The sequence below is a fragment of the Gymnodraco acuticeps genome, unplaced genomic scaffold (genome assembly GCF_902827175.1).
Source record: "Gymnodraco acuticeps unplaced genomic scaffold, fGymAcu1.1, whole genome shotgun sequence".
Lineage (NCBI taxonomy): Eukaryota > Metazoa > Chordata > Actinopteri > Perciformes > Bathydraconidae > Gymnodraco > Gymnodraco acuticeps.
In genome coordinates, this window is record NW_022990590.1 from 4,028,127 (window position 1) to 4,172,305 (window position 144,179).

A 144,179-nucleotide genomic window follows, 5' to 3' on the forward strand; every position below is an offset into this window, starting at 1 on the left:
ACCTATCAGATTAAAAGATATTGGGTTAAAGGTCACCTTTAATTGAGATATTAAAAAATGTATCTTATTGTAGTATTCTACTTGATCTAATACGCTTCTAAATGATGATGAATATAATATAAAACACAGATTGTCTCACATTGAATCAGAGAAGGAATGCATCTTTGTTGTGAAGATAATTTAAACATGTTGTGAGGCAACAGTACCCTCTGTTGGCACAGTCAGGACTCATTTAAACCTATGTAGGAGGGGTTGGGGTGGGGATGGGGTGAAACCTTAACACTGCCTTACTCTACTTTATTCTTATTTTTAGAATGGAGCCCCCCTTAATTCGCCATTTATACAATTCAGAATAAGAGAGTCCTTGAAGAGCAGATCAGGTTCACTCCGAGGCAATTAATGGCACTAATGGGCAATCATCCTGCACATAATTCACTGTATTCATTTAGATCAGTGTATGCACAGATAAGTGCTTTGTACAGACTATAAGAACACACTCAAGCTTTTTTCTCCCCACCTTACCGTATAATTCAAACCTTCTCCGTCGTATAATTTACTTGAAATACATTGTTGAATAAAAATATGGAAGCCTAATACGGCCATTTAAAGTTGACACTCTTTCCTCGTGGATCAGCCGGGGAAAGTGTGCTGCTATAGCGATGCATTTTATAGTCGCCCATTAATAAAACATGGTGGGCAATTTTAAGAGCATTAGAAGTTTGATTGCTTCAGGGCAGGCCTAGGGGACTTTCAGGACAGTAATTATTTATATAAATGAAATGTCATCTCAGCTCTGGCTCAAGTCGACATAACCTCAGCAGACTCCACATGGAAACACTACGGCACAAACAGCTATCTTTCACAGAGAGGCCCGAGCATGTTGTCGAGCATATTGCTTTGAATGGAGCCCAGAAATGTGATGTTACATGAAATGTCTCAGTTTTTGGTATTGAGGGCCAAGAGAGCAACAGCGAGCCGTGGACACATCGGGATGCTGAAGGAAAACATTTCCCCCGAGTTCATGCACTCTCTTTGCCATCCCTATATGGCTTCAAGCAGCTCCTTGATCCTGACCCCATGGGTTTCTCAATAATACATCAATGTATCCATTATAGCTTGTTGTATCTGCCGGCTGCGGGCAAAGGCAGTTTCAACTGGGTTGCACATGACCAGTAAACCACAAATACACCGACTTGTGGACACAGGAAAGGTTTTAAGTCCAAAGTGTTGCCTCTAAGGAGACATGCATCTCGTGTGTGGTAAAGTGCCAGTGCTGGGAGATACCTGAACACACCTCAGGGCAATACATACACGAGAGACCAGGCTGAGATGGAAGTTTTGTCCAAAGGAACAAGGGACATTGTGTCAGCGTTTTAGGTATTTTCCCCCAAAATGACCCGGGTTTTAAGATTCCACTTTATGTTAAAAATGCGCCCAGGGACAAAGTTGACGAGGAGCTCTTGCACATCAGTGGACAGTGAATGCAACGTCTGGGTCACAACCTTCGTCACATCCTTTTATCTTCCATTTTTCATGCCTCTCCCATCTGTTTACTCTCTAAAGAATACTTAAATTGCATTAATGTCTTAAAATAGGACAACATATATGAAAGGGGAAAGAACTACACTCAGCATAATGTAGTTTTAAGAACAAAGAGAGGATTAAATGTTGAGGTTAAGTGGCAGCACTTTTTGATGTGTTTCACCTCATAAACAATGAAAGGTCCACTCCAGGACAGCTCATGGTAATATGAATATTGCTCTGGGATTTGCTTATAGTCGGTGCTTCATTATGCAATGTTTAATATTAATAAAGAAAGTACAATTATATATTATTCATAGGCTGATTTACTGTGGTTGGAGTGCGTGTGCGTGGACCTTGAGTGACAGATTGAGATGCTCCTTTGCTACGGGCAATACAACAAGGCTCTTACTTTTCGACAGGACACATCCTGACAATTTCTCCCACAGTTAAGAGGATTTGTCCGAGCACGGTTGAATATATAATGCATGTAGATTCCCAATTTTAATTTGGACCGAGTAAATGATTCAATGCTGGGTGTCCTCAGAAGAGAGGCTGGGAGGGGAATGGAGAGGGCACAAGATGTTACTTGTAATCTTTCGCTGGGACATTTGAAATAAAACAAAGGCCGTGATGGTTACATGAGATCTTGTACCAGGTCTAAAAGAGTGAAGTGTGTGAAAAACATCATTAATTGCAATCATTAAATCTTTTTTTTTTACAAAATCATTGCACTGCACTGCTAGTTTCTCTGTAGAATATGACTCACCATTGGTTGTATATGCATTTTATAGCCATATCCCATATGCATTTAAAGGATTACAATAGTTTTAGCTTGACATATTGATAAAGGGGTGTAATTATTGCTCTGTTATTCAACAGAGAGTTTAATTCATCGTCATAATTAGCTGTAACATATCATCTGTAATTAAGGAATATTTTCTTGTGTTTCTTTAACTTTAAACTCTGTCAAACTCTACATTTCTAGAATGACGAAAATGTGTTTTCAAGATATTGTGCAAAAAATATGTATGGTATGTCTTAAGTCTCATTTACTCCAGCACATGGCACCATGGACTTCGGAAATGATTAAAAAGTCAGATGTATTTAATTCATGAAGATATTTTAAAAAGTTGTAAAAAAGGGGGCCACTAATTATGTATTTAAAGAGCATAGCAAACTGCTGCCCCAGAAACTTTTAACAGATACCTTACAAAGCCTAACATAATAACATAAAATAAGATTGAAAGGCATAGTACATAATGAAATAAATAATTATAGTGCAGTTCCTTATATAAAACAAATAGGCATTTTATGTTTGATGTTGATATATTTTTAGTGCTGCTCCTTTTGTAAAATATTCTTCTTTAATCCCACTACCTGTTACTTATTTTACCATCCTTTTACCATCCGTTTGTCAGTACTACATATGGGTGTTATAACAATTATTATATCATTTTCAATTTTTAAAACAATATTTAGTGGCACATTTATGAATGTATACCCAGATAGTCTTTAAAAAAAGTGCACATCCAATATATTCCCTTTAACTTTTCAAACATATTGAATCCATGTTGTTTGAGTTTGTGATTTGAATACTTGTCAGGCATTTTAAGACATTGTAATAATTGTTAAATTAACTCAGCTTTTCAAATCATTATTTGCATGTGAAAAACGTACAGTCCTGGCTGCCAAAGTCCAAAAGTGATAAATTGTCTCCCTCTAGTGGATAGTTTGGGGGTAACATATTTTCATCATGTTAGCAAGAAAACTTGTATACTTCCGAGTAGTCTATGTATTGTTGTATTATTTTTGTCTAACAGAAAAATTGTTAACAAAGCGTTGAACATAAGATTCAGGAAAGAAAAATCAAATCCAAAATACAGCCACAGCACACGTGTGTCAGATATCCTGCGTCATGACGTCATTCAACATTGTATCTCTGACGTACTCCATAATGGCGGTGCCCTTGTTACAATGGGGGCTGTTGTGGATCACTTGTTAGCCATACTCTTTTGAATAACTATTATTTATTCACACATCTGTCTGATTTGGGTGATTTATTCCAACGGCTACATGTTAAAGGTAAGAAACGTTTCAAATGACAACAGAATTCTGGCTAGTTTCGATGGAGCACAGTCCTCCTCGCCTCGGCTGTGTTAAGACCGCGAGTAAAACAAGTTTGCTAGCCGATGATGCTAGCGAAGATTATCACCTGTCTGGCATAATGCTAATTCTCAACTGTCTTTATTTTACAATTGAATAATTGACCTTGTCCGTGTCTTTAGCTGATGTTACCGGCCTACAGTTTAGCCCGTACATAATATACTGATAACAACACATTAGTGGTTATTTGGTGATGTTAGCTCCACGCAGCCAACTTTTAGTTCCCATTAGCCATAGCTCGGTTAACATGATTAAATGCTAGTGAGCTGTTAGCATTTTTGTTATGCTAATTCAGGTTATTCTTCGTTGTTTTGAACCCATATGAGTGTGTTAATCATGTCACATAATTACTTAATGAATGAGAGGAGCAATGCCAACCATAATGTCAAACGTGTTCTTTTGCTTTTCTAACTTTAGGATTGTTAAACTGTAAGCAGCTATTTAATTAGCATCTACAGAAACTGGACATGAGGAAAATACAGGTCAGCAAATGTAACCCATTCCTTATTTGCATAGTTTTGACTGACTATGCAGAAATGTTTTAAGCTATTTACAATTAGTTAAAGTATACCCAGTGGTGGAAAGTAACTAAGTACATTTACTCAAGTACTGTACGTGCAACTTTGAGGTACCTGTACTTTACTATTGTATTCTATACTTCTACTCCACTACATTTATCTGACATATTAAGTTACTAGTTACTTTGCATGTTCATATGATTAATAAACAATTACATTAACAAATAAATAAACAAAAACATAAAAATAAATCCATTTAAAGGTCCCCTATTATACTGTTTTTCATCAATATATTACAGGTCTCAGTTATATACAAAACATGTCTCTGAAGTGTTTGGCTCTAAACACCAAACAGATCATTGCAGCATCCCATAATCCCCTCTGTTTCAGCCCTGTTTCTAAAGTGCTGATTCCCTGTCTGTTACTTTAGATGAAAATAAGGAGCCCCTCCCCTCTGAGAGATATTTGGTTAAAAAGAACACAATGGTGCTCTAGGAGGAGATTCAGGTGATAGAGGGTGTTTCTCAATGTCGAGTAAAGCTGCTCCAGAGCCACTATTTCAAGCATACTACGTCATCGAGTGCCGCCGAAGGACTGTTCCAATTTCCAGTACACTTGGAATTCTACCGAGCCCGGCGTACTTCGTTGGGAGAAAGGTCGAGGCTGCACATGTGTAGACTCCGTGGTCTTAAAATCCCCACAATGCTTTGCGCACGGACCAATTTCCCCAAATCTGTGGCTGAAAATGTAAGGCGGGGCCTCTCATATGACGCACACCTGCTAGCCTGTTCCACTCTTTGTTTTCCGAATGCCAGGAAGTATTCTTGCTTCGCTTCTGAAGCAAGACGCTCGGAAGACACGTCAGGGTTTCCCACACATAGACTATACTTGGGCGGGCCGCCCAGGTATATTAACGGCCGCCCAAGTATATTTCGCGACCCATTTTTTTTTTTTAATAATTTTTTTTTGTATTTTTTTTTTTTTTATTCGTCCGTCACCACGACGCCATCTGCGATCGATTAACTTGTGGACAATGATCCCTCGCTCCCTTGCTCTGATCTCGCCTCGTTAAGTGGCCTGCCTCACACAGGGTGACTGGCTGTCTACATGATGTGGCCTGCCAACATGGCCACTGTCATAGAGATCATAAATCAAAGCCCTTGATTGGTCTCTGTGTGTCATTCAAGCTCGGGATAACCTCAGCTCAGGTGAGGTAAAGGACTCTCTGAGTGTTTAGATAGTTAACTTAGTTTAAGTTCTCAGTGGGTCTCAAACAGTGTGGTCACCATTTATGTAAACACATATTTCCATTTGAGAGGGTAGTGATTGATCTAATGGATAGTGAGGTGGGCTGAAGATCGGAAGGCTGTGAGTTCAAATCCCGCCAGGAACACCACCACTAGTGTGCCCTTGAGTGCCATCTTTACGCAAAATGATTATACAAAATGAAAACTTTTTTTTTTTTTTTTGCGCACCCCCCCCCCCCCCCCCCCCCCCACCGCCCGCTGCCACCACCCGCCCAAGTATATTTCAGATCTGTGGGAAACACTGCACGTGCTTCCAAGCAAGCGTACTCGAGATTGAGAAACACCCACAGGGCCAAAATCTGATCAGCTCATTTTCAGACAGGTTTTTATAGAAATGGATCAGGACAAAAAGTGAGCGAATCTTTTTTCCTGAAACTTTCAGAATCCCTTTCACAGAGGGGACACATGTTGATGTAGAAAATACATGAACAAGTGGATTTTGCATAATAGGTCCCCTTTAAATAAATTAAAATAAATTAAACAACTAACAATAGATTATGTTGTACAATAATGATTAAAGAAACCTGGCAGAATAAAACTCTTTAAAGTTAGATGCACCTTTACAATAGGGGCAATATTACATACATGTTTACATTATTAATGTAATTCTGCATAAGTTCTTTTACTTTTGCTACAATAGTGGATGCTAATACTTTTACCTCTAATAGACTATTTCTACTCTTGTATTAATACTTTTACTTAAGTATAACATGTGGGTCTTCACCACTGAGTATACATCTTCAAATCTCAGCTAGTATTAAGTTTCACGGTGTGTTCTTAACACAACACTCGTATCTATGTGTTTCAGATAGCAGTAGAGGGCAACAAATAGATACAGAAATGATCATGCTATTTCAGTGGTAGTGTTTATTGTTATAGTTATTACTTTAGTCTGACAGTTTACCAAATACTCCAGCATTGCTAGTATGATTGAGCACTATTTCCTGTAAATGGTGTTCTATAACTGCAGTGGTTTATGCATTCAGTCAGGCGCAGCGGGTCCATCCTCCGTTGCCTCTCCTCAGCTCATGAAGGAATTCAAGGAGAACTTTTCAGGCCAAATAATTCTGGACCACATCAAGCCATGCTGGTACTGGGACAAGAAGGATTTAGTCCACACCCCTTCCCAGTCTGAAGGCCTGGACCCGGGGACAGAGGCCCGGTATCGGAGGGAAGGAGCCCGCTTCATTTTTGACGTGGGGACCAGACTTGGCCTGTATCCTTGATTTGGTTTATTTGAATGTGGAAACACCTTGAAGAAATGATGGAACTAAAGACACTTTCCTCTCCACTTCAACTTGATTTGCGTTAACATTTTGTAATCAAAACAACAGGTTATGATATCTAATGATCATAATGTCACATTCAAAGTGATCTATCATGATTTGTCTGAATTGATTTTACATAGCTGTGGAAGATTTTAACTTACAAATAACTATGACTGGTTTTCGTGATATCCTTGACTTTCATCTTCAGACATTATGACACACTGGCAACTGGCATCATATATTTCCACCGCTTCTACATGTTTCACTCCTTCAAGCAGTTCCCTAGATATGTAAGTTAAAAAAATTGTATTTTGTTAGATTTTCCTCTTCTTTAAAAATGCACCAAGTACGGTGGATTAATGTTGTGCTTTGTGTCCCAACAGGTCACTGGTGCATGCTGCCTTTTCCTGGCGGGGAAAGTGGAGGAAACCCCCAAGAAGTGTAAAGACATCATTAAAACTGCCCGCAGCTTGCTGAACGATGTGCAGTTTGCTCAGTTTGGAGACGACCCCAAGGTGTTTATATATAACTTGCCTGTTGACTGACTGCTTACATGGGACCTTTTTTAATGTAATGAGTGCAAAGGGATACACTGTAATGTAGGCAGGTCTCCATCTTGGAAAGCTAAAGAAGGTTACACTAATATTAAATGTTAAGTAAAGGACCTTTTGAACCTTCTCAACCCAATCATTCCTCAATCATAGAAGCATAGTTAAAACAATACAAACTTGGAATTTCAATAAGATTTCATTTGATTAGGACCTATTGTACCTTCCATATTGGAATGACCCATTTGTTCTTATTATTCATATCTAAATGTATTTCATTATGTTCTACAGTATGAATATTTGCTGTATTTCTTGTATATTTTTTTAATGTATGTCCATGCATGTGTACTCAAGGGCAGCCATCAGATGGTAGTATGCTTTCGTTTGAATACACATAAGTCAAATTTGATTTGAAAAAAAGGAGTAGACTACATTGTCCTAAAAAAACTACAGTTATGGAAAAGTTTGAAAAACATGAGTCTAGGTGAAAGGCTATTGAGTGAGTTAGCCATTAGCCCCCTGCTTGAGCCTGTTGTGTTTTTGCCGTTCAGGATATTTAAAGTATTTTGTGTTTGTTTCAACAGGAAGAGGTGATGGTGCTGGAGAGAATTCTGCTCCAGACGATCAAATTTGACCTGCAGGTGGAGCACCCTTACATGTTCCTGCTGCGCTACGTCAAGCAACTCAAAGGTGACATAGAAAAAGAATGATCCACGGAGAGCAATACATTATTATATTTAGACATTTGGAAAACTGATGTGTCTTTCTTCTTGTTAAAGGTGACAAGAATAAGGTGTGCAAGGTGCTTCAAATGGCATGGACCTTTGTCAACGACAGGTGAGCCGTTGGCATGGAACCTCTCTTTGTATTAGGCCCTGTGTTCCTAGAGAAACGTCTTGACGTCACTGCTCTGTTAGACGCACCAGCTTCGCAACTTGCATTTCATCTTCGATCTGGGTTACTATTTATTCTTTAGATACAGTTTGATATAACTGGAAGATTCTCGTCTTACACTTACTATAAATGACCATGCAGCAGCAGCAGCATCAAGGGTCGGCCTATCAGATCTTTTTTAAACGAATGGTCATTTAAGGCCCTGTTATCTGTTTTAAAGACACAAGGAATATAGAATGAGAAAACAGGGTGATGTCTTGTGAGGAGAGAAGACTGAACAGTATCCCTTGTGTCCCTGGCAGCCTGTGCACCATGCTGTCCCTGCAGTGGGAACCAGAGATCATCGCGGTGGCTGTCATGTACCTGGCGGGCCGCCTCTGTAAGTTCGACATCCAGGAGTGGACCGCCAAGCAGTCGTCACGGCGATGGTGGGAAATGTTTGTGCAGGACGTCCCTGTGGAGCTGCTTGAAGGTATTCATCATGACCCTTCCTGCATCTCCTGCGATATTCAGCTTCATCCTTTTTGCAGAATTGTCTCAACCAAAAAACGTCCTTGTCTTCCCAGACATTTGCCACCAGATCCTGGATCTGTACTCCCAGGGAAACAAGCCCATCCCTCAGCCGATCCAAGAGAAGGAGAGGGCAGCCCCTCCCCAGATCCCTCCAATCCCACAGGGACTGCCACCAGCCCCCGTCCCTCCCCCCCCACCACCACCAAAGAAGACTTCTCCTCCGGGAGGCAGCCCCGCACGCCAGCTTAAACGCTCACATGTGAGTATACGCTCCTATTGCATTTCTCAAGACAAAGGCCAATGGAAAGTCCCCTGATTTAGATTTTTGTATATGTTTATTTGCTCTTGTTAAACTTTATTCAAACATTTACATTCAACAAAACCTACCTCAAAATGTAACCTGGGGCTGTACCTAATAGTAAGGACATTACAATGCTGCAATTCTCTTATATCTCTTACCATTTTATAGTTAAATACTTCAAGTCATTACAAAATAAATGATCATATCATTTATTGACATGCACTTGGCACTCCATCAAGACGTAGACAAATAATAATTGCCATTTTGAAAAACAGTTTTCTTTATTAATTCAACGGTTCAAGTCCCCGTACAGACTTTAGATACGGAGTGTGGTCTGCTACTTGGAGAGGTCCCAGTTCACCTCCTTGACCCTGCCGTGGTGCCCTTGAGCAAGGCACCGGACACCCCCCCCTACTCCCCATTGCTCCCCGGGCACTGTAGAATAGCTGCCCACTGCTCCTGGTACTAGGATGGGTAAAAAGCAGAGAACACATTTCACTGCGTGTGCTTTGTGCATGAGCCATGTGACCATTTTAAAGAGGGTTTCGGGTTATGAAAAAATACTAATGTTATCACTGAATGTATTTCGAAGAATCACTGCATACAGTTACAAAAATGTGCTTGCTGGCATCATAAAATATCTAATAGCTTAATGTTAAAAAACAAATGGTACATTCCCAAGTGGTTACTGAGTATTTGCATTCATGTTTTTAATGTTTTTGTTTTTTCAGACATCTCCAAAAGATGAACCAAAGCCTCCAGGTAAGACTTGTTAAACCTCAGCCAGGCTGAATCCTTCTCATGTGTTTATCCACTAAAATCCTTCAATCTAGGTTTGCTAATTCACTTGACTTCAATTAAGATTAAAAAAAATGACAACATAACAGATACATGCTGTTGATTCCAAATGCCAGGATTAGTATTTTCTTTAAGGATTTATTAATAGTGAAGCCTGCAGCAGAGTTTCCTATGAAATCACTAAAGTTTAACATGTTTTTAACGGGTATCTTTTAATTCACAGAACAAGTTGGATCAAAGATTCCTCGACTGGAGAGCCCCATGCCCCCTCTGCCTACATCGCAGCCTCCTCCAGGTAAAGTACTGCTTATCTTCCTATTGAAGGTCTAGTTATGGAGGAATTTGGAGTGTTTTGGGTTGGTTATCCTGTGTCTCATTTGGGATACTTCCCTTCGAATACAGCGCTGTCTGAAATCATATAAGGTTGTCCAGCGTTCCACCCTCAGTTTTCTGCATTTTGCTATACCTTGCATTTAGACGCACGTATGCCCTCAAAATAGCCAATATAAGCACAGAAGTATGCAAATATAGGCTCAGCACCATAGTGTACGTGCTGGCCTCTTCCCAACACCCCGCTGTCTGTTTGCGTGTCCCATCATAGAGCCTTGATGAGCAGCCGGGACCCCCTGCCTTTGGGCCCCCAGCTTAGAAAGCAACCCCTTTTTTAAAGATTTTAGTCCTCTCAGTCTGCTTGCATAACCAGCCACTCTGTTTCCCAACACACGCATACTCCTAGCCTCAGCCCAATCTGATTAGTGCTTGAGCCCAGTAATGAGACCTCCCGTGTGGCAGTCTGGGCAAGGAAAGGTTATTTTTGGAACATTTTGGAATGAGTAGCAGTGTTTTTTTTTTACAGAAAAGATGCCAAACTTTGAAGTTGTTTTCTCCTTGTCCCCTCACTTAGATCGCAAAGCCCCGCTTCCAGCCCTTCCCACGGAAGCAGAACCAATAAACGAAGTCGCTCCTCCTCTCCCGCACGCTCCACCTCCACACAAGCCCCCTCCACTACCCCACCGCCCTCCTCCACCTCCGCCCTCCAACTACATCATGTCCACCACCAGCTCCTACATGTCCGGAGAAGGCTACCAGAGCCTGCAGTCCATGATGAAGACGGAAGGCCCCTCCTATCCCCAGATGCCTCCCAACTATGCTCCCCCCATACCGCCGTATCACGTCTATCCTGCCGCTCCACCTCCAGGCCTTCCTCCCTCCAACTACCCGCCGCCCAACTTGGCGCCGGCTTACCCGCCGCCAGGCTACAACAGCTACCCGCCTCCACGCATGCCTCCAGGCCACGTTCCCCCTCAGGTTATAGGTCTCCCTCCTGGTGGCTACCCTCCACCCCCAGGACAGTCTCAGGTGCCCATGCCCCCACATCACGGTGGGTGGATGAGATGAGAGTGAAACAACGGTCCATGAACTGAATCTGTGCAGAGCCACAGCTGGAGATTTTAACAACGGGAACTTGTGTTACGCAGCAGGGACACAGAGGTAGAGCCTAACCGCTTTCTGTACGACTTTTGTTGTTCTTAATGAAGGCTTAACAACAAATACACTCGAAAGGAAAAGTGAGGCCTAGTTTCAGGAGCTTGTAACGAAAACTGTTCACACATGTTATTGTACTGGAATATTAGCACCCTGAGTTTAGTTTGTCAGACATGCTCATTCATTAATGGTGGAGTGATGAAATGTACAGTTTTTACTTTTTGCGTAGATCACAGGTCTTATATTTGCATCTATATTGTATCACCCTGATTTTGGTTTTCTAAATTTCCAGTCATTAAATTGTCTATTTTGCAGCAATCTGTTTTTGTTTTACTCAAGGCTGTACATGCAGTAGGTAAATAAAGAGGACTTACACCTCTTCATCGTTCATCAATATTCAAAACGCTCTACACTACATTTCTGTGAAAACACTTTCATGTCAATTTATGCCACTGCAACTAATTTCCTGTGTATTTTTGTTATGACTCTGCACTGCAGACAGTACTACATGAAATACATACAACAGTCATCTAACTAATCATGTCTAACACTGGACAGTCAAAGTTATATTTGTACATTTACATTTTCTTTTAGAGTTCCAATCCATATGTGCCTTAGTCAGGCTTCTCTTTTCTGTATCCTTTTGTGTCTAAGTGGCACTTACGAAAATAAAGACCTGCTTTCCTACTTAGACCTGAGTAGTGTGTTTTCAATCTGTATTAGTTCAAAAGGTATGGATCATTAAATTGTAACTGGATGTATTATGTACTGCATGTTTGCTACATTGTCAGTTGAGCTCAAATACCCCTTAATCTGCACCACTGTTATATGTAGTCTATAAACTGAAAGTAGTTGAAGATATGAAAGCTAATTGTAGAGTGGATATAGTTTAGAATATTTTTCATAAAACGAATATGCAGCCAAATATCTATTACTTTAAGCTACATTTTTATGGAGCTATTTCAGGGTCATAAGTTTTGATCATTCAAAAAAATAAAATGTATTTGAAAGTTCAAGTTTTTATCCTGAACTTTGAAAAATACAATGATGTATTCAAAATAAAAATAATTATTTGAAGTAATTTTTCAGGTTGAATATTATTTGGATTCAGGTCAGCAATTTTTTTTAATAAAATATTTATTTCAGATTTCACTTTTATACATATTTTGATATTTGAATCCTTGTTTTTTTCAGTTGCAGATTTTTCGTTTTCAGATTCAAAACTTGTTTTTTCAGGTTTCAAATTGCTTTTCACCTTCAGATCGTTTTTCGCTTTCAGATCTTTTGCATGGGAGCCTGCCTGCAGACCTCCACTCTCAGGACACCTCCACTGTCAGTACAGGAAGTGACTATTCTGACGCGTTTTTTCCCCCGCCCATCAATGGACTCATTTGATGGAAGTTTTCAAATCACAATGGAGACTCATCACGGAGGTGATGAGTCCGCCCACCGTGCACTTTGGGTCGGCCTTGGTCAAGCCCTTTTGACCCCCCCAGCCTGGTTCTCGTAAAAGTTTTTCGCTCAAATGACACCATGGAGGAATGTAACGGGAGTTGACAGGGGACTCTGCCCGCCTCACGAGTGCCTATTTTCGGACACTTTTTTTCACTTTTCCCCGGTTTTATTATTTTAATTTTTTTTGGCTATTTCACCCGGTTTCTACCGGGGACATTGCCCTCGGGTGTCCCCCCACGGCCTGTGTCCAACATATGTATATAATAAGTGTCAAGATCTATGGTCAAGATCTGTCACGATCCGATTTTATTTTGTATTTGCGTGCATTTCCTGTTTGGAAAGTGGCACTGTACTGATAGTGGTGATTTTATTTTGGAATTCTTAGCTTGCACTTCCTGTCCTGAGAGTGGAGGTGTCCTGAGAGTGGAGGTCTGCACCGGAACTGTCCTGAGAGTGGAGGTCTGCAGGCAGACCCCTCTCGACTTTTGACCCTGGGTCCTTCTCACTTCGGTTAAATGGATTCCTTGCGTCCCTCACTTGCGTCGTTTCCCTGCGTCTAGTCCCTCCCACCAGGGAAGCATGGAGGGACGCAAGGGCTGCTTCTCAGGTCGACTATTTTCATTTCTTCGGTCCTCGGTCTCACCGGAAGTTGATTTGCCTGCGCCATCTTGAGTACCGTCCCATGGCTCTTATTTCTGCCGGAGGACCGAGGATCGAGGAGCGAGGAGCGATAACCGAGGAACCACCAGACCCTCCTCCGATGAAATCCTCAGATACTCACTCCGCCCCCTTACTGTGTATCGCTCACTGATTGGACGAGGCAGTGCATGCACTGATCTGATGCTTCTTGACATGAGAGCAGAGTGAAGAAAATACATGAACCTCACGGGAGTCACTCCTCAGTTTATACCGTGTTTTGTTTCAATTCATGTATCATTTAGTTACAAATATGTGATATATCTGAACAACAAAGTGGTCAAAAATCATTTAATTCATTTTTTGGAAACATTTTCATGATCGCTTTTTTCGTTTCCATTCAGTCAGTCATTAAGTGCTATTAAAATGTTAATATGCTACATATCCACACAAACACACAAAGTGTGCAATCCAATGAATGTTAATCCAACTGGGTTTTGATAGATAACATATCTCTTTTTCTTCTCTCAATTATTTTATTTCTATTGTGCACTCTAATCAATATTAATCAAACTATTGTTCGTTTATACATTTTAAGAATGGCGTTTATCTTTTTTGAGAATGAGTTCTTATTTTATTTTATTTATTGGGGTCTACAACAGATGATACAAATGTTTGTGTCAGTAAATGTGTACTAACAGAGGCGGGGGGGTGTGTGGAAATAACGGGGACATGAGCTGCTGTCAGACGATCAGCTGTGCAGCGTCATCACAAACGGACGTCGCTTCACGTGACGCTCCGGAGGAAAGGACGTCTCATTTCTCTTAAAACTCATTTCCCTGCTTCTCGTGGTTTCCTTGCGTCTCTCCATGCTTCCCTGGTGGGAGAGACGCAGGGAAACGACGCAAGTGAGGGAAGCAAGGATTTCATTTAATCGACCTGAGAAGCAGCCAAGGAAACCACGAGAAGCAGGGAAATTAGTTTTAAGAGCAATGGGACGTCCTTTCCTCCGGAGCGTCACGTGAAGCGACGTCCGTTTGTGATGACGCTGCACAGCTGATCGTCTGACAGCAGCTCTGTTCCCGTTATTTCCACAAACACCCCCGCCTCTGTTAGTACACATTTACTGACACAAACATTTGTATCTGTTGTAGACCCAAATAAATAAAAATAAAATAAGAGCTAATTCTCAAAAAAGATAAACGCCATTCTTAAAATGTATAAACGAACAATAGTTTGATTAATATTGATTAGAGTGCACAATAGAAATAAAATAATTGAGAGAAGAAAAAGAGATATGTTATCTATCAAAACCCAGTTAGATTAACATTCATTGGATTGCACACTTTGTGTGTTTGTGTGGATATGTAGCATATTAACATTTAAATAGCACTTAATGACTGACTGAATGGAAATGACAATAAATGAAAATGTAAAACGAAAAAAGCGATCATGAAAATGTTTCCAAAAAATGAATAAAATGATTTTTGACCACTTTGTTGCTCAGATATATGATCACATATTTATATCTAAATGATACATTAATTGAAACAAAACACGGGATAGACTGAGGAGTGACTCCCGTGAGGTTCATGTATTTTCTTCACTCCGCTGGGAAACTGCTCTCATGTCAAGAAGCATCAGATCAGTGCATGCGCTGCATCGTCCAATCAGTGAGCGATACACAGTAAGGGGCTGGGCGAGTGTCTGAGGATTTCATCGGAGGATGGTCTGGTGGTTCCTCGGTTATCGCTCCTCTATTATCGCTCCTCGATCCTCGGTCCTCCGGCAAAAATAAGGCCATTGGGACGCTACTCAAGATGGCGCAGACAAATCAACTTCCGGTGAGACCGAGGAGCGAGGAAATGAAAAATAAGAGAAGTGAGAAGGGCCCCCTGATGTTGCTTGGGGGGGGGGGGGGCGGGGCTTAGCAAAGAGTAGTTTGGCATCCTGAGTGGCAGGTTGGTGGCAGGCCTCCCTCTGTCATGTTGCCTTCATGGATGTTAGGTAGCGCGAGAAATATAACTCAATACTTTCTACACGATACTCCCGTGATTGGTGGTAAACTGATACCAGCGTCAAAGTTCCGTTAAGTGAGCTGTTGAGCATCGTAGTTGGCAACAATCAAGGTATAAGAGCAATAAACTGTGCTAGAATGTGAAATTACGTATCCGCAATCAAGCATTGTCTTTCCCCATTTCCTCCGCTGCAGAAAGGAAGGACCTGCGGTATCTCCGTGAGACAGCGGGGGATGGCGTCAGGTCCACTAGAACAACCTGCTGGCTCGTTGAGGATACGTAATTTCACATTCTCGCACAGTTTATTGCTCTTATACCTTGATATTTGCCAACAGCTCACTTAACGGAACTTTGACGCTGATATCAGTTTTGTTTACCACCAATCACGGGAGTATTGTGTATAGAAAGTATTGAGTTATATTTCTCGCGCTACCTAACATCCATGAAGGCAACATGACAGAGGGAGGCCTGTCACTCAGGAAGCCAAACTACTCTTTGCTAAGCCCCGCCCCCTCAAGCAACATCAGGGTCAAAAGTTTGAAAGCGAAAAAAAAAGATCTGAAAGCGAAAAAAAGATCTGAAAGTGAAAAACGATCTGAAGGTGAAAAGCAATGTGAAACCTGAAAAAACAAGTTTTGAATCTGAAAACGAAAAATCTGCAACTGAAAAAAATAAGGATTCAAATATCAAAATATGTATAAAAGTGAAATCTGAAAATAAATATTTTATTTAAAAAAATTGCTGAACTGAATCAAAATAATATTCAACCTGAAAAATTATTTCAAAAACTTATTTTTATTTTAATACATCATTGTATTTTTCAAAGTTCAGGATAAAAACTTGAACTTTCAAGTATTTTTTTTGAATGATCAAAACTTATGACCCTGAAATAGCTCCATACATTTTAGCTAGTTTTACCATAAGTATTAGCTAACTCAACTTTTACTGAAAATAACTGAAAAAGCATGTCGAAATATGAGAAAACACGATAAAGTATGGTATGTAATGCATGAGGAAAAAAAACACCTACTATACGTCGAAAAGATCAGAAAAAAAAGACATGGTATAGTATGTCAAAAATATGCCAAAAAACGACAGCATGGTAAACAAAATATGATAAACGACAATATTGTATGTCGAAAATATGATTTAAAAAAACGACGTTGTGTAGGCTATATAAAAACCGAGTCATGTCGAAATGATCAGAACAATTTACATATATGTCAAAAAGTTCAAGAGTAAACATGTCATAGTAGTTTGTCGAACATTTCAGAAAAGGTGAGTAACGTATGGTGCAGCAGTTTCACTTACAGTACTGAACCAGCAGAGGGCAGTCTAACAACACACGCGTCATCAAAGAAAGACAGCACTTCACAGTTTCTTTAACCAACTTCGTTTATTTTCTCCCAAATTTTTCTAAAAGTGGCCTATTCCATGTCTTCCTTTCACCTGCCAAATATTCATCTCATCAGTGAAATTCATAAAAAGAAGTTACAGCCATGCTAGTTACTACAGGAATCAACATTTACTCTGTAGATTCTGTGGTTTTAGCATATAGGCAGAAAAAAGAAACACTATAGATGTTTAAAAAAATACAGTTGGGTTCCAAATCAAAATACCATGCAGGACAAAATGTGGCACATTTCAAGTCAAATGCCATTAATAAAGTATTCAAAATTACATCATGGCTTTAAATCAGCTCCTAGAAAAAAGGACACTTTTAAAAAACCATACTTAGATTTATTTTAGACCCCGTTTCTTGAGAGGAGCATGGCGGACAGCCTCAAAATGTTCTAATTTGGAACAAATAACACTAGAGATGGGAGAGCCCGACCTGGCAGTCACTAAATGTATCTATCAAATAACTTTGAGTAAATCTGATACATTTAAAATATGACTGTTCAGTTATTGATTGCTCTCCCATCTCTATCTGACACCTTGCAATAAATACTTTGATAAACAGCGTTTGTTCATTATGACATCAAGAAATACTTGTTTTTAAATGTTAGTTTTTTTTCAGGAGACATCTAAGGGAAGACTTATCTCATATTCTAATAAAAAAAGATTTTAAGAAACATGCGCCGCATAAACACACCTGCTGAATCCACAGAAAAGGACTGAGCTCAAGAAGACGTTATTTCATCTACTGAGATATAAAATGATAAACAAGTAATTCGGAGCATTCCAATAATGCCGTCCAAACTAAACTTAGGGTTTAATATTTGGCCTTGACATTTTTTAATAATGGGACAAGGCTATGGATTCAGCAAATGCCTTCAGCAGTCTTCAACCGAGTTGTAACCAGGGTTCAATAGAGAAGAAGAGGATTCACAGGCAGATGCTACAGCTGCGAGAGAAGCATTCAGTCTCCTTTCACACACACATGCACGCCAACACAAACACACACACACACACACTCACACTCACGCAGTCACAGATGGGCAAAGGTAAAGCTGTAGCCCTCCCAACCTGAGAAAATGATTGTCGAGCATGCAAACAGCATACAGTTTTAGTTCATTTTTACAAAGTAAGAAAATTAGCCCAAGGGGATGGTCTGATTCAGAATGGCCTTGATACATTTCCAATACAGAGAGACGGAATTACAGCAATACATCTGGAGAAGAACTAAAAGAAGGAGTTAAAAGAAGAGTTGTTTTTTTTTACCAAAAGAAAACCCTGTTTAAAAAGGTCTGGTTGTGTACGCTTTTCCAACTAAAATTATTGATCACATGGCCACGCTAAAATACAAAAAAAGATAAAAGTAAAATCAACAATAACAATGAAAGTAGTGCTATGGTTTTATACATATAATACACAAGTTAACAGTGATCTCTAGACGTTATTATCCATAGACTTGTCTTATGAGCACAAGGTGCTAGGTCACAGTGGGTTTCACATTAGTTAACACTTTAGAATGCTAATGCTAGTTATACTCATTTACCACTAGGGGGGGTGCAATACATGTGACAGGAGCTAGGGGGTCTCTAAAGGAGGTACTATCAAAGATGTATCTGAAGATACCGCAATCGTGTTGCCTTCACATCCATGGCTAGACACTTTATTGTCTGTGCTTGAAACCATGTCTTATCGTTAACTTAATGTAGCACAGCTATGCTCTGAAGAACGAAAAAATTGTGTTGATGGCTTTTACAGAGAGAGATCGTTGTGTGGCCTTCAAATCAACGAAGAAAATCGGTGAAACTAGCTGCAGACGCTTCATAAGCTCTGAGATAAAGACAGTTGTGCATGTGGATAACAGGCTAACAGGTCTGAGCCAGTCAATAGAGAGCGTCTGTCGGAGGAATGCTGGGTTCTGTAGGCAGTAGGGGAGCACGGCATGATGGGTTGTGTAGGCGCAGGTGTTTTCAGGTGAGTACTGTAAATCTCTCTCTCTGGTTCTCTTTCTGTTGCCATGCTACAGCGGCCCTTTGAACTGGTTCCCAGAGAGGTGCTGTCTGATGGACAGCTTTGATCCTGCTGCATCACCCAGCTTTCTCCACACCACCTGCAACAGGAAGAGGAGGGAGACGTTGAGAGAGGAAGAGTGGGAGAAACAGACACTGAAAGAGTAAGAGAAAAAAGAAAAAAAAAGGACTGTCTTTCTCTAGAGTGAACTCTTCAAATGCTCACAGTTTGACTTTGAGCTGCACACGCACACATATTTCAGTATCTCTGTCCTCTATCTCTGTGAGATCTCTCTGCCAGTGAGTGGGGGCCCCCCGGGGGACCCTAGGATATTACAGAGGTGCTATTGTAATGCTCCCCAGATTCCTGGCCTGTCACATACCTCTGCAGGGCCCAGATAGCCTTTTTTCTCTCTAATCAGCGGACCTTTTTTATCCCGGGTCGGGCCTTTCAGCACCCATAGAGAAAGATGGAGGGAGATGAAGGGGGGAAGAGAGGAAGAATGGAGGGGGGAGTTCTTTTTTCCCCCCGCCGCTCCAGTTTAATTGCTCTGACAGCTCAACGACGAGCCTTTACTCACGGCTTCCAGTTAAGAGTTGGCTTCGGAGCAGGGGTGATGGAGGGAGGGGGGATGGAGAGATAGATAGAAAGAAAAGCAAGAGTGCCCGGGACACTGCTGCATGTCATTCCAAACCAAACGCGTCCACACGAGGCTCCCTCATTAGTGAAAGCAGCTCAAAACCTGACCTGATTTGCACCCAGCAGAGGAGAACTGTGTAACTGAGGGACAGAGGCACAGAAAGAGCTGGAACATTGTGAAGTGTTGCACTTACGTTGCACATCTCTCGCACAATGGCCTTCTCTTTCTCACTGAGGTCGTCCTCGTAGTCCTCGGGGACCTGCTTGTCCAAGTTCTCGTGGACCTCCAGCACCTGGGGGAGAAATGACAGATTAGTCATGTGACAATCAAAACATCAGAATTCCGAGATTCCCGGACTTGTATTCCTTGGAAGCTGTTCATGTGTTTTTTTTCAATAATACTATGACACTTAACCCCTGAAATGATAACTTGTACGTCAATTGCTCACTAACCCCGTGTGACCTAAAATTATAGAACTAGGTCAGTTTAGATGGAATAGATAATTGAGACAAAGCTGATACTGAATGAGTTGTGTGAAAGTAAACAGATGTCTTCTTTCACTAAGGAGATAAGCAAAAAAGCTACATTTTATTCAATGTAGCTTGGGATGCAAAAGTGTTCATTTTCCGATAAACAAAATGATAGTACACAGCAATAAGTGGGGCTGAAATCAACATGGAACAGGGCTTTCGACTAGTGGGATGGTGATGGTGAAAAAAGAAAAATCCTAGCAACAATCACCCTAAAATGTTATGTATGTACCTTCATGGCATGGACCACTGCTTCAGGCTTCTGGGCGCAGGACAGGTAACCTGTGGCGGGAGAGGACTCACTGGTGGGGAGACGCCCGGTACCCTGGGGGGGGAGAAGAGGGAGGAGGAAAATTAGGGTTGTTTTTCATTTCTTTCAGTGCACAGCAATAAGAGGTGACAAAGATTTAAAGGTCCCATGTCATGGCCATTTCTACTGATCATAATTCCATTGTTGAGGTCTACTAGAATAGATTTACATTGTTCAATGTTCCAAACTCACATTGGTTTCTCATACAGCATCTCTGTATAGTATGTGTATTCACTCTCTGTCCTAAACGGCTTGTTGGAGCTCCAACGAGGCGTTCTGGGGCAGCACAGACAGGTCTTTTCTGTGTTAGAGTTGTACTCCCTACAGGGTGTACTTTGAGGGTTTGTGACTCTGCAGACCGTTTACATGCAGAAAAACCTTCATAACACACGGACGGGTAATAACCGGAAAAGCATGACATGGGCCCTTTAAAGCAAGAACTTCTGGTGGACAGGTCCAACTCCTGTATAGCCCCAAAATTGAGCACCACTTTATTTGTGAAGCTCCAAAACAGAAAATAAACCCCTCTCTCCTTCTCAGTGGGTGTTTGGTTCTGATTTACCACGAGGGATTTCTTGTACTGCAGCAGTGAAAATGTCATCCCTTTCATCCCAGTTCATATCACCTGCCCTCCCCTTGTGTTTATCTTCCCTTTCACTACGCATCGACTCGCAGCCAGGTCTGCTACCTGCACAGTGTGATGTTAACCCGCTGTGATGGGAGCAGCCAGCCAGGCAAGAGGACCCGGGTCCCGCTCCACTCATCCCAACCCCCCGGTTAGTTCCAGACAGTGGCTCTCTGTTAGAGGGACACAGAGATCTCCGGGACACACAATGGCACTATTCACTGTAACCTGGCATCGGGGCCCTGCATTAGACACAGCTCTGTGGCTCTGTTAGCCAGGGTTCAGTTCTCTGCTCGCTGCTGATGCGTTTGTCAGATCCCTCCGCACCCGCTGTCCCCTTTTTAGGTGCCAGAATGAGCCCACACAACCGAAAGGCACAGAGATAAAATAATAATCCCACTGAGGCCAAAAGGGATGTTTGGTGGAAACTTCCCAACAGTCTATTCCTATCACAATAATCACAAAAGAGAAGTTGTTTTGTTGCTCTCACAGGTTATGAGAGCAACTGTTAGATGACATTTTTCTTTCAGCTAGGGAATCAATATGCTTGAACTGTGAGGAAAAAAGCTGTGGTTCTGCTCTTTTGTTTTTAGGTCAAAAAGAAAAGTCAAACATGCCCTAACAATATGGAGATGAGAGTCGCCTGCCATAAGGTATTGCATTCATGAGCTTTGATTTCAAAATCATGGACAAAATAAAAAAGGTTAATATTAATTTGTTGTTCTTTGTATTAAATATGTTGCCGTTCTGCAGCAGGCTCAAATTTCAAAATATGTGCAACCTATGCAGGGCCGCCCCTGGCCAACTTGTGAAGATGAGCCCCCCCCCCCCCCCCAACGGACAGGAGTGAAAAAAAAAGTTATGGAAACAAAGTAGGCTACTTTGCAAATATAATTCCTGTTTATTATTAATATTATCAACACAGTTACTTTTTTATACAGTGAGGTAAATGTGCATGTATGTCGTTCAGTATGCGTGTACAGGTGAATACGTTTCCTGCCAAATACTAGCCTCAAAAAGATTAAAATATAATTAATGCAAATAAACTACTTCTACTAATAATAATCATAATCATCCATCAGTAATAATAGGACACTATTTTAACATATTTTAATTTATCCAATTCAACATTGACAGGGGATATGTATTGCTGCTGCACACTTCATACTGTTAAAAGTGCATTTGCTGTCAGATTTTGAATGCAGGGTTAGGGTGGTGTGTATAACTGCTTTTATAAACAGTACTGTAATACAAGTATTATAGTATGTTTTTCAATACTGGTGTTACATAAACATCTCATGGTTTGATCCCACTTGCAAGAGCATCATTATGCAGAAGAAAAAAACGTAAACATTAACTTATTTGTATTCTTGAGTTTCAAAAGAAGTGGCTGACTGACAGGTGAACATTAACCAAACATCTTAGATGGAAAAACGGTCTGCAGGATAAAACATGCAAAACCACTGGCAAGTTCCTTGAGAAACATGGAGTTATACGTGCACATCCTCACAATTAAACTGTCAATGTGTAATCAAGGTTAAGTCCACGTGTATGAGTACATTTAAAACAAACATTTCCCTCTGAGTGAAATGAGTTACTTCTTGTTAAAGGTCACAGCAACAAAGTGACAGCTTAATTTTCCATACTGCTCATTTTTCACTGGACTTTGAAGTCAAGCAAAAAAAATATGTAAATCATCACTGTCGCCTTCTTTTGATGCTCTCTACTGTGGCTATTATTTGAAATGTGTAAACACTTCCTGGCGGCAATCGGGGCCAGGTTTTTTTGTTGTTTATTTTGTGCTGGAGCTCAGCAGGGAAACCGATTTGGACAGCGCGGAGACACAGCCAGCTCCGGGCCATGTTTACTGTTCATATGGATGTAGTCGGGGATGGCTCGGTTGCATAAACAGGCCTGATTTAGGCCTTGCATGATGAGGAGGGAAAACAAATGCTGTCAGAATCGATGGTTTGTGGTTGGAGAATAGAGAATCAGAGCCGACTGCTGAGTGTTTGTGAGAATCACGCATGCTGCCCGCTTCCTTTCTCTATCCATCTTTTCTCCTCTTCTTTTCTTTCTATCTGACACCGTCACGCACAATCACTGACCTGAAACTGGGCCTGAGTGAGACAAAGGACTAAATCGAAAGGATGAGCTGATCGATTAGGAAGGGTACACACAACGACGAGTCCAGCTCACTGAAGTTCTGCCGTTTCAGTCTCCCACAACTCTCATCTCCTATTTCTCTCCCTCTCCATCTCCCAACAAGGGCCTTCTCTCACATGAAGATGAAATTGGGGCTGCATTAGAGAGCAGGCTATCGATTACCATACAACTCAACATTAGTGTGTCTCTGCGGAAATGTCACGACAAGAAAGACATTATGAGGAGGGGACAAGAACCGCATGAATCGCAAGAATAAGTTGTCTCAGAGCAACAACAGTATCTTATTCTGTGCTTGCTGAAGTCTATTCTGGTAGCCCAGCAACCTCATGGCAACGCTAATAAATAGTCCTGCATTTATCCCCCCCCCCCCCCCCAAAAAAAACTATTTGTAATCTTGTGTACTTTGGCTTTGTACTTACATATGTAGTAGTAGCAGTATGTAAGATATAAAGGAGCTTTCAGATCAATTTTGACACATTTGCAGCTAGCTAAGCTAACCGCTGGCTGAAGGTTTATATTTACCTTTATTTATTATATGTATCAATATTCTCATCTAAAATACTTGCTGTTAAGATTTTGTCGATGTAAATATGACATTTGAATTTATTTATGAATACGGAGACATATGCTTTTCCAAGAGTTAGAAAACTCAGGCGGCCTAAAGTTAGCGGCAAAAATAGCCAAATAACAGACCTTTTGTCATTTAATTTGAAGTTAGCATTATGTTCCGTAGTTGGAGGTATATTATCTATTTTGTGAAATATAGTTTTAAATCTCGCTAGTTTATACCATTAAACTATATTTATATTTGACCTCCCATTCATTCTAAACTGGACATGTGTTAGCAGCTGACGTCAGCTCTGATATCTAGTTCAGCTTGTTTCAACAGCAAGAAAAACGGTTCCAGAGCGGCATTCAATGTCATGTCAGCAAGGACCAAAAATACACACCTCGAGTCAATATCATGACCTTGTATGTCTTCCAAACTGTGAAATTAAAATAAAAAGACAACCATCAAGATAATTTGCAGTTTAAATCCATCGCCCTGCAGGGAGAGACCTCTCGCAGGGTCACGGTTTCATGGACATTAGTGAACCTCCGTGAAGAGGCAGTTTTTACCCACAAGCTTAGAAAGGTGCCAACGCACTCAGCCTGTGACCTCACACTGGGCCTGTGATTAAAACACAATATTGATTTTTACACGCAAAGATTTAGTCCTCTGGTTAGTGGCGTAGCCCGGCTCTGACCTCCCCTAAGCAGTCAGAAAACAATTACCCAGCCTCTCCTCCCCAGACACTGGCTGGGTCAGGGGTGGCACTGGATTGTGGAGGATTATTACTTTCATAGTGGGATTCAGTTCAAACAGACCCCGGGGGAGGAGGAAGGGGACAGGATATGAGAGGAAGACAAGAGAAGGCTGACTCCTCTTTATTTTCTCGCTGTCTTAGTCTCCCTCCTTCCTCTTTGTAACCTCCCCCTCACTCCCTACCTCCTTACACTCCACTGTTTTTCTTCCTGCGTATGTGTGCGCTTCACTTCCTGTCATGTGTAAGAGAGCGTGAGGTCGCCTGTGGAGGTATAATTGGAGTTAAAAGTAAAGTGGATTAGAGCTGACTTTACTTTATTCCACTGTGGAGGCACCCTACAATTAGGTGTGTGTGTGTGTGTGTGTGTGTGTGTGTGTGTGTGTGTGTGTGTGTGTGTGTGTGTGTGGTTGTATAAGCAATGTTGGGCTTTGGCTATGACTGTTATGTTATGAATTGGTGTCTCTATGTGCGTCAATGTGAATACTCGCGTACATTTGTCAGTGTGTGTGTGTGAGAGTGTGTATGTGCGAGTTGGCCTTCTGGGTACTGACCATGTGCATGGCGTCCTGGCGTTGGGGCAGTGAGGATAGCTGGGACTCTGAGTGGTAGAGGGTCATTCCCTTCCTCAGGGCACGAAGGTCACCTGGGTTGCACTGCTGAGCAAAAAACAAACACACCAAAAAAACAGATATAAAGGTTCAGTGCCATGTCATCTCAAAATTATTTAGCTTCACTGCAAAAAATGTAATCCAAAACCGAAAATAAAATCCAAATGTGATAACATCAGCAATACAATGCATATAGTATCTACTTTGGACAAAGATATACTATAGTTCCCGAAATCACAATCTTCCAAAATGTAATTAAGACTCAATTTGTTTCAGGGGCCTGTGATTGATTTGAAACAAACTATCATAAGCGTTTTTTTAACACAATCCTTTACATTAATATCAACTCTCAAAGAAGCATGACATGATTTGAAAATAGTATTATTGGGCTCTTCCAGACAGTTAACAAAAAAACGAACTAACTCTTCTTTAAAAAAAGATTGTTGTACTTTTAAACAGCTGGTGTACTTTTGAGGGTAAGCCCCCATGTCTTCCCGTTTACATCGATATTATTGGAATCATCGATCATTACATCAATATATATCGATCCAGATTGACGGATATGATCGAGTTATGTATTGAGCATCTCATTTAAAAAATAACCTTGTCACTGCCCTTGTTTTTTGTTAGTTGACGAGAGACTCCATCTACGAGATTTTAAGCCATGGATCGATTGCAGATTCTACATTATTTAGTCAGTCCCTGCCCGGTAGCTAACGCTAACTAGCCAGCTGTCTTTAACATATCCACGCTGATGTCCTGTCAACACATACAGTGCAGATTAATTAAAGTGCTCTAAGCCAGGGGTTCCCAACCTTTTTCCCCGAGAGCCCCCCCAAATGACTCCTGTTGGAAGTTGCGCCCCCCCACCCCACACACACAAGGGGGGGGGGGTGCAACAGCGGTAATTGACGTTTAAAAGTCTCAAAAATGCTACAACTACTGTCACAAACTGGATGAATGTGAAGTATTTTGTTAAAGGAGGATGAAAGCGTAATTAAGGAGCACTATTGTTGTGATGGTTATTGGACTCAGGATTAATTCATTTGGATTCCCGCTGTACAGCGCAAATGGAAACAATTCACAAAGGGATTAAACTGTTTAAAACACATGCTCAAAGTAAGCCGAATTTTGCCGATGTGTTTATGTGGATTCAAAAGTAAATAATCTACAAAATGGAGGAGACCGATCTGATCGGAGCAACTGTGACAAATAATCCAACTGAAACCGGCATGGACAATGACTATGTTTTTAAAAAGACGCTTATCCAGAAAAGCCCGGTTTGGACACTTTACAGGCAGAAGAAACATTTCTATTAAAGAAAGAATTATACATTTCTGTCTTTTTATCCCTTTAATAGCTACTAACTTGAATTTTTATTCAAATGAATTAATCAATTATTTTGTATACGTTTATTGTAATGTATACAATCATGTATTGTGTAACAATTATATGTAAAAAAATAAAAGTAAAAAATTATAAATAAAAAAAGTCTCAATATGATATTAGGCCTCAAATCATCTGAGGCCTGGCGCACCCCTTGCGATTTTTGGCGCCCCCCCCCCCAAAGGGGGCGTGCCCCCCAGGTTGGGAACCACTGCTCTAAGCGATGTGGGTGCCCTGTACTTAGTTCAAGCATCTGGCATTGACAGTCCATTGCAAGTGTTGCAGGTCTGTTATTATTCCGGCTCAACCTGTTTTGCTCACGTAAACCCAAAAATGCATAGATAAGCCACATTTTTGCGGTTTTGCTAAAGAAAGTCCTCGATGCACTACTTTTTCAATCAAGAAATGTGTTAATGGCAGAAAACACTGTAGCTCACTTGTGATGGAGATGAATTTCTAAGGACAAATTCTTGATGCAATGCATTGCCATTTGTTTTTTACAGATAAGAATCAATCTGGACAGTTGGTGTACTGTCAATGCAATCCGTGCCAATATCCAGCCCTAAAACATATACAGCCAAGGTATCTATGATAACCCTCAACATCACAATATATATATATATATATATATATATATACATGTGGCTCAGGCTCTACTATATTGAGAGTCTTGGTGATGATTTATTAAGGATCCATAGGTTCTTCCACCTCCTACCCCTCCTACACTGACACCGGCACTCATTGTCGATGCTGGCTGTATCCACGTACTTCATTTGCAAAGCTGATTTTGAAATTGTTGAGGCTTGCTCCAAAAATGGCCATTCCTTGTGCTGGGCTACATAACGTTGTGCCGTCATCGAGAGACATTATGCAGGGACACAGTTCTTCTGTTTTTTTCCATTAGCAGCCAAAGACCACTGGTTCCTGAAGGTGGTATCCTGCCTACAGATGCAGGAACATGGCACCACCACTGTTCCTCCTGACATTTTTCATGCCACGCACTAGTGTTGTCTGCCTCTGTGTTAACTCTTTCTCTATCACTCACACACAGTTTGCACACACACAAAGATACAATCAGCATTCCCCTTGTCTTCTCTCTCTTTGATATTCCCCCTCCTCGCCGAATCCCGCTAGTGTTTCTCTAACCTTTCACAATCCTTCCCATGGCAATTCTTGATCTATCCTCCGGGTTTCCATATTCATGCCCTCAATTCTGTACCTTTACGAACATCTTTTTATCATTTCTCCAGGCTTTGTGTCCATCAGCAAGCTGAGGCCCTAAATGTCACATCTGGAGGCGTGACATAAACACACAATCCATGAAATGAAAACATATGTCAACGCAGTAAGGAGTCTTAGTACGGTCGGAAATATTCCTCCGACACGGTTTCCAGCATCTGAAAAACATTACAGTTTCCGTCTTTACGACCTTTCCTGAGTTGACCTTGACCGCTGAGACCGACAAAGCTATTTGTTTGCCAGACAGCTGGGGACCGTTGGCCCTCTGCAGTCTCCTTGGCTAGCTCCTTAGTTTATACATCCATCACAATGTTCTTGGAAGTGACAGGGAGAAGCTGTGGACGCCACGCATCGTTTCCTCCCTGAGTTATGAGGGGCAGGGGTGATGCCACCTTGACAAAAGGGTAGAGAGGATGGCAGCACTCCATAATTTATCGGAATACAGAATCCGATTAATCAGAGTGGCCTGTGATCTTGACCTTACATTTTTTCTCATCTTACTTAATTTACTAGGACTAGCTAGATCTACACAGCATGCAACTGAAATGTGTTTCTTTGTTTATGTGTGTCTTAAATTGGTGGGGTTAGGGTTCTAACTTTTACCTGAGGCTAAAGCTTTAGCTTTTACCGAAACATAATGCAAGTGGCCCATGGATTGTATAAAAGACTTTGCTATCATGATGTTTTAAAGCCTCTATCTTGGCATTTCATCCGTCGCCATCTTGTTTTTTTGGATCCAGAAGTGACCATATTTGGACGAGGGGTGGGAGTTAGCAAGGGTTAGCGTTAGCTTTGCCTCTTTCCTGGTTGCCTTTAAGAGACCTTTCAATTACAGGTAAGCCATGCCCTAAAGCATACATGACACTGTAGTGAAGAACACTATAAACAATGGAGAGTATAAAATATAGATAGAGTCTCTGTAACGTCACAAGGTTATACATTACATTGCATTTAGCTGACGCTTTTATCCAAAACGACTTACAATAAGTGTATTCGACCAGGAAGATACAAACTTGAAGAAAACAGAATCATATAAGTACATCAGGTTTCATAGATCCAAAACATTTCAAGTGCTACTCAACTGGCTTTAGATAAGCGTTGGGTGGGTGGCACAAGCCATCACCAATGTTATGCTTACTTAAATGGGCAAAATAAAAGTATCTTTTGTGGAGTTGAGGTATCAAAAATTAAAGTGCAAGATTGTGAACCACATTGGGTGACTTGTGAGAAGGGAAAGCTCCATGTTGTAGCAAAGTATACCCTTTTCCAATCCATCTTACTTTCCCTTCCGTCTTCATTCAAATCGGACCTGACTGCAGCACACGCTCACAAAGTGAGTTCAATCAGCCTTCATTAAAAGGATGCAGTGTCATCTGAATCATTCAATTGTAAGAATCACAATGGGCATTTACATGTTAATGATAAGGTGGAAGTGAGCATGTAGGGAGAGCCACAGAGTGCCTCACCCTTCAGTGAGCTAATGCAGATAAGTAACGGATGAAAGACATGGGAAATCCGAAGGGGAGAAAAGAACACAGTGTACTTGAATGCGCCTGATCATGTTTGGGTATGACCATCGAAAACACCTGTTTTTCTCACATTGTTTTCACCTGTGCTATGCAAGCACTTGATCATTTTCACCGTGGGACATGTTAACTCCCTCCCCTCTCTTTTTACTAGAGTCAAATCCTTCAGTCAAGCTGGTTTGGAGGGTCAACATTCCAGCCAGCGATAAGAGGCTATTGTTTCCTTCAGGCTGAGCAAGTTTCACTCAGCCAGTTTCATAACACAGGAAGTTAGGCAATATGTCCACTGAGGCGACTAATTCCTTGTATTCCACCTGCTAGCATTCACACACACATTATTAAGTAGATTAAAGCATAAGAGCCAAATTACTCAGGATGCTCTGTTGCCTCCATTACCCACTGGAGTACACTTGTGTTTTCATTACCAGTGTTACTGTTTATTAGAAGCCACGGTTTATTAATCAAACCCCCATCAAGGTATTGTGTTAACCTGCAGACATTTCATCATTATACAGTTGCACTCACACACCAGTTGTCAGCCATGCATTATGGATACCTGGATCTACCTGAGTTGGCCCCCCGTGTCTTAAATTATTCAGCCCACCAGACGTCCCGACAAGCTGTCAGTACAAGAGTGTGTCATTTATGCACCAAGACACATTGTAGCATCCATTCACCTCAGGTACCTCGTATCTAACATTGTGCAAAACAGCTCCAAGGACAGGAAACCACTTTCTTGCAAAGATAGAACACATTCAAGTAGAGCCTCCTGTGCTCATTCGGTAGCATAGCATGCTAGCAGTGCACAGCATGGATTGGACACAGAAGTAACACCTGGACAAGGTAATGCAAAACCATCCCTCTAATTTCAAAAATAAATATGTAGGTACCGCAGCAGCCATGTAGCTTAGCATAGGTAGAATAGCATAAAGACGATGGTACAACACTCAGTCTATTGGCAATTCTAAATCTCATAAACTGATTAACTAATGTTATTTCTCTTTTCTTAAATCTTACACAAAATTGCTAAAACTTGTTTTACTTGTGTGCAGGATACACGTTAGGTAGTATACAGTGAAACCGGTAAGAAAAAAACCATTAGTTTTACACTTTGGTTTTTGTCCTTACAATATATTGTTATATTGTTATATAAAAACAATATATAAAGTGTTGATTGGTGATCTTTAGAGGTGTTGGTAAGCGATTTGTGTCACTTTTGGACAGAACAAATCTAGCTGTTTTCCCCATTTCCAGTCTTTAAGCTAAGCTAAACTAAGCTAAGCTGACTGGCGTTAGCAACGTACTCACATACAGTACAGACATAAGAATGGTATCAATATTATACCATAGAGTTGATTCATCATTCGTGTGACAGTGTCAACAGAAACTCAATGTTTTGGCTGCTTAATGCATTACATTGTACAGGTGTTACTTTTTTTGGGTCCACCCTCTGTAAATGACAAAGCAGCAAGCTCAAAGCTGTGAAAGTCCATCCACCAAACAGATACAAGACTGAAAAGGCTCAACCAGCAAAAACAACATTTCAAAATGTTACCTTTTTTGTCTGTATCTGTGATAAACTATACCGGCGGCTATTGGCCTATAGGGAGAAAAAAACACAACAGTGTATAATATGTTCAATATTTGATAACTGTATTTCGGGACCTGTTATTGAGGGTAAGAATATTATTCTGAAGCTCCAAGAATACTGTAAAAAAAAGACTTTATGTTAGAGTATTCTGACTAATGGTAAAGTTCAGTCGTGTCATGGTGACTCCACATTCTCATAATGTACTTGTAACAACTGAATTTGATTAAAATGTGATTCTATTACATTCTAATCTATATTAAGTTCTAGACACAAAATAAACCGTTCATCAGTTCAACTTTGAAGAAGGACTATTAGTCGACTTTAAGAAGCAGGGTCAAATGATACTGTGTGTCTTGAATGCTGTGGGACAATGTGTAGCACAAATTGTAGCACTTAAGGGCTAATTATAAGGGATCATTTGGGATCCGTGACTCCAGCCTACACTCTCTGCCTACATAAAGATCTACTGGGAGATAATTGGGGTAAGATAAATCATTTCTTCTTTTCTTTTTTAAATAAAGGCTTTGATTAAAACTTTGAAATTCCAGCTTGCAATCAAATGAACAGAAAGATAACCAATGAATATTTTTATTAATAGATGTTTTACCAATTAATGAGCCATGTTTGACAAATGTACCCCCCAAAATATGACTCAGTTATACCTTTCACCGTCTGTGGTTGTATGTATGCAACACACTCCTATAGACTGACATGTGAACCCAATATGAACCAGGACCCTCCTTTCTCACACTCCCACCTCCACTCACTCAGCCCTCCATGTTTCACATTTGGGAGAAGTCAGAGCAAGGTCAACTTTGGGAGAGATGCTTTACTCTGTCGCTGTCACTCAATGCTTCTTTCCACTCCTTTTCCCCTTCCTCTCATCGCTGCTGCGCTCCCACAGTTCGCCTCCGGGGCTAACATCACTGCTAGCAACCGACTCCCCATGAATTAAACATGGTAAACATATTCTAAGACTAACAGGCTGTTGTGAGGAGGAGACTTCAAGGAGGCATCATGCAACCACTCTATCTCATCACAGCTGCCTATCACATGTTTTGGGTTGAGTTGGAGAGTTCAACAAGTGGTGTTAAGTGAGGGTTAGAAGATCAACAAGTAATGGTGTGGGCTGATATGCCATAGCATTTTATACTTGTTCTTTACCTGTGTGAGGAGCTTAGTGTTATCGTCCTCCAGGATCCGCACTTTAGACTCCAGCTGCCTGATGTAGTTGGTGGAGGAATCTAACGCACAGAAGGAGAAGAAAAAAAAGAGGGGTGGATAAGCGATTAGCATTTCAAAGACCTCAAAAGAAAAACTGGCCGACACGACCACTGGAGCAAAAGGACCACATAGAGCTGCTGTGCACTTTGAGAGACCCAATAAAACATGAGGGTTTAAAGTATTACATTGAAATATGTGCAATATCTTGTCTTGTTATTCAACAGTGAACTTTTTATTTGAAACTTCAGTAACTGAAATAATGATTTTGCAACCGAAAAAAACAACACGCATGTCTTATTATGCAGTTTGTTGTGCAAACTGTTGGTTATGAATTAGAATACTTGACAACGTGTCTAGTCTAAGTATCATAAGAGGTGAATAGGGGGGACTGAAAATAATTTCAGTATTAGAGTAGACCATTTTAACTTGACGACAAAACAAATAACCAGACAAATTGTATTTAGTCTGGTACACTGATGGTATTCAGTGCCTTGAGATAAAATACTAACATTAGCATGCAACATGTTTCTAGCATTCTGACGTTTAGTAGCGCAGCTTTAGCTAATGATGAAAGTCAATCGTGTTTTGCAAGTCATAAGCTAACATGTTATGGCAAATAAAGGTAACACTTATCAGAAAAATAATCCTGGTGGGAAGCCAACTACTTTATTACTTCATTATCACTCAATTGGTCATTTCCTATAATTCATTATTTTGGCCTTAAATGTCAGAAATGCCGATAAATGTGTTCCCAGAGAAAAGTCTTACATCGTTGTTGTTGCATGTTTTGAGCAACCAACGTCAAAAACACAATGTACCAAACACAGAAATACTGCACAATAATCATTAAGCCCTACGTTTCAACGGTTTAGCTTCTAAAAAAGTGGTAACTTCAACTAGATTTAATCTGTCAATCATAATGGCAGCTTGTACAAGGCCCTCATGTGCTATAAAAACGGGTCGTAAATTGGTGTCAGGGGTCAAGCACTGAGTGTTCCCACCCAGATTAGCAGTGCTTGACCTAACTTTTGACCCCTATTGGAGTGGGGCCATTTCCCAGCTTGGCACACATTCTCCTGTTCCACTCATTCATTGCGAAACACACATGAATGCCACATTTGAGATTTGTTCCAAAACTGTCTCTGCACTGTATACGTATAGACCTGAAAAACAATGCAACTGCAGCCCTAATTGCTCTGCAGAGATTCCCTCAGCTGTTATGTCTGCGTTAACATGAATCAACGGCGCTGAGTTCAAACCAGGGACAGGAAGCGTATGAAGTGCGGAGGTGCAGTTTGACTCAGTAGGTGGCACAGAGCCTGTTATCTAAAAAGGCATGTTTAATTTACAGTAGGATCAAAGCCGAGGTAGAGCACCTAGGCAACTCGTCGGGACTGCGCACATTATTTAGTTTGCTAAGTGGAAGTACAGAGAGACAGGCAGCGGAGATAGAAAAAAGACAACAGGGAGGTTGATGATGAATATGCTGTGTTGAGTTAAGTCCCAGATAAGAAGCCATCATTTTAGGATACTGCACACACATGCATTAAATCACAGCTTGTTGCACTGGTGACCAACTCTGTCTTTAGTTTGTTTGTTTATAACTCACCCTGATTAGTCTGTGTAATTCATGTAACCTGGTGTATCTGCACTTTGCAACCAGGGGGCGCTAATCTGCAGACACATAGTTAAATACAGACAGTGCAGTCTAGATTCTGAAGATGTCCAGTCACAGATATTAGCTTTACCTTTGTTTCACACATAGGTCAACTTGGGGTATGTTGAACCACACTAAGTATGGAATGCACTAATGGAAAACCAGTATCTCTTTTAGAGTAGGTTACAGATATTAAGCAATTTGAAGGCTAAGGCAGGCGGTTACTAACGATGACATCAAATATTAACAAATGTCATAAAACATTTTGAAAACATTGATGTGATGTCTTTAGATTTCTTGTTTTGTTAGTCGAGACCTTAAGATATTTACTAAACTAATAATAAAAAAAGCATGAAATCTCCAGGAGAGCCAGAAAAGGGAAATGTCTGTTGGCATTCAAAAATAACATACTTGATTTAATAAAATGTAATCATCTATCAAAAATTGTTGGCAACTTGCTCAGTCGACTAACCTTTGCAGTTGTAATGGCACAACATATTTTCACATGAACAACATTGATTGGTTCTCTAAAACCTGGTTGTAAACTGGATTGAATGAGAGCAGCCCCAGCAAGCCTATCTAAGTCCAGCCCCTTTGATTCTATAGGCAGGGCAGACAGTGCTGACAGATGGACAGCTAATGGAGCAGGCTGCAGCGGCCAGAGCTGGTAGTGTTAATCCTCTCTTCCTGCCTTGTGACCCCCCCTAATCTGGATTCATCTGCTGGCCTGACCTGCAGCCAGATCTCAAGCCGATTAGGATGAAGGTTCCTCGGCCATCACTCACCACCAGCACACTCAAACAACAAAGGAAGAAGCCTCAGAGAGAGAGGGGGGAGGAATAGAAAATACATGTTCATCTCTTTGTTTCTTTGTGGTGTGTATATTTAGATTATTCAGAGATTGAGATCTCGTCGTCAGTAATCCAATAAACTCAAAAGTCACCCGAGTCTGTCTGGCTTATATTTGATCTCTTTAGGATGAATTAGACCAAAAAAAAATCAAGATAAGGGATAAAAATAAATATGACGTATAGCTAAGGCGGAGAGAGGAAATCCCACTGTGAGGAGAAGAGTCCTCACATACCGATACACCATCTCTCCCTTCTTCTATAAGCCTTTGATACATTATAGGGTGGTAACGTTAAATCTCAGAGCGCATCCCTTCAACATCACACATGACATGATTAAGAGGTCATGCCTAAAGATCTGCCGTGGGAACATCCGCGGGACAACACACACACAATGCCAGGCTACCACACACACACACACACACACTGTTTGCATGCACAGAGCCGGGAGGGAGAATCCAGACGTCACCGTCTCTTTAACACCCGGCTCCAGACAGCTATCCTGGTGGGAGTGGGGTCAGGCAATTAAACTGTTCCCTCAGCTCCCCCCTTGCAACTCCTCCACCCTTTTTATCCCTTCCATCCCTACAGCTTCTCCACACTGCTCCTCCGTGAGGCTGGAGGGAAAAAAGCTACAGATCATACAGGGATCGCATAGCAAAATAATTACCCTGCAAAACTCAGCTCTGCAGCCACTGTTTTGTACACAACAAGCACCCGGGGAGAGGCCGCTATTATTTATGCATAACCTGAATGCGATCTTTAAGGCTGATAAAGTGAGTGCGAGGCGCGGGGAAGCAGGAAAGTAAAAGTGCAAGCAGTAAACAATGCAGAGAGAGAAGGGGAAACGTGTCCTCACAGAGCACTACTAAGCATTTTTATTTTTAACCTCCGCACAAGTGTTGTTTACCAAATGAATTGAGCCAATGTAGCGTTAAGTGTGTGTGTGTGCAGGACAAAAGGTGACGCAGACATTGGCGCGAGTGCGTCCCCCCGCTCAGCACGTCACTTTGCATCACGTCAGTGGCGCTGTGACCCACTTCCAGCAGCCACTCCTTCATCAACTCTGCTCCACTCCACTCCCTATTTTCCCTCTCGTTCTGTTTTATTACATTTGTCGTTACCTTCCCTGCCCATTGTATTTATGAACTGCTCTATGGAAGTCTACAGATGTTTTGTTAACCTAGTTTTATTTCTAAAGGGGGGCTGGTTCTCATTACTTTTACCGGATTAGCTACATTTACCAACAACTTGGTGCAGTCCTCTAAAGGCCATGACCCCAACTGGTTCCTCTTTGTGTCCCACTGTGCCACAAACATCCCATCCCCATCTGTCCATTACAACTCATTTTGACTCGGCATCATACCACGGTTACTCAGCATTACACGATGTGCATGTTAGGCAAACTGTGCGCTTGGAATAGAGCACAGTTCTTAATCCCAAATGCAAAAAGATTACTGCTTTAACAAAAAATGTCTAAGAAGTCTTTGCAAACGTAGTTTCTTTAAAGATTTGCATCATTAGCATTAAAGTATATTCTTGACCTCAGAAAAAAAAGTAGTAGTAGGCCCAATTCTGTGGGGTCCACTAGCTTTTTCCAGAGCATTGTACTGTATATTCATCAGCAGTTGTCATGTATAGGAAATGTAATCTGTGATCTGCTTTGGTTGAAAGACCAGAAAAGCCAGTGGTTGGTCCTTGAGTTGGGATAGTGTTCCAAAATCTACATCATTTAAGCACCAAAGCAATATGTTTTCAAGTATAAGCTCCTTAACTACATGCATGCTGTACAGTTCTAGATTTTGGGGGATTTCTTTCTTTTCCAAAAATCTAGGCAGCAATTGATTTTTCTTGATTTCCAATCTAGTTTCACTGCAATGGGCTCTTGAAAGTTGCTTAAACTGTATTATCAAAACAGTGAACATCAAGTATGCATTCATTTCTGTCACATTGTTGTTTCTTAGTAATGTGGTTTAACTTTGCAATGAAATAATCCATAACAAGGTCTTCATGTTCTGATGGATTACACGACTCCACCAAGAGTCTGCCAATAGACTTAAAAGATAAATCTTGTATTTTTTTTAAATGTTCAATTTATATCTTACAGATCTTATAATAACACCAAAACAAACAATGAACTGTGTAGCCAAAGCTTCATATTCCTCTGTGCTATAGACCTTTTTCAAAATCTATAAACAAATGAGCTCCACTGAGTAACATGCTTCTTCATGACATTGAACATGAGCACTGTAGTTTATGTTACACGCAGATACACGCTTTACAACATCAGGAGGATACGTCCCCAGCTGACCCAGAAAGCGACGCAGGTTCTGGTCCAGGCTCTCGTCACCTCACGCCTAGACTACTGCAACTCCCTCCTGGCTGGTCTACCTGCATGTGCCATCCGACCTCTGCAGCTCATCCAGAATGCAGCGGCTCGCCTGGTCTTCAACCTTCCTAAATTTTCCCACACTACTCCGCTCCTCCGCTGCCTTCACTGGCTTCCGGTAACTGCTAGAATCCACTTCAAGACAATGGTACTTGCGTACCATGCTGCGAATGGATCTGGCCCTTCCTACATCCAGGACATGGTTAAACCGTACACCCCAGCACGTGCACTCCGCTCTGCATCAGCCAAACGACTCGCTGCGCCCTCGCTGCGAAGGGGACCCAAGTTCCCATCAGCAAAAACACGTGGGTTTGTTATCCTGGCTCCTAAATGGTGGAATGAGCTCCTCATTGACATCAGGACAGCAGATAGCTTACACACCTTCCGGCGCAGACTGAAAACTCATCTCTTTCGACTCCACTTCGAGCGATAGAACTATTAACAAAGCACTTATATACTAATAAAGGGCTGGCTTATCTAAAGCCAGTTGAGTAGCACTTGAAATGTTTTTGCTCTATGAAGCCTGATGTACTTATATGATTCTGTTTTCCTCAAGTTTGTATTTTGTTGGTCGAACGCACTTATTGTGAGTCGCTTTGGATAAAAGCGTCAGCTAAATGTAATGTAATGTAATGTTAAGTAGATCCTACATACACTGTGCTTCTGCTGTTAACTCGCCCCAGTGCATCCAATCTGCAGCTAAAAATAGTCGCCAACAAATGCACTTTTGCATTTTTGACATCACACTTACCTCTGTTTGAGAAACTTTGGCTGAAAACTACACTGCCCCGCTGTTTAAGGACACGTTTTTATTTTTCCCGATTTAGGTCTTCCGTAAGAACAAATGGGCTAAATACTTCAAGCTATAAATAATTTTGGAAAGTCCAGATCATAAAACATTTATGGAAACCATTGGTTGCATGGAATGGTAGAAGAAAAAACATTTCTTGAATACAGCAAAAAGGGTTTATGTGTTAGCGTATGTGAATCTTTACAAATGGGCTAAAACAGGATTAACCGTTAAGTGGTATTGTCCTTTAAGTGTGCAATTTTGGATAATATACTTAACATTTTAGGGTATTTTCAAATGAAGCTTTCTTCTTAGATTTCTAGTTTGTCCTTCCATTTTCCCATTTGTTACTTCTCTCTGTCACGCCCATATGTTTCAACTCCCAGTACGGGGCAGCAGGTGGGACTATGTTTATTGGAGGTCAATGCAGGCCACTCTTTTACAAGCAAATTGGGAAGTGCAGGCATAAAAGCATTGCGCCAGGCATGCTGGTAAATGGGCGCTGCATGAATTAGGATGGCTGGTGTTAAAATTAGACCACACGTGTACAAATGTACACCGGGTATTGGGCTGATTCTGTCGGGAATGTTATAATTAGAGCTAAACCAGCCTCCAAGGTCTTTGCTACATCAAAGTAGCTTTGGTAAAATTGTATGGTTAAAAAGGACCATGCCTCCCTTCTGTTCTCAAGTCAGATCCCATGCCCATAGAAGCCTGCAGTGCATTGAAATCAGTCTGCTTTTATTATTCTTGGCTCAGCTCTGGCTTTCATCTCCTATTCACAGCTGTATCGCAGTGTTTTAGCACAGAGACATGGATATTCTCTTAGCGGTATATGTATGTGTGGAGAATGAATGAGTGCTCATGTGTAGCATTGGTAAGATATAATTGACGTGGGTTGCATGGGTGTCTTAAGCTGACTCTGTGTTTGTGTGTGGGAGGAAGGGAGAGCAAACGAGAAGGTTTGCACGAGAAAGGGGATTTTTAAACCCATCTGTGATTATACTGTATATGTGTGTATGTGAGTGAGTAGGCTATGTGCTCAAGGCATGAGGTTGGGTCAATTACCTCAAGATGTTGAAGAAAGAGCAGGAACAGTCCAAACATTCTCTCTTTCTCCTTTCTCTGCACCAACACCCAGGTCAAAGTACAGAAAGTTCCATGAAATCTGACCCCACCGGCTACAGAAAGTCCAATTAGTCATAAGAAAACATTTCCATTAACCAGCAACTTTGACAACCTCTTGAAACATTTGATTTTCACTGAAGGCTTACTTTACAAATAAAAAAAAGGAGGGAAAGGAGAAAAAAGGGAGGGAGAAGGGGATGTGGCGTAAAAACGAAACAAAGAGGAATGGGCACCACTGCCTATAGTCAGAACACTGGTGGTCGATTGTTTAGTACATAGAAGATAGACAATGCTCCTGATAAATTACTCAAATATTCAATTGAATATATCAACTGTGAATAGTTCAAGAGTTTATAGTCACTTCTAGAAACAAAAGGTCTTTGATTTCACACAAAAATGAATGTATAACGCAACCTGCAACCCAACAAAACAGTTTAGTTAGCAAATGATATGCTCGTAGCTTTGGAAGTAACGCTACATTATTGGCGTCAAGCTAATAAGTGAAGCATGCTAACAATTGCGTCTAGGCCCAACTCTGGAAACTTTGCTATGTGGAAAATCCAAGGCTCTTTAAGCCTTAAATGCATTACAGTTGCTAAGCTATAGTATGGTTGGTTAATATCAGTTTGGGGCATGGATGCATTATGAGACAATGGGTCCCTGGGTACAGACATGTCAAAGGCCCCACCCCATACAGTAAGATCAAGAGCCGCAGCCGTTTTTTTTTGCCTCTTTGTATAACTGTCATATTCTGTTGTTGCACATAACACACAAGAGCTGATGATTGATGTTTGCCAATATGTGCACATAGGTAGGTATGTGTTATGTATTGCATGTCTTCATGGGTCTATTGCACCTACATGCTTGCATTCCTTTTTGTATTTATACAAACTGTATGCATGCGTGTGCTTTGCCATCGTGAGTCCGTGTATGTGTTCCCTCCCCTGCTTGGCTGCCCAGCTCTCGGTCATAGCCAGGGCAATCCGACCAGAGGACCAGAGACGAACAAGTTAAGTGGGCACCCATGCTGCATTAATGAGGGAGATGGCAGAACCTGGCAACCCAAGCACGTAAACCACGGGCCCTTGGAAGGCCTTCAAAGGCTCGACTGGCTCATCAGCTAGCGTGGAGCTAACCCCATCTGACAAGACATGGCACCCGCTCTAAGGGAGAGAGAGCGGCTCACCTCCCCACACACTCTCTGTTATGTGTGTGTGTGCTCTGGAAATACATGTTTTTTCATGTGCGTGTGAATGTTTCTAAGTCTGTTTATGTGTGTCCCTGTGTGTGAAAACTGTACATTTTGAGTGAATAGTATGAATGTACCGAATGGATTTTGCTTCAAAATGACAACTTGTTTGAATCAACAACTCTTAAAACATTGACCAGGTGAAATAATCTTTTTTAACATTTGCTGCTAGTCATCAGCTAGGCCACGCAAGGCTTACTAATAAGTGGGGACAGCTCAGTTGGGATTTAACTCCGCACTGAATGCTTTTTCCCACTGATTTGAACCAACAGAGCATATGAGGACTCATCTGTGTCAAATACAAAACTGCTAGAAGGATTTTCCCTTGAGGAGATTTTAGAGACTTACATATTCAGTACAGTTTTTGTGTACCATGAATATTCTTTTGTTTGTGGTTTGATCTCGCAGTGGACACAAGACTGCTGATTGCATGCGAGGGAATCTTGGACCTTGACCACATATGGATACTGAATAAACAAGCTTTGTGTTCACTGTTAAAGAGTAATACTTTGATTGTAATCAGTGTTTGCTCTTCACTAGGGATGGGTATCGTTAGGATTTTATCGATACCGATACTGCTTATCGATACCGGTATTTTTCTATACTCTTATCGATACTTTTCAATAATGTGGTGCTCAAAATTATAGACATGATTACATAATCTGAAGATTAAACAGTCATTTCATTGTAATTTATTTATTATTTGATGTAACTTTTTCAATGTCATACCAAGCAGGTATGAGTGTGTTTGACAGTGTGTCTCTGGAAGGGGGCGGTAATTAGGGGCAGTTCATAAATCCATGTAAACATGACCATTATTCAGTTAAAACGAGACGCTGCGTGCGCACCTCCTAAACCGGAAGCTCCGGTCGGCTAACCATTATAATCCGTTTATTATTTATAATTGTAATGATGGATTATTATCAGTAATCATTTTAAAGTTACACAGAGACATTGGATTAACCGTTTCTATGCCCTTGAAACAGCAAAGGTAAGACATAATTATCATCATGGCTACGTAAAGTGAAGTTGTTTTCTTGCTCTTTCCTGGCTGCTAGTTCAGTGTGTTTTGGTCGTACAGTGATGAGTGGAATCTGTGGAATCTCAGCTTTCATGCGATATGTTGTGCAGATAAAATGACGTTGAAAAGACGGCTTTTGCCAGTTATGTGCTAAAGTAGCCGTCAGTATGGTCTGCCCCGGGGAGTCTCACAATAATAAGAGTGCTATTAGGAGAGATGACGAGTGGCATTCACAGTGGCCAATCAGAGTGGTACTCAAACCGGATACGTCACACGGGATGAGGGTTCCCAACCAACCAGAATTGTTTAAACTAAGGAAGTAGCGTAATTCATATACCGATAGCGACACCGTTTGTCCAGCGGCTTAACGGTATACCAATACCGTCCAATCAGGTACCGGTACTGACTTAGTACCGGTTCTCGATACCCATCCCTACTCTTCACTATCATTGTTTCTTTCTCTACTTCAAAAACAACTTCTCAGTAACACATTTTTTCCTTGCCAAAAACATTTTATTTTATGACTTTGATTTATCCTAAGGAGAGCTGAAGCAATTCGTTGATAAACTAATTAAATTCAATAAACAGGGATTTAGTTGTCAATCATCGGAAAATACATTGTCGACAATGTCAGATATTGTTAAAAAAATAATAATGGGAAAATAGCATAGATTTGAGGGGTTTTCTTCAATTTGTACAACAGTCAAGCTTTGGGTTTTGTACCGTTAGTCAGACAAAAACAATATCCAGCAATCTGAATACATCAACTTGTGGTCTCGGAAAATTTGGGATAAATCTGGTTGGTATATTTTTTATCAGACAGAACTTGTGACATACCTTTACCTATTTCCATTGAGGTTGTTTCAAGGTGTATGGAGACCAAAAGATTCTTGATCCACTAAGAAATGTCGTTTAGTCGAATTACACTTTAAATTATGGCCCAGCTTCCAAACCAGACAGCAAAAGACCTTGTATTAGGTATAAACCAGAGATAATGAAGATCCTACACCAGTTATACTGTATTCTGAAATTTGGAAACATTCTTAATTTTTCCGGAAGAGTTCAATGTAAACACATTACAGAACACGTTCTTACTTGTTCCTGCACCCTGACTCGGGGCAAAATCTAATTTCCTCTTGTATGTCCCAACATAAATCAATCTAGCGAGATAAAACAAATGAAGAATCATTGTTGACTTAATGTGAGTACACACAGAAAACCCCAGCATGGTGTAAGCAATTATACCCAGTGTATTTGTAGTTGTTTAGAGGTCAGCTGGGGCTCTTTAATGTACCGACAGTTGTTAATGTCTATTGAGTGGAAATTGAAGAGCGCTATAAATCTCTTATGTATAGCTATTGATTGGTGTTCCAGGGTGCTTAGTGGGAAAGAAAGAGAGAGAACTAGTTTATTAATAGGCATTCCAGCAGACAATAACATAGACGTGTGTCTCGTTGCTGTCACACATCCTGTCCGGCAAAGTGATACACCCCTCCCCCTCTTTCCTTATCTTGTCACCATCACCCTCGCAGGGTCAGCGGACGCCTTCACGCGCCTGAAGCTGCGTGTGGCTTGCCGAAGATGTGTCAGTGTACGTGTGATGCTCGTATGTGCTATGATTACACTTGTGCGTGTTAATGTGATTCATAAAAAACAATCATTGACCTAGTTCCAATCCGGCCCTTGTACCCTATCCCCTCCCACTTCCACTCTGTTTGCCCATTCGAGTGGAGGGTCTGCGGTATTAAAGCCAGCCCAAACCAATTAGCAGGGAGTGGTAGTGGGATTTAAAACCCTCCATCAGCGAGGCAACATTAGTGCTGACTTAACCAGCTGCCCTTTACTAACCATGTGCATCACCTTGTTTTGTTCGTCATGGAAGACGGTCCGTACCAACACATTTTCCATGCCACTACTCTTGGAATTGGGCCATTTCTTGAACATAAAATAACAATCCAACATCTGTGCCACAGTTTATTTGTTTCTATGATCAGGCTACTTGTGAAGCTAGTGCCCTATGCCCTTAATCTTTTGATTAGGTTAGAAGAAAGGCAATCTGGCAGCCAGTTAGGTTTAATCCCATGAAATCAAAGCTGTGGGCTTATATTTTGTCCACAAACGTAATTATTATGTCCATGTGTGCGTGTGATGGCTATTCAATGTGAAACAAAGCGGAAAGATTAGTGGCATTTGGAGATGGATTGGCCATGGGCTGTTATTAGTCAACGGTAACATACATGTTTTATACAATACTGAGTTTCTGCGTAAAGACTTTCAATAGACTAACTTGTAGTCCATGAAGGCAACTGGCACTGGTGTTTTGTAAGACTTTCTAGGGTGAACAATGTCTTCTGATCAGTATTTTCTTATTCCCAGACAACCTAAAAAGCTTTTTTCTCTACCTCACACTCAGTGACACTCCCGGCCCTTGACACTGAAGGTCAAGGGTCATATCTCGTGACTGATTTAGGGATGGGACAATACATTCCTTTTGTTCAGTCAACCAGGTAAGATGTTTTGCACGTGTAGAAGAACATGGTGGTAAAACATTGTGGGATAACTTTGGTATGGGGCTTATCCCTTATTTGTTAAGTACAGAAAACCGCACAATCCATATTTTGTTTAAATGGCAGTATCATACAGCTATTTAAATGTGATGATGTATTGTAGTGATTACATGTATCTTGATAGCAGGAATTATGAATATGTATTTGCTGGTTAAATTATAGTTAAATCTTGGCGTTTACAAACTAAATTGGAAAATGTCAACTAAAACAGCAATTTCACCTAATGTCATCAACATGATACCCCACATTGCCCATGAAAGCTTTGCAGAAAAGGCTTAAGAGATGGCTGGCTTTACCTCACACAACCCAGAACCAACCACAGTGTGTAAACAAACACCAGAGGGCATTGTGGGTAGGGAACGTCCTCCCGAAGCCCATGGCCCTCTTTAACCTCATTCCTCTACCAGTAACCACGGTTTCACCACCACAAACCCCATGGCAACCTCATTTGCATATATCTGCATACCTCCCCTTTCCTTTTAAAAGCCTGTCTGACTGACTGCTGAGCTGGCAAAGGTTGTGCCTACATAAGCAGAGTCTAGCAGCTAGCAGTTATACGGTAAATACAGAGAATGTTCCTTCAATAAGTATAACTCTGAAACCCCTTTATTATCGGCCTCTGAAAATCCCATCTGCCATGCGGGTTCTGATGCATTCTGCGAACTGGGGGCTTCTTCCACTCCAGTAAAAATAACCTTTTCTTTCCAGTGACATCATCCAGTGGTTTCATTACCGTTACATGAATAATAACCGCCCCAGAAACCATTCTAATGCAAATCAAAGGGCAGGCAAGATTCTACTCGTAGCTCTATTTAATCCAAGTGTTGACAAAAAAAATCAATTTTGCACTGGTGTTTTGGTTGACTAATTGTCTAAACAAGCCTGTAGAAACATGCAAGCAATTCTAAAATTCTCTGTAAAAAGGCTACTCAAATGGGATTTAAACAAAATAAGCAGTTGCATTTTTGCTGGTATCACTGTAGAGCTTTCAAACAGCAAAAAGGTCTCAAACGAAACGAAGATTCACATGTGTCATCTGTACCGACTATTAACAGAGCACTGATTTCTGAAAAAGGCTATTAGCACAGTGATTGCCACAAAGAGAAAGAGATCTTACATAAGAGCTGCCCTCATAGACAGTTCTCTCATCCTAAACTGCGGCTAAAATTGGCTTGATGTTGGACTGGAGTTCCATAGCCTTTGACTCGCCCCGACAGCAGCATTTTGATTTGTGGTGAAACTAAGTGAGGGTGACATTGCTTATACTCAGCAGTCGTCGGCAAAGAGGCCTTTAGAAAGGAAACAGGAGAATCAGAGCGAGTCGTACATACAGTCGATACTAGGACGACAGGACACAAAGTGGCATAAAAATCAAGGGAATTCTATTACAGCCCATTATGAATAGTTAGTTTGGGCTTCATCTGGACTTCCACTATAGAAGAAAACAAGAATAGCCTGGACTCATTATCCATGTCAACAAATGTATCTTGTGAGTTTTATCTACTCAAACAGTTACCAAAGTATTTGTGTTTGAGTTGCTAACCTCCTTATCCTCTTTTGCAGTGTAGAACCATCTAAGACATATCCAAACGGGCACATGTTCCTAACCCACACATCCAAAGCATAAAATGTCCTTATACATTTACATTTTCTAAGCATCTGCAAATACACAGATTCCCTTTTCCTTGCTGATGGCAGCTTGCAGCTTGACATAGAGAGAGGGAGAAGAAAACGTACATCGGTGTATGTTATTACATGTGAAAGATGGAGTCAGAGGTGTGAAACATCACAGAGAGGAAGAATCAAGTGGGCATAAATGCCAGCGACCTTTTAAGAGGTAACACTTCATGAGCCTTGACCCTTCTGTTTATTTTTTCGCTATGCGGGGTTGAGAAACGTGCTGCACCCAGAGCACGTTTCCTTAACACGTCTTCGGTTTGATCGGAGCTGCCAAGCTTTTCTCAAGGTGTTTGATCTTGTCTGATTGTTTCCAGTTTTGACTGACCTGGAGCACAGTGCCCCTTTAAAAAAATGTTTGTTTGACTGTTACAGCTCCATGTTCATACACTGGACTTGGTGCTTAAAGGATTAGTTTATTTAGTTTTTGTAAGTTATTTGGATCTTAAAAAAGCAAACTGTTGTACGATCCAACATCTCCAATGTGGCTTCTTTTAAGGTTTTAAAAGAAAATAAGTAATTTGAGGAAGATGCCTTCATGGTCTCTGGGATGATGCAATGGGCATTTTTATTAAATACCAAATAAACTACTCCAAAGACTTATTAGGGTTGGACGACGGGAGAACATTTGGATTTGGCAATTGGCTAGGGTTAGGATTATTATATTGGCAATTGACAGTTTTTGGGCGGTTGGTAAACTTCACGATATATTTCAAGATTTATACCATTTTGTGTTGTAACTAAAACAAAGCAATGTCTACTACTGACAATAGTGGAGATACTATTAAAATGGGAAAAAGTATTGAGTAATGGGAAAGGCAGCTTTGGACAGAGTTGCGGTGAATAAAGAAAGTTTGAATGGTAAAAACAAATGTGAAAATGCCAAAAAACCCACACACACTGTGTGCTGGCAGAATGAGCTCTACAACGTGTATAATCAATAAAACAACCCAGCTCCTGTTGTGTGATAGTGATTTATCAGACAAGTAAACATTTAATTGCAGCTAATGAATGGGACTATAAAGCAGAGTTCTTACAAATATAAACCCTTTTGCCACCCTTAGGGCAATAATGGCATTTACAACTGCTGCTGCTGCTCAAACCAGTTTACAATTTAGGGCATTACATTTTATCCGTTGATGGAATGGATTATGATGTTATTATATATATATATATATATATATATATATATATATATATATATCCAGTAGCCCATTACATAAGGGAGGTTTTAAATGTCATCATACACTCTGCTGTTGTATGTTTTAAGGGTCCCTATTCCATAACTGCAGCACTACATCCTTTTAATAGGCCTAAGCCCACCCCTGACTTTATAGCCATTAGGTTTATCAGTGTACAGTAGCTTGTACAGGGGGCACACATGCACGTGCAGACACATACATGTGGGTGGGGCAAATGATATTAAGAGACTACTGGTTTATAGCCAGATGGTTAACCTACCCTTAATCAATCAAATGAAGACTATAGTAGAGCCAGCCACACACACACACACACACACACACACACACACACACACACACACACACACACACACACACACACACACACACACACACCACACACACACACACACACACACACACACACACACACACACACACCACACACACACACACACACACACACACACACACACACACACACACACCACACACACACACACACACACACACACACACACACACACACACACACACACACACACACACACACACACACACACACACACACACACACACACAACACACACACACACACACACACACACACACACACACACACACACACACACACACACACACACACACACACACACACCCACACACACACACACACACCACACACACACACACACACACACACACCTCATAAAGCCTAATGGAATTTCATCAACAGTTAATTGGATTATACAAGACCTCCCTGACACCCCATCGCCTCGTCGTCATGTCATGCATACTCATTTTATGATGCACGGCTATCATTTACACAGCAGGCTGGTTACAGTGGCAGTTTGGTTTGGTACATAATCTGCCATGCCTCATCAATCTAACAGCAGTCTTTGAAGATGTTTTGGGAGTGTGGGTCCCATAAATAAAATGCAAAAATTGCTAAATGTGTTCCAAACTATAAAATATAAATGTTTGTGACAGGAAAATTATAGGTGTGGCTGATGCTGATATGCTGCCACTGGAATCCAAAGCGACTGAAATGTTGAAGATGGTTGAATAAAATAAGGAGATGGTTAAAAAACATAAGGACCTCAAAACTGCTCCTGAATCTTCATGAAAGGACCATTTCAAAAGGTCTAAAGCCATTCAGTCTCAAACCAGGGCCGGTTTTTGGCATAGGCGACATAGGCGGTTGCCTAGGGCGCCAGATCTGGGGGGGGGCTCTGCGCTGGCAGCTCTGGGAGGGGAAAAAACATTTTTGACTGTTGGTGCTCATCCTAATTTTCGGCCTAGATGTACACTTTTCATTTGCCCTGTACGATGGGCGCTGTAAGTGATGAAAGTGGGGGATGTTGGCTTATCTGGCGCCCGCAGCTCACAGCCAAAGTGCGAGTGAGCGTGGGAGCGAGAGAGGGAGAGAGAGAGGGTGCACCGGTACCGGCGCTGTTTTTATTAGCATCTGGTGCTAGCTGCGCTAATGGATATAAGAAGAAGATGTTTCTACAACAAGGACGGAGGACAGCTCTCCTGTCAGACTGAGAGGCTCAGTGAGGTAAAAGAACTCTCAGTGTTTAGATAGTTAACTTTAGTCTAAGTTATCTCAGTGGGTCTCAAACGTTTTGATTACAATTTATGTAAACACATATTTCCAAGGCACTCCTTTACAATTATTGGGATAAACAGGTTTGAAATCATTTCACTGTATACTATAGGACAGTAAACCAAAAATATCATTTAAAACTGGAGATAAAAACAAATCTCAGCTAAAATCTCGCCTAGGGCATCAAATTGGCTAGAACCGGCCCTGCAGCAAACACAATCTAACTAGCTTGGTTAGAGGTTGACTAATACAATATTTTAGTATTCTATCATCAAACTTAAAAAAGAATAGTTTTGGAAATACAAAGCTAAGCTAACTAGCTACAGCACATCAAAGGGGTATCAATCCTACCATTTAACATTTAATATCTCCTTCAATACACCATATATGTTGGATACTAACTCAAACCATGACATAATTCACAAATTACTGTCAGACAGGTTTTTTTTACCTCATTTTGAATACATATTTGTACCCCAGGTAAGAACTGGAACTTTTCCCAGCTGCATTTACTCACAGCTTGGGTATTTTAAGCATGATGTCAAGTCTTAACAGGGCCATATACATTTTATGATGTGTGATCTTACAAACGTTTTGCCAAGTTAACACCCAGTATTTTGCTCTGAGGCTGTTAGTCCACTGAAAGTCAACCAGCGCACCTCCATTACATTAGAAACCTTTGCAGCCACAGTGAAAAGGCACTGAGATTGCACTGAGATGAGTCAACAACAGACCTAACTTTAGCCGGGTCAGACAGTGCTTGGCCTCCATTGTCTGTTGCGGAGCCAGCTGCCCTTTGGGAGCTGCTGTGTCAGCTCACATTAGCTTTGAATGACACAGATCAGAGCGAGCCAGTGGTGACCAGGTGGTCCCTCTCACTCAATGGATCTCTCTAACAGAGCCATGTTGAAAGGGAGGGAGGTCGACAGTAAATCACTAACTGTTGGCAGAAAGAGCCATGGATGAAGAGACGAAGTGAGAATGGAGGACGAGGCTGTTCATATTCTGCCTCAGGAGATTTTAAACAAGACTTAATGTTTAATATTTGTAGCTTTGTAAAAGTGATTCAGAATGTGCAGCCGTGGAAGGTTTTATACAGGCTACGTCAGTGCTAACTAGACAAGTCTTAAGCCATTTTATGCCTTTTTGCAAATGGAGGGTTATCAAACCTTTAATCATCTTACCTTAAAAGCTCCAGATTAGCAAACGAGAACATATGCTAGCTCTTTGTCCTCAACAAAAATCTCTTGGTTTAAAGTTCTACGTGATTCATTGTGATGAACTCCAATACTCCAAATGCATTAAGCCAGGTAACTGTTGGCTGTGAACTATAGGTGTGAATGTCTCCGTGATTTGGCATGTGAAGCACGGTCTACATTCATGCGCCGTTTCACCCAATGTTCTGGGAAAGGTTCCAGCTTCCTGCCACTCTGTGCATGATAAAAGCGGGTATAGGAAGTGATGGATGGATTATTTATTTTGTTGCATGGTGCGTGAAGTCAGCACAGTGACCAAAATAAAAATGTATGCCTGGCTTTTTAATTAAACAGTTGTTGGGTAAAAATAAAATGTGCGAGGCTATTCACTGATATGTATTTGCTTAATATTTAAGAAAAACTGTACTTTTTCCAATATAGCTCCATTCTACTAAAACAACAACCGTGTCCAACTTCTCCCTCCTTGACCTGTGGAGTATTTACTATAATTGGAGCCTTCTCTCACATTTTTCTTTCCAACATAATGATACTTCGCTGCGCTCGCTTTACCTTTCATCCAAGTTCCTGTCAGCGCACTCTTCTTATTGACATTCCCCAGAAATGTAAGGCAAGGCAAGGTACCACCCAAGAGCTATTACCCTCCTAGGCCTTGGACATTTCACAATTGTACGTTATCTCGAACTGAAAGCCGTGTGTCATAGTAAAACTGTAAATAAGTCAACTTCCAACTCAAGTGAGGAACTTGATGATAGCAACTGGAAACACTCCAATTTGGATCATTATGAAAGCCATTGTTGGTAATATAAAAGTGTATATGTGTATAAAAGCAGAGCTACATCAGAGATTAGTAAAGTGTTGCACTTGTTGGATTAGGATTGCAGACTGGAATGTGGAGAGGGAATGTAAGGCATGTTTGCCTTTGTGTATGTACTTCTATAATAATCCAAGGTACAATCCTACGTCACAAAAGAAATGTAAAACAATATAAATTCCTTGTAAACTTCCAGTTTAGTGGCATTCGATGAAAAATTCATTATTTGTTCGTGTAAAAAACTTTCTTTTATATAACTTCTTCTATGAATTATTTGTTTAGCCAAAAGCCTTGTGAGAATTGTTTTGTTCTTCCTGAGTAAAAAGAAAATGTAAAGCACAGCGATGGCCACCGTGTGAGGAGAGATAAAACAGATTGTTCTGTTGAAATATTTACTTATAAACAAAAAGTCGGTGGCAAGACCTCATACAGTGCTCTGAAGTGTGGATTCTTTAGCCCTCTGCGGGTGTAGTGTTATTTCTGACCTTTCATTCTGTTTCTATGTTGTTTTTCCTTTTTCTCCCTAACCTATCGACGGCAGCAGCTGAGGTTTCAGTGATGGACAATTTCCCTCTTCAAATCAACTTTAATTTACTCCCGTCTCTTGCTCCCTGATCCTCATTCTACTGTTTCTCCTCCATCTCTGCTTTTTCCTCCATGTTCTCTTGTTTTCTTTATCCTTCCATTTCCTCCCCTAACCCCCATCCAGTCCTCCTAATCCCATCACTCCCTCTTGCACATTTTTCTTAACTTTCGTCATTTCTCATATTCCCCTTCTCCTTAGTTCTCGTCTGCAGCCTGCCACTAATGTGGGCTTCTCAAAAACATCCTCCGTCAGCCTTTCCACCCGTTTGGTGAACCGCGCTGCCACCACTGTGGTGAATACAACACAATAAGAATCAGTTCCATGCTTCTGCTTTCGTAATATTTGGCAGGCTTTTATGATACTTTACTTTTCAACAGTCAATTATTAACTTCTGCATGGAAACCACTCACTTTCATCTTGTTCCATGCATAAATACTGCACCATATGTAGCATGGGTTTGGAGAAATAGTAAGCACATGACGACAGATTCCCGCTTCATCCACTTTTCATTTAATGCCTATTGTTTTTGTTTGTAGTTCATGTGCCGACTACAAGAAGACCCTACAGGTCCACGTTTCTTCCTGAGGGAACAGATATTTAAAGCCACCGAGGAAATTCCTGGATCTAGATGCATTCCTATGCAACAAGATGCAACGTGTGTAGAAGATCTTGACAGGGGAAATACATCACGGGTGAGAGAAGTACAGTAGAAAGCAGCAGAGCTAAAAGAGGAGCCACTGTGTACTACACCCCATAATACTAAAAAAAAAAAAGTATCCTAGCAACAAGCACAAGGAGAAGCTGCTTGCTCTGCAGTGTCCTCTGTTGCTCCTGAATCTTCAACCTTGCATCTTTATTTTAGAAGTTCTCCAAAAAAACCTCTAGGAGAAACTTCCCATCCTTTGTCCTTCTACTTCCTGCTAGGACAAACTGATGCATCCTATTAAGAGCACTTTCATTAAGTGTTCATGTCATCAAACGCTGTTATGTCTTCTAAAGGGTTTAGAAGAGTGCCTCGGTTAATACAGTACATATCATGCGCAGGGCTACGTGCCATGTATTTAAAAGAGTAGTGGGCAGAGATACAGCGCTGGTCCCGCTCTTCAGATCCTTTTAACGGCGAAGCCCTCCCCTCTAAACCCTCTGCCACGTTTCAGAAAGCCTCGGCAGCGATACAACATCAATGGTTTAATCGCCTTACATCTTTTGTTGACTGAGAGGAGGGCGAGCAAGACAGAGAGGATATATGGGGGATAATACACTGTACGAAAATCTCCTGAAAGCCATCTTGGCAGGCCATGTTAGTCAATCAATATTTTCCAGATTGAGATCAAAAATAGAGATGTACCTACGGAGAGATCCACAGTGGAGTCATCACAGAAATGGGTGTGATTTCAGAGAACAATTTGTGTGTGTGTCAGGCTATGCGTGGGATGAGTTCACTGATCGGCCTAACCTCGACCCAACATCGTTGAAAATGTCACATCCTCATCAGCAATTCTGTCAATTGCAAGTGTCAGATGCATAACTCTTCAGTGCAGAGGTGTGTGATGCCATTTTATTTGAAACTACAAGATAAAACAACCATTTTGATGGTGGACAATGGATAATTGATACATTTGCACTCTGTAATAGACTTACAAAAATCATTATTTATTTTATTTAACTATTTCCTCATTGACTCAACACAAAAAGCTGTCATGTTGGTATATACATTTCATTATGGAATATGCTAATATTTAGCTTTTCTTTTGGGAGTCATGCCATAGTTCCAAGGGGTCATTTTTACCAACGTTTTTGGTAAGTCCAAATAATGTGTCATTGCCCATGTGTCAAAAATAAATGCCCATTATTATTTTCTTTGGACTAGTCAAAAGTCTAAATAACAGACTGTCAAAACAATGGGCAGTTTTAAAGCAGCAATACTATGACTAAGATGTACTACAGTGACTTCAAGAGACAACTTAAAGAAAAAGTTTACCAAATGCTGTTGCACTGCCTCCTTATTCAAAATGTGCTGATGCTGAACTCTCCCAAAAAACAGCAGCAGTGGAGCAAAGCAGTGGGAGATCAGAAGTAAAGAGGCCACAGTGCTGGAGTGGAGAAACGGGCAGACTATAATTGACTGTCAGAAGTGCCATCTCCTCTCAGCGCGAGTGAAAATAGTTTGAAATATGCTGCGTGATGCCCCAAAGAGCAATAACTGGCTTCATTTGCTTCAACTGACACCTTCCAAGTCTCAACAAAGCCATAACGGCCGTCTTGACAGAAAACTAGTATAACAATCCAACTGTGGGTACCATCTTTTCCTTTCTATCGTCCATCGGATCAATCTAAAACCAAAGCCTCCCTATTACTGCTTCCATTCTCCATCTATCAATCCCTACATCAAACCGCTGATGGAGTTTAAGAGGATTGAAAGGAGAACCACGAACATCTTATGTTTTAGATAATCATGTGGCATCCATGATGGCACATCCATGATTAATACCTCAAATACCATGACATCTAGCGCATAATGAAAGGATAAAATGCATTTGTACTTGCACCTCACCCTTTCATCCATCAAGGTTGGCAGTCATTGATTTAGTCAGACAAACTCCTTTTCTGTGAGCTTGCGTTTTCCTACGATTATCAGCTTTCACCTAAGCGCTTTATGATTGTGTCAGTTGCATTTGCGGAATCGAACACCCTACACTTGGCAGATAAATAATGACTTACCCTTATAATCTGAGGCCAAGCCCAGGCAAGTGGGGGTGGTCTTAATACGTTTACAATATAATTCAACAACAATCATGTCGTCCCATGACATTTTTATAAGAGGAACTAAACTGGGACGCTAAAAAAACAGACTCCTGAATCAATAATGAATATGTGGGGGAATATTGATTATGTGTTCTCTGACCTTCCTAATGTGACCGATTGTAATCATTCATAATGAATAAAAGCACTATAATTTTTTCGTTTGGTACTGAAGGCCCAGGCGCCCCCTTGTTTGAGGATACTTGTGATTCTGTTTTATCTCCTTTCCTGTGAAGATAGGAGAGATTAGAGTATACAACCTTTAGGTTGTACAAGACACAAGGCCTATAGAAACACACCCTTAAAAGATCATTCCTTGTACACCCCTATCAAGTCTTTTCAAAGTTCAGAAAGACAGAGAGGAAACCACTTTCCCAGTCTTTGTAACAATATATGGATAACAATTCATTTAATTCAAACTGTTTGCTAGCATGGCTAAAAAAAAAATGATTGATACCAGGACAGCAGAAAGTCCACACATTATCTGCCGTAGACGGAAAACCTGTTTATTTAAACCACACCTTGGACAATAAAATGAAAAAAACAAACCTTTGCAATTCTGAATGTAGCACTTAAAAAGGCTTGGCTTATTTGAAGCTAATGTACTTGCCAGTTTCTTGATGTTCTGAATTTGTATTCTCATGGTTCATTGCACTTATCGTTAGTCGCTTTGGAATAAAATTGAAATGAAATGTGATGTAACAACAGGCCATATTGACAGACATGGGGCATTAAGGTACGATATTCCTTTGTTGGAAAGGAATAGGCTGGGTGTTATATACTGTAGCAACACCTCACATTCTTTAAACTCAACATACATACACTTGTGTTTCTAAATCAGTTAAGTCACACACATACAATCCATATATTTGAATCCCCTTTGATTGATCACTTGTCATCCTAATGTTTCAGAACCATCATCCAGGCTTTAAGTAACAAGAACAAGTCGAGAGTAATGTCTGTCTCAAGGCCTATCCCAAACCAAAACAGAAACATGTTTTCTCAAGTAACACAGTCCAGTCTTGGCACTTAAAACTGGCCTGCTGCACAAGGAAATAAGCCTCCAGAATAGCAGAGAATGGTTACCTGAAACCATCCAAAAAAACTTCCTGGGGATGGAGCTACAATGTTGAGACTTTACAATTCATTCCAGATGCTCAGCCGACCGTCAAAACTCCACATTATCTAATCCATCTGGAGGGTCTGCTACAACTTTCACATTTTTCGCAGGCGCTCCAACTATGTCCCAATCCTGGCTGTGAAGTTATCATCTAAGCAACCAATCAAGTGCTTCAATATTTCATTATCGCAAAAGATTTTCAGTCGGCTAAAACATTTGCACGAATTCCAAAAAAAAGATTTATGAGCCATTCCATGTGGGAGCACTTAAAAAGTGGCCCTGTGCCCACATTTTAAGCACCACAGAAAACAATCTATAACTGTTAAACTACACGCCGTAGTGAAGAGACAGCACAATCTAAATACAAGCAAGGTGAAACCATCTGCTGACTCCAGTCTCAATGTCACAGCAACCTAAAGCAGAGAGCTGACAGGCAGAAAATCCAGATGAACACCTTGTTCCTCCCAGGCCTCGAAAAGAAGCTGATGAAGAGGTGTTCGCTCTCGGAGTTGCTGACTTTTGGCAACCTGGGACTGTTCCACTGTTGAAGGTCACTGGGTGTGTGGCATTAACAGAATCGAAATGCTGATGGTGAGTTTATGGTGCAACCTCAGATGGGTGTTTGTCACTGTGCCACCTGAGCCAAGTAACTCTCCTGTGTCTATTGTTTGCATCTTAATAAGTTGTTTAGATGTGACATATGACACAGATCAATAAGGGTCCTGCCAGGGGTGCAGTACTGCTCATTAAAATCAAATGTAGCCAGTTAAGGATATGCTAAAAAGGTCAATCAAGGGTACCTTTGATCAAATGCCCTCTACAAGCTGGGATGTAGAGGGTCTTGTTTTGTAAATCAACTATTGCATATTAAGATAATAAATAAATATGCAGTGATTGGCTAAATGTGACATTAAAGTAGTATTTAGAGGATTTTCATTTAACTAAATGTCTGTTAAGTCATTATCTATCGCCGAATGGGGTACCCCAATGGTGATTGAGACTATGGCCCACTGATGTAGAATTGCTCATTTATATATTTGAAGTCTTTAGAACTAGTTGTTTTGAAAAGAAAGCCAATTATTGCCAGAGTTCTCAGTTTGCTAATAGTTTTGCTGTCTACTGTATTCTGGGACCTGTAGTGCTACACAGCTTTTGCAGTTACCCCCAGTAAATAGTGTGTGGATAAATCCGCCAGGACTAAAAAACTTACGGATTGCTGCTTTAACTAAATACTTGGAGCTTATAGCAATGTTTAACTGAATTAAAAAAAAAGGTTATTTTCAGTGTTTCAGGCAGAGAAGTACAATTATCTGCTTCTAATGATAACTGATGCTCAAGTGAATTGTTCAAATAAGTTAGTAAAGCCAGTTTATTAGTCAGTGAAATTGAGTGTTACTCGCACCACAGGAGTACATTCCTGGGAGATAAACCGACACACACTCGCACAGAGATGACCTAGCTCTTGACGGGATATTTCAACACGGGTCATCCAGCATGAAGGCCGACTATGCCCAAACCTATCCCCTATCCCCCATCCCCCTACCCCTTCCTCCCCTCCGCTTCAGTGACTGAGACGTAGGCGCCGTCCACTCGCCCCACTGATCATTGCTGTTGCCTAGGCGACTGAGCAACCCAGCCCCTCCAGCATCCCGAAGCCTAAACGATCGGAAAAGAAGGACCTACATCATTTAGATCGGTGTAGACGTAAAAGGCAGACGCGGGGGGTGAGAAAGTAGCTAAAAATTGTTTGTGAGATAACAAATACGACACAACAGTAAACAACCAAACAATCAAATGTTGAAAAAAGGCACCAGCATTAGTTATTTTAGTGCTAGCTCTATAACCTCATTCTGTCTGCAGAGCACAGCGGTGATGGGAATAATCGGACAGCCTATCAGACAGATGCAGATGGAGGGAAAGGGAGGAAAAGGGAAGCCTGTTTGGTAAGGAAACACAAAAGCGAAACAGAGACACACGCTTTCCCATCTTCCTGTTCCTCTTTCCGTGCGGTCCCATTCCTGCTGTGTCACAAAGAGGAGAGAGACCCACTTCCTCTTTTGTTTATCCAGGAATGTGGGACGTCCTGACAGGCTGGCTTTTCATTGACAGTGCACAGCTGAGAGTTCCCCCTGTGGCTCTTTCTCTCGAACTCTCCTGTGTGTATCTATGCGTGTGTGTTTCTACTCTCTTATCTGTGTTATCAGACCACCAGGCCTCCCACAGGCAGACAGGGAGCTGTGAAACGCAAGCCAGAGAGTGCGCTGCGCTCCGGGGGAAACTGTCACACTAAATGCTTGACACAACTCAGTCACTGTGAAGGAATTCTTCAATTGAATATCTACAAAACTTAGCGTAGTTAGTGGAAAAAAAAAAAGTTACCACTCTGTAGTATATTGAAAACTCCAAAATTATACACTAAAGCACATGATGTCAGCATGTCCTTTTGAGTCACTTAAAAAACAATCTTTCTAAGCATGTTTTAACATGCAATCCTTTTACTTTTAATAATTATAATAATCTTAGACTTGTAATTTGAGTTTAGTCACCAAGAGTAGCTTGATTGGGCACCTTGTAGTTGTTGCCCTACATGAGAAAAGTACAAATGTGACCATTTGGGTGAGGTTACAAAGAACTTCTCGCAGCGCAGAAACATGAATCTGAGTGTGGACAAACAGGATAACAGCAAAAGAAACTTCCTATTCCTGTTAGGCGCCCTTTTTATAGCCCCGTAGACACACCACACAATGACTTGAAACCACAGCTGAGAGAAAAACACCATTGTGTTGTTGAGCCTCTGGTTTCATTTGAAACCAAAAAGGAGCTCACACAGAGAGGCCAGGGCTCTCTTTGACTCGCTGGTGATTTGTTTATTTAAGGAAAACACAAGAGATACCGAAGGCCAGACTGATGCTTTGAAGAAGAAAACTAGCTATGAAGATTTTAGCTTTGATCCTTTCTCTTAAAAAGTGATCCCAATTGATGTTTTAATTCAAAACGGTATAGTTGACTTTTTCAAACTTTTTGATAGTTCACTTCAGAGGGAAAATGACCAACGGCTTCGGTCACACATGAATGTAAATATCAAGGCACTGCCTAATTTGCATTACTGTGATAAAATGCACAGACACAATGGTGGCTGACAGGGAGGGCTGGTTTATACAGTTTATTTGTTAGCTTTTAGGTCATGTCACTCCCCAAGGGTAAAAGAAAGGAAACTGAAAAGAGAGAGCGAGACAGAGAGAGAAAAGCCTCTCAATCAGAAAGGGGAAAAGTTCACTCTTATATTAAGACAAAACACACATACAAATGCCAGTTGCTTAAAAAAAAAACAGTTCAATACACAACATTTTTTACTTTCTCAGTGAGTTGATTAGAACGAATTTGAACCTAATTTGGTTTACATGATGACTCAACAGAGTGACTAAACATGGCTTCTTAGGAACAGCGAAATACACATGAAAGCACATGTAGGAGGTCAGTGCAAACTGTCTCTGGGGATGTGAGTGCAACATCAATCAATCCATTGTGCTGAAGCTCCGATGAGTCTTAATCCTCGGTGAATCACTAACCTATCGAACTGGTTTCTGTAAGCCACCCGCAGCCAAAAGGACTAAAAGGCTCATAGTAGCTATAGTCTGAAAAGTACTAAGAAATTGGGACAGATCAAATTAATGTAACTCCGCAACATATTGGAACTAGAAGATGTGTTGGGCTAGCTGACTAATTACTGTAGCTGCTAAGCTAATTGCTAACATGCTAGCGGGGACATACTAGCATTAGCCAATCACAATAGCTGCCTGAGTTTCTTTTTTTCTTTTCCTCTGTACTGTGCCGTTTACTCACCCTTGGCGTGTTATCACTGTGCACCACTTTGTTCAATAATTTATACTCAAACAGCGGAGGGTTAATTAAAAGTGGATGGTGCAACAATGCTAATAAGCCAACCGCTTCTTCTACATAGGACTTTGCAACGCTTCATTCCCTACAGTTGTAGCACTGTCAAGCCACTTTAAAGCGTGATTTTGTGGGTCAAAGTTTACCAAAGTTGAGCTCAATTTAAAATACAGATTATCTTCAACCTTTTGTCCCGATGTTGGTGCTTTTATTGGAATTAAATGTATTTCACCGTAAAATGTGGCCATTTAAACACTGGTATGATCATGTGTTTAGGTATAGGGAAGGAGAGGCTACTGTAAACTTTTTAGTAATGAAGGTACACTAATTTAGTGTAGGGCTGCTCAATTAATCGTATTTTAATCGCGATTACGACTTGCAAAGATTACGAAAATAACGTAATCGAAATAAAACGATTATTTTTTTATTATTATTACTTTTATTTGTTTTGGTTTTTCAGTTGAATTATACTTAAAGTTCAGGGTAATCAACTGTTAAAAACATACTGTTCACATTTTTTTTTCTCCAATAAATGGATGTTTTCAAAGTCAATGAATAATTGCATTTAATAAATCGCAATTACAATTATTGACCCAAACAATCGAGATTATGATTTTTGCCATAATCGAGCAGCCCTAATTTAGGGTGCCGCCTCCAGCAGTCCACAGAAGTCAGGCGTGATTTAACATCTCGCTGGCCTCTGGCACATACACGAGGATAAACAAACACAAATACCAGTATGTGAGAAAGTGAAAGAAATGGAGACAGCGGCTGCATAAATGTGCCAGAAGTAGCCTGTAGCCATTGTTGCCTTACTAAAACATGTTAATAAAATGTATGTTTTATTTACTGCACATTTTATAATATTGCATTAATGTGCATGCGTATGGTAACTTACATTCAGTCACTAGAGCCAGATGGCATTTGTTTCCACTACTTCTGACTCAAATAGGTCACCTGTCATGGGTTAAAACTCCAAGTCTTTCATTATATTGATGACATCATGGGCACGGAAACATTTCTAACTCACTTGATGAAAAGTATTACCCTCTGTGCAACATGAGCTGCTACACTGTCCTTTCAAATGTGGTAAAACAAGCTACATTTGTTGACATCAGCCTGATCCTTTCTCCTTCCCTGTCCACGTCTAACCTCGCTCTCTGGCTTGTTTAGAGACACTTTATCTGATGAGTTACAAACATTGTTCCTTCAAAACCATTTAGTGGCCCAGATGCCAGAAGATGGTGTGAGGGTCTGTTAAAGGTCAACAAGCATTATTGCAGAGAGGCTCTTTATCAGTTCATCTGGACAATGTCAAAGGAGACCTTAGCTGTCTCGCTTGGCCACTCTGTCTTCATTTCACACAGCTTTACTCAGTCTGTGTGGTACTATAGCGGAGCCTAATGCAAGTTCTCTGTGACAGCATCATATTTCAGGCGGTCTTTGACTGGGACAGAGTTCTGGGACCACCAAAATGAATGTGGACGTTACAAATTCAGGAAAATAAAGTGGTGCAGCTTACACATTTTGTAAGTCGACCAGGAAGTTAGCGTCGGAACAGGTCCCGCAACAAAAAGCAATGAGATTCTACCATTGGATTTGTGGCAAACGCATGTTTACTTTTTGTATGTTTTATTCAGCAGGATAATCGCCATATTAACACTGTTTATGAATTTTGAACTGAAAGGCAATTGCCAGAAGTAAAATCCAATTGACTACATGACAGTCGCATGAAGACATTTAGTAGTCTCATTTAATCACTTGTTATCAACAGCTTCTTTTCAAGACACATAGAAGCTCCAAACAATTATGAGTTGGGTATTGGTATTTTATGTCGTAGAACAAAACATTAAAATCACTTAAGCTTGTATTAACGACACCTCATTTCAGGTCTCTAACCAAAAACATGTTCAAAAAAAAATCTTGACTTCCAGACAGGGAGATTCAAGAATTGGGAAAAAATGCAAACTCATTTCAGTGTTAAAAGGACTCATTCCTTCACCACTGAAGTCACTTTTTAAAAAGATAATGAACACAGTGCTGCTCAATGAAGCCCCTGCTGTTCTTTATTGTTTTATTTCTACAGAACAGAAGCCTTCTCACGCATTACAGCACACACCATGTCCGAGTAAACATGCACACTTAGAGCCTGTATCCCCAAAGGAAGAGGAGTAGGGGGGGGGGGGGTTCAGCCGCGTCAACGCACAAGAAATTCAATTAAGCAGACAGCAGGATGTCTCAGAAAAACCAAACCTCCTTTGAGCACAATATGCCCTCCAACAGTCCCCCACTACTCCACCTTGCATCTCCCTAGCCAACCCCTAACCGCTGTTCAGACACTCCCCCAACACCAGTGAGACCCATTGAGGGCCCCCTTTTATTCACTCCTCTCCCACTGCCCCTCTTGCCTCTAAAGAGAGAGACTTTCAGATTTACATTTGCCAGAAACATTTCAAATGTGTCTGAAAATGTATGAAACAGAAGCCTCAACCAACTGGTCTCTTTTACTCCTGGGACAGAAAACACATTCATCCTACTCCTCTTCTTCCTGTCTGTCTGTGCACGTCTGCAACCGGACAGATGCTGTTCATTTAGCACTCAAGTGGCAATCCTTGAGCTAGTCTCCTAAATACCCAGGGGGAGCAACTGGCATTTGGACAGCATTAAATAAAAGCCACACTGCGGACCTCACACTGCAGCCACGTCTGACCTCACAACATGGTTACTCTGCTCAGATTTCAAGCAGCCAATTGAGTCAATCTGTGCCAGTGAAGAATGCTCTTACTAGACAGGCCTGGAGTAGCTGTGTCAAACTGCGAGCAATTACATTTCTAACCAAACAGGTTTTTAAAGGGGTATTCATTGCGAACAGTTCTGGATACAGTCAACTTATGAAGTGTTTCTGCAGGTTTCAACAAGTTTAATTTGGAACTTTTGGGACAACATAGAATGAAATGTAATACCCATTTGTATGTTGAGGCCACACTAGAAGTTAAAGGAGCAATAGTAGCCTATGAATGAAAACAGACCTAGAAATACTTCCAGTTCATGATTTTATTGACTTATTTCAACAATACAAAAGTCATATAAAACAGTGATCAAAATCTTAAATGTAAGATGCCATGGTGACAGTCCCCATAAAGATAATGACACACTCAATGGATGACTGAGTGGAAAACCATTCTTCACTTCTTCAGCCAAACAAAAAAACTATTTTGATGACCCTCTTAATATTTGCAGATAACATTACAGAAGAGCGATCATTTTAAAAATCGTATTCAGGACAACTTTATACTATTTTGTTGGACCTAAATTGAATTACAGACATCGTAAAATTACCCACGGTGGCCCTGTTATCTAATAGTAGAATAGAATCAATGTAGTATTGCTCTATTGTTGTTTTTTATTGATTGATATCTTTGGCACTGTCAACAGCAGTCCTGTACTTTCCCGCATGGACTTGTTTGCAATTATGTAAGAAAGATTTGTGATGCTCAGCTCTGTTAAAGACAAGATAGCATCAACGTCATCATCAATGTGTTGGTTTAAACAATGAAATATAATAAACCTCCTCTCAAGTGAGGCGGGTTTTTCCCATGCCGGCGTGTCATTGTGTGTGTGGGTATTTGTATCAGTGATGAGCACAAAGAGCCTCAGGGGCACACAATGTCACACACATCGGGCGAAACAGTGGCTTAGAGAGGTGCTAGGCCTCTACAGACACAATATTGCTGTTACATAATGACAGCCAAACACCGCACCAAAAATGTGTGTGTTGGCATGTGAGTGTTTACGGATTAAAAAGGGCTGTTTTTTTCTTTCGTGCTTGTTTCCATTATTTTGTATTTGTTCACGGTTCACTTCACGGTTTTTAAAGTCCACAGTGTCCCGGAATGTCCGATGGACAACGTGACCTATGTGATCTGATTTGAAGCTGCTTGCTTTGAGCTGCCCCGTCCTTGTAAATCAGGGGAATAAATAATAAAGTTTCAAATGGTTGGGGGATTTTTTTTCTTCCCATGAAACATAATTTACTCCCCTTGCCAAACAGATCGTGGCGATGTGCTAGCTAAACGAAGCTTAGTGTCCTCCTGTTCCATCAGGGCATTTTCATCCCAGCTTCACGCTTTCAGCTGTGTATTTAGGTCTTAACACAGGGACATTGATTTTCTGGTCCCATGCCATGCATTTCAAACGGGCCCTAAGCAGACATGAGTGCTCTTCCACAAGCAAAAAGGCAACAATGATAATCTGCGAATGACCCCTAAAAATCAATATGCCTGTGTCCCCTTCTCTAAAAGCCATTAAGATAAGTCCCATTCCTTAAGGACCACAAGTGCAGTGACCCAAATCAGTGCAGATTCAAATGATGGGGTAGCGTGGGACTGAAAAGGCCACTTAAGGATACGGTGTGTGCATAGTGTGTGTGTGTCATAATCACCCCAATCAAGACCTTACTGTGAGGTTAAGCCAAGACCCCACATGCTGCTAATCCCTCACAGCAATTTTGATCAGCATATGGTGCAATCACCACTGACTGTATTATATATGAGGAATGAAACTGAGGAGATGAATACAGATTCATCTCCTCAGTTTCATAGAACCACATAGAAGTGTAAGGAATAAAGTATCATTTCAAAAGTTGTATGTTTATGTTTTATGTCAGGGGTAACTTTTGGTCATCTATCCAACAGTTTTGGCCACATACTTAGATGAAAAAAACGATTGACATTTGACCAATGTTTAAAGGAATACTTTAAACACAAATGACAGTTTCTTTATCAATTACTCTCCCTGTGTTTCTTTGAATTCTGGAAGACTGGATTGGATTTACTTGCACATCTCTATAGAGAATACATTTAATTTTTGTTTTTTTAAAGTCTAAATTACTGGGGGTAGAAGATGGATGGTTTTACAACAGCAAAACTATATCAAAATCTGTTTACAACTCTTACATAACTTGTGCAGTACAATCCAAGTGTAATTTATGCAGTCATATGCTCACTACTTCACAAACATATGCATTTTCAATTAAACTTCTCTAATTATTTTACTTCAGACTCAAACAAGTGTCAGACGGTTTATGGGGGTGTTTAAAAAAGGTACGTTTTTTGTGAAAATGCATGCTTGTTTGAAGAGTAGAGAGCATATAGTTAAATGAAACTTGGATCATACTGCACAAGTTGTGTAAGAGTTTTTAAATGGATATGTTGATAGTTTCCAGTTGTTTAACGCAGCACTCATTGACCTCAATTCCTCAAGTGTTTTCTCCAGTTTTTAGAAAACAAGTCTTTGAAACTTGGGTGAGTAATTGATATACTTTTGGTCATTTTGTTGGTGATATGTTGTTTTGATATGTTGTAAGGCCTTATTGATTGGACTCTGGGGCATCACTGTGTTAGGTCTGCCAGGACAGCCAGGTGTGTTTCCACAGGTGGATAGAGTGTGTGTACTCACCATTAAGTCCATTTGGGATGCTCCTGTGGTGGTGCGGTGCTGACAGGTCATCCATGGACCTCCTTATGGTGGTGCCTAGCTTACTGCTCTCTGTGGCGGGCTTGTGTATGTGGTTGTGATTGTGGTGATCTGGGCTCCCAGCACTTCCTGTGCTGGATGTGCTACTCCCATCTCCAACATCCCTGACGGTGCCGGTGCCTCCGTTCAGGTTGGTCAAACTGGACTGACTGTCTATTGAGCTCCTGGACCCCGCTCCGTTCCTCTCCTCATCCAGCATGAGGATGATCTCCTTCAGCTCAGAGTTCTCCCTCAACACGGTGTCCTGGTTGGCTTCCAGCTCCTTTAGCTTCATCATGTAGTTGCCCACCTCCTTCCATATGTTACTGGCAGTGAAGCGGCCGAATCGCTGCCACTCCCGGGACAGTTTCTTGCCCTTCTGTCGGTCGTCGTCCAGGAAGCAGCAGAGCTCCCGGAGCTCATGGTTGTCGTCCTGCAGCTTCTGGTTGATCTCCTTCAGGCTCCGGATCTCGTGCAGGTGCACCTGCAGCCTCCGGTTGATGTCTTTCATCATGTTGCCATGATCGATCATCAGGTTCATTTTCTCGCCGTCAACCTTCCTTAATCTCCGGACCAGCTCCTCTTTGCTGAACCGAAGCACCTCCTCGTCCGTCATCTGGCTCACCTCACCCTTCGCTCCCTCGGACGGATTTTTAGCCATGGCTGTCTCTGGCTGAGTCTCAAATCGTGTAAAAACGGAGGCTTAAAATGTGCTGTCAAAACTAATTCAACAGAGCCTCAGTTGCGGGATTGTGTTAAAATACATTGTCCAAAATATGAAAGCATCGTTATGCCCTCCTCTTCAACAGGCCGATAATTAAAAGGAAATATTAATGTGATGCTATGGCAACCCTAGATGAACTGAATGCCCTCGCTAATCTCGTAAAGGAAAACCCTTTCTGCAGCCTATTTCTAAAACAAATGCTCGTACTCACATTCCGTCAATAACAGAAACACATGATTTAAATCGATTAATTACCATGTACTTTCAATCAGGTCCTGGTTCCCATCAACATTCCCATAGCAATGTGCGCCCTCTCCTCTGGACATCGCTCCATTCAAACGATGGTAAACAGAAAGCGAAACAATTCAAATAAGCAGATTTGAGGTAAAAAGTAAAAACCGTCGCGTAAACATGAGCCAATTGTAAAGTCCACTTGGTGCTCTCCTGTACGCGTTCACCGTCAACAACGCTCCTCGGATAAGCTTCTTTGCTGAAGTGGTGCGTTTGCGGACGGAGGATTCAAGCCTTTCCACTCAGCCTGCTCGGAATTAGCAGCCCACCCCCACCTCCTCCTTCTTGTCCAAACACTCGGGTTCGGTTTGAAATCATTCAAGAGGATTTCGGCCAAGACGGCCAATCAAGACGTAGCAGAGCAGTATGCAGCAGCAGGTAGATGAACAGCGCGGAGAGGCTCGCGGGGCTGTCAGGCTCAGCCCTCTTAAAGGAACAGACACCAGTTGGACTGACAAAAACACATCATTCTTTTTTTAAATAATTAATCAAAAAATACATCAACAAAGCCCTAGAAAATGGCTTCAAACTAATTGTAATAATATGTATTACCCTGACATAAATGATTCAATTACTAATTTATAAAAACGTCACTAAACACATGTTTAAGCATTTTGTGTATTTATTAGTAGCTAATACAAAAATAAATGTGTACTCTAAAAAAAGTAGTTTTATGAGAAATTGTAATCAACTTTTAAACAATACGAATTTATCACTGAACAACCCTATCTTGTGACAAAATATATTACAATTAAATAAAACTAGACACCATCTTGCCATGCTATCACACTAACCTCGACATCAAATAGGGCCAGGGCATCCATGGGCCAGAGCCGTAAAGTGGGGGGGCCAATGGCCACCTTCTCCATTTCCTGCCCCACTGCTTCCAGTGCCCTTGCTCAGACCACACCCATCTTTGAACACCTTAAAAGGTAAGTGACACCATATCGTACCAGGGGCAAAAAGTGATGGGGAAAAGGGCCCCTTGGCCACCCTTGCAATATCCAAGCCCATGTTCATACTGGACATTCATTTTGATCTCAGTTACACATCTGTAAAGTTTTGTGGTTGCTTCTAGCCAGTCGCAACCTTATTTATGTGACAGAATCTGTCAATAGACAGATATAGAAATATAAACAATGTAAATGACTCAAATCATTGTCTTTGCTAGTTCCCATTAGGGTAGGTGTCTCCAGGAGCACATTTTGAAATAGTGCACACACTACAATACTCATAAAGTGAAAAGAATACCAACGCCGCTATAGTGATTGGTAAACTTGGGATAAGCAAAGCTTGTGTTAACTTTTGATAGTAAATTGTCTGGGAATTGAAGTTTAACAGGTGCTTTTGACATTTCTTTGCAAGGTCACAGCGCCCCCCTGTGTACATTGTCAGTAATGCCACAGCAGGTTGACTACATACAAAACTGGGTATTAAATAAAATCATATTATCAGACATTCAAATGACCATTGGTTTATTAAAGTGCAAAACAAACACAAAAATAAGATTTAACCTTTTTTGCATCAGTAAAAATAATTTCTTAATAATTATTTTCATTTGTGTAAAGTTGGTCAACTCTGCATTTTAGCGTTCAAGGCACAAAACAAGCTCAGTGTATATGGAAGAGCAGTGAGTTAGAAATAAACTATAGATTCCAACAAGACTAAAAAAGCAGTTCAAGTGCATTCCCATATCCTCATTAGTGTTCGTAATATATCAGTAACTACCATAACTGTTTTTAGATCAATTGTTATTGTAGATATACTGCTATGATTAAATGATATCATTAAAACCAGCCCCATTAAAATAATAAGTAATAATACAATTATGCAGCATAAGGGTATTTTGGTTAAGGCAAGGGTACACATTTGCAAGCAGTAAACTAGCCTTAGCAACCTAATTTCACCACATTATAACCATCTTCTTATGTGACAGTACATTAAGACCAGCTATGTATTGTGCTTCCTGTGTCTGATAGAGCACACCACTCCACTCTTCGGCTTGAGGGTGCCATTGTCCAAGATGTCAAAGCTCTGTCCCGGTGAAAGCGTAAAGTCAAACCTCTGGATCAGCTTGGCCATTATCAATTTTGCTTCCATCTGCAATCGCCCCACCACCAACAACGCATTGAGTTATTTCAAGGTGTTCCTATGTTTTATTTGTTAAAAATATCGATGACTGTGTCACAACCCACCTGAGCAAAGTTCTGTCCCAGGCATGCACGTGGGCCGAGGGAAAAGGGGAAGTAGCAGTAATAGGGCCTTGTAAACAAGATAGACAAGACACATTAAGTACACACCTTTTTCTTGTAGAAAAAAGCATTATATGAATGTTGTATGATACTTACTTGGGAGCATCTGGGTGAAATCTGTCCGGATCAAATGTCAGCGGGTCCTTGAAGAATTGTTCCATTCTCCCGGTCGTATACGTGTTGAACTGAATTTCAGAATAATTGATTGAAGATTTGTATAGCATGTCATGTCAAAATGGTTTGTAAGTATTCAAAAAATATTTGTTACTGTTTTTTTTTTTTCAAAGTTATGGTTGCCATTGTCTGACACACACTTCCTGCTTTAGAGGTACTCACAAAACACACGGCCCCTTTAGGCAACTTGATACCGTCGATAACAGTGTCTTCCGGTATCGCACGAGTAGTGCCTGGAGCTATCGGGTATAGCCTCAGAGTCTCTTTTAGCACCTGGTGGGAAGGTTACAGTGTGAAGTGTACATCCTGAGTCAATTACTTAAAAACAATAAAGAATAAATTATTCAAGCCAAATTTCAGAGAAGAGGCAAGTTATTGATTCATCTATTCAAGTATAGTATTGCAAACTAATGCAGCTTTATTGGCGACGGGAAAAGATTCGGAAGCATTAATGTACTTGCTGTCTGTAGCCAATTTGCAGTCCTGATAGTATTGACCAATCATGTTTGGTTTGGGGCTTTGGTTGCATTCAGGTTAACATTCCGATTGGAGAGCACAAGAGGCAGAATGCATTGGTCGAAATGTGATCTTGGAACCAATCTGTAATTTCTATTAAGCTTTTTCTTGGTTTCATTTCATTAGATTTATCTGCACTTAAATACGGATATTTGATTATAGATTAGTTATTTACATTGTCTATTAACTCCATCTCGCATCTAACTGACTCTAACGTCCTGAACACAAAAAAGGGAATCTTAGCTAGGATATTGGATCTGGTATAAACTTCCCCAAAATATTTGTAGTTGCTTTCAGGAGCTAAATTGATGGCTGAGGAATTCTGAAATTGCTTAATAATATGGTTACTGGTCTACTGTAGATTAAAGTTGTATGTTTTAGATGACTTGAGTCAGAGAATGATTGAATTAATTAATAAATGGAAATAGGAGTAAGTTTCAAAATGGTTTTCCAACATGCTTCACTCCTAAAAAGCTTAACATTGTGTACCTGTGAGAGGTAGATCAGTTTTCCCAGATCGTCATAAATGATGATCTGTTTCATTCCAATTACGTCATCAACCTCGTTCTTTAATCTGAAAAAAAATAACACAACTGAAGAAACCATCATTTCCAAGCTGTAGTATGAAACTGTTTTGCACTGCATGTTTAAGCGCTATATAAGTAACATGTATTATTATTATTATTATGTTTTGTTCTTACTTCTCCAGTATGTCAGGATGTCTTGTCAGTTCCTGGATGCAAAAAGCCAGCTGATTGGCAGTTGTTTCTTGCCCTAAAAGGTCAGAACATTACCTTTAAAATGTTGCTAATTTTGGATAAACAACACACAATTAAGTGATCCTTATCTCTTAAAAGAACATTTCGCCCCAATAAATTGTAACATTTATTAGCCAAACTTAGTTGTGATGATAATAATACATATACATGAGAACTTACCGATGTCATTATACCAAAAATATAAAAATATTGAACCTCAAATCTCTAATAGGTAACATTAAAATGTTGGGTGAAGTGTTCTTCTTATTTTGGAGCTTTTTAGACAAAGCAGAAACAACACAGACTCACCAGCGATGAAAAATGTCACGAAATTGTCCAACATCAGCTCCTCATCTTCTGAAGTCATGCTGTCCTCTGGGAAATAAGAAATTATATTTGAAGAAGTAAACCAATGTGGAAGCCATCAGCTATAACTGATAAATAAGCCATGACCCTGTTAATCAAGATCAATCAAACAGACCTTGATATGAGCAGTTGTATGTAGGAACTGTTCTCTTTCTACCACGCTACCCCTAAAACCCTGCAGGAGCAAGTGTGATTCTACCCAAGGACGGGTTGTCTCTTGTTGATGGTTCATAATTAACCGATACCACTAACTCAGTTAGCATCAAGGTGCTAGCTAATGTTAATGTAATGAGTAGAGATGGCAGGTGTAGTTCGGTAGAAAATAGTTTGTACATGCTACTGCTCACAACAAGGTCTGTGGATCATCTTTAGAAAGCGGGTCATGATTTCTTGAAAAAGACCTTGCTGTTGAGAATTATAAAGAAATGTTAATCATAATTTGAGAGAAGGCAGACATCTCTATGGAAAATATCCCACACTTAGTAAATCACACAAACACAATCAAAACTAACAAATAGTACTCTAATATGAATTATTGATTTTGGGGTAAGTGGTGTCTCTGAAATGATTGAACATTACCTTTGCCAGCTGTTTTGATGATCTGTGTGAGGATGTCCTTCGGGACGTCCTCGCCATTTAGCATGGCAGTCTTTCTTTCATTTATCCACTGAGTTCCAGTTGCGCGCAGCAGGCGGCAGGCTTCCTTCACTTCTTTAATGAACGGTTGGTTCTTGGGATAGTACTAAAAATGCAACAAATGTGGGTCTCACACAGTTTTTGTCATAACCACATAAACTCCATACAAACTTGCTGTGAAGTCATACTTGAAAAAAGATGTCTCTGATGTTGTAGACCATCCCCTTCAGAGTTAACTCGATGGCTTTAGTAAACACTGACTTATCCTTAATTTGGTCTAGATCCACACCAAAGGCAATCTGAGTGTCAAAAAGAAAACAAGGAAGTCTTTCAGATTCACAACCTTGTGTCACATGCAAGAAAAACGTGTTGGATCAGGGCTAATGAAGTCTAGGCTGTAAAACCGTGATATAATACCTTAGCGATAACATCAAGGGTAACAGAGTTCATCAATTGGAGCATGCTGGCCTCCGCTTGGTTATCAGCGACATCTGTCAGTTTTGTCATCAGTTTCTCTGCCCTCTCATCGAAGTTGTCCATTAGACCTCTCAGATACCTGGAAATAAAGGTATTTTGGGCAGAATCTAAAATGACTGCAAACACTGCACGTAAAATAAAAGTTCAGCAAATATTTGTATTGTGTCGGTTTGTGATTATTAAATAACTTACAAGCTGCTGAACGCTGGGTCCATGATCCGGCGCTGTTTATACCACTGTTCATGATCTTGTGCTGTTAGCAGGCCATTACCTAGGAACCTTGAAAAGAGAACATTAAAAAGAAAGACTTTCAAAAAGTTCAGAAATACACATCACAAATAACACTTGTAATCATTATTACTTCAAAGTTCTTGTTGCAGTATTTATATCACTATGATATGAACAGGAGCGCTAATCTGACTGTGTAATATATTACCTCATACCAAACAGATTGCCGATTTTCTTGTAGGCATTATCTTTCGGATACTTTGGGGACATCAAGATCTCCTGAAATGGAGCCATCAAACGAGGGTACATTGAACGACAAGGTGTTATACTACCAGGGATAATGCATCTCCGTTATTGGCAATAAGGACAATAGATGCTAAACTTTTGCACAGTGTTTGTGCAATGCAACTGACACAATTACCATTGCAATCTGTTGGTTGTTTACCTTGGTTCCCTCTGGGCTGGTAACAAGGACCATGATCTGATGCAGGAAATTTATCCTGCAAACAGGCCCGTAATTCGCAGACCTGTAAATTACATTTTAATTATGGGCTTGGATTGCAAACAATACATCTGGTTACACCCAAAGGCGGTCACGATATCAATCAGGAGTAACAGAAGTAATGACAACTTAAACTTGTGGAAGCTGTATAGACAAAGAGTAATGGAAATCACACTCAAATGTAGTTAACAAACATTAACTTAGTAGGAAGTAAGACACTAGCCCATTGAAGCCTAATGGTCAACATGTAGCCTACACGTAACGTTATTTACGTACTGGTGGTGCCTTCGACATAAATTGACAATGTTTGCACAATTACACACTGTCTAGGCTGAAAAATCTCTTATGCTTACCATTCCAGAAATGTGTCATGGATAACGTCACCATTTTTCAATGCCCTCAAAAACGTTGGAATATGTCCGAGGAGAAAACTGGGTGATGTGAAAGCAAAAAGTGGCATGTTTGACATCAAAATAGTTAGAGCTTAATTTAAGAAAGATAGGTGACGAGAAAACAAGTAGTCTAATTTAGCGTTGGAATGAACACACGTTGAATAAGCTAACTTTAAACAACGACCTAATTGACTTACTTGTCTCTCGGTGGCCCAGGTATGTAGTCATATGCCATATGAATGTATTTCATGTACATGCAGAAACCAAGGAACGCTATGAAAAGCAGAAACAGCAAAAACAAAACAGTCCAGCTCAAAATCACATAGAAAACTGCCATTCTGGTAACCTTATGCTGACAGTCTAAACACAATCGTAAGTGTCGTCGGGTCTTGCAACCTCGTTGCTGTTACCGATTAACTGGTGGCGGAACCTTCTTATTCACACGGAAGCGATACCCGATTGAAAAAAAATTGTAGTCAAAGACTGCAGTGGATTTGGCTCCATAGCTCAGTGGTTAGATCACCAGTCTTTTAAACCATGGGTCGCGAGTTCGATCCTCGCTGGGGCATGATAAAAAAAAGTTGTGTTGAGTAAATTGTGCCAAGTGAAAATCACTTACCTGATGTAAGAGGACCATCTGCATACATCATAGATGGTATAGCATTAATTCAGAGTCTGAATGAATCAGGTTTCCAAACATTCAACGACCTTGCGGAATGTGTTCTCAAAAGAATATTTTCATTTCTATCAGGAGAGGCAAAAATCTGTTGTGTTGCCATGGTTTTTGACCGATATGACCACCCAAACTCCATTAAGCAACAAGAGAGACAAAGACGTGGAGCAGTTGGAGATGCAGGACCAACACATGTGATCTCAGGGCACACTAAAGTGCCAAATTACAGGAGGTACTTGAGTAGCAGTGGAAACAAGGCTTTGCTTTCTGCTTTTGTTTCCAATTACATAACCCGTACTGGTCCATGTAGACTCACAGAGGATCAGACGATCATCTTGGCTGGAGGTTTTGAAGATACAGAAGAAACCAAAATCATCCTAAAGGACAGGGTGGAGAGCTTAGTGGATTTGATGAGCGACCAAGAAGAGGCAGACACCAGAATAATGCTACATGCCATCCACCTTGCAAAGACATACAAAAGAGTTATCATCAAATGCGATGATACCGATGTCCTTGTGTTACTGTTGTATTATGCAAGTTGCAGCATGTTTGGCTCTGCTTTAGTCCTGATGCACAAAGGCAAAACAGGCAAAGAGAGGTTTGTGCCCATCAAAATGATCTGTGAAAAGCTAGGGAAAGCCTTATGCCAGTGCCTCCCAGCTTGCCATGCACTGACAGGGTGTGATACAACGAGCAGCTTTTTCAAAATTGGAAAATCAACTGCTTTCACAAAAATGCAGAAGCATGTGGATGAGCTGAACGGTGCTTGCATTAGTGTAATGTAATTTCTGTCTCATTCTATGATATCTCTCCTTTTCTGTAGGATGTATATGTTTATGTATATATTTAACATTGATGTATGTTAATGTTAAGGCACATTTTAAGAATGATAAAAAGTAGTCTAAATCCTATAGGCTAAATGTCTTTCCCTGATATACCTGGTTTAAATGTAAGAACAATAATAGACTTTACAAAGCAAATTTGACTAAATGCTGTGTATGTATTTTGAATTTATGGTTTAATTTTAACTAATCTTTGATTTGTTCAGTCAAAAATGTTCATTTATGTTATATGAAAATGCTGTCATGCAAGCCTGTTGGCTCACAGTAGGCCTATCGCCATGTTAATTCAAAGATTAACTAAATATAAAGATAAATTCATTAAGAATGTTAAAGATGGGTTTATTATTATATATATTATATAAAAATAATTATATTAAATCTTGTTTTTTGCCTTAATCTATGGTCTGTGTCCTTTCGTTCATCCATTTACACCTATAGGGCCCATTCTATTTGTCAGTTTGAAGACCTTGCTGCACTAGCAACCTGTTAGGAGCTGGTGACAGAAGAGGTTACCAGCCCCTAATAGTCAAATAACCAACTTTTATCAAAAGATAACACTCTTTGGTACATATAAATAAGGTTTTTTGGGGATTGGTCTCCTAACTTTAATAATGACAGAAAAGTATAAACATACCTTTTGGATTTTTCCTTTCAAATTGCATTTCCGCCTAAATTGTATCAGTGTTTGATTGTATATTTTACAAAGATAGACAAAGGTATTGGTACAAAATGTGCTTTAGTGTATGCTTTGCCTCACCCTGAACATATAAACCAAAGTTGGTGACATTCTGATCCTTATTTCTAGATATACACGTGATAAGGTTGACATGGCCCCCTTCAGAGGAGCCTACATTTTCACTATCTTCGGTTATGGGAAGGTTCCATACATCAACCATATATTTTTATTTTGCAGTAAAATATTTGTATACAACAATCCGTTTCATATATTACAGATATTAAAGTAATGAAAAAACATGGTTGTGCTTTGTTCTACCTCGGGTAGGGGTATCTCGATAACTAAAGCCTTTTTGGGGGGTTTGTTCCTCTACTATGATGTTTTTCACTTTATGTAGCGATTTTGTTACCTGTTTGTACCTTATAGCGTGGTGGTTCGTTTAATTTTAAATGTGCGATGTTCACAATGTCGTAATGCCTCCTGGAAGCATAGAAACCTGCAAAACTATGCTGTTTATAAGCATAATAGATGATGATGATTGACAAATCAGATTCACACTAACTGTAATGTAACCATGTTTCCTACGGCCAGCCTTAACATGTCCACTAAGTAACATTTGAATGAGTTATAGACAGTAGATGATTATAGATATTCTTTTCACAACTTTTAGGAAAAACAACAAACACATATTAGTTCTAGAAAAATGAATGGGTAAACCATGTCTTTCGGCTGTTTTAGGTCACCGGGTTTTACCTGTGACCAGTTTATAGCCTTGAGATAATGTCTTGTGATGTGGTTTGGTGGTGATCTATTTTAGATCTTCTGATAGAATTGTCTCTGTAGTTTGTCAGGTCCCTTAAAATCTAAGCTAATGTGCTAACTAATTAATAAAGCTAAAGTTGGCCTTGTAAACCTCAGTTCACACACAGATAAAAGTTTTCACAATGTGAAACTTTTAACTAAACTGTACTGCCTCCAACCTCAGAGATCATCATCAGTTTCAGACGGGAAATTCCTCAGAAAACGTGGACAAATAGGACAAACGTTGCCAAACGGAGCATAGGACTACGTAGATAGATCGCACTTCACACATCACATCCCCAATGCTTTCACCTCATCTGGTGAAGCGAAAACCCTCCTTTGGTTCATACAATTACACACTCATCTCAAGGCGCACCGGAAGAACTAATTATTTGAGTCAACACAGCATTTCATATAGGCTTAACAAAGAGATTGACATAGAAGTGATAGGCCAAGTGATGCAGATGGACATTGTTGGGCACTTATGTTTGCTCGTCTAACTGTATTGGCATCATTGAACACATTCTAGAGTGTTAAAAGGTGGCTAAACGGTGGTGACAAAGTAAGCACAAAAGATGCATTGACGCATTAGTCTGTACATAAAACTATTTGTAACAGGGAATACAATGATTCATATAACTAAAAAAGCCATGGCGATACACATACTATAGGATTATTTTGACTTGTTAGTAACTTTTCAGAGTCGCACATTTACGCAGAACATTACCACTTAATTTAACCCTTTAACTTGTTAAGCCCCGAGCCTGTTTTTCAGGTCTCAGGCTCGAAAATGACATTCCCAGAAGAAATGACCATATCTTCCCTTCTAAAAGGGTTAAATTAATAATCTTTTTTCTCAAAGCAAGGTTACATCTGTGAGTCGGATGTAGAAGTGTCAGAATCAATATAGATGTTTTTATTTTAAAGTAAATTCAGATTGAACACAGTAAAATAATGTAAATTATTGTGTCCGTCCAAAAAAAAAATAATTATAATGAAAACCACCCTTGAATGATGGGATGGTAGACTAAAAGCTTTAGGAATCCAAAGTACAACATATAATAAGTACCCTGTATCAAGATTGATGCAAAACAAGTGAAATTTGACCTTTTTAGAGAGATTTAGCACAAAAAAACACTTCTGGGGTCATTTGGGTGGATTTTCCATATCTCTGGCCCCCCTTGCTCAATTTTGCTGATTGACATCTCTTTCTAACCGTCAGAGCCAATGGAATCGAGGGGAACTCCCACATACTCCTTATTTGGTAATGTGTGTATGTGAGACTGACGCATAGCCAAAACCGGAAGCTGTGATAACTCTGGTGGCTACCTTTAGCAGCTAACTTGTACTCTGCGATTTTTACATACAAATGCAATTATGGATTATAAATAATTTGTTCAAATCCACAGAAACATTATCAACCTATGGATTAACCGATTCAGCCGCGTTTTTTTCGTTTTAATACCATTGAACAAGTCTTTTGATCAGACAGCTACGGTGAGATGATCTCCCGTAAAAGCTCCGTAAAGGTACGTGTTGTGATGTCTGTGTTTGCTTCCCCTGTCGCGAGTTCGGATCACTCAATGATGATACTAATATCTAAATAATCTGTGGAACCTCAGCTTTAATCGGATATCTTGTATGTGCAGCTACGATAAGTAATAAGGGTATCTTTTATCTTGAGTTCTGTGCCAAAGTGCGTTAGCATTTTTCGCTCAGGGGTCATTTTGATGCTTCTTATGAGACTTGTGTTTTGTTTTGGTAAAAATGGTTTGTATCGTCAGTTAGCTGAGATTCTTCCCGTTAATCTGGTATAACACATTAATTGGTTCTTAAATATTAAGATGCCCTGAGACACCCCCGCCGAGGGGGGCTTTGGGGCTTAACAGGTAGTTCTCACCAAGAAAAAAGCAATGAAAAAAGTCTCTCATTTTGTATTTCCTTGAGCCAATAATACCAATCAATGTTTTTTTTTTACCAAAGGACCCCACAGTTTTTATGGTCAATATTGAAAAATTATAATAGCCAATGTATCAAAAATACATTTACAAATGTGAAAAAAACTAAATTAAAGTGCAGACTATTGCAATTATAAATCAAACTTGCTTCTTCAAAAAAAAACAGACTTGCTTCCTACCATAAAATTATTTAGCATCCATACAGTATTTATACAAAATACTGAAATATCATACTGATATATTTCATCACGTATATCATTGAATTACATTAAATCAACAGTGAATGTGTTTTCATTTAATAAAAATTGTAAATGTATCATCTAAGCATCACTAATTTTAGCACTAAATTTGATTTTAAATGTTCGGTAAAGCATGTTTTTAGCTAGTTAACAAATGAACAACAATAAATGGTCAGAAGTATTATAATTACATAATATACAAATCGCCCGCTTGGTAGATATACTTTTTGATAGTATTTAATAGACTTTTTCATCTATGATGGTGAATTCAATATGTTTAGAGCGTTGGACTTCAGGCCAGACAAAACATTTTAAAAAGGCCTGTGGCAAAATGTGATATATGACCATTTAATTTTTTATTGAACTAAATATTTTATGTTTTTGTACCTGTTATTCTTGGAAGTTTTACTAAAAGTATGACTCACTTTTGCAGGAACAACCTTTAAACATTTACACAAGTTATACACATTTACACAAGGAGGCTGTCAGGTCCCTTCTGATCACAAACTTTGTGTCCGTTTGATTGGATTAATCAATTTACTGTTACAAAATTATCAGATTAAATGCTAAAGATAAAAACTACACTGCAAAAACAGCCCTTCCAAAAACAAGCAAATATATTCTTGAATCAAGTCAGATTTTCTTGTATCAAGCTAAAAAATCTGCCAATGGGGTGAGCCAAATTTGCTTGGCTAGAATTCTTAAAACTATAATTAAAATCTAGCTACTGAAAGACCGAAATGGGCCTTGAAACTAGACAAAAATGAAAAATGTAAGCACATTTTGCTTATTACAAGCAATGATTCCTGAATTATTTAAGAAAGAATAACTTAAAATTAGTGTTTTGGTTAGCTCAATATAAGGTAGCATTTTTTAATAAGAAAAAAAGTAAAATATATTTTCTCAAAGTAAGAATACTTTTCTTAAGCAAAACATTCTTAACAAGATAATTTGACTTTTTAGACGAAAAATAAGAATTATTTCCCAGAAACAAGTTTTCTTTACTTTCTTAAAATTCCTTTTTTGCAGTGTAAATTGTAGCCTAATAACACATTTGATGGCCTATTTATGAGCTTAACTTTAAACTGTGAACAAAAGCAGGCCCCTTTTTTAAATGTAACAAAATTAATTATCTGAAACATAGAGGAATGTTATTCTGAAATTGAAGCTGTATGGGCAGAATAACAGTGGCTTTGGTGTTAATGTTAAGGCTTATGTAGTAAGTTGTGTTAACCAGCAGGGGGGGCTCTGTGTCAATTTCCAGTAGTCTCCCATCCCTGCTTTTTTTAAAACATGAACTGCAGACAGAAGGAAAATCAGTAAAATAATTATGTTTTCTGTTTTAAAACATGCTCCTGTATTAAGCATTTAAATGACAAAGCTGTCCATTTTTTTCATCCATCATTCATGCATCTAAGGCACCTAAGAAACCTCAGCTGACCTAAAGTACCACTTTCTTCTTACTTGTTTTCTACTATCCATCCACTTCTTCCACCACTTCATACCTGTGCATATTGTTCGCAATAACCTCCAAGCTTGTCTGCATTCTTATCTTAAAAAGAACGAACAATCATATTTTTGGTCCGGGTCTTGGCTCTGTGTAAACGCTGGAGGCTAGGGGCTGTTTGATGTTGTTATGGCTGGCTGTCTGCCGCCCCAGAACTACTGGATCTGCAGGCCCCTCTCATGTCCAAAGGTATTGTGTTGGCTGCTCTTTTGATTATATTATCAACAGAGAGAGAGAGAGAGAGACAGGGAGAAAATTAAGACTCCCACAGGACATGAGTAAACAAGCAAAAGTTCGCAGAGTGTGGCTCATCATAAGAATGTCAGTTATTCAGACTTCTCTGAGGATATTGATGTCCAGTGTTGGGATTATCGGGCTGAATATTGTTCTTGCCTGATAAAACAATTTGCTTGTACTCGCTCTGCAAACGTGAGGAGCATAACAATTATTGTGGAATAAAAGATTAGACATCACAAAAAAATTAAGGCAAGAGATGAGAATGTACAAGAATATAACAACGTACACAGTTTACATTTGTAGCCATGCTAGTTACCTAATGATGACAGTGTTGGTCATCTACTTTGCTCCAGTCTAAAATGATGTTGCCTTTAAGTTTGGTACAGACATTCTTGTCAAAATATCGCCATCATCAACTAAAAATGTTTAATATAATTGAGTAACTTGTCTTATGATAGGATACTTATAAAACAGGCTGTTCATTAACCGCAGCTGTAGTTTGTTTTAGGGCTAACTAGCATGTTAGCATTCTAACACACAACACACATATTTTACCACGTTTAACATATATGTTAAACGTGGTAAAACATACCTGCTAGACGTTAGCATGTTGACATTAGCTGGTTTTCCATACACATATTGCACATTTGGACAACATTTGGGCAAAAGAAAATGCCAGTAAATGAATGTCACCGTTTTCACTAAAATTAGTTTATGCGAAAATGGAAATGTGCATTATAAAAAAAGGGTTTAAACACATCCATTGCCTTTCTGCGCGTGCTAGCGTTAGCATGAATGTAAGTCTTACAAATAAACCACCTGTATTTCCCTTATTAAACTTTTTTGAAGTGGTATTTGTGTTCTACAGCTTTTGATTTTCTGTCTTCTCATAAGGGGAGGCTCCATTTTGGGATTAGCCTTGTTGATCATCTCCAAACAAGGCCTTCCTCTGTGTCAGGCTGGTCAAGGAATGGGATGAATCAAACTCCAGATAATCCAAAGGATCCTAATATCCACTGGCATTTTTTAAAGTCGTGTAGAGTGGCTAAAGCTTGTGCAAGGGTTTGTTTGCAATATGTTTGTGTTCATGATGGCTGGTTTTAAAGACTTCACTGAACCCTTGTAAAACTCAGTGCATGTTTGTGAGTGTGGGGTTACCCTCAGCACAAATGATCTGAGGAGGGAGGCAGCTTGTAACGGGAGCAGCGAGGGACATGAAGGGCCATGCTGTTTGCAGGTCGACCAGCCGCAGTACACCCAGAGGAAATCTCATGTTCCTGCCAGTTTACAAAAGTAAACAGATCTGTAACCACGGAGTGCTGGCACCAGGCCTGGGCCACCAGCGCTATGACTAAAGGAATGAATCACATTGAACACATTCAATAGCCAAAATTGAAGTCCCATGGTGAAAAGCTTGCATTCAGAATTTGAGAATCCAATAATTTTACATTTTGAATGGGAAACAATTAATGCTAAATTGGGATACAAAGGCAAGCCTAAACGTCTGTATAACCACGGTGTAGCCTTTCCTCTGTTACATCATGACACACATGCCCTCCATAAACTGTCAAGTGTATTCGTCCGTTTTTTAAATGCATCCGCCCGGAAACCCTTTCTTCATTCAATATTTTAGATAACATCTTTTTAGCCACAGCGTTTTGAAAACTCCCCTCTCTTTTATGTTCCCCTTTCTTCATCTCTCCTCTGCTTTCTCTCTCTGCTTTCTCCTCTGTCTACACATCTGCGGTTATTTATCTGTTATTCTGCGGCAGCAATGTGGTCAACATGTGTCTGGCTTTCCTCCACGCTGTACCTCCATCTGTAGTCAACATAGGAGTCACTGAAGGACCACAATAGACCGACCAAGCCCCTTATCGTTCACTCCACAGCGGAATGTAGTTAAACACGCAACGTCGATACATCCTCTGCTAATTGTGTCCCACTTTTGACATAATGTTCTATTGTAAACACATAACCAGGACCCCCCACCTTCCTGTGGGTCAATGAGAGCAGGATAGACATCATGACCTATGGGAATTAAGAGTATCTAACTGGAGTATTGGGATTGCCTAAGCCTATGGATTTGCATTACCCCGACCTTTGAACTTTTAATCTCAATGTTATTTAATCCTCGGGAAAGAGTATAGCCTCGGAAAACATAATGGAAAAAATGGATAAACCTAGATACCGCAATGTAGATGGATAATAGTGATGGTGGATGTTAGTTACAGCATACAGGGGTTTAAGAGATTTGTATTTATGCGTTCGCAGGACTATTTTCGTTTTATACAGTGAAACCTTTTGTATGATTTTGATTTCCAGCTGGTCTTTTCTGGAATATTAATTTAAAAGACTTTCTAGACAACATTTTCATTCCTAATGACCTTGCTTGGTCTTTAAAAGTTTAGGCCTTAACCACAATTGAGAGTCATACTTTTAAAAACGGTGTCACCCTGGAGAATTATCATAAGAATGCCCACAGCATTTTTGTGAATCCTGAAACATGCATGGATCAAAAAGCTGCGGTTGATTGTTTAGAATTCCGACAGAAAATGTTAGGAGGACTTTTGACTTCTTGAGGTGAACTCAACCAAGTCAGATTGAGAACACACCGAGGATAAAACAGAGTAAATCTAGTGAACTTTTGATGCTGCTGGTGCACTCGATGCTAATAATGTGCTAGCAAGAGAACTTCAGGTTCAGGTTCAGGTTCAGGTTATTTATTTGTACCCATAGGTAGATTCTGTTTGCAGAGAAAAAGACAAGGGTTCCATCCTGACTCTACAAATAAACACAAACAACAGACACATCTCTAATAAAGGACTAGTAAAAGTACAGGTACAAGTACACCCTGCTCAACCAAGTCTCAAAACATTTTAAGAAGGAAAACACTAGTACTCATGCATGATATCTAATTAAATCCTCTCATTGCCATGTTGGGGATCTGTTGAATGTTGAATAGGTTATCTCGATGATAATTAAACAATTTAGCATTACATCCTCCACCAGCTCAGCTATGTAGGTAGGACGCTAAATGTTAAGCTAAAAATTAGAATACATTTTGGCAAATATACTTTCGTATGGGTTCTTTTTCCTTTCAGGATATTAGGACATTAGACAGTTTTTCACTAAGAGAATGGTTAAACATTTTGGAGATGGTTATTTGTTGTCTTGCCTGTAGTTGGATAAGATGTATGCTAGCATTGTTCTTCTTGGGTATGAAGCTACTGTCATTTAGCAGCTATTAGCTATACTATACCATTGCAACATACAGATAAAGCTTTTAATACAAGGTGGACTTTACAGCTCCGGGCCTATAAATAGTCAGGCCAGAGTAAAGAATTGCTAGTGAAAGTTACATTTTTAGCTGCTACTCAATACATAATGGCCTTTTCTGGCTGGTGAGTGATTCAAATCTACTAGCCACTTTCATATCTTAGCAGTATTTGTCTTGGAAATGCTTCCAATTGTGTGCCCATAACAAGCACATGACCCTAACAAACTAATTGTTTAGCTGCAGATTGTGTAGCTGGTGCAATGCTTAAAGGTCCCATGACATGCTTTTCCGGTTATTACCCATCCCCTTGTGTGTTTGTAGCTTTTTATGCATGTAAACGGTCTGCAAAGTCACAAACCCTCAAAGTACACCCGGTAGCGAGTAAAACTCTAACACATAAAATACCTGTCTATGCTGCCCAAGCCCCCAGGAAGTGCGCCGGACTCAGATGAAAATATTCGTGCTGGCCAAACGGCGGTACTACACTTCCGTTTGGTTGCCAGGCCCGGAAACACTTTTTCCCATTGACTTACATGGAGAAAGAGTGGTCTGTAAATCGTTGGATAATTTTTTTTAAACTAAATAAACTACCCAGTATGAACACTTGTATAGCCCTTATTAAAAACATTCGTTCCTCAAGTTGTAATAATGTGCTAATATCGTTATTCTGAGAGTTATTTCCCTCTGCATTATGAACGCGCATCTAACCCACAGGACCGCAAATGTTGTATTAAATAAAGTTAATATTACTTATTATTATAAGTATATATATATACACAGTGCAATCATTCTTTCATGCTAAATGAAGCTCTGTTGCTTGGATATCACTAGATCCTGTTACAGCGTAATATAAGTACATAACGATTGATGTCACATTAGCATAATTACTAGCTAGCCGCTAGCTGCTAACTGCCGCCTCGTTAATATCAAATCCATCATAATAACAATCCATTACCATGCTTGATGTGAACGAGCATTTTGGTTAAAGTTGTGCATGCTCTATGAGTGCACATACGGGTACTTCTCAGGCATGCCGGGTAATCTGTGACGTTTCACTCTCTCAAAAGTTGGGCCATTTTATCATCATGCGCCAATGAGCAACTCTCATAGGAAAGAATGAGGCCCCGCCTCCCACGCTGTATCCAGTTCTTATTATACATCCATGATGCTGCCCCAGAACGCCTCGTTGGAGATTTGTCTTTTTCAATTTTTTTCTTCCTGGTCACAGTGACGTAACGACGACCAAATGGACCAATCCGTGGAGCTCCTCACACACACAGACTCACTCAGCCTTATATTTTCTCAGGCTGTGAGTGTGTGTCGAACAGCCTGGCTGTGAGTGTGTGTGCTCAGGCTGAGTTCCGCGGTGTCTCGCTGTCTCACAGACCCCACGCAGCAACCAGGAAACGACACCAGTAATACAGCTCACACTGTCCGCTCCTCGAGCCTCAAAGGGCTGAGCAGCAAGCCCCGCAACGTCCCGCCAACACAACCCAGTCTCACGGCATTTCGTGTTATAGTCACGACATTTAATCTATTGATTTGTGTTCACCAACACGATTTTTCACGATTTGTTTAATTCCATAATCTTGAGCTTTTTTGGCGCCCGTCAGGAACTGAATTTCAAAATAAAAATAACCGGAAACAGACGTAGGCCTATAAGGGACATTTCGAGCATCATTGCGATACACAGCCACTGAACTGATTACCCAAGATCCTCAGCTATGGTTTAAGATCGCTGATTGGATGTTTTAGCCGTAATGCATGTAGGGATATGGTGTTAATGCGATATTAAATCCGAAAAACTTTTTTTTTTAAAGAAAATAATACTTTATTCCGAGTTTTCTTGCTTTTCTTGTTGAAAGTCATCACATAACGGCATTGTAATATACGGTTCGGCTGCATTACATATTACAGATCTGCCGTAGTTCTTTATTTATAGAACCCTGATGAGAAGAACTTTGGAAAAACTGGAAGAAATGCCGTCGAAACTGAATACTTGACGTGGATCATAAATATATCAACAATTAAACAACATCTTCAATTTCTCTTCACACAATACGTCTCCTTGCAGTATCAACACTAATTCGGCTGACATTTGATCTAATTCGTAGATAGGTTATATTTACACCATAACGGTGCACAGCTGATATAAAAGGACTTGTAGTTTTTAAAGATATTACTGATTTTCTTTGAATATAAGAATGTAAATACTGAGTCTGAAATAATATAGAAATATGCTGTAAAATTATGTGAAAGCATGAATACAACTACACATCTTCAGATGATGTACATACATAAGTGTCCTACACTAATAATACAAAGTTATTATGGCTGTGTGTACCTTGTGTGCACCACCTAGTGGTTAAAGCACGTTATTGAATTATTGTTTTTATGTGTTATATTTGATGAAAAAAATATTAAGAGTACATACTTTCATAGGGGGAAAGTAGAAGGTCTGTGATATAAATATAGAATATAAAAAATCAAGAAGATACTATAAGTGATCTCTACAATAAAACAGTTTAGTGCAGGATGTACAAAGGTATTAATATGAGGATGTGCAAAACAGACAAACTAATTAACCTTTATTAACACATTAAATAATACTTTAGGTTAAGGTCTTCTTTCAAATAAGAAAAAAGCTTTGGGGATATCTATCTACAGATAAATATTAAGCTTGACAAAGTACTTAACGTCTAATATTTTGCTTTCCTGCAATGTTAACTATGTTGAAGCACTTATTTTAACTGATATTATACACATTAATTATACTCTTATGTATGTAGATAGTATACGAAATGTGCAGAATTTGACGGTTTAATGGTGGAGGTATACACACATATTGATAGATGTCTTGTAATGCACTGTTGAGGAACCTGTGACCCAAGTTTTTCATTCATTGCATAACTACACCGTAGTTGTGTATGATATGTCAATAAACCTTGAAATCTTGAAAGGGATGTGCAAATCTTGAAAGGGATGTGCAAAATAGCCATAATATACAGTCTTTAATTAACTATTAGTAGAGAATAACGAGTAATGAATATACTTTATTACTTGTTTCCATTCATATCAATTGCAGATAAATGTTTAGTCTTCTCAAGCACCAACTATCAAATATCTCCCCTGATTGTTGGCACTTGACAATCACCTTCCCTGAATTTTACTCAGGTGTAACTGAAGTCTGATTTAAGGGTTGTTTATATTTCACATCATTAATCAGAATCTGCAAAGTAACTCAAATAAATGTAGTGGAGTAAAAATACCAGGTTAACCTCTGAATTATAGTGGAGTAGAATTACAAAGTAACAATGAACTGTATATTAATGCAAGCGATTTTCACCCATTTATTAATTATATGTTTTACATTTGATAACACCAATGTGTTTAATACTGGCAACCTCTAATTGTGGGAAAAACGAAAATGTTCAGTAGAGACGTCCCATAGAACATTTTGCGAAACACAATAGCCAGCATGTGTAGTTCTGGGGGGGGGGGGGACTGGTCCCGTTCGATTCCAGTTTTGGATAGTCTGGCGTGCTTTCGTTCCATTTCAAACAGCTGTTTGACGCTCGGCGTAACCTTGATGCACTGCCACTCCAACATCCAATCCCAGAGTTTGAAGATTAATCACGGGGACAGTAGTCCTAAACGATAGCTGGGGATTATGGGTAGTGTAGTGTCTTCGGCCATCCTAAACTCAGAAATGTTTTTCGGATTTCATATCGCATTAACACCATATCCCTACATGCATTGCGGCTAAAACATCCAATCAGCGAGCTTAAACCATAGCTGAGGATCTTGGGTAATCAGTTCAGTGGCTGTGGCCGTTTCTCAATCTCGAGGAAACTGGCTTCCAAGCCAATATTTCAAGGATGCTATGTCATCAAGTGGCGCAGCAGGACCGTTCCAATGTCCAGCATACTTGGAATTTCACCGAGGCCGCGTCCTTGGTTTGGGGGAAATTTCGAGGCTGCACATGGGTAGACTTCGCGTCCTTAAAATCCCCACAATGCATTGTGCACGGACCAATTTCCCCAAATCTGTGGCGGAAAATGTAAGGCGGGGCCTCTCATATGACGCACACCTGCACACTTGCTAGCCTGTTCCACTCTTCGTTTTCCGAATGCCAGGAAGGATTCTTGCCTAGCTTCTGAAGGAAGTGACTCGGAAGACATGTGCTACAAAGCAAGCGTACTCGCGATTGAGAAACACCCTGTGGCTGTTTCTCAATCTCGAGGATACTGGCTTGGTAGTCGCGTACTTCCAAGTCACTTCCTTCAGAAACGAAGCAAGTATGCTTCCAAGCCACGGCTTCGGAAAACGAAGAAGAATGGAACAGGCTAACAAGTGTGCCACTCTCTCTAACGGTTTCAACATAAACTGTACTGAAAATAAATACCTCGCGATGTCTATCTAATTATGAACTTGCTTTACTTTGACGGAACACATTTTTGGTGATAACAAACAAATGTAACAAAGTAACATATTTACCAACACATGTTCTGCGCCACTACATACCTTACATGTATGTATGTGCTGCGTCGGTTCAGCCATTCTCCGCAAGGGTTTTTGAAATTGGTCCGTGCGCAAAGCATTGTGGGGATTTTAAGGACGCGAAGTCTACCCATGTGCAGCCTCGAAATTCCCCCCAAACCAAGGACGCGGCCTCGGTGGAATTCCAAGTATACTGGAGATTGGAACAGTCCTTCGGCGGCACTCGATGACGTAGCATCCTTGAAATATTGGCTTGGAAGCCAGTATCCTCGAGATTGAGAAACGGCCTGAGAAACGGCCTGTGTATCGCAATGATGCTCGAAATGTCGAAATGTCCCTACGTCTGTTTCCGGTTATTTTTTATTTTGAAATTCAGTTCCTGACGGACGCCAAAAAAGCCCGAGATTATGGAATTAAACAAGTAAATAAAAACAAGGATAATTGTGTGTTGTTGGTGAGTAAATGACAGTGTGTTATTTAGAAAAGAATAACAAATTAAAAAAAATACAGATTTCAGTATTCTGAGGCTCTGAGCCCCATTTCTTTTCCTCACAGACGACAAAAAAAGTCCGTCATTATACGATGTAAAATAAAAAACAATAATCGTGGCTTGATATTGAGTAAGAACATGTTTTTATGAACCCCACAGCTTCCAAAGACCCGAACGGACAAAAAGACGTGCTGCAGGCACGAAACATACTACCAATAGAAATACATTGCCTGACACTGGCTGGTCAGCCAGTGGAACAGGTAAACGAGACTAAGTTGCTTGGCATTGTTCTTGATTCTGGTTTACGGTGGACAAAGCAAATTGACAGTATCGTAACTAAAATGGGAAGGAGCATAGCTGTGGCGAGAACATTTACAAAGTATGTAACACCAACCACTTTGAAACAAGTCATTCAGTCTCTGGTTTTGTCACATCTAGAGTACTGTCTGGTCATCAGCAGCAAAAACACATTTACAGAAATTACAAATAGCTCAAAACAAGGCTGCCAGACTAGCTCTCCACTGTTCGAAGCGCACTCATATTGGAGTTATGCATAGAAGCCTATCATGGCTTCCAGTTGAGAAACGTCTGCAATCTCGTGTTATCACTTTTCTAAAAAATGTCCAATTTAGCAAAAAACCACTGTATTTTTATGATCAAATAGTTTACACAAGAGACGAGCATGACCATAAGACTAGACAAGCTACATCAGGCCATCTACTGGCACCTAAACCCAGGACACATCTTCTGAAATCTTCTGTCTTATAGAGCTATAAAGGAATGGAACTCATTGCCAAACTACCTTGCTGAAATAGAGTCCAGAGCCTCTTTCAAGAAGAGATTGAAGGGCCATCTACTAATGACCATGTACCCTTGTGAGCTGTGAACCCTAATTTAATTTGATCGCATGTTGTTGATGATATTGGTGATGTTTTTAATGTTGTTAATGTTATTAATGATGTCAGGACTTATGTCCTAAATGTTGCTGTATTATTGTTGTATTATTGTTGTATTGTTTTAAGTGTCGGACCCCAGGAAGAGTAGCTTTTGTCAAAAGCAAAAGCTAATGGGGATCCTTAATAAACATAAACATTGCTTTTAAAATCGTTCTGTGTGACACGAAAAAAAGGGGAAAATCGTGTTGGTGAACACGAATCAATAGATTAAATGTTGTGACTATAACACGAAATGCCGTGAGACTGGGTTGGCCAACACGGCACCCAGACCCCACGCAGCATTCTCATCTGTTTGTCATTACTGGTGTCATTTTCTGGTTGCTAACAAACGCCATTGTAACACATAAACACTGATGTTCCGCTGTAACGGTGGTGTACTCATCAGAACAGAGTGGGCTAGCTGACCAATCAGAGCACAGTGGGCTCATAGGGAGGGGCAGGAGCTCCAACAAGCCGTTTAGGACAGAGAGTGAATACACATACTATACAGAGATGCTGTATGAGAAACCAATGTGAGTTTGGAACATTGAACAATGTAAATCTATTCTAGTAGACCTCAACAATGGAATTATCATGGGACCTTTAGTTTAAGTAGCAGTTTCCCCATGTGTCCTGTCTTTATGCTAAGCTATGCTAACGGTCTGTTGCCTGTAGCTTAATATGTACAGGCATGAGTGGTATCAATATTTACACAACTGTTGGCAAGAAAGCAAACAAGCATCTAGCCCATAAATGTGTTATTTTTACATAAACTCTATTTGCTTACATCCTTAACAGAAGTTTATGGCAACTATGGTGGTCTTGGTACAGTATCCCCCATTGGCTGTCCTTAATATTCAGCCTGTTGCTGAAATAGGGCAGTGGCATGTTTGCACTCTGAAGGAATGCTTGCTGCACTGTACCTGTTTTGTTGGAGAGGGAAGTTACGGAAAGTTTCGGTATGTCCGTAAATAAAGGGTACAAGTACTCAGTTGAGTCTTTAGGAATTTGCTTGACAGTACTATGCTATGGTTGGCTCGGCTACACAGTATCTTAAGTGTGGAAAAAGAAACGACACGTTAGAAAGTCAGATGATGAATGCAAGGTCTTTATATATTTCTTCAGCATAATTGCAACAACATATTCATAGAGCACTGCAGTACAAAGTAGAATGAAACACTTGATGTTGCTGTATGAAGTGATATGAGGCAAGTGGGTTTCCCTTTTGATAATGGGTGCCTTCATTTCTCAGTCAGATTAGTGCACCATGTTGAGTAAAGAGACATTTCAAAAGCTTCAGCAAACTTAAAAAAAGAGAACAGACAAATAAATACTGTACAACACCATATATGTAATACTAGATTCAGAAATCACAAAAAAGAAATCATGCTTTCCTCAACAGAACACTTGATATATGCACTTTCAAAGAACAATGCAGCATTTCTGGCGAGTTTTCCTTCACAATAACACTATCAACAACAAATGGCAAACACGAGTACATTTTGATATATATTTTGTATATATTTATATATACTTTAAATAAAGTGCCTTCCTTTAAAATTGGTGATTCCAAAATGTAAATGCGTGTTTGCATATCACATATTGAAGCAGAATTCCTGAAAAAAGGTTTGGAGCGAACATCCATAGAATGAGACTGGATAGAATGGGCGATTCCTGGCGCTCTAAGGTATTTCTATGTTTATTTGATATTTATACTAAGTATTTGAGTAAGGTGCTGAGTTTTATTATAGCTACAATGCTAAAACTGTTGTTATAATCATTTGCACTATATCTTATAGGGTATTTACTCAAAGTGTATAGGAATGTCCTTTCTATCCAATCAAGTTCTGTCTATAAACCCAAAGACCCTAAGCCCACATCTTAAGCAGCAATGACATCCTTCTATCACACATAATGCTTTAACAGCTTTTTCAGTTATAAGGTTCCTTACCGTTTTTTGAAACTGAACAAAAAGCATGGATTAGAAATCTGATACCCTGCGACTAATCTTTACCCTAATACACTTTGTAGTAGTTCCAATAGTGCTCCGTTGTCGAGGTAAATGAACAGATGTGTTAATCATGGTTTGATAGTCCCCCTGAGAACATCGTAGAGATCTATGAGCATCATGTACTCACTGTAGAACTTGATTTCTTCCTACATTTGCACCGTAGAGACTTAGGAGGCTGGATCTACGCAGGCACCAACAGTCTGATTCTTTAACTCTTTGGCACCCGGATCATATTATCTTCCCGGCTGTGAAAATGTGAGAAATCGCATAAATCAATCAATCAATCTGTGTGACGAAACTTTTGAGATAAAGTATTCTCATCATTTTGTGTCCATTGTACATTACTGTGAGAATTCTTGGGTTTATGTTGTCCTGTTGTCTTGTTCCCCATAATACCTTTGTAAAAACCTGATGGATTATATAATGTAGCAGCATAGTCGGGATATTCATATTCTGTTGGACTCTACCCATGCATGTGTTTGTTTCATCAATATAACCAACCCACATTCATACATTTCCGTAACATAAGACTTACAAGAAGCATGATCAGGATGTTTACCACATGTTGCGAATTGTCAATCACAAGCGCTCCAGGACACTATCAAACAAAGCCAGTGGGTGGACATCATGCTTACACGCACCCAGGAGAGTGAATATAAAGAGAGAGCTGGATGGTATCCCAGATGTGGAACAGGTTGGCAAGCGATGGGAGAACACTGCTTTTTTTTTTTTTCCATTCTTGTCATTTAGTTCCATTGAGCCTGATATCAGGAAACTGTGCCAAATCCTAACTTGAGACAACCACACTTCACACACACACCTAAACCCCACACACCTCCAAATCACATTTCCTCTGAGTCAATGCATGGCGTAATATTTCATAATTTTTAAACGGCTGTCTCCTCTCAAATTAGGATTGGGCCCTCTGACTCTGAAGTGGTAGTTTTGGCTGTGGTCCCTCAGTACTCCCTGGCTTCCTCCAGTTCATTCATGAACACATCTTCGTGGGGGTTTTCTGGGCAGCTCAACCCATTGTTAGGTGGCCGCACCGCGTGGAAGCGACTCCAGTCTCCCTTGCACAGGATCCACGGCAGCACGTCCACCTTGAAGTGCAGCTCGGGAGAGAACTCGGTGCTGATCAGGTTAGGCGTGCCTGCGCCTTTCCCTCGTGTTATCAGCCGTCCACGATCGCCGTAGCAACAGTGCTGCGCTGCTAGAGTGGATGAATCGCTTGAAAGTGCTGAGCGGATGCAGCTACGCGCTGATGGCTTGTAGATGTCCATGCGCTCCTTGGGGCCACTGGCATCGCGCCAGCGGAATGGCCGGCCGTGATTGTCGTCGTAGACGCTGACCACGGTGTAAGACACTTCAGAGGGGTAAGTGCAGGGGCAGCTGGGCAGCTCAGACATCACCTGGTGGAGGTACCTCTGGAGGAAGTCACTCTTACAGTTGAGCCACTTCTCGCAGCTGTCCACATCTGTAAGAAAGAAGACAGCAAAACTTCATGAAATTGTGCGTTACAGATCTTAAGATAGCACTACTAGTAACATGAACAGCAGCCATTTGTAGTCAAGTTTAAATTCAATTCTGGCATCCATAATAATCTGTTACAGAATTGAGAAATCAAGTTCTAAAATCCCTTATATAAAATGGCATGGCCCTTTAATTAGCCAAGGCTTCATAGACCTACAACTACAGTATTTATCAGGCTGATTATGCTTTGTAAAATAGTGTACAGTAAAACCAGCTTGCAGTTAATAGGTTAAAATGTGTAATTGTCCTTTAGCCCAATGAAGCTGTCCATTACAAAAAACATACCTGTTCCAAATGGCTCTGTGCCATTCTCCATCGCGAAAGGGAATGGCTCTACTACAGTGTTGACATCACCTAAAAAAGCGGAGAGTGTAGATTAGAAAAAGCAGGATAAAAATCTAAACATTCTGGCCTGTCTTTCTAGTATTTATATCTTAAAAGGGAAATATAATCTCACCGGGACAAGGCTCCAGGTCACACTTGGAGGCTTCTGTCAGAGTGCAAGAGTAGCCACAGGACTTGGTCCTTTTCCTCTCACCGTTTCCACATGTCACTGAACAGGGAGACCAGGGAGTCCACTCATCTGTTTCCTTCTCTGGGAAAACAAAATCCAAACAGTCAGGGTCACAAACTGTATTTGCACTACTATGAACTTCAAGTCAAATCAAATCAAGTTTGATTTATATAGCACATTTATAAACGATTTTTGGTCGAGCCAAAGTGCTGTACATATAATAAAAATAGCCTACAGTAGAGACACTTTACAGCAAATACAACAACACAGATTGTTCAGAATATCAGTATGAGAAATACGACACCCTCTGTCCTTAGACCCTCTGTCCTTAGACCCTCTGTCCTTAGACCCTCTGTCCTTAGACCCTCACATCGTACAAGGAACAACTTCCAGAGAAAACCCACAGTTTAAAGGGAACATGGGAGAAACCTCAGGGAGAGCAACAGAGGAGGGATCCCTCTCCCAGGACGGACAGACGTGCAATAGATGCCGTGTGTAAATCCAAGAGATAATACATTTGACAGCATATAGACCGAATGTTAGGAAATGCATGTGTCTGTAATAAGAAGATGAATCCACGAGGATGTCAGCTACAATCCTGTGGAGGACTTGAGAAAAATGTTTTTTCTTTTCTAATTTAGAATAGGCTTTCAAAGTCTCACTGCATATACATGAAATGTTTTCTCCTGGTCTAACCTTTCCCATGCAAAGCCATATTCTTTTTAAGAAGGCCTCAGTCAAATGAGAGAGAAAGAAGCTGTGCTGTGGCTGTCCGCCTCCGCACCATGTTTCCTTGTGGTGTTAATAACACTGAAAACAAGTCATTCTTGATTAAAGGCGAGGTGGGTGCAGAAATACCAGCTTGGGTGTAGCGAGCACCCAATTTGACTTTGTGGGCGCTGCCAACTCGCCATGTGGCCATACGGGAATGAGGTCTCAGGAGAGTCTTAATTACAGAAGAAGCTAAGGCAGACATCCTTGATTTATGTTCGCTCAGTCTTTAGATGTGACCACTTAATAGGCATTGTTGCCCTTTGATTGCTCGACTACATGCACAACGCTTAAAGGGATCAAATCTATATATTGGCATAAATGGGTAAGGGGAAAAGTTCAAGAGTTAGCCAACATATTGAGAACAACTTTGTAAAAACAAAAAGATCAATCATGCACAGATTTGTATCTTTGGGAAATATCTCTGAAGAATGAAAAATGTGGCAAGTCCATGACTGTGCTCTGATCTTCAGTCGGACCAACAAGCCTCAGATCATCACATATCATTCTTTATTTCATTCTTTTATATATATATATATATATATACATATCTTCCTCTACCTTTCAATCAATATGTTTACCCTTCTCTTTCCCTCTTATTATTTACTTGATATACTAATAATGCTCTCTGCACAACATGTTTTCCCACCAGACAATGGTGGAATTAAGAGGGGAAAATAGCTGTTAAAGTTATGCACAGCCCTGCGAGCCCCCCGAAATTCTTGAACTGGCTCAAAAGGCTGAGCCGCAGAGGGCTGTGAGTGCCGCCAGGGTCTGGGGGGGCCCATGGGGTCCCGGGGAAAGATGAAAGGGGCCAGCCGAATGGCCCCTGTCATTCTGTGTTCCAAATCTGCCCTCTAATTGTCCACAAGCAGAGGGCTGTTTTGTCCCAGGGAACAGTGGCGGCCTCACGCTGCCATTAGCGAGCGCATCGGACCCATCTTCAAAAGGCGGGCCTCTGCGACCGGCACGACCAGTGTCGACTTCAAAGTGCCCAGAACCCGCAATATCCTGATGGTCGAGTGCTCATGCTGCCTTGCATGCTGGCATCGTTTGGTACTCTGACTGTGAGGATAGTTATCATGCAGCCTCCTTAACCACTCTGTTGTTCTCTCTCTTTGTCTCTGCTTTCAGACATTCCCTTTATCTCTGTCTCTCTTCTGATATGAAGACATCAGCAATTGTATTTCCACACTTATCCCTTTTTTGCTTATACTTAATAAAAACACAGGAAGTCACATCTGCTGGTTCTAACAGCCAGCAAGTGTACCACTTGGCAAACCTTACCGTAGTAGCTCTGTATTGGATCCCAGCCTTCGTTCCAACGCGTATCCCAGTCTTCGCCCACTCCGCTTGGTAAGGGCTCCTCGCTTCCGTAATCCAGAGAGTAATCCCCCTCCTCCTCCTCCTCCTCTTCCTCACCATTTTCGTCCGCCCCTGAGCGGCTGTTGCTTTCCTCGCCGGAGTCGGCGTCAGTGTAACTCCAGAAAAGGGGCCAGAAAAGCTTCCTGCCTCCGAGCCAATCCACCGTGGAAGACGGTGAGGAGGAAGAGGAGGGGAGCCATTCTTTTTCCTTGGCCAGATCCATCTCTACCTCCATCTGGGGGTCGTCCACCACCTCAATGGTTACCTACATGGGAAAACAGAGGCCCTCTGTTAAGCTACTGTTTTACAAAGCCCTGTTTGTGAACAACTCTCTAAAACTATCAAACCAAGACAACACATTTTAGCGTGATTGGCAACCCAACCCTACGTATTAACCGTGTAGGACAATGACATACAAGTGAGCTATCCACTATTGTTCTGTTGTCATACAAATATCTACTTGAGTGCAGCTTTACTGCTTCAGTTACAAGCTCTTCTTAAGAAATCAACTAACTCAAATCAGCGGATACATTTTTCAGCAAGTGAACTCGCTTCCCAGATCTAAATCAGCCAGCGAGACTCGAGCGTGAGCATTCAGCCATCACACCATCCTCTCAGGGAGAGAATGTGAGCATTTCTTCTGGATAACTACCTCTCATTACCTCAATATGACTCATCCTAGATGCTACAGTAGTTCCAAAGGCCCACTTCAGCTGATGTGAAGACCAGGCAATGCAGAGACTACAGGGGGAAATCTTTCTGTAACTTTTGTGACATTCCTTTTGCAGTTAGGAAAGGATTGGAAATGCTTTGTTGCATATATCTTTGTCAGAATATGGTACATCTGGTCTATAGGCAACATGAAAACTCATCAGACATTTCATTGGTTTCTGTACTTGATGTAGACATAAGGCCGGCATCATTATGTTCCTCTAACCACATCCTGATTACACTGACCAGAGTCGGAGAGAATAACTGCCCTGAGATGGAAGTTAAACAGAACGACTTTTTGGGTCAATTTAGAATGAGATGATGACTTAATGGCTCACACTTATTATCACAGAGCCTGTTTTGTATTCAAATAAATGCAGGTTGCAAAGATTACACTGTTGATTTTGTTGCGCACAATGAAAGTCAAAATGTTCTCCTTGCATGAATGGTTGAAATGTAACCCTAAATGTAATAACGAAGGCAATTTAAGGAATTCCCAAACTGCATATCTCCAATTTAGTGTGACCCCCCCCTGCGGACTCACCTGTATGTTTGGGTTCTGCGAGTTTATTTCAGCATTTGCCAGGTCTGGGAAGTTCTTGAGATCCAGGATGAAGGGTTTGGTCTCCTCCTCAGGCTCCGGCTGTGGGAGAACACCAACAGAGCGGTGGTGGGGGTGGGTCCACCTCCTCTGGGGGCCATGAGGCTCAGGCAGGATACTCTGGACCTGGTTCTGCTGCTCCAAAGTCTCAGGGACATATTGGACCCCAGCACTGTGAATCTGGTGGCCATGAGCCTGGGAATACAAGGAAATGAAAGATAAAGATGTTATGTGGATCAGAACAACAAAATAGTGACATTATTTAAAAGACGTTACATGACTACTTTGACTTTAGTAAACAACACCCAAAACATAAAAAGGGAAATGGAGACAACTGGAACACATTTAAAAGCCAGTAGCTATTTCGGGGCTACTGACAAAAAAGGATCCATAATTTATAGCGACTCACTGATGAATATAAGAACAATTAGTGCCCTGTTTCCAAGAGGAAAACTTGAAACCATCTAGCACTTTGTAGCTTGGTCAGCAATTCCAAAAAGCCCCCGAGGCATCCGACTAATCAGCCAAGTGACCAACCAACCGGCTTTCGTTCATTTCTTTTTTTTCCCACAACAGTCATGGCATCCGGGCCGTGGACAAAGAGGGGCCTGTGCCAGAGAGATCCTCTTTTAGCTTTAATGAGAGGGCCTGGGAGGCGTGGGACCCCTGGGTCGGTGCGAGCGTGTCTGAACCTGCTGCGCTGCCGCCACTACGGACGCCACTTTATATGACCTTCCAGGTTTTACAGTTAGTGAGCCCAGCGGGAGGAAATGTCGATCTCCTGAGATGGATGGAGATTACAGGTGACGTTATAATGGTGGGAAATTGTAGATATATGTACTGTATCTGGAGTATGGTCACTCAACATTTTATTTTTGGTTGGTCTCCAGCGGGCATGTGTCCGTTTCATGTCTAATGGAATACATATCTATTTCATGCCTGGTCCAAACCAAAATACGAACCCCTCTAATGAACCCCTGGTCTGCCATTCACTCACTTCTATATCATCCTGAATATGCTACATTGGCTCAAACAAATGGTTGAACCAGACCTTGAGATTTAACCTGAGCCATTTTGCGGTCTGCTCAGAACAAACCAGTTGCCATTGTAGGGCTAAAGAGGAGAAGAAATGTCAAATGAATGACCAAATGGTTGATGATATATACTTCTAGCCCCTGGAACAGGGCGTACTTTTCACTGGCTGCCTCTGATTGTCCCATAAAGAAGTTATGTGGTCGGTCAAATTCAAGCATGTGAACACATAGAGCCTGTTTAGAGGAAAAGCCTGTCAAGCATGATAAATGATGGATGAAGAGAAGTTGGCCCCCTCCCCAGATATCTGTAAACTGGTGGTGAAAAGAAGATAACCTTATTGGCATATCAAGCTTTTTCCCCCAAAAGAACCCAAATCTTTGTGAATTGTATGTTTAAATGTTTGTATTTATTTGTATAAGATGCACCAGATTTCAATGCCTCCAAGCTAATGTGTAATATTCAATCTATGGGGGAAATACATATGTAACTTATGAAAGAGCTACATTTTTCTCTATCATAGCATAGCAAGCAATATGGGCCCCATGCGTTTGCTTCTCTTACATAACATCGTCTGGTGCACCATGTTATTGTGGAAACACACACACACACACACACACACACACACACACACACACACACACACACACACACCACACAACAGCACACACACACACACACACACACACACACACACACACACACACACACCACACACACACACACACACACACACACACACACACACACACCAACACACACACACACACACAGCACACACACACACACACACACACACCACACACACACACACACACAACACACACACACACACACACACACACACACGATAGTCCAAATACTTTCACACCCTCCTCATCTCGTCTGTTGCACATCTTATCCTGTATTCTTCACTAACCCTTTATATCACTCTCCTCCTCCTCCTCCTCCTCCTCCTCCTCCTCCTCCTCCTCATCCTCCTCCCTCCTCCTCCTCCTCCTCCTCCTCCTCCTCTCTACCTCCCCCGCGTTTTCTCTGATCCTGCTCTCCTCTCTGTAGCAGGGTGCTTCTGATCAAAGGCCCGCTGACTAATGGCATGCAGTGTGTTTAACTGAGTCTATCTGGATGCAGTAGGGGACCTCGGTGTGATCTGGAGACTGCTTCTCAGGAACTTCAAATCAAGCAAAGCATTGTGTCCTCCTCTTACTAGATTTAAAAGATGCATATTGAGGCAACTGTCGAATAATGCTGCTCTTGGTGACAGACATTCAGGGTAGGGAGAGGAGGTCTGAGACTGGATGGGGGCAGCCATTGTCGTCATTTACGCTTCGTGACATGTCCCAAACACTTTTTAATTTGTTAAAAGTTTTCTGAAAAGTTGCGTGCACAACTTTGAGGTTTATTTGCGAGCATGTAGAATCTAGAGAACAGTTTGTCTGTTCACACTTGGTGGCTGTCTTTTGGGGCTCCAAGTGGGGCAATTTGGACATGTGATACATTTTAATATTACTACACTTTGAATAGAGAATAGAAAAGCAAACATTGCTGCTCTAGTTTTTTCTAGTAAAAGAGTATGCTAAAATGACTTCCCCCTTAGCCTACCAATTCTAAAACAACCCAAAAACGAGCATAAGTCGTTCAGAAACTTTACCAAGTTCTTGAGACAGTTACTTCCTGTCCAAATGTTCCATTCTCTGTCTGTTGAGTCAGGTTTGTTATATTGAAGAGCCAAACCAGGTCTTGCGTTGTCTTTAGGTGTTGCTTACAAAGAGAAAGCCTGAGTATATTGCGCAGTGGGCAGTGGGCCCTGCAAGCAATACACTAGTTGTTTTTTCGTTGTCCGCAACACTTTTCAAAACAAAGTGACGCCTATGGGGGCAGCAGGGGCTGAGGTGAGGGGCAGGGACAGGATCCGGTGGGGTGGGGGGCGTGTGGCAGCCCAGATTTATGCACCCGCAGATATCAAAGGCCTCTGCACTTGGCTGTTTCCAAACCATTACACAGAAACAATAAACTACGGACAATCTTTGATCGGCATCTTTCACAAATGGACAACAAATGCATGCCTGGTGGAATCAGGGTGAGGTTGCAAAGGTCAAGATGGGAAATGGGGGTAAAAGGGAAACAGGTCCCAATATTTAGCAAAGAGCAAACCCCCCCCTTTCCTCTTGTTCTTTGCTGAGAGATGGGGGTAAAACCAAAAACAGGAAATTCCACATTAACACAAAAAAGGGCCAATGTAAACAATCAGATGGATGACACTTGACCCAAGCTCCAGTGATAGAGATGCCGTGGGCTCGCCTTATTCTGGTTACATAAGCATCTCGTTACCGGGCACCCACTTTACTGAGCCTCCCCTCCTCCTTCCTCTGCTAATCTCTCCTCTCCATCCACCACTTATGCGTCCAGAAGGTCACAGGCGAAAGGCACACCAACTGCACCCAGACGAAATGAACAATCGCACAAGCCGCAGTGAGATTTTTTTTTCGTCTCCTCACTAATCGTTCCCTTCTCTTCTTCCCTCCCCTCTTTTCCTCTCTGTTTCCTTTGCTTTGACATCAATCAGACAGATGATGAGGAAGAGGAGAGAGAGAGAGAGAGAGAGAGAGAGAGAGAGAGAAGAGAGAGAGAGAGAGAGAGAGAGAGAGAGAGAGAGAGAGCGAGAGAGAGCGAGAGAGAGAGAGAGAGTCCCAATAGGGCATCCATGGGAGGCCACACAAGAAGGAGAGTTCAAAGGCAAAAACTGAACCCTGACACAAACAGGCTTTGATATCCAAATATGTCTGTGTGTAACACAAACATTCCCAGAGACACACCACACACTGCACAGCTTGTGTGTGTGTGTGTTTGTGGTGTGTGTGTGTGTGTGTGTGTGTGTGTGTGTGTGTGTGGGTGTGTGTGTGTAGAGAGAGTTTGGATTTATTATAGCAGGGTGTATGCCCAGTGATGGCAAACCTTACTATACATGGAGAGAGAAGTGAAACAAAAGAGAGCAGAATGCGCTGATGAGGATATTCTGTCATTTCAGCTTAGTTAATTGATTGCTTCATCTGATGGGAACTGTACAATCTATTTGTTCCAATATTTTCTATGAAATTCTACCTTTACTAGTTAAATGTAGAACATATGTTGGAAATAACCGAAATTACTTGCTAATATCATGTTTCAAATTTCCCAACATGCACCTGGTTTAATTGTCAAACCATTAAGACTACTAATGACCTCGTTCATTTTGTCAATTTTCATTCAATTTACTTATAAAAGCTACACGTTTTTAGTTTTGTCATATTTAAATGATACTGTCAATGATCATATTAAAGTAAGACTATAAGTTGACATTAATACAGTTACTACGTGTAGCAACAAAGCAGACCATGAGTATGGACACTTAACAACAGTTAGCAAACATGCTAGCTAATGAGACGTCACAATTGTTTTTGCTGCAGGTGTGATCTTAATACTTCGCAGTTTTTTTATTTTTTATTTCCCTGCAACTTTCTAAACTTAACAAAAGCCAACACGTAAAGAATATGTGAAAGAAACTCACTTTGTGGGCAACGTTCTTGTGTCTGGTAGGAAACCCGGTCCCCAAACTCACGAGAAGTATCGACCAAATCACGAGCAGCGTGTGAAATCTCCTCGCGACCCCTGGAAGCATCTTCAAAGCTTCCTGTGTAGATTTGCTAAAGTAGCCTACTTTTTCTTAAACTATCCTCCCTAAAAAGCAGGGAGAAATGAAGTTCTTCTTGCTCAGCCTCCGTTTGTCAGCAACCTTGACTCGGGACAAATGCAGTTTTGTGTGGAAGTGTCGCACTTTATGAAGATGCGCACCAGCGTCCGGAGGTATCCCGCTCGCTATCCATATCTGGCACCAGCGCCTCGTGCAGCAACTGTCAGTCCGTATGGCGTCTCGAGCCCAACGATTCCCTTCCCCATAAAACCCACAGTTGGTCGAGTTTTAAGTACCAGAAAGAAGTTAAATACCCCACGCAGAATCTATCCGTCCGCACCGGCGCTCGCTTATTCAACTACTTAAAACTGTGAGTCACTCCATCGTGGGTGGGTGGGTGTTTTCTTCCAATACATTGACATCTGGAGTTGCTGTGCGTTGTTTTTTGCTATCTGTCTGATGCGTTAATCCATTATCCAGATGAAGTTCATCCGCCGGTTCGAGTGGATGTGTTTGTGTGCGCACAGCCCAGCCAACCGGTTTCGGTAAACTTGCCTTTTACGCACGCATTCAGAAGGTGAGGGAGATGGGGGTGGGAGGCTTATTGCTCACAGCTGTGTGGAGGGGGTGCGCTGGGCCACTGAGGTTCTTGATAAGGTACAAGGTTTAGTTTACATTGAACCTTCAGCAGGCTACAGGACATGGAGCTACAGAGCATGGAGTGGGGGGGGAAAGTACATTTCATCAAATGCAAATACTACTATAGGGAGTTTTAAAGTGAAATATACATTGATTAATAATTTTTACTGGAATCATAATCACCTAAATTACATGGTATTCTCTCTAGGCTTGTTTTGCCATTTTCAAAAACCAGCCATCCCATCCCATTGGCATTCTTATCTATAAAAACACAATTTGTAGACATGATGGAATGGCTGGCCAAGGTGGAAGGCTGGGTAATGGCAGGATGTCAGTGACTTATCAATCATATAGACTTTCAAACAGTTGTTTGTCACAAGCTTTTAAGTTGTGACATCACTCCGTGTGTGTGTGTGCATGCTGTAAATAAACACAAACGCATTCCAGAACTTGATACAAAGAAAGTGATTTAATCTTCGCAGCCCTGTTTCCAACAGCATGGTCAACAAACATCATGGTTTTGCAAACTCTTCTAAGTGGTTTATCTTCAACCCATATACAATTCCAAGGGCAAAAGCAACTGATAAGCATGTTTCCAGCGGTCACTGCAGGTCAGTTCGCAGGTATTTGTGGTAGGCAGGCGGGAAACATTACATCAAAGAGTTCCAAACATTTTTATAAACTCTCTCGAGTTTAATTCCTCAGTTTCAATGAGGGAAACCTGGCTGAGAGAAACAGTCACGTTGCTGGTTGCAATTACAATTGTGCCTCCATAGGCAGAAATGTACTTAGACTTAACATGCTGCATAGTGCTTCAGACAGCTTGAGAGGAAACTTTGACGATTTTTTTTTATTATGCAGAGCATATTTCTGAAGAGTGCAATTCCAGATCATAGTCATGTGTTCCACCTTTTATATTATATTTATTAAAAGCATCACAGAGTCATTATTTCAAAAAAAACAACAGCAATTTTGGAATGAATTGAATTTACAGTAAAAAAGAAACCCCAAACAGTTAGCATGCTGTGCTAAAATGCCACAAAACATCAACTCAAGCTTGTTTAAACTTGATTTGAGTTTTATCACTTTGATGAACATATGTAGGAATGGTCACATAGCCAGACGATGACCAGCTTTCTGACTGGCTTCACTCCAATTCACATCAATTTAGTGGTAGAACATAAAAAACGCACATGAACAGTGGCATGTGCGCCATGTTTGGGGTGACCTCACACAAGAAAAGTCAGACAAAAACTTAAAACACTTGACACTAAAAGCAGGTTGATATGGAATGTCATTCCAGAAGACGAAGCAAAAACAATGACATTTGAAGCATAGTCGTACAAATCTTCCAGTGACTACTTCATCTGTGCATTCACAATGCCTATCAGTAGTGCTGGCACCGAAGCTAAGACGTATCAGTTTAAACGCACACTAAGACACATTTGGAGCTGCCTTCCGGATAAAAACCTTTTTTTGCCTTCACAAAAATAAGATGATTAAGACATTTCAAAATAAATAAAGCGATCTATAAGTCAGACGGGCATGGCTGCATCGTCGTCATACATACAGATCTAAGTCACAGCGAGGCAATGTGCTCTGCGCCGATTCACATGAAAGCACTTGAGTGAGAAGGATTTTTTTAAATAAATCACACGTGTAGCTAATTAGCTTACATAAATGTTAAAGACACTGGGCTTTTGAGTGCAGGTGTAAACAGTAAATAAGGCTTACAAATATTTGTAGGAAATAAGCAGTAAAAATGATCCTTACTCCTGCTCCCCTGGGATTCTTCCCCTGTTAAATGTTTTCTTGTGGGACATCTGCATTGCATTTCTAAGAGAAAAAGGTACAAAACATATCTATACATATACATCCTTTGGTTAGGGAAAGAACCCCGATATTCTATACTCTCTTCAAGTAAAAGTAGAAAAAGAAGCCTTTTAGATAAATACATATGGAGTACATGTGCTAATGTTACTCCTTCATTATTTTGTGTATCTCTTTGAGGTCTGGGATGCCACCCTAAGGCAGCATTGCCAACATGGGGATACATAATATTTACACATATATATTTTTTCCTCTCGTGTTCATCGTAGCATTAGCTATGATTCGTTTTTTCTCCTTCCAAGTGCACGAGTATGAACTCGTGACATATATCGATGTACTTGATAACAAATACATTCCTAGTTATTATTGCACAAATCAGACACATTCAATGTGCACACAGTTATAAGACTTGACGTTGTGGTCAAAAATAAGTTAGGAGGGACATACAGTTCACAGACTGCACGCATGCTAACGAGTGATGCTAATGTGCATGTTTTTAAGCGACCTATTGAGACTTAGGTTCTGGCGAGCCCATTGGAGTGGGATGTGAGGTGATATGGCCCAGTAGAGGTTGAGAGACTGGCTCAGAGGAAGATCAGTGATATCAGGCAAGGAAATATGAAGTAAGGGAGGGACAGTAAAGTTGGGCGGGGGGAAGTGAGAGGATGTGGCTCAATCCTGAAACAGATTTTCTTCAGACATCCATCCAAGCGAGGGACGAGGCTGCTCACGTCTGGAGTACTTCAGCTGCAGCAGGTCGCCCACTTCATTAGCGGCATCCAGCACCTTGTTAAAAAACACAGGAAGAACGCTATTAATCTCAATCCAAAACGACATGTATGATATCAATCGAAATGCCAAAAATATGTCAATATGAGCAGATTACATGCATAGCTTAACAACTTGATAAATGATGTGATAAGCCTTAATCGCACTAAACATGTCGAAGAGGGGGTTCCAAAAGCAAAAGGTGAACAGAAGGCGTTGCGTAAAACCACAACTGAACAGAAACTCCTCCACGTCTTTCCACAAGAGACTGCATCAAGCATTGCAACACTGCAGGGCACCTGGAAACAATTTACCTTCCCTCCTGACCTTTTTTTCTTTTTCTTTCTTGATCCCATACTTTGGAACAGGCGACCCTCGCTATTCCTCAAAGACGGAAAAAGCGGCTCCTTCGAGGGCTCTACAAAGGCAGGCTGATGCCCTTTAAATGGACTATTACAAACGGTGTTGACACGCTCCTCAGTAAGATGAATGAAGTGTCTTCGGAGAGACAGAGCAGCTCGTATAAAAGTCTCCGTCTGAGCGCGCGCCGTAATACTCGGAGACAGCTTGGCATTCTAAGTTCCTTTATAATAAAGGACACATTGGAGAGCCGTAATTATTCAACAGGCACACTTTAAGTATGTGGACAGATGCACACAAGTATATAGAAACATGTCAGCCAGCAGGCAGAACTGATGATAGACAGCTGAGAACTCAAACAGTTAAATCCTTTAGAAGATGATCAGAGGTCTTTTTCTTTAAGGTTTTGATGATATATAAAGGTAAAACTGCAGTTGTATAAACAAATTCAGAACATAGAGCCCATACTGTACAAGAAACTAGTTGTATTCATCTCCCCCGAACAAGTGATCATCCTTCTGATGCATTTATGAGATGAAGGAGCAAATGCAAAGCAATTGGGCAGATAATGCTGACGTGCTAATAGCCATTTTAAAGTTATTTTCAAGCTAATTATGAAGTTGTTTTGTTCCAAACGGCAAGTGGAAACTTTCTGCACCATTTTTAAATGAGGCCCCTTTAATGGCAACACATCTGAGAAAAAGCCTCTGCAATAAATGGAAAAATGCAAGAAAATGTAAAAAGAACTGCCGATTATATGACCCATGATCAGCCACAGACCATTGTAGTCATAAAAAAAAGTTATAATCTATGGCTATATCTACTGGAAGTTTCCGCTACAAATTAAATTGTTATACAATAAATTCAACTTCATAATTGCATGACTTTGGATTTTTTAAAGCCTGCAATAGTCTATTTTTGTAGCACAAAATATGCTACACTGTAAGACTGTCAATGTTTCAGACTGTCCTCCACCAAAGATCTAGATCTAGCCAGATAGTTCTTTATTTGATTTTAAAAAATGGGCCAAAAGTGCACTACGGTAAATTCTCGCTAAATAAATCTCAAATGTTCGTAGAAGATTTACACCATTTTGTCTTTTTGAATCGTTTCTCTATGTTTTTTGTTTGGGCAAGTGTTATTTAAGGACTCACTGTGTCTAGCATTTCTCTGGTATGGGCGGCAGAAAGGCAGAAGCGCGCCCTCGACTCGATGATGGGTGTCGCTGGGAATCCAACGACCACCGTGCCGATGTTTCTCTTCAACATCTCCCGACCAAACGCCCTGAGAAGCAACGACAATATTAGGCAAATCCAATTTATGACGTGACCCATCGCCGCCATTCCCACATCTTAAATCATAAACAGTTTTCCACACATTGAGTCAGATTCTATTTAGAAAAGGGACAACAGCACGGAAAGTCATTACAATTAAACCATTATGTCTTTTCCAAATGTGAACTAATTGGAAATATTAGCCAGAATAGCCACCTTTTTGTGTGAAGCAAGGAAAATATACCAAATAATACGAAACTGAAGAGAATCCCATACCCTATTTTGGCAGGCATGTAAAGCATCAAGGGGATTACAGGCGAGTCGTCGTTGCCGTAGATGATGAAGCCCATTTCGCAGAGTCTTCTGCGGAAGTAGGTGGTGTTCTCTGAAAGCTGTCTGAGGCGGTCAGCACCTGGGAAGATAAACAGAGAGAAAATTCATACATCTTTTATTAAGATCATTTTGTTACTCAACGCACCCTTAGAAATGTAAGGGACCTTGTTGTGGGAAGTTTCAATTAGGAACTACTTTTTTCTTTCTACTGGAGTACAACCAAGCAACCATACCACCAGACAGGTGTAGTTTGTCATTTGAAAAAAACCTCCAACTCTTAATAACTAGCACTGGTTATTATTGATTATTATTATTCATAAAAAGATTGATTTTGGGGTGAAATATCCCTTTAAATGACTAAAGAAACCAAAAGAGTGGTGGTGTCATGATGACCTTAACCCTAACCGGGAAGTTAGCATTGCAATGGCTACCTCGGAAAAAAAGCAACAGGATTTTTCTATTAGCTTTCTGAATATTTCAGAAAATAAGATTTGTGGCAAATACCTTTGATACTTACACATTTTGTTCAGCAGGGTTAACATATTAACGTATTATTGTATGATTTTTAAAAGCTTTATTGCTTCAGGAGTAAAAAGCTAACGTTTGGCTACACTCAAAAAATTAAACATTGACTTTAATTAAATGTATTATGTCAATGGTTTCCACACAATTGTATTAGGTTAGTTGAAACCAATACTATTAAGTTGAACCTATTGTGTTTTTATTTAAACTTAATATTATTGCTTTCACCTAACCTAATACAATTATTTAAGTCAACGTTTCAAATGTATTTCAGTGTATAAACAAACTACATCAGAGTTGCATGGCTTCGTGTCGTCACCGCTAAGCTAAAGGCGGCTAACTAATTTCCATGTTTAAGGACTCATTCCTGCACCACGTTACTATCTCGTCTCAAAAGATGTTGTGGCAACATACATCTTTTACATATTTAACAGCACAGACCTTATTTTCACTCAGTCATTTCCAGGTTTTAAGAATGATTCCTGCACCACTCTATAGGTCTTAATGTTGAACGCCGACCATACTTTACTTTAACTGTGGCTCGACACCTTAGTGAAGACTATATTTCCGACTGCTGAGAAAAACTATAGTGAAAAGGTTGTTCTGTTGTAATTAAACAACCGTGATAATGAGTATCTACCGGTAGCTTCTTTGATTAAAGGCCCTTCTCACCCTGGGGCCCCACACAGGTGTTTTCACTTCATTACCCTGATTACACTTCTTGTCATCATCATTCCTGATTGGCGTTTTCCTTACTCTCCTGTTGCACGTTATTAGAACATGTGGTGACCGCACGCAGTGCCAGGCAACCTGTCCAGAGGCCTAATCAGCCAAAATAAGTGAAAACACCTGTGGGGGTGTTCAGGTCCCGCAACATTATTTTTAGGTATTCATATCTTTTTGGCTTGAACGCTTCATAAAACTGGATTATCAGCTCTTGATCAGAGGTCAAAAGCAGGATTTTCCAACATTGGTGATTTCTGTATACTTCTATTGAGCCTCCTTTTAATTTGAAGAAATGTAATATCATCATTTTAATAAAACAAGGCGGAGGAAGTTCAGTATGTCAACCAAACAACTTATATACAAATATCAACTTCAATATTAATATTGCAATGAAAATGCAGGGTTGATTATTGGTGCTTTCATAACATTTGAACACAATGAGATTTTTGTAATTACTCATTATAATGACTTTGTGGGAAAAGACAAATAATATAATCTGAAAACGACATCACTTTACTGTAACGCAGCGTTTAAAACCAGGATGCAATATTAGAATATAATGATTTTCAAAATCTAAGACGATATCTAGTCTCAAATCCCAATATTGATATATTATCGATATATAACTGCTCTTTTGTTCTTAAAAGCATGATGTTTTCCATCAAAGTAAAAAAGACAAAGTTGTGAGAGGCACAGGTCGTACGTTTTTGACTTTTCGACCGTAGCCCATGTATTTGATCATATTACACTTATTCAGAGAGAGCGCTACAGTTCTCGCCTTTAAAGATGACCAGGATTTTTTAAGGCCGACGTCAAGGGGGCTAAAACGAAAGGAGCATCAATCCTCTGACTGATGCACACTCACTTGCATCCTCAGACTGAGCCTCCACAGATAGCATCTTAACCAAACAAATAAACCATATGGCAGAGAGCGCCAACAGCAACGCACATCTGCCTGGCCGTGCTGAAAAACAGCAGAAACACGGCGGCTTCAAAGCATCCCCGAGACACAACAGAGTCTGACATTATATTCATGCAGACATTCTTTTTCCACACTCCAGAAATCCCAAGCTATTCTCAGCAATGTTGGCGAAAGACAGAGCAGCATATAATATTCCGACAAAGTGCTCTTAAGGATTCTTATTAAAGAAAGCTTTGGCCCTTATGGCCCATCTACATGTTTGATTGATGTGAGCTTCAAACAACAAATGTCCATCTTGATGCAGACCTGAGCCGCCAACAATAAGCAGCCGTCCTCAGCTACAAACCTTTAGCAGGCAGCTCAACTGTCACTTTGACTTTACATAAGTGTCTGAAGCTTCAAAGGCCTGCATTTCAAACAGTGATAGGGCTGCAACCAATCACACTGTCATTGTTAGTCTTCTACAAGGAAAAGTTGTCAGGTTGGGATTTGATGTAAGGTCTCGAAATAGTTTGGAGAAAGGCTTGATGACATTGCGGAACACTCTAAAGGTTGCTCCAGGTGTTTATTCCTGTGCTTAATGATTGAATGACCAGGGAGCGAGGTAATCTGATCTCCTTAAGTCGGCATGTTTAAGGGAGGCTGCATCAATCAAGCCCCCGTAAAGAGTAAAAGGGGGAGCCGCCCTGCAAGAAAAACACGACTTCAGTGACCTGTTTGTGTGTGTAGGAGATGAGTCCAGCAGAGTTTGATCTGCACGGATCTCTGGCCCTGAGCACCACGCTGCTTTGTAGCCAGCATGGAGGCAAAGAAGTGCACATCTGAAAGCCATAAAGGCAGAGGGTGGAAGTCAACATACCAACACTTCAAGACCTTACATCAGCCTGGGCAGAGTCGGACAAGAGGAAAGGAACTGTCCACACATCAGTGTTGAAAATGAACATCCTGCTGTACAGAGAGACCAATGCTTTCCAACTTGTTTTAGCCAAACAGCGCCGAGAAGACACAGACAGGCTGGAAAATAACCTGGAACTTTTCTGAGCAACTCTTCCCAAACGTAATCCCTTTAAAATCTGAAGTAACCAAGTCAAACTTTTAGAAGATATTAAATTATCAAAACAACTAATAGAGGATTATGTGACGTGTCTAATTCCACCCCCTTGGCATTTACTTTATCTAGAATGGGTTCACACACATGCCAGAGTTTGATAAGGCCTGTATTTACTAGTAAATAATTGCCAGTTGGCCATAGATAGTAGCCTTTATCTCTTGGCGGGGAATGAAACATTTCCAAGGTAAACAAGCACGCTGAGTATCAAGGAGTCAAAGTACAAAAGGTGGCAAAGCTGAACACCATCTGTCAGGCATGTGCTTCAGGCTGGTTTAGAGGAGTGAATGAAACACAGGCCTCTACTGCCATCGTGTGGTCGATGATGGAAAGTAATGCAGGTACAAACAGTACTGAGCAAATGCAATCTCATTTAAAACACGAGTGACCTATAAAGCTTGCAAATTACAGAATTGCTGAATCAACAAGGGAAAATAATAAGCAAGAAAAGATTGCAGTTATACTTGTTCTGTGTGTTTCACGAGCTAAATACCTTCCATAGTCCAAATATCTTTTTAGACCGGATAGTAAAATAGTGGTGCAGGAATGAGTCCCAGGAACCCGGGAAATAGCCGAACACTAGCCATCGTTATCTTAACTAGATGTAGTTGTTTTTTAGCCACCATTAGCTTTTTACTTCTGGTGATTTTATTTACACTTCAAAAATAATAAAAGTGGTTCATATGTTGAGAGTTCAAATGTGTAAGTATCATAAACGTGTGTTTGCCACAGATTTTATTTTCTGCAATACTCTAAAATCCAATTGAAAATCACATCGATTTGTATTGAGGGAGCCCTTGCTCGTCGGCCTGCAAACATACGTCATCACTGCAGCACTTTATTAAAGCTTATATACTCTGTGACTTCTCTTCTTATGGTACAACACTGATGCTTTGCACTTTTAAGTGATGAGAGCCATTGTCTGGCACCTACCCAGTGTGGTCCCGTCCTCTCCCATGATGATCTTCATAGAGGTGATTATCTGCTGGATCACAGGGGGTGACATGGAGGTGGCGTACAGGGCGCTGTGAGAGTGGCCCCTCAGGTAGTCGATCAGCTCCTGACAGAGAAATCATATAAAAGCCTTAAGCCTTTTATTTTCCAAAAACAACGGGGATGCTATATATTTAATTTGGTTAGTGAGTAAACACAGGAGAAGAGACAGAAGAGAGACAGTTGTGCCTCTGTATTAGCATTGATGAGATTATTATTAGAATATTTGAAATATTATAAGAAGTGATATTTTATTAACTGAAAAAGCTGACTACACAGTTTTATTTAAAAATCATAATATTTCTATCATGAATAAACAAGGAAATCCAAGTAATGCAAAGCGTGTTATTATGGCTGCTGATGGTGAGTACAATTCTGTTTTAATACTGTTTGTTTATTGAGTATAGATCAAAACATAATATCAGTAGCACATGATTTGTAATGTAGGATAACATAATTGGTTATATAGGCAGCTTTAGAATTGAAAATATGATTTTAAGGTGTGGGCTAGGAGTTTGCTCATTTTTAAGGAAGATATATTTCAGGTAAAGCGCCATCATCTGGGTTTTTTGGGCATGATAACTCTATTATTTCATAACCGCTTTTAAATATGAATAGGCCAACTGAAGAAGCCATGTCAATAGAGTACTCTTTACATACATTATAATACAAAATACAGCCTTAAAATATACACCAAGCAACATTACTTACACATTAAAAGCCATTCTTAAAGGTGAGTTTTGATTTGTAGAAAATGAAAGCTTACACCGTTTTCAGAAAACAGGAAGCGAAACTTCCTATTGCCTGTAAACAGTGTTGACCAACACTAAAACTGAATGACACACAACGTGAAAATAGCTCAAATCCCTCTAGTTTATGACTAACGGCTCCACATACTGTAATCCGAATGTTTCATAGTTTCTTTAACGACACAGAATGATTCAAAGTCCTCTGTCTGATCTCACAGCTTAAGGTTTATCTGTGTAAAGGTTCACCCACCTTCTTGCCTCCAATGTATCCTCCAGCAGCCCCGAAGCTCTTGGTGAATGTTCCCATCATTATGTCGACATCTTTGGGATCCAGGCCAAAGTAGTCCACCACTCCCTTGCCATTGGGCCCCAGGGCCCCGATACTGTGGGCCTCGTCCAGGTAGAGGTACGCCTTGTAGCGCTTCTTCAGAGCGATGACTTCAGGCAGACGCACGATGGAGCCCTCCATACTTCAGAACGAAAACATACAGTCAAAAATAAACAAGATTGTCCCGCAACTCCCATATAACAATAAAAGACACCAATAGATGGTTTATTTGTATTGTATGAGCTTCCTCACTGCCTTATCAACATTCTATCCACAGCTACTTTATGGAGAATACATTACATTTCACAACATTAAATGACATTTCCTTAAGCTGATGCAAAGCGACTTCAAATAAGTGCATTCAACCATGAAGAAACAAGCGTAGAAAAACAAAACAAGAATACTGCAAATACATTAGATTTAAATAAGCATGACCATTGTAAATGCTACTGCATTATAAGCCAAATCTACTGTAAGTGTTACATAAAAAGTGAACATTTGAAATGTTACTTTATTTATTCATTTCTTTTTTAGGACTCGAGCACTGACAAAGCAGTAGCAGATGACCAATATAAAACTGGTTTATTTAACATTTCATTATAATTGGCAGGCTGCAGTGTACAGTAATGTTAGGCCTCAGAAGGCTGCAGTGAACAGTAATGTTAGGCCTCAGAAGGCTGCAGTGTACAGTAATGTTAGGCCTCAGAAGGCTGCAGTGAACAGTAATGTTGGGCCTCAGAAGGCTGCAGTGAACAGTAATGTTGGGCCTCAGAAGGCTGCAGTGTACAGTAATGTTGGGCCTCAGAAGGCTGCAGTGAACAGTAATGTTAGGCCTCAGAAGGCTGCAGTGAACAGTAATGTTAGGCCTCAGAAGGCTGCAGTGAACAGTAATGTTAGGCCTCAGAAGGCTGCAGTGTACAGTAATGTTGGGCCTCAGAAGGCTGCAGTGAACAGTAATGTTAGGCCTCAGAAGGCTGCAGTGAACAGTAATGTTAGGCCTCAGAAGGCTGCAGTGAACAGTAATGTTGGGCCTCAGAAGGCTGCAGTGAACAGTAATGTTAGGCCTCAGAAGGCTGCAGTGAACAGTAATGTTGGGCCTCAGAAGGCTGCAGTGAACAGTAATGTTGGGCCTCAGAAGGCTGCAGTGTACAGTAATGTTGGGCCTCAGAAGGCCTGCAGTGTACAGTAATGTTGGGCCTCAGAAGGCTGGCAGTGTACAGTAATGTTGGGCCTCAGAAGGCTGCAGTGAACAGTAATGTTGGGGCCTCAAGAAGGCTGCAGTGAACAGTAATGTTGGGCCTCAGAAGGCTGCAGTGTACAGTAATGTTGGGCCTCAGAAGGCTGCAGTGAACAGTAATGTTGGGCCTCAGAAGGCTGCAGTGAAACAGTAATGTTGGGCCTCAGAAGGCTGCAGTGAACAGTAATGTTAGGCCTCAGAAGGCTGCAGTGAACAGTAAATGTTGGGGCCTCAGAAGGCTGCAGTGAACAGTAATGTTGGGCCTCAGAAGGCTGCAGTGCTACAGTAATGTTGGGCTCAAGTGCAGTTACAGTAATGTTGGGCCTCAGAAGGCTGCAGTGTACAGTAATGTTGGGCCTCAGAAGGCTGCAGTGAACAGTAATGTTGGGGCCTCAGAAGGCTGCAGTGAACAGTAATGTTGGGCCTCAGAAGGCTGCAGTGTACAGTAATGTTGGGCCTCAGAAGGCTGCAGTGAACAGTAATGTTGGGCCTCAGAAGGCTGCAGTGAACAGTAATGTTGGGCCTCAGAAGGCTGCAGTGAACAGTAATGTTGGGCCTCAGAAGGCTGCAGTGAACAGTAATGTTGGGCCTCAGAAGGCTGCAGTGAACAGTAATGTTGGGCCTCAGAAGGCTGCAGTGTACAGTAATGTTGGGCCTCAGAAGGCTGCAGTGTACAGTAATGTTGGGCCTCAGAAGGCTGCAGTGTACAGTAATGTTGGGCCTCAGAAGGCTGCAGTGAACAGTAATGTTGGGCCTCAGAAGGCTGCAGTGAACAGTAATGTTGGGCCTCAGAAGGCTGCAGTGAACAGTAATGTTGGGCCTCAGAAGGCTGCAGTGTACAGTAATGTTGGGCCTCAGAAGGCTGCAGTGAACAGTAATGTTGGGCCTCAGAAGGCTGCAGTGAACAGTAATGTTGGGCCTCAGAAGGCTGCAGTGTACAGTAATGTTGGGCCTCAGAAGGCTGCAGTGAACAGTAATGTTGGGCCTCAGAAGGCTGCAGTGAACAGTAATGTTGGGCCTCAGAAGGCTGCAGTGTACAGTAATGTTGGGCCTCAGAAGGCTGCAGTGTACAGTAATGTTGGGCCTCAGAAGGCTGCAGTGAACAGTAATGTTGGGCCTCAGAAGGCTGCAGTGTGGTGTGAGCATGAGCAGGTGTTGAAACTTTGGAATTCCCAGTGGAAATGAAACTTCATTAACATTGCATTAGCGCAGGGCACTGCGGTCAGGCCGTTTTTCTGAACATTCTATTGATCAACAGGATTGATTGCCTTTCTAGTAAGTACACTGCAGAGAAGAAAGGAATACATTACGCCTAAAGGAGAGTGGGCACACTTCCAAATCCACATTATCTTCTATATTTAAACAAAGTGATATAAGGGCGGGCGGCCATTATGACTCAATACTGTCTGAACTAGATATCGTGAAATTGGTATACACACTTTTTTCTATGAGAAAATGTCTATGTGTAGTTTTTTCTAACAATGTCAGCATGTGGGAGTTGTCAAATAAATACAAAGAAAGATTCTGCATTGAACTCTAAACTGCCAAAAGTGCTTTTTCCTATATAAATGAGTCACTTATCTGCTGCTACAGTGAATAAAGGGACAACATTATATCACAAAACAACCTTTAAAATATTATGGAGTCACATTGCAAAAGGTATTGATAAACTAAACCTGTCATAGGTCCTATAAATGCAGCACTCCTGCTTATATCAATTACACCAAGGGCAATGTCAAGTAAAATACAACATAAATATTTAATATATGACTTTTTCTGAGAGTATTTTTATGTTTCTTCGAATGCGACCAATGCAATACACAAGATAAACTAAATACAGATTCATATGTCCTCCCCCAGACAGCTGTGGGTTTCAAGTAATTGGCAGTAAACACAGTGTAATGAGATACAGTAATGGTATTACAATTCTTACAGTTAAATAGCAATAACAACTGAAATTTGAATTAGCTAAACCTAATTATTTAGCTCTTACTAACTAAATACAGTATGTTTGTATGTGTAAGAGTACATTTGAGTGTATACCTGTAAATTCCCTCCACCACAATGAGAATCTTCTTCCAGGGTCGGTGGGTTCTCGGCTGCCCGTGTGCGATGGCATCTCTCAGCAGCTTCTCTAGGCTTATCATGTCTAGAACACACAAAGAACACACTTATAGTCTTAGTAAAGCTTTTATTCTCCTAAAGTTATACGAGAGCTTTCTTTCATTAATGGATGAGTGTCAATATTTTATGATCACGACCCTTTGAAGCATCGAGAGCATTGTCTTAGCAGTCGACCTGCTGCTTCTTGGTGTTTGAGTGTGAGCTTGGATAACAGTAAGATCTCTGGTGACTGTGTGTGTGTTCATCCTGGGCCAAAACAACTGCTTTGCGATTCAATATGGTAAATAAAAGAGAGATAACGTTTTTGTTAAGTACGTTTAGAACTATAGAAGTAAGAGAACCGGTGTTAAGTCAAATTGGCATTGGGTTAAGCAACGTGCTGTACCTCAGTCATGTTAAATGTAGGCTAAATCCTGTCTCATAGTGTTGAAAGATGCTCTGTAATCACTCTGGCAATCTCTAGTTTCCTTTTCAGTTCAAAAATCATAGTCTGAAGAGGAGGAAACAGAAACCTTTGGAGACAAAGACGCAGAACCCACATTCACTTCCTGGTTGGGTCATCATAACGAGTCCTTAAATTCTGCATTTAATATGAAATATAAATGTTTAAAGCAAGGGTTTGCGGCATTGAGGAAAGCGGTGGAAGTTAACAGGGAGGTCCTTCCTTTTGTAAGGGTCGCCGGTTCGAGTCAGACCAAAATACTGAGTGTGGACTTGAGCAAGTCATTCAACCCAATCTGCTTCCTGGTGCTGTAAAACATGGCAGCCTCTTTGCTCTGACACCTCTCAACAAAAAAAGTCGTATTGTATTTAGGACGAATGATAATATGTCCTCTGCATGTATGTTTTTGTATAATGTATATAATAACAAAGTGAGAGACTAAGTTTCTCTTGTGGGATCATTAAAGGGGCCTCTTCTTAAACTACAACAGTGGTTTTACCCTACGAGAAGACGCAGCGCTAAACAAGTTAGATGCGTGTTTACCAAATGTTTTGACCTTTAATGTAGAAAACGTTGTAATTGTTCCTTATTTTTAAGTAAATTTGATGTCAGTGAGAAAGATAGAGAAAGAGGTTGGCTATACATTAGTAACGTGGCAGTAGCCTAGTAGCTGCTTTAAAAAAAAATTAATTAGATTTCTCCACTGAATGTGACTCTGATTGAGTGAGAATGCATGTGTGGGAAATATAGATGTATCAAAAAACACCTTTTATTATAAGAAGTTCAAAAAAATGACAGAGTAAAGAGTAGAACATCGGCTTCCTGTTACTTCTGACACATGCATGCCCAGTGTACGTGAATGGTCATGTGACATGCGTTTTAAGGCTATTAGTATGAGCTGAGATTAGTTGTGAAATATGCTAACATTGTTACGTGAATATCGCTTTAGTTTTAAAACGTAGTAGTGTGGGAGTCACAATTCTATGTAACTAATCAGGTAATGTAATTAGTATAAGAGGTCACCCACTGTTGTGTTTGAAGACCCGGATTGGGGAACCAGACAGGCGGGCCCCCAGCACCAGCGACGCGTGATTCAGCTCGTCACTCAGAATAAGACAACCCTGAAAAAAAGAAATACAAAATATGATTTTTTAACTAATTGCAGAGCTTGGTATTTCTTAGCTGATAATCGGTTTCGACATTAAGATGATGATTAAGTGATGTCACTATGTTACGGAAGTAACAACATAATTCTAATTGAGGCGGGGTCTGGGGTGTGGAAAAGAAACCCCCTCTGGAAGGATTTTAGCCTTTGCAGACCATTTACATGCACAAAAGCCTATATAACACTACAGGAGCGGGAAACCCCCCAAAAAGGCAAAGAAGGGCCTCTTTAGATTATCAATCAATCAATCAATGTTTATTTATAGAGCCCAATATCACAAATGTTACATTTGTCTCAGTGGACTTCACAGTTTGTACAGAATATCAGTATGACAATACGACACCCTCTGTCCTTAGACCCTCACATCGTACAAGGAGAAACTTCCAGAGAAAACCCATAGTTTAAAGGGAACATGGGAGAAACCTCAGGGAGAGCAACAGAGGAGGGATCCCTCTCCCAGGACGGACAGACGTGCAATAGATGCCGTGTGTAAATTGAAAAGATAATACATTTGCAACATAGGTAGTCCAAATGTTTGGAAATGCATGTGTGTATAATAGGAAGATGAATCCACGAGGATATCCATCCAGATTACATATTCTTCTATACTGTAGAGATGCCTACTGTAGCAATTTGGGGTAAAGTATCTTGCTCAAGGACACTTTGGCATGTTGACTTTAGGGATTGGGGATTGAACAACTGACCATCTTACTTGATAAACACTCTCCCCCCCCCCCCCCTGAGCCACATACGCCCAAAGATATGGTTTCCTCCCTCCCTCAGATAAGTACAAACGCAGTCAATTGTTCATTATACAATAAATAATGTTTCAAAATAAACACACCTTATCGACCTGTTAAAGTCAACACACCTTAACATTTCCAAAGGTCAGACCATTCCCTCTTTCCAATGATTCAATGAGCTTGTTACACAATACATGATTATGGCATGACATAGATATGAGCTAGCGGAAATGTGACAGGTACAGTTAAGAATAAATAAACCCTTGTGACAATCTCAGTGACTCAGATCTTTACTGTCTCGCAGCCAGTTTGTCTCTCCCTCCTAGTCCTTCTGCTATCCACTCATGCGGTGGTCAGGAAATGTGTTCTTTGAATCACAAGGTACACGAGCCTGTCAGTTCTACTTCCTGTTCAAGCGAAAACTGGCTAGCGAAAGAAAAAAGGTCAAGTTAAGACGCGAGTAAAGACTGACATGTGTGGTTCGTTGAGGTTAGAATAACAGTGGCTGTCAAATATCAATCTACAGCGCCCCAAGGCCCTCGAGATGTTTTGAAAGCTTATAACGGAAACTAGTGCTGTGGAACAGTTTGAACCCTTCGAAAGTGGCTGTACATCTGAAAACTTGTTTTTACTTTACACACGAAGCATTGTTTCCTGAACAGGTTAATGGCACTCCCATACCCAAACAATTCCACTAAGGGTACTTGTGACTAAAGAAACACTGTCAAAGTAATCAAATCAAAAGGAGCAGGATGTTCCAGTGAGATCTAAATCAGAAGAAAGGAAGTGAATGAAATTCCGTACCTTCCCGGTGAGAGCAGGAATGTTCATGGAATTTGTTGCGAAGCCCATCCCAAAAGCCAAGGATGATTCAACACCCAGAAACCGGGTCACCAACTGCTCCAGCTCCTCGTGGATGTCAAGATTTCCTAGAGAGGAAAAAAACATTAGTTTAACTACAACTTCCTATTAGTGTACTGCAATTTGCTAAATTGTCATAAGTAGGTACTATTTAGGTCAACACTTGTTTTCTTATACCTGTTAAATCTTAAAGAGTCCCTTTGGACTTTTTTAAGGGTCCCTATTATGCTCATTTTAAGCTTCATATTTGTGTTTTCTGCCTCCACAGTGACATGTCTCCATGCTTTAATGTTCACAAAAGTCTTTATTTTCCTCATACTGCCTGTGCTGCAGCACCTCTTTTCACCCTCTGTCTGAAACCAGAGCCCAGTCTGCTCTGATTGGTTAGCTGGCCGGCTCTGATGTGATTAGTCAACTGCTTAAAGATGTCCTCCCCCTTAGCTTATCACGTACAATGTGTTGAAGCGCTAGCAAATAGACAAGTATTACAAAGGGATGTCATTAGGTTGCGCAAGTAAAACAATGGAGGCGTTTCAGGCAGAGGGGGGAGTGTCTGGGAGAGAAACTCCCTCTGGAGGGACATTTGGGATTCAAGCCATTGCAGAACATTTGCACACACTACACAGGAAAGGCAAAACTACAACAAGTATAATAGGGCCTCTTAACCCTCTAGAAACACTATGGAGCAGTGTAACGCCATCCCAAGTTACACTATCGGTATCAAGCTATTCCACTGATCAACAGGTGTCAGTAACACCCCGTCATGCTGTTCAATGAGGCATACGCAAGGAAGACAAATGCTGCTTGTGTTATATAAGGATAGGATGTCAATTCAACATCTTTGGTAGACTTTAAGAATATACAGAAAATGTTGTGGTAAGTAACACTGTATGTAAACAAAGCTTTTGTTTATCCAAAATGAATACTCACATGGCACCTTTAAGTTAAATAGACCATGAATTGTAGCTTTTCTTTTGCTAGAGATAACAAGATTAGATGTGATCAACTATCAGTAGCTGCACATGTCAAAATAAAATGAAATGGACTGGAACTTCAAAGCTTTTCAAAATGCTTTCACGATATTTCAAACTCAGCCTGTCGGTCCTTCAAAACCACTTGGAGCCTGTAGCCAGTATTGTAGTGCTGAAAGCGTGACTGACAAAAGAGGGCGCAGCCTTTAAAGTAACAACTGAGGTCCACTTGAGCATTTATTGACTCTTTAAGATAAAAGCCGTATGAGATGATGAAAAAAGTCCTGACAGCTTCTAAAGAAAGAGAACTCACCCATCTCACAGCGAGTGCTGCCCACTCCAGGGCCGTACTTTTTTGTGACTTCGATAGCAGCATCGGCACAAGCTCCAGTGTTTTCAGCAAAGCCGAGGTAGTTGTATGATCCCATGTTGATGACGTCCTTCACCACTCTGCCTGTGTCCCTGAGAGAGAAAATCAGAGGGTTAATAAGTATAATGATCTTTAAAGTGTGTGCATGACTGCCCTGGTTGCATAGCTACCATTTCCTGGTCAATGTTACCCTCTATTATCACAGTGCATGATAACTTAAACAAAAGTGTTAGGTCCCCTAGCCACCTTTATATATATATATATATATCATTGAGTATCTTAATCTAAATACGCTTGTTTTTTATTCCCCTTAATATCATTATTATTTATAGAATTGTAATGTTTTTATTCATGCTGTGGGATGATTTGTGTTATTATTATTTATTAATAAACATTATATAGCTTTATTTTTCTGCATTTGGATTGAAATCAATTTTTTTCTTTGACTTTTTTTATACAGTATGTAAAAAATGTGTTTTTGAAAAAAGCAAATGTATGGTCAAACTAAGAAAAGAAATTCAGAATCCCTTTTGTGTCATGTAACAAAACCTAAGACAATATGTGGTCTCATGTCACACTGTTGATAACAAAAATAATGGATATGTTGCCCAGGCCTAGTCCCACTGAATGAGCTGGAGGAGATCACATTATACTGATCATACTTTGATAATATTAATACAGAAAATATAACACAACATTCGCTGTTATCGGGACTTTTTGTCTCTTCAAATGTCAGAGTTCAATGACAGTGCATATGGCCATGTGATAGATACTGGTGCTTCTGAATGGCTTACGTCACTCTTATTATCAGAAAGAAAGAGGTCAGTGAACTTCCTGTTGAGCAAAGAATCAGTAGAACAGAAACACACCTCTGGGGGAACGCCTTGATACGGTATCAAAAACAAACACACACACACACACACAAACACACACACACACAGAGTGAAGTAACTTACTCAAAAGTCCAGTTGTAGTCGTGGGAAGCCCTCTCCACCAGGTCCATCTTAGCACCGGGGACACTACAGATGGGTCTGTTCCAGTTGTCTCGGATCCTCATGTACAAGTTCCTGGTGTAAAAGTTCTCGAAGTCCTGATAGAGTGGGACGAAATCCTGCAGGGTGGGGGGGGGATATGGTAGAGTGTTGGATATCTGAATGGCATGTCTTAGCAATTCCAAAAATTCCCAAGAGGCCATCTTTGTGTTGCATCAGATAAGGGCACAGTCAAATACTTTCTGTTCAAACCAGATATTAAAACGGTGTGACAGAGAGTGTGGAAGACTTGCGAAATTGTACTTGTACCACAGTTTTTTCGAGGATCAGTCAGACAAGCGTTGTTCAGGTATCAGTTTTTATGCACCATACATCAGGAACAAAGTCCCAAAACTGCAGGTGAGCTACAACTCTCAAAATAAAAAAGGCTAAATGAATTTGACTGACTAAAGCCATGGCTTCATGTCCTCAGTGAGCGAATGATCTTGAATACCTTCACAAGTCACTTAAATCAGCATTTGCATGCAATGGGGTCTACTTTACCTTCTGCTCCTCCTTCTCCTGAGCCACGTTGCACTTCTCCATGCTCCAGTAGCGAAGGAAGTCTCTGAGGTAGCCGAAGACGGTGAGGATGCCGTAGCCCATGTAGGTGAGCACGGCCACCAGAAGGGGCGTCTCCTCAAACGATTCCGAGAAAGGCTTCTTGTACAGGCTGGAGTTGCGTGTGACATTTTGGTTCTGGGGGGCAATACAGATAACAAATGAAGCAAGGGCACATATTTAGAAGTCAAGCATTTCATCTGGTGGGTTCTCCTTTAAAGGGTAATGGTGTATCTACGATCTAAGTCTGTTTACTCGTTGAATCTGCCCTACAAGAGAGCCCAATAAATTGTGATTGTGATCTGGACAAACACTCACTAGTGGACAGCAGTGTGTATAATGTGTTTTCCTTGGAAAGAGTTAGAAACCTAATAAAGGCTACAATAAGCACATGAATTCACAGAGACCTAACCATGCCTTTACAGCTCAGTGAGCAGGAAAATAACCATCAATCCATGGTTCTAATTCATCAAGTTTTATGAATAGAAATATCGACCGTGGATTATGAGATCCTATAAATGTGGTCACACACTAGAGGAGCTCAAAAAAGCTGAAATAAAAAAAATACGAGCATCATTTGGGAGTGCACTGTGGAACGGCTGTCTACAAAAGCAGCATTAAACAAATGAGGAAGGTTACTTATTACAGGCTGTGCCCCGCTGCTTAGCAACCAGGCCTCATGTGACCAGTCATGCTCCTCCAAGAAATACCTCTGAGCCAGGGAACAGGAGAGCGCTGCACTTTGTGTGTGGGTCTAAAACCAGTCCAACCAGTCCCGTATTCCCAAGTAAAGAAATTGAAGGGACCTGGAGGTTTGGGAGATGTCAAACATTGAGCACAAAAACACTGTTCAAAGAGACTGTTGCATACTGATGCCGACCACAGCGGCTAAATGCAGGTTAACTGACGCCATATTTGCTAAATCATTTATACCTGTGGACAAACAGGGAGAGAGGAAGACCTGACCTGAGGTAAACGCTGTGGAAAAATGCTCTGCAATTCAATACATGATGATCGTATTACACTATAGGGGTAACAGGAAAGCTTTGGGCATAGTGTGTATGTTTTGCATTTGGCCTAAGAGTAGGTAAATAAGGGAGTAAGTCCTCTACCTGCCAGTCAAAATAGTGCCATGTTCAATTTTGCCTACATTTTAGTGAGCAATATTGACACTACAATCAAAACTGAAAGCTATTAGAGAGAGATTCTTCTTTAATCTTTATCAAATATATACTTTACACTCAATATTGGGATTATGTCTAGCTTGATAAGGAAATATTACTTTTCCAGCAATGGACACAAACCTAGGAGAACATTTATAGCTGATTTGTCAAAGAGACTCAGAAATATTGTAAGAAGGTCTAAATAGTAGCGATGTGTAATGGAAGAGAATCAGCTATCATGATACAGGGTTATACAATGTAAAGTATTGCGATACGGTAAGCTAGGCTATGTATTTTCATTTGTTTTAAATGTTATTTCAGGACAGGTTAGAAAACAACCTTTAACATACATCAATGTCATTATAGGTTCCTTGTACACTCCTTCTAAAGTCGTTACTTGTGAGTAAGAGTTTTTAGACAGACGTTTTATTTGCTCATCTGAGAAACACTTAAGCCTCAAGAAACACACCCTTGTTACACACCCTGGTTCCTCTTGCAAACAAAGGCTTAAGTACGTTGAAGTCAAGTGTCAGTTGCCTTATCAAGAACTGACAGAGCCCATATCACAACAGGATGATGTCACTTTTACCGTGGTGATATCGATCCAGAGCATGACTAACCTCGCAAAGACTGGTAAATGATTTACATGGTGTCAAAGATGCTCTATAAGTAAAGATGAAGCATAACAAACAGCGCCAATCAGGTATAAATGCTGTACCATTTACATCTCCTAAGTGGGTGCAGTCTAAAGTATTAGTAAGCTTAGATAGTGACAGACAAGTCAGACTTGAGCAAAGTGGTTTGCCCATTTAAAAAATGCCATTTAAGTGTCATAACTTTCGGAAGATATGTGACGTGGGAACACATTTCAAATATGTTCCATATGCAGACTATGGGGCGGGGGAATCAGTCATAAATTGTGCCCACGATTACTTCACATTTGGAATAAACAGACATTCTCCCCAGGTGAAACAGATAGAGAAAATAGAATTTGAGTGCATCGCCTGCTTTGTACATGCGAAAGCTACCTAATAGGGACACTCTCAATTTTAGTAAGTAGTTCCCTGTTTCTTCTTGGAATAAGACACATATGTGACGTGCAGCTCTGTCTGGCAGGGTGGAGACACCATTTGCAAAAGGATGACGAATACTATTTGATATTGTCATATATAAGAGAGATGCATTTTGTTTAGTATACGTGCTTTTTAGATTACTGTCTGTTTTCAACCAAAACATCAACAAAAAAGCAAAACAAAAGGCATGTGTGTGTACCCCACCTCCACACACACACACACACACACACACACACACACACACACACACACACACACACACACACACACACACACACACACACACACACACACACACAGTGTTTTCATTCAACACTGTGAGGGGGGACCACACCCTTCATTGCCTGGAGACATTCCACTCCTGCTTGAGTGTCATGAGGAAGCAGGCTCTGCTCTACATCCCCCCTCCTTTTCCAGGAGACAGACAGTCAGCTTCTCTGGGGATAATAACACAACAGGGCCCTGCTCTTCTTCACACTGGAGTCAGTGTAAACAGAGACCAAACTGACTTCACGCACGCACACACACACACACACCCACACACACATACAGAGAAACAACAGAGTGTAAGGTTACAACAAAAAGTCACCATCACAATCATCCCTGATCAGGTGTCAGGTACGACAAAAGAGGAAGTATAAAACGCATAGGGAAGTACACCTTTCATAGCACATAAAACCGGTTACAGGGTATATCATTTGGTTTTAAAACCACGATGTAATCAAAATCAGAATGTCGAAAGTCATGTAATTAAAATGTAAGTGTGAGAAATGTAGTTCTGGGTTGCAATTGGTAACAGCCACCTTAAAAAATGTCGCATTGGGACAAATTGCGAGGGTAGGACAAAATGCTAGACAAGCGTTAACCCTTCAATGGGTTCTGTATCCTGGGGGATACAGGCATTTGACAGGCCATGTGTAAAATGGGTGTAATAACAGTGTAAAATGGGTGTAATATGGGTGTAACATTGGAGTTACATGGGTGTAATGTGGGTCTCATAACAGTATAATATAGGTGTAATATTTATTTTACTTGAGCATAATATGGTTCTAATAACAGTGTAATGTGTGTTACCTGGGTGTAATAACGGTGTAACATGGGTGTAATAGGGGTCTACTAATTTGTAATATGGCTGTAATGTAGGATATAGCAATTCATAAACATTAGCAGGCTTATGTCACACAGTTTTCAAATGAGGTGCTGTAGGGTAACTTTCTGTGTGCAAACATATTCAAAACAACAATGTAAAGTCGAAGAATAACATTGGGGGATAAAGACGTTATTAGAATATTCGCTAACATTATTTTTCATTCAAACTATTGCAGAGTTAACGAACACATCCATTGCTGTTTACGCCCCCCCCCCGGAGTGTTGGGCCTTACCTTCTCCCTGGGGCGACGGTACCTCTGTGGCTGCTGAAACACACAGTGGTTCTTCACGAAGCCATTTTTACTCGACCTTTTACCGTTTGAGGTTCGGTGACAGGCGTCCCCGTTTAGCAGCTTATTTGCGGAGCTTTCCGTCATCTTTCTCTACGGACTGTGGCTGTTACCTCACCACTTGTCTCCCAACTTGTGTAACGGTAGTCCTGAAGTCATGTATGAGCTAGAGTAGGAGGTAGGAGACAAACGCCCACTCTGCACTGTGACCGCACCAGACCGCCGGAAATCCACGCCCCCAAGGAGTCTCATTGGCCAATGCAGTTACTCAAGTACAAAGATCGTCTATAAACTAACAATTCATTACTCGAATATATATAACATTGGGGACACTGAGAACAGTTTAATGCAGGCAGTTATAAAATATGCAGAGACTATGTAAATTTAGCGTATTTTCCGTTGGCTCTGTGAACAAAATTACTAACATTAACTCATTAATTTAGGTATTTTCAAGACATTCCAAAACAAATTATAAGATTTGTGGTATATCAATTTCGAACATTGTGAGAACTCTTATCCCTCATCTTTGCTAGGCGTAACGCTTTCTTAACATGGGACGTCCTTAAAGTCTAACCTGCTCAGGCGTCAGCTGGATACCCTTTTCCACTGACGCTACTTCTCACCTTAGCTAGAAAGATGCAAAACAAGGGTCAAGGCTGTCTCCAGGGTGATTCCAATAGGAAAAAATGAGTGGAAGGATGTCTAAGCTACACTGATTGTAATTACTTTTCACCCATAGGGAGAGTGGGGTAAATTGAGCAATTGTTTAGTTATGCTGTCCTCTAAGCAAGGAGAAATGACACATAGTAAAAATGAAAACACACACCTATAATTCAGGATGTCTCCTATCAATGGCAATGATAAGAATTCATATTTAATCAAGGGCAGTGAAAATATTACTTCTAAAAAAAAAGTGGTCTTGTGGCTCAACTTGCCCCGGGTTAGGGGTAAGTTGATCCAGGTCAGGGGGTAAATTGAACCACTGTTCAAACCTGGGCATACCTACAACACATCTTAAAGGTAACTATAAACAATAAATAACAAACCAAATACAAGTTTAGTTTTTAAAATATTTTTAATATAAATTTCGATTGAATTGATTGATTTTTTGAACATGTTAAAAGGAAAAGTAATCATACAAATGATACAATGTGATGATACAATTTCATACATCTTACCAATCAAACACAGGGTAAATTCAACTTTAAATGTAGCTCTTATTATCAACTTGGCCTACTTTCACTAATTTCTCCATTGAAAAACTGGCTCAACTTACCCCACGGCCCATGGTTCACTTTACCCCATAGCCACCATTTTAGAAAAAATAGCCTAGCATTACAATTCAGAGTCATCTTTAGCTAATGATTCACATGGTTTAATACGCTGCCAACACATCAACATATACAATATATGTGTTTAAACCTGGATACTTTTTTTTTTACATGACAGCCGATACAGCTGACATCTAGAAAATGTACTTTGACAAGCAAAAAAGTTTTTTTTGTAAAAATGTTTACTTACCAGACCACAATGAGCATCTCTCTTTCACAGGCAATGATAAATGGGAGGAGCTTGCATAATTTCTGATCACGTGATTACAACTGTAAGGCGTTGCCTGGTTACAGGGGGTGGTTCAACTTACCCACTGGCTCAACTTACCCCCTTCTGTGATGATGGAAAATCTCTCACTTATTTCCCAATTAAGCTTTAGCAATCATTATTATCATTGAAACAGTTATTTTATTTTATTATGTGATTGCTTTAACTACCAATTAACTGAAGCACATATGTGAAGTCTTAGGCCCTGTCCACATGGAGACGAAACGGGTGTTATCTGCTATAGTTCTTTATCGTATGGACGGTTCGTCCACACAAGGCCGTAACAGAACAGCGGAAACTGAGCCCTCAAACGGTAACGCATCCCAAAGTGGGAAGGTCTGGTAACGTAATGCTTGCGGCACCGTGTGTATGCCCTAAAACGATCATAGCCCCGCCTCTCCCCACCTCTCCTGCTCACCCCTGCGTCACTCGCGTCATTGCTGTTGCGTTTCGCCAACAACAACAACAATGCCGGATCACAGGGTTGCGTTCGTGCTCCAGACGTTACTAACCATGATACAGATGTTAGTGCAAAAATCTACAGCTCCTCTACCACAACCATCAGCAACAAGGGGACATGGAGAACTACATGAACTACATGTTGCTAAATCCACCGCGGAGAATAACCAGAAGGGCAACCAGGCAACCATGGCAACCATGCTCGGGGGGTCTTCTTCGCTGCTTTTGGTGTATTTTGTGGCGGAAGTACAGCCCAGCATATGTACTACTGTCACAAACGAGCTGAGGACCAAAATGCAGAACACGGGAAACCAGGGATAGTCGGCAACCAGCTTTATTGAAGACAATATGCTGGTAGGAGACAAAACGGCAGATAGTCGGCAAAGGGCTGGTCGGGGACAGGCGAGGGTTCCAGGAGAAAGCAGGACGGGAGTCGCAGGTACAGAACGGGTCAGGGAGCAGGCGAGGCAGGCTGGTCAGGGACAGGCAGGGTCGAAACCGGGAGAGCAATCTGGAGGGTAATGCGGGAAAGACTGGCATGCTGCAAAGTACGATCTGGCACTGAGGTGAAAGTGAAGTGGGCCTAAATACTAATGGAGCTGATGGGTGTAACAGAGTGAGAGAGAGAGACAGGGTGTGACTACCAGGTGACTAAGGAATGTTAATGCAGAAAATAGGTGAGTGAGAAAGCAGACTGTGACAGAACCCCCCCCTTAATGGATGGCTCCTGACGTCTAAGAAAATTCTAGGAGAGAGAAAAAAAGGAAAAAAAAAAATTAAAGAAGAATCAACAAAAACCCTACAGACACAGGGTGGAAGGTGTAGGTATGGGAAAGGTTAGTACTCATCTGAGAATGCTCTCTCGGCCTCTCCCTCCTGGAAATCCTCGTCCTCCTCGACTGATGACGCTTCCCCCTCCTCCTCGACGAAGCCTCTGGTCTGTAGCGGACGAGTACCTCCTGGCTTAACGCCTGGTTGAGCGTGGGTCCTAGAAGGCTGCTCCGGGTAACGCAGGTGGAAGTCTCGGATGAGTTGAGGGTTGAGAATATGACGAGCAGGAATCCACTGCCTCTCCTCTGGACCATAGCCCTCCCAGTCCACCAAATATTGAACCCCTCTTCCTCTGCGACGGGAACGGAGTAGACGACGAAGGGTGTAGGTAGGACCCCCATCGATCATCCTAGGGAGTGGTGGTGGAGGGGCGGCGGAAATCATAGGACTCTCCCGGACAGGTTTAATCCTAGAAACGTGGAAGGTGGGATGGATCTTCATGTTCCGGGGCAAACTCAGTCGAACTGCTGCAGGGTTAATGACCTTGACAATCTTGAAGGGTTCAATAAACCTGGGCGCTAACTTCTTAGACTCCACCCGAAGGGGAATGTTCTGAGTGGAAAGCCACACCCTCTGGCCTACCTGGTACACAGGTGCCTTGGTGCGTCGGCGGTTCGCTGATGTGGCGTACCGGTTAGCAGACTGAAGCAGAGTTGTTCGAGCCTGCCTCCAAGTCCTCCGACAACGTCTGATGAAAGCCTGGACAGACGGACAGGTAACCTCCTTCTCCAATGCAGAGAACAATGGGGGTTGAAAACCGTATGCACACTGAAAAGGGGAAAGACCAGTAGCGGAACTGATGAGGGTGTTGTGGGCATACGCCACCCACAGAAGTTGTTTTGACCAGGTCGTTGGATGATCGGAAGCCATGCAGCGGAGAGTGGTCTCCATCTCCTGATTCTTCCGTTCGGTCTGGCCATTGGCCTGTGGGTGGAAACCGGAGGTGAGACTGACCGTCGCCCCGATCAGTTCACAAAACTCCCTCCAAAACACAGAGGTGAACTGGGGCCCCCGGTCGGAAACCACATCAGTCGCCAGTCCGTGAATGCGAAAAACGTGGAGAAGAATAAGTTCTGCCGTCTCCTTAGCTGACGGGATCTTAGTCAGGGGTACGAAATGAGCCATTTTACTAAACCGATCTACCACCGTCAAGATGGCAGTATGTCCGTGGGATGGTGGTAGACCAGTCACAAAGTCCAATGAAATATGTAACCAAGGGCGACGTGGGACCGGTAATGGATGAAGGAAGCCAGCTGGCGCTTGATGAGATGGTTTGTGCCGATTGCACACAGGACAGGCGTTCACAAACTCCCGGGTGTCAGCCTCCAGCGTGGCCCACCAGAACCGTTGTAGGACCATCCCTCTGGTACGTTGAATTCCAGGGTGGCAGGAAAGTCTGGAGCTGTGAGCCCACTGAAGCACCTCAGCCCTCAAAACCTGAGGCACAAACAAACGGTTGAGAGGACAAGAACTAGGACCGGGTTGGTCCACCAAAGCGGTCTTAACCCTCTCCTCAATCTCCCAAGCGAGGACGCAGATCACTCGAGGAGCAGGAAGAATAGTGTCCGGAATACCCCTGGTGTCTCCCTCCCTCCCGAACTGCCGGGACAAAGCGTCGGCCTTCACGTTGCGGGAGCCCGGGCGGTAGGAGAGGAAAAAATTAAACCGGGTGAAAAATAACGACCACCTGGCTTGCCGGGAATTCAGTCTTTGTGCCGACCTGATGTATTCCAGGTTCTTATGGTCGGTCCAAACGTGAAATGGTTGTTCTGTCCCCTCAAGCCAGTGTCGCCACTCCTCCAATGCCAACTTGACTGCTAGAAGCTCCCGATTCCCCACGTCATAGTTTCTCTCCGCCGGACTCAATCTCCTCGAAAAGAAAACACAGGGGTGGAGCTTCTGGTTCTCACCAGAACGTTGCGACAGGATGGCCCCCACCCCTACGTCAGAAGCATCCACCTCCACCACCAACTGACCAGTGGGGTCTGGTACTTGCAGGATAGGAGCCAACGTAAACCGGCCCTTGAGGTCCTGAAAAGCCTCCTCGGCTGCAGGGGACCATCGGAACGTCACCTTGGACGAGGTCAGGGCGGTGAGCGGGGCGGCCACGGTGCTGTAGCCACGGATGAACCGTCTGTAAAAGTTGGCGAATCCCAGGAAACGCTGCAGCTCCTTCCGGGAATCAGGGACCCGCCACGAGGTAACTGCTGAAACCTTAGAAGGATCCATCTCCATCTTCCTTGACCCACGATGTAGCCAAGAAAGGCGACCGAAGAAGTGTGAAACTCGCACTTCTCCGTCTTGACGAACAGCGAGTTCTCCAGAAGTCTCTGGAGGACTGTCTGTACATGATGAACATGTTCTTTGAGGTTCTTTGAAAAAATCAAAATGTCGTCCAGATAAACAAAAACATAACGATCCAACATATCCCGGAGTACGTCGTTCACCAACGCTTGGAAAACTGCAGGGGCGTTGGTAAGTCCAAATGGCATCTGGGAGGTAAGGTAAGCCAGCGTTTGTGCCTGGGTTGAGGTTGCCTGGTGGGTCTCGGTAGCTAAGGTAGCTATCGTGACCTCCTGTCTTTGGATGGCATCCTCAACCCTCTCAAAGCGGTCTCTAGGAGACCCGGTGTTTGCTTGGTCCATTTCTGGCCAGATCGTTCTGTCACAAACGAGCTGAGGACCAAAATGCAGAACACGGGAAACCAGGGATAGTCGGTAACCAGCTTTATTGAAGACAATATGCTGGTAGGAGACAAAACGGCAGATAGTCGGCAAAGGGCTGGTCGGGGACAGGCGAGGGTTCCAGGAGAAAGCAGGACGGGAGTCGCAGGTACAGAACGGGTCAGGGAGCAGGCGAGGCAGGCTGGTCAGGGACAGGCAGGGTCGAAACCGGGAGAGCAATCTGGAGGGTAATGCGGGAAAGACTGGCATGCTGCAAAGTACGATCTGGCACTGAGGTGAAAGTGAAGTGGGCCTAAATACTAATGGAGCTGATGGGTGTAACAGAGTGAGAGAGAGAGACAGGGTGTGACTACCAGGTGACTAAGGAATGTTAATGCAGAAAATAGGTGAGTGAGAAAGCAGACTGTGACAACTACAGTACATACAGTATGTACTACTCGCCTCCAGCGAGTCGAGCGGTCTCGTGTGGACGGACACATTTCTTGAACCGATTCCGTGTGGACGGAAGACTTTTTTGATATCGACATCGGTTCGTTTTCATTTTCATCTCCGTACATAGGCCCTTAGGCCCTTAGGCCCTGGTGTGAAAGTGTATCCTGTGAGAGATAACACCTTTCATCTGATACCCATCAGGCTATGTAAACAACATCATCTTCCATCTCAGAGTGCATGAGAAGGGCTGAATTCTCTCTAGCGCTCCCATGATGAGTCAACAAACCATACATCGATCAACAGAGGAATTATGGCAGCTATTTTGCTTATAGGTTACTCTGTGATGTCATTTTTGTTGTCGAAAAATGGAAGAAAGTGCTGTCTCAAATAAGGACATTTCTGGTTTTTTACTATTTGACTTGGTTTTTTGACTGACAAAACAAGAGGTTTCATCATGGGAATATTTTGAAACGCAAAAATCACAGATGAAAATAATTCTTTAGACCCGAATCCTCTCTTAAACTAACTAAATAATTCATTTATCATACATTATAAGATAAAATAAATAAAAAAGATAAGTATAGTATATCATTATTTCATGGTATGCACACTGGAAAAAAACATCGCTCTTAAAACAAGAAAAAAGGTTTATGAATTGAGTAGATACCGATTTGAAACAAGTATAATAATCTGCCAGTGACATGAGATAGGCTTAATAAGAATCTTTAAATTAGAATAAGAATTTTTAAATGAGAAAGACATATGGAAGAAAAGAAAAGTGACAAATGTCCTAAAACAATCAGAAAAACAAGTATTTGTCATTGCATAAATATCAAGATTTCACCTGACTATCATTATATAAAACCTAAGAGAGGCAATACAAGTCAAACCTCTGACTAATAATTGGTATAATAACTAGTAATTGGGCTTAATTTGTTTTTAAGATGCCTAATTTTAAGTAAGTGCGTAGAAGTTCTTAAAACACGCTTCACCATCTTACACAAGCAGCTCTTGCATAGTGCACTATTTTCAAAACAAGTTCAGTCAGAATTCATGGCTAGTTATAAGTCTTGGCAGGATCAGGAGTTTTTGCAGTGCAACAGGGCAAAGGGCTGCCAATAAGGACATTTCAGATACATAGATAGAATCTGAGTCACCTTTACTGGAAGTATGTGTACACATACAATACATTTGACTCCAGTGTTTTGCTTTCAATGTACTTACGCAAGAGGACAAAGAAGAGGGAAAGAACAACAATAGAGGTTTCCTGGAGTCACAGTCGGAATTTTGCAACGGACCTCCAAGTTGTCCTGCTCTTTTTCCTGTTTGGTATGTTCTGAATGGGTCCTTTAGCACGTTCAATGTTGTCAGATATTGTTAACCTAAGGCAGGGGTGTCCACACTTTTTTCACAGAGGGCCACATACAGAAAAATATACGAAGGGCTGAGACACTCACTAGAGGTGAGGTACATTGCCTCATAAGTTAAGTTATAAGTTAGCAAAATCAATCAAATGTGGGTAAATCATTTTTGATACTTGAAAATGCTTCTTTTTTTTTAAACAGCATACATCACAGCTCTCATAGGGTTTAATTTATTTATTAGTGTTGGCAGCTCATTCTTTTAAACAGAAGCCTCAGATTGCTTATAATAAGAGGAAATATGAAGGGTATATTTCAAGCTTGTTATGTTAATAAGTTATTGGACTTTTTTCTTATCAACTTAGATTTGCTAGAACATTTTTTGAATTTTAATTGACTGAATGTATTAGTGAAGTGGGCTTACATGAATACTGTGTAATACATTTTTACATATATATTATATATATTTAAGCACAATATAAGACAAACACCGGAAGGCTCTGGGTGTTGAGGGACTGTCATGGTTGACACGTCTCATCAACGTTGCGTGGAAGTCGGAAACAGTACCGAAGGAGTGGCAGACCGGGGTGGTGGTTCCCCTTTTTAAAAAGGGGGATCAGAGGGTGTGTGCCAATTACAGAGGCATCACACTACTCAGCCTCCCCGGGAAAGTTTACTCTAAGGTACTCGAAAGGAGGGTCAGGCCGATTGTCGAACCTCAGATTGAGGAGGAACAATGCGGATTCCGTCCTGGTCGTGGAACGACGGATCAGCTTTTTACTCTCGCCAGGATCCTGGAGGGGGCCTGGGAGTACGCTTATCCGGTCTACATGTGTTTTGTAGACTTGGAGAAGGCGTATGACCGAGTTCCCAGGGAGTTACTGTGGGAGGTGCTGCGGGAGTATGGGGTGAGGGGGTCTCTACTCAGGGCCATCCAATCTCTGTACTCCCAAAGCGAGAGCTGTGTCCGGGTCCTCTGCAGTAAGTCGGACCCATTTCCGGTGAGGGTTGGCCTCCGCCAGGGCTGCGCTTTGTCACCAATCCTGTTTGTAATATACATGGATCGGATTTCGAGGCGTAGTCATGGGGGAGGGGGTCTGCAGTTCGGTGGACTAAGGATTGCACCACTGCTTTTTGCAGATGATGTGGTTCTAATGGCTTCATCGGTCTGCGACCTTCAGCACTCACTGGATCGGTTCGCAACCGAGTGTGAAGCGGCTGGGATGAGGATCAGCACCTCCAAATCTGAGGCCATGGTTCTCAGCAGGAAACCGATGGACTGTCCACTCCAAGTAGGGAATGAGTCCTTACCCCAAGTGCAGGAGTTCAAGTATCTCGGGGTCTTGTTCTCGAGTGAGGGAACAATGGAGCGTGAGATGGGCCGGAGAATCGGAGCAGCGGGAGCGGTACTGCAGTCGCTTTACCACACCGTTGTGACGAAAAGGGAGCTGAGCCAGAAGGCAAAGCTCTCGGTCTTCCGGGGCATTTTCGTTCCTACCCTCACCTATGGTCATGAAGGATGGGTCATGACCGAAAGAACGAGATCGCGGATACAAGCGGCCGAGATGGGTTTTCTCCGCAGGGTGGCTGGTGTCTCCCTTAGGGATAAGGTGAGAAGTTCGGTCATCAGGGAGGGACTCGGAGTTGAGCCGCTCCTCCTTCGCGTCGAAAGGAGCCAGTTGAGGTGGTTCGGGCACCTAGTTAGGATGCCACCTGGGCGCCTCCCTAGGGAGGTGTTCCAGGCACGTCCAGCTGGGAAGAGACCAAGGGGTAGACCTAGGACCAGGTGGAGGGATTATATCTCTTCGCTGGCCTGGGAGCGCCTTGGGATCCCCCAGTCAGAGCTGGTTGATGTCGCCAGGGAAAATAAAGTTTGGGGCTCTCTGCTGGAACTGCTACCCCTGCGACCCGACCACGGATAAGCGGGAGAAGATGGATGGATGGATGGATAAGACAAACACAAGTTTCATTTGTGGGCCATATTTCATTATACTTTTTGAATTTGCTGAGGGCCGATTAAAGATGGCCCGCGGGCCGCATTTCGCCCCCAGGCCATAGTTTGGACACCCCTGCCCTAAGGCCTCATTATAATGCCACTTCCCTTTCCCACTAACTGCATGTTTTTGATAAGAGATTAGTATTTTTTACTGCCGTAATGAGACATAAAATCTACAGTTTCATAAACCCACTTCAACCTCCTAGATGGCAGTGTTGGGCCACACAAAGGTTGACAGTTCTACAATCAGAGGTTAAGCCGATGCCTTGGGTTATAGTTCAGTGTTAGGTGGCATTGGTGTGCATCTAAGGTGTGACATCCATGATTAAGACTCCAATGATAACATCTGATGATTTGATTCTCTAATCAGGTTTTCAAGCCGTTCCGTTTTTTGTTTCCTCTCAAGGTTGCAACCTTGAATGTTGGAATAATTAAACATTAGTGCGTCCAGCTTTTGCCAGTGTGCACAAAGGCAGTTAAGCTCCCATCCATTCCAAACCTGATAAAGGTGATAAGGATCCAGCTTTAATAGGATCAGAGGCAGGGTTAAAAGGAAAGAGGATCTGCTCGCATTGATACAGACGCTGCAAGGAGCTTTAGAAAATGATAGGAATTCAGTCTGATGAGACTGTGAAAATCAGGCTGACTTAAAATGAATAAGCAATTTATATGTTCTGGATGTGATCTCTAAAACCTGCTGGCAATTACTGTGTTTTGTCCTCTGTGCCATGCAGTAATAATGCAGCATCTGGCATGTAAAAAACAAGAGCAACAGTGTAAAGCTGTTGCTCCAGTAATCAAAGGCTTTGTGACTTCTGATGGAGTGACAAAGAATTAAAGTAATCGCTCAGATACTTTTGATGTCATTATTAGCCTGGTTTTACAACTGCTATTACATGGCCCAGAGGAAACTGAAAATGCCTCAGGACATTTGTTCAAATGCAAATTGATTTAGTAGTAGCTCAATTTAAGCATTTACAATACTTTGCATAATTCACTGTGGCGATAAACAAATTACGCAGCCTAAGCCTTTTACCCCCCTGTAAAATACCAACAAATATCTTGGAATTTCCAAAAATAAAGTTGTAAATTTACAAGAAAAAATGTATGCTCTGAGATAAAAGTGGTAAAAAAAAAATGTGATCCAACCTTGCAAAGTTAGGAAATATGGTGTCTTGACAAGAAAACAAAATGTATCCCAAAGAATTGCCACATTACGCAAATGGACCATTTTAAACTAGGAATTTTTGAGTTTTTCTCTGCATAATTAAGGTGGCCGACAAAAAACAAATGTGCCAAAATACATGCCAATGAAGAAAAACATCTTCACCAATTTGACAACACATGCGCAGTATTTAGAATACATTCAGCAACTTGACGAAAAATGCACAGAGTTAATTTTTTTGGGCCTTATGGCTAACAGATCAAGCAAAAAAAAAAAGGCATGTATCTAGCTGCCACAAAACAAAGCCAGCATTGATTAAGAGTCATGAGTCTACACACAAGATACATTTGAAGTGTAATGTTTCCTTTTTTAGCCTAGAAAGCCCGCAGCTCAAGGGTTGAATCTTAGATGCTGTCTTCACAAAAATATGCATAAAAATAGTTTCATCCTCTTATTATATTTAAAATATGCACACTTTGCAGTATCATTTATTTTCACAGGCATAATTCCATGTGACAATTGGCATGTGACAAAGGGCTTTTCCCTTTCCTGTAGTGTGTTCTACTGTATACGTTTTCATGCATGTAAATGGTCTGTAAAGGCTCAAATCTCTAATGGCGCATTTCCACTACAGCGTGGAGCGCGGTTTAAGCGTGCCGTGCCGTGGCCGGCCGTTTTTGGTTGCCTTTCCACTAGGCATAGTTCCGGCTAGCGGGTACTTTTTCACAGTTTTTCTGGCTCTCCAAAATCGAGGTTCTTTCCGGGCTAACAACCGGGCTGAGTATGCTAAACTAGCGGGAGAATCGCTGGCAACTACAACAAAATGAACATATTTTACCATGATTTAATTGTAATACACGTTTCAAAATGAGTCCGAAGTAACAACATACTGATACCGGTTAGTAAAAACCATGAATTAATGCTTTGACAAGTCTGCAGACAGACGGCAGGCGAAAAACCTTTTAAAATGCTTGTTTTCTGAATGGAGATCGGCTAAGCCAACGTTGTATATGCTTCGACCGTCCACACTCACAATAACGGCCTATACAGACATAAATAAACCAGCGACTGTATTCGCCATGACACAGGCAGTCTGTGGTTTGTACTTGTTTAACTTTTGTCTAGTTTCTGAACAGATATGAAGAGCTGTGAGCTCTGAGTGCTAACAGCTAACAGCTGATGTTGGTTTTGTGTTTCGCATTGAAGATGACGTCACGGCTCCGCCTACACTGCGTTACTATAGTTACTACCCCAGTTCCTAAACTGTAATGGAAACGCAGCATTAAAGTGAGCCTGGCCTACCAAGGCCTAACCATACCGTAGTTATAGTAGTTATTGATTCCTCAATTGGTCTGTTGACTGTTTTCGTGCCTAATATTAACAATCTATGAATGAGGCTATCTAGCTGTATTTGATCCACCAACATAATATCCCTTTTGAGGAAAACATCATAATTACTGTGTCTACACTGACAAGGTGACATGTCACAGCTGATGTTCTCACTGTATCGCTCAAATGACAGAGGACTTGCTATTCACTGAAGATGCATTCCCGCTCTCTGTTGCAATTTCCCTGTATTGATGTCATCTAATTAAATCATCAGGAGAATCAATCTCTCCTCCTATTCCCCCGGCAGCCTATTAAGACCTGGCGCTGCTTGCCAGAGAGGAAGTCTAGGCAAGCAGCCATTCTTCATACTTCAGTGGCGTCTCAATGTAGTGGATAACAAATGATGGAATCTCAATAGTACAATAGTCACCATGTAAATGAGTATATATGAGCGTTCTTATTGCTAGGAATTACGCTCATGCACAAACACAACAAGTGCAAGTCACATCCCAACCAAAAAGCCACTCTTCTGCCAAGTTTCTGATAATTCCTCAAATCAATGTTTCAAACAATCATGTAAGAACGAAGTGTCAATCACTGCTTGTAACACTGCAAATGGCAAGTTAGATGGATAGTTCCCTGTCCCATGGGCCCAAAGTGGCAGTGCCCCCCCCCTACAAAATAAAAAAACAAAACATTAAACGACTACAAAGAAATGCAACGTGCAAGTCTCATGTCATATTGTTAATATTAATTAATATGAGACTGTATAAATGGCATTTTTATTTGGCTCGACTATGTTTCAAAACACAGATCCTAACCATGGTTCACCTGTCGCATCTCTATTATGTCCCCGCTGTTGCCTATCGTCCTTTTATGTTAGTGGTTACCTAAAAGTTAAACACATTATGTTAAAATACCACCACCGCACATAGCAATTGCAGAGACAACATTGGGTACAAATACAGGCAAAACATTGACAAACGGACACACTATGGCCGTATCTCATTTCTGGGATTTCCCCTCCTTGACCCCTCAACTCCTCGGTCCTCCGGTAGTGACCCGGAAATGGATTTCAGCGCGCCATGTTGAAGGACATCTCATTTCTCTAAATGCACTTCGAGGATCGAGCGTCGAGGAGGCTCTCTGGAGGAGCTCTAACCGAGGATACACTGATGGGTCCTCCACGGTCCTCCTCGGCTCCTCCGCTCGCATCTCTTGTGGGCGGGACTAAGACACAAGGATAGGAGTCAAGGAGGGGAAATCCCAGAAATGAGATACGGCCAATGACTACAGAGTGACCGTAAACAACCACTTAGGGCCACAAAATGTATAAACAGGTCCAAAATGGGAGCAAAAGACACAAAACAACCACAAACAGACAAAAAACAATAACAAACAGACATAAAGCAACGACAAATAGACATAAAACAACAATAGACACAAAGCAACAATAAACAGACACAAATTGACCATGAGGAGATTCTCCAAGAGGCGTTTAACACAAACAAGCAAACAAGCTTCTGATAAAATTCTGATAAAATTCTGATACAATTATTTTAGCCGGGCTGGCTAAAATAATTGGTCGTGCTTTTTACAGCGCCACGGCTTCCACATAATTTGTTTATGTATTTATTGTCAAAGCATTTAATGTATTCATTGCTATCGGGATATTAAGAGCATTCCATGGAATATAACAAAAAGTGTTTCTGAAGTGAATTACCTACCCTACCTTTAACCACAGACCTTATTTCAGGCATCTGAAAATCAGTCAACTTTGAGGCCAGGGAACCGGAAGTTTTAAAATGCTAACTAATTTCTGGGTTTTAGGACTCATTCCTTCACCACTCTATGGACTACTTTCTTCCATCATCAACATTAATCACTTTTTCCAACTTAACTAACGCGTTTCCATTCAAACTTCACTCTTTCTAGCCCAGCCTTCCCCTCAGATGAAGACATTGACCTAGACGTCAATCAGTTCACGTCACAGCAGATCCCAGAGCAGTCCACGTGCACTCCCACCATGCCTGGGTGGGCCCTGCCACCGGTGGGCTGCTTTCTGACTGACACAACCATTAGAGATTGTTTCGCCTGTCTAAATCTTTCCAGGATAATAGATTATCCGCAGAGGGAGCTACTGACGAGAGGACGGATTCTGCTCTCCGAGATTCAGGTGAGGCAGAAAGGATGGACAGATTGACAGACAGACCGTTTTCCAGTGAGCAGTAGACTCTGTCCGACTCTAGACCCTGGGTGTTACGAAGAGTGAGTCCTGGCCTAAATATGTACAGATGAGGAACTAATGATAAGTCTCTCTGAGTGACAGAGGAGAGACAGGCTGCTCATGTGTGTGCTGCTAATGGTGGATGTCACTTTGACAGATTCACTTTACAAACTCTGAGGCTTTGCACACAATATTCACACTATAAATCCACAATAAGAATTAGAGTGCCAGTGCATACATAAATAACAACATATTAAGCTTATGACTAGGCCTAAAGGGAATCTGCTGATTGCAATAGCACACATGTTCTGAAACATGCATATAAATCATTTATATATTACATGTTAAAGCTGCATTAATTAATTTATCTTAAGGGCTGGAGAACGAACTGTAAACAACTTTGACATTATTACATTTTAAATGGACAGATTTTTTTAGATGCTTTCTTCAAACATACCGGACTCAATTGACACAAATAGTGATTTAACTAGCAGAACAGGGGGTTGTTTTTCTACTGCTGCCTTTTTTGTTAATTCTGTGTTACAAAGGGTCGTATTGAGTTAAAAAAAAAGTCAAAAATAAAACCAAGTAACCAACTGAGGCAGCAGTAGAAACATGATTGTCTTCTGAAACGGTGACATTTCATTCTTTGCTAAAGGAGTCTACTTGCTTTATATTGGTAACATACGTGAGTATCGGCACGGCAGAGTATAATGGGGGAGATTTTCACCATGGCTGTAACTAGGAGAGAGTTCATAAATGTAACCCTGCCCTTAAAACCAAAACAATGAGCTTAAAGACGATAAAATGCTAGGTAGAGGTGAGGGAAACTACACAGTCGTATTATAATTAATGGTTGACTCGTTTCCATGAGGGACCACTTCTACATTAGTTATTTGATCCAATGTGTGACCAGTGGCGTAGCCAGGAATTATTGTGTGGGTGGGCCTGGAGAAATGTAGGTGGGCCAGGGGGAGACATATTAAGCGTGGGGTCTGAGCTGAAACTTCATTAATGATTTTAATGATTTTTTAATGCACTAATAGAACATAAGCATAAATTAGCAGTGAAAACAAAAAACATAGGCAAGGCGGCCTCAGAATGTGTGTAAAACTGACATCCACATAGGGTACACAATGGTACTACTACTTTTATCGATAGCGCTTATGCTTATGCTCCAGGTTCAGTACCAACCACATCATAAAGTACGCGGACCATACAACAGTGGTGGGACTCATCAGGGACAACAACGAACAGCCCTGCAGGGAGGAGGTGAAACATCTGACAGACTGGTGTAACACCAACAACCTGATCCTGAATGTCGATAAAACAAAAGAGATCATTGTCGACTTCAGGAACAAAAAGCACTGTCACCCACCACTCCACATCAACGGCACAGCAGTGAAGACTACAGACAGCACCAAGTTCCTGGGGGTGCATATCACAAGCAGTCTGACCTGGTCCACTCACACGACATCACTATTTAAGAAGGCACAGCAGCGCCTACACTTCCTGCACAGCTCCCCCCTCCCATCCTCACCACATTCTACAGAGGAACCATAGAGAGCGTGCTGACCAGCGGCATCTCCATCTGGTCGAGAGACAGCAACGCCAAAGACTGGAAGTCTCTGCAGAGAGTGGTCAGGACAGCAGAGAAGATCATCAGAGTTTCTCTCCCTCCCATCAGAGACACCGCTCAGAAACGCTGCCTGACAAAAGCCCAGAACATTTTGAAAGACCCCCCTCATCCTCACCATGCTCTGTTCTCCCTGCTGCACTCCGGCAAGATGTTCCGCAGCATTAAGAGCAAAACAGCCAGATTCTGCAATAGCTTTTTCCCCCATGCCATCAGACTGCTGAACAGCAAGTAGACCAGTAACATAAAGATTACATTACGCTGTGTAAAGAGCACATATTTGTTGTATGTCTATTTTATTTATATGTATAGTAAGTCTTTATATTTTAAACGCACACTTTATCTTTAATTTTATCAGCACCACGTCACTATTATTTATTTATATGTACAATTTTAGCAAGTTTTTATATTGTCCTGTTCCTGTAATAGTACACTCTGTGTCTCGTTGAAATGACAATAAAGTATTTCTATGTCTATGTCTTATCGATCCGGTCCTTTAACATTACTTTTATCGGTTCTTTTGGAGAATAAAATAAAGTAAACTAACTAAACAAATTGTGAACAAAATTAACATTGCTTTTTATTTCAATTAAATAAATAATATTTCACATCAAAAGAAACAACAATGTTTTAACAAATCGTATTCAATAATGTGATGACAGAATTGTTAACAGAATAGCTGAAACTTTAACAAAATAAATAACTCAGTTACCTCTAATCATTAACCCATGTTTGTATAATGTAGTTAACTCGGTGTGTTGCTGCTAGCATACATAACACCTGACGTGGAAACGTTACTCGTGGATGGGGCTACAGAGCTGCTAGAAAGACAGTCGAACCCGGTGCATTTCTCCGTCTGAATGTGGTGCACTTTTGCTAAATGTTTAGACAAATTGCTCGTGTTACCGCCCTTACATGCTGAACTCTTATTGCACTTTTGGTAACGAGTATTTTCCACATCGACACGGCTATAGTTTAACCACCTCGGAGCGCGTTCTCTCCGCCATCTCCTCCGTGTGTGTGTGTGTTGCTGCATGTAGCAGCTGCGTGTGTGTAAACTGCCCCGCCCCCTCGCTCATTCACTCACGGCAAAAGTTACTTTACTTACTATAAAAACTCACGGTAAAAATAGGCACTCCCTATTCCATTGTCATGAAGGTGGAATCTAACTATATCCGGAATAAGTTTTATTGGATCCAGGCTAGAAACATGTTTATTTCTGCTGTAAAGTTGGGCATTTTAACATGGGGGTCTGTGGGAATTGCTCCTTTTTGCATCCATCCCCTGTCGGCCACTAGATGAACTGCAGTTTGTGGCACATCCTTCTGGGCTTCCCGGCTCTGCGCTATGAAGCGCTGATTGGCTGTGGGTGGGCCAGACGTGCATGTGGGTGGGCCCAGGCCCACCCGGGCCCACCCACAGCTACGCCACTGTGTGTGACAAACTGTGATTAGTGCAGCTTTAGCTCCATTTGACTTTTCTTTAAAAACCAAGGATGCCCTATCATAATTAGAGACACCAAAACGTTGCTTCTGACAGCTAATAGATCCTGTATTTTCCAAAAACATACATGCTAATTGTCTTGTTGCTAAGTTAGACATTTAAACTTATTGTACCTTTTCTCAATATGGATACGTTTTTGAAAAACAATGATCATGTATTATTTTATTGTGAAATATCCCAAGCAATTTGGACTCACTTTATTCTTTCTATATTTTCAACATTAAAGATATTATTAGTATCTATGATGCTCCAGATGATGGCGCTCTTGAATATATTATATATATATCAAATGCAATTGTTTTCACTGTGCCTCCTAGAACTGGATTCTCTATGTAAATCATTGTTTTTTGTTGCTTAATAAACTATTAAACAACAAAAAAGTAATACGCTTTTGGGAAATCATGGAACTTATTCCCTAAAACCTCTCACTCAATAAATTATGTTCATATTTGTATGTACTCTTATTTGTTATTATGTCATTCTCATGTTATGCTCTTCACATCACTTATATCTGTTCTGTATGTGCTGGTATTGCTTACTTTTTTCGGCCCTATAAGAACTAAGACATTTTCTAACTTGTCATTCTGTCTTTCTATTCCTAAAATGACTCATCTCTTTATGTGGATGGAGAATTATTGTGCCTTGTTTTGTCCCTGGCAGTGCAGAGATGCAGCCATTGTTTTCCATGGTGTGGGTGTGTTTCTTCAACAACACAAAAAGCCTTCCTCTGTTGCAGCCTTCAATAACGGAAGAAAAGAGCAAATCTCACAGAGGGAGATAAGATCTCTCTGTGGCCGCCATCATGGACAGGTCAACAGCAGCAGAGGGGACATTTATCACCAGACTTATTGCTTTGCAGCAGCTGAAAGGGAGGAAGGAGGGGGGTTAAATATCACACATAACATCAGAGAAAACAAACGAAGCAATCCTCGTCAAGTCCAAAGAGTGCAGAGATGCTCGGCAACAACTCAATATAGTTTATTATTTCTGGGTGTGTGACCTTGTGGAGCACAGATAAGAAGCGATCCATCATGGCCTCCTCTGCGACCTGAGGATTCCATTATGGCCCAACACAATACGCCCAGCGTTTACTACCAACAGCACACAAAAGCCATGCCAGGGAACCAATTTCCTCTTTACCTCCATGAATAAGAATCTCATTGATCTTCCTCTGTGCACATGTATAAAGGCAGACACGAGTGGAGACCTATTATCCAGCTGTCCTCCAACAATGGTCCGAGCGCACAAGCAGGCTGAAGGGGATCTTACCGAGCTGAATGGAAACAATTAATTGTGTTGACTTGGAAATATTTGTGTATTGAAAAGGACTTTATTTATGTTCATAAATGTGCCTTCAAAACCCAGTCATTATATTCCCCTCATGAGTCATTGACGCTAAGCTGGTACATGTCAGATGGATTTCTTCACACTGACACTCATATGATAAACCCCCGCTGTCCTTAAATCACCCTCACACTGGCAGCAGCGGTCCATCCTTCATTCAACACTTATTTATGCTCAGGAGAGGATCAAAGGCAGAATAATAAGACGTGGGAATAAAACACTGACATGTGAGAAAGGATCATGTTAAATGGGCCCTATAATGCTCATATTCAATCATATTTTGTGCCTCTACATGTTTCAAAGTTTTAAAGGTCACCTATTATGCAAAATCCACTTTTCCATGTCTTTTACACATAAACATGTGGGGAGAGGCTCCTTATTTTCACCTAAAGTCACTTTTGAAACAGCGCTGAAACAGAGGGGTTTGTTTGTGGCATGCTACAATGCATGATCTGTTTGGTATTTCCAGCCAAACACTAAGGAGACATGTTTTGTATATATCTGAGATTTATAATATATTGATGAAAAACAGTATAATAGGGGACCTTTAATGTTCAAAAAGGTAGAGAGAAACTTCGGGATTTTAGCGTTTGCAGACCATTTACATGCACAAAAAGCTATTTATAACACACTACAGGAGAGGTACAACCCAAAAGCAGGGCTGTTTTTCAGAATAAATTGTCTTAAACCTTGTTGTCCTTGATAAATGTCCCCACTGCTGCTGTTGACCTGTCCATGATGGCGGCCAGAGAGATCTGGAGGAACTCTTCAGCCAACGTTGCCGCAACAGAGCAGGCAAAAATAATTGCAGACTCTTCACACCCTGGACACTTCCTGTTTGCTCTTCTGCCCTCCGGTAGACGCTACAGGTCAATTCAATCAAGGACAAACCGACTGAAAAACTGTTTCTACCCCAGAGCCATACGAGAACTGAATACCGTCAAACGCTGAACTAGCACACACACAGTAACAATTTGCAACTGCACTACTTTTTAATAGTTTTATTAATTTATTAGCTGATCAACATCAGAGATGCCAAATATCATCCTTGTGTTTTTTATATTGTAAACTGTATTTAAATTATGTGCGGGCATGTATGCATGTTGGTATGGATGTGTCTATATGTTTATTGATATATATCTTTTCGTTTTATGTGGAAATGCACTGCGAGGATCGCTTTTTGAAATTTCGTTGTACCTGGTGCGATGACAATAAAGGAATTATATTCTATTCATATTCTTTTGGATTTCTCGTAGACATCTTAGTTTTTTTTAATGCACAACTAAATTCCTCTTATCGTGTTTATGTATGCTTCATTATACACAAAAACGAATTCCTTGAATGTGTAAACCTACCCAGATAATAAAACCAGAAGTTGAGTGCCACTAAACTCTCCAATGAAATCCCATTGAGATATAAGAAAGCAAAGTTTGAAAATAAGAGACATAACTTCAACATTTGCCAAGTTCCTTTTAAATACCCCAATATAACTATTTTATTTGGCCTGGATTTTTTTGGGGTTATTGTTTCATCCGTCACTTCTTTGGCTATATTTGTTCTGATGGTGGTAAAAAGACCAGCAATAAAACATACCATGCGAGTCCAGGGCACTAATTCACACGGCCATAACTGCAAACACTGCCCATGGAGGAAAAACATAAATCACGTGCATATAACAAGTGTCTGCGCCCTATTCAGGCATGAGTGAGAGTTGGCGCGGTGCAGAGATTTGTGAGGGTGCCGGGCCGTGTAATGCCGCGTTGATTACTTTCCAAAACCAGGGAAAATAAAACTGTCAGACTGCATGAATCACAATTAATTGTAATTAATGGAACCAGTTTTGTTCTAATCATCGTATAAATCACGGAGCCCATTTCTGGTACAAAAAAAAAGTCACTGCTCACACTTTGTAATAGATGGCTTCTCTAAATACATTTTGGGCATTTAATCATCTATGTAAATAGGATGCATTACTCGGGGAGTGATTAAAATAATGGAAATCTACTACGAGAAAGCTATAACAATTACACAACTAATGGACTTCCCACTATGTTGTAAAAGTTTAGATTGGGCAGCTCTGAAAAAGCTGACGGGGGGAAAAAGCATCATTTTTTAAATTAGTAAATAACCCACCAAAAGTGTTTACTCGATAAGAAACACGAAGAGGAGGATACCAG

At 41.0% G+C, this 144,179-nt stretch overlaps 5 protein-coding genes across 9 annotated transcripts; 1 reads left to right on the forward strand and 4 right to left on the reverse strand.

Moving 5' to 3' along the window:
- Positions 1-3,425: 3,425 nt before the first annotated feature.
- ccnk (cyclin K) lies at positions 3,426-12,010 on the forward strand. Of its 2 annotated transcripts, XM_034228778.1 has the most exons (12): positions 3,426-3,606; positions 4,105-4,169; positions 6,499-6,728; positions 6,989-7,070; positions 7,164-7,295; positions 7,913-8,018; positions 8,108-8,165; positions 8,525-8,694; positions 8,789-8,994; positions 9,768-9,798; positions 10,058-10,129; positions 10,739-12,010. In XM_034228778.1, the coding sequence occupies exons 2-12, from the start codon at positions 4,155-4,157 to the stop codon at positions 11,230-11,232; spliced, it is 1,596 nt and encodes a 531-aa protein (XP_034084669.1). In that variant the 5' UTR covers positions 3,426-3,606; positions 4,105-4,154; the 3' UTR covers positions 11,233-12,010. The 2 variants fall into 2 exon arrangements, with proteins under 2 accessions (XP_034084669.1, XP_034084670.1); XM_034228779.1 differs by lacking the exon at positions 4,105-4,169 and having other exon boundaries at positions 3,453-3,606.
- Positions 12,011-16,805: 4,795 nt separating this feature from the next.
- ccdc85cb (coiled-coil domain containing 85C, b) lies at positions 16,806-65,440 on the reverse strand. Of its 4 annotated transcripts, none has more exons than XM_034228661.1 (7): positions 63,989-65,440; positions 31,926-32,005; positions 30,726-30,770; positions 24,963-25,064; positions 20,236-20,328; positions 19,667-19,765; positions 16,806-18,933 (listed from the first exon to the last, which is right to left on the reverse strand). In XM_034228661.1, the coding sequence occupies exons 1-7, from the start codon at positions 64,704-64,706 to the stop codon at positions 18,844-18,846; spliced, it is 1,227 nt and encodes a 408-aa protein (XP_034084552.1). In that variant the 5' UTR covers positions 64,707-65,440; the 3' UTR covers positions 16,806-18,843. The 4 variants fall into 4 exon arrangements, with proteins under 4 accessions (XP_034084552.1, XP_034084551.1, XP_034084554.1 ...); XM_034228660.1 differs by having other exon boundaries at positions 24,963-25,067; XM_034228663.1 differs by lacking the exon at positions 30,726-30,770 and having other exon boundaries at positions 63,989-65,437.
- A 1,074-nt stretch (positions 65,441-66,514) lies between these two features.
- LOC117554294 (cholesterol 24-hydroxylase-like) lies at positions 66,515-71,759 on the reverse strand. The gene is made up of 15 exons (XM_034228668.1): positions 71,559-71,759; positions 71,323-71,400; positions 70,913-70,994; positions 70,676-70,746; positions 70,432-70,518; positions 70,180-70,318; positions 69,951-70,061; positions 69,706-69,868; positions 69,070-69,135; positions 68,704-68,776; positions 68,492-68,576; positions 67,649-67,759; positions 67,409-67,497; positions 67,256-67,322; positions 66,515-67,160 (listed from the first exon to the last, which is right to left on the reverse strand). The coding sequence occupies exons 1-15, from the start codon at positions 71,696-71,698 to the stop codon at positions 67,011-67,013; spliced, it is 1,512 nt and encodes a 503-aa protein (XP_034084559.1). The 5' UTR covers positions 71,699-71,759; the 3' UTR covers positions 66,515-67,010.
- Positions 71,760-88,590: 16,831 nt separating this feature from the next.
- ism2b (isthmin 2b) lies at positions 88,591-100,281 on the reverse strand. The gene is made up of 6 exons (XM_034228531.1): positions 99,582-100,281; positions 94,946-95,197; positions 93,613-93,955; positions 91,498-91,635; positions 91,326-91,394; positions 88,591-90,984 (listed from the first exon to the last, which is right to left on the reverse strand). The coding sequence occupies exons 1-6, from the start codon at positions 99,690-99,692 to the stop codon at positions 90,467-90,469; spliced, it is 1,431 nt and encodes a 476-aa protein (XP_034084422.1). The 5' UTR covers positions 99,693-100,281; the 3' UTR covers positions 88,591-90,466.
- A 512-nt stretch (positions 100,282-100,793) lies between these two features.
- On the reverse strand, positions 100,794-123,607 carry sptlc2b (serine palmitoyltransferase, long chain base subunit 2b). Its single transcript, XM_034228530.1, has 12 exons — positions 123,380-123,607; positions 119,705-119,899; positions 119,126-119,280; positions 118,113-118,261; positions 116,772-116,896; positions 115,087-115,180; positions 113,537-113,642; positions 110,179-110,398; positions 109,120-109,246; positions 104,852-104,987; positions 104,456-104,585; positions 100,794-102,959 (listed from the first exon to the last, which is right to left on the reverse strand). The coding sequence occupies exons 1-12, from the start codon at positions 123,521-123,523 to the stop codon at positions 102,846-102,848; spliced, it is 1,695 nt and encodes a 564-aa protein (XP_034084421.1). The 5' UTR covers positions 123,524-123,607; the 3' UTR covers positions 100,794-102,845.
- Between the last annotated feature and the right edge of the window lie 20,572 nt (positions 123,608-144,179).

Excerpts from the sequence above, each read along its gene's own strand:
- ccnk (XM_034228778.1), top strand. Across the intron at positions 6,729-6,988 it reads GTGGGGACCAGACTTGGCCT|ACATTATGACACACTGGCAA; the intron begins GTATCCTTGATT and ends TTTCATCTTCAG. Across the intron at positions 8,695-8,788 it reads CCCTGTGGAGCTGCTTGAAG|ACATTTGCCACCAGATCCTG; the intron begins GTATTCATCATG and ends TTGTCTTCCCAG.
- ccdc85cb (XM_034228660.1), bottom strand. The coding sequence starts at position 64,706 with ATGGCTAAAAATCCGTCCGAGGGAGCGAAGGGTGAGGTGAGCCAGATG. Across the intron at positions 32,006-63,988 it reads CATCCCAAATGGACTTAATG|ATTCCTCCACCAACTACATC; the intron begins GTGAGTACACAC and ends TCTGTGCGTTAG. Across the intron at positions 19,766-20,235 it reads CAGTGGTCCATGCCATGAAG|GTGCTGGAGGTCCACGAGAA; the intron begins GTACATACATAA and ends TTTCTCCCCCAG.
- LOC117554294 (XM_034228668.1), bottom strand. The coding sequence starts at position 71,698 with ATGGCAGTTTTCTATGTGATTTTGAGCTGGACTGTTTTGTTTTTGCTG. Across the intron at positions 70,995-71,322 it reads CATGACACATTTCTGGAATG|GTCTGCGAATTACGGGCCTG; the intron begins GTAAGCATAAGA and ends TGTAATTTACAG. Across the intron at positions 67,323-67,408 it reads TTTCACCCAGATGCTCCCAA|GCCCTATTACTGCTACTTCC; the intron begins GTAAGTATCATA and ends CTTGTTTACAAG.
- ism2b (XM_034228531.1), bottom strand. The coding sequence starts at position 99,692 with ATGCTTCCAGGGGTCGCGAGGAGATTTCACACGCTGCTCGTGATTTGG. Across the intron at positions 95,198-99,581 it reads ACAAGAACGTTGCCCACAAA|GCTCATGGCCACCAGATTCA; the intron begins GTGAGTTTCTTT and ends TTGTATTCCCAG. Across the intron at positions 90,985-91,325 it reads CACAGAGCCATTTGGAACAG|ATGTGGACAGCTGCGAGAAG; the intron begins GTATGTTTTTTG and ends TCTTTCTTACAG.
- sptlc2b (XM_034228530.1), bottom strand. The coding sequence starts at position 123,523 with ATGACGGAAAGCTCCGCAAATAAGCTGCTAAACGGGGACGCCTGTCAC. Across the intron at positions 119,281-119,704 it reads AGGAGAAGGAGGAGCAGAAG|GATTTCGTCCCACTCTATCA; the intron begins GTAAAGTAGACC and ends CCCACCCTGCAG. Across the intron at positions 116,897-118,112 it reads CAGCACTCGCTGTGAGATGG|GAAATCTTGACATCCACGAG; the intron begins GTGAGTTCTCTT and ends TTTCCTCTCTAG.